This window comes from Pholcus phalangioides, unplaced genomic scaffold, assembly GCF_987345545.1.
Source record: "Pholcus phalangioides strain wild (caught in Gottingen) unplaced genomic scaffold, Ppha-v1.0 ptg000013l_1, whole genome shotgun sequence".
NCBI lineage: Eukaryota > Metazoa > Arthropoda > Arachnida > Araneae > Pholcidae > Pholcus > Pholcus phalangioides.
In genome coordinates this window covers 4,635,986-4,780,164 of record NW_028301606.1, presented here as the reverse complement: position 1 = coordinate 4,780,164, position 144,179 = coordinate 4,635,986, and the positions used below count along the sequence as shown (strand labels likewise).

The 144,179-nt window shown below is 34.1% G+C and overlaps 1 protein-coding gene across 2 annotated transcripts; it reads right to left on the bottom strand.

Moving 5' to 3' along the window:
* Positions 1 to 55,896: 55,896 nt before the first annotated feature.
* LOC149078491 (neuroligin-4, X-linked-like) lies at positions 55,897 to 134,001 on the bottom strand. 2 transcript variants are annotated; one of them, XM_089240605.1, is made up of 8 exons: positions 132,527 to 134,001; positions 85,195 to 85,350; positions 73,697 to 73,882; positions 71,554 to 72,355; positions 66,088 to 66,206; positions 62,573 to 63,066; positions 62,140 to 62,466; positions 55,897 to 56,977 (listed from the first exon to the last, which is right to left on the bottom strand). In XM_089240605.1, the coding sequence occupies exons 1-7, from the start codon at positions 132,996 to 132,998 to the stop codon at positions 62,140 to 62,142; spliced, it is 2,556 nt and encodes an 851-aa protein (XP_089096731.1). In that variant the 5' UTR covers positions 132,999 to 134,001; the 3' UTR covers positions 55,897 to 56,977. The 2 variants fall into 2 exon arrangements, with proteins under 2 accessions (XP_089096731.1, XP_089096730.1); XM_089240604.1 differs by having other exon boundaries at positions 56,824 to 56,977; positions 62,144 to 62,466; positions 132,527 to 133,097.
* Between the last annotated feature and the right edge of the window lie 10,178 nt (positions 134,002 to 144,179).

The window sequence follows — 144,179 nt, the reverse complement described above, 5'->3', positions numbered from 1 at the left end:
ACGCTTCAAATGCGGAACAGATACATTTTCATCGGTGAAAAAAAAATGAATAAATAAAACCGTAATGAATAGAAAATATCCAACAAGACGAAAAATGTTATAAAATATTTTAGAGACGGAGTAAAAAGATTCAGATTTCATGAAACTCACAAAAAAATGTTATAATATTTCTGAAAAAAAAATGAATCCCCTCCAAATATGCATTTCTTCGAGATCACGCTAACGGGGATCCGAGCATAATGATGCGTGTAAAAGCTGCATTTCGAACGGAAAAAATCTCTGATAAAAGCCCTTGACAGGAATTCTTGAAGTAACGAAAAACCGTTTTTCGTTAAAAACACGAACACTTTTTCTTATATGAATTTAAACAAGATACATATTTATGTATAAGGTATGATTGTAATTCTAAACTAAGAAAAAAAAATTCCATTTCATCGGGGGGAAACAACGGTATGCGGTTAGTATTTTTCTCAGGGGCGGTTTTGAATTTAAATGCGAACTCGGTTTCTTATACATAATTGAATTGCTAAAGCTTTAAAAAGAAAAAAATAAGGTTGAAAAAACTGTGACAAATCACGTAAAACATCTTGTTTGAGAGTGAGTGTATATAAGCAACTTCTTTTCACTTATTTTAAATAAACGTCGCCGCCTATTTAATAAAGCGGAATATTTTTCAGTCAAGAGCATGAAGTATAGCCTCTGGTCTGAGATTTAGTTTGCCCATTAATTTTGTAAATAACCGCAGGGGTTTTTGAGAACGATATTTTTGAAAATATACTCGTATATATATGTTTGGGAACGGGTGGCGTTTTTTGGAAAGTTTACGAAACTGAAATGAATTTTTTAATGAAATAGCCGATAGTTTTTAACAATATACAGGGTGGTGTGTGCCTGGAAGTGCAACAAACTCAGAGGGGTGTATTAGGCATGAAGAGGGATAAAAATTGCCATAGAAAATCTTATCGCAAACTGTGTTGAATCGGTGAAAATCCCTTATGGAGAGTATGACGTTCAGTGGGACAAAAAGGCCAATAATAAGTAGAAAATATATTTTTTGGACAGCACACATGATTACAACACAACCTGTTGTGTACAAAATAACGTAAAATAACTTAAGCAGAAAATTAAGCTAAATAAGCACAAAAACAATTTACTTTACAGCATGATTACAATTCAGCCTCTGCAGCACAATTCAATGTCAGAAAGTTGACCTAGATAAATAATAATAAGATATTTTGTACTTATTGTTCTAAATTTTTTTGAACACCTCATGCTGCCAAAAAAATGTTTTTTTTTCTACTTATTACTGGACTTTTTTCCCCATTGGACGCCACACCCTTCATAAGTATTTTTGAAACTTATTTTCACCGAACTAAAGATGGTTTGCGATACCGAGTTTTATGATGATTTTTGTTCCTCTTGATGCTGATAAGATGAATCCTAAAATTTCCCAAAGCTCTTTAGAAATCTATACAATATATGTATAAAATTCGATGTGTGTGTGTTCTCTATACATGTATACAATTTTAGTCCGATCTTCGTCAGTTTTCGCATATATACCAAACGGGACAAGAAAAAAATGTCGGGTAACAATGGTTTCTCGGCCTCGTCAACAATGACTTTTGGAATATTTACATTGGTCACCGTGGTTCACTCAATGCATTTCAGACATGTTTATCCGTTTAGAATCAATGATCTGTCACTTCTCTTATGCTTCCAGAAGTATTTACACCAGTATCGATTGGTGAGGGACAATGCAAGGTTATGGTGTCGCAGGGAATTTTTCTCTAATAGGAATGTTAATGAATGGAATATCTTACCCCCGGAGGTAGTAAATTGTAACAGAATTGACACGTTTAAAAAGAAATACGATAAACAAGTTGGGGTAAATCGAGAAGCTATCCATACTTAGAATCAGACAACCATAAGTATTTTTTATGGGCATTGTATAATATTTCATCATGTGTATATATTGTTTATAATTTGTGTTAATTGCATTTTTAATTGGGTTGCTGTTTTCTTCTTTTTTTTGAAATATATGACATCCATATTTTTATGGGCATCTTTTTATCAGCCACCGCGTTGGGCATTTTGCCTGTTGTGGCGTTGTATTTGTATTTTTATTTATTTGTATGTATGACGAAAACACGGTCACACATTTAGTATTCTAGCTAGTAAATTATCAATTAGGTTTAATTTATAGACATATATCTTTATATATAACGAAATCATATATTCTCAAAATCCTTTAGTGATAAATTCTCAGACAATTTATTTTCTATCTCTTCTTTACACAAAAAATCAACAAAATTGTAAACATTATACCAATAGTTATTGTTATCAGTATATTAGAAAATAAAATTTGCTTCGGTAAACATAGAATTATGAATTAAAATTATTTCTATGTATATATAATCATATTTGGACCATAATAAATATTATTTCAAAAAAAAAATGTCTCACCCCAATATCCAAAAGTAGAATTATACGTTTACGTAAAATTTTTACATCGAAATACCTGATGAGAATTCAAAATGAAATAACATTACTTATGTCAATGTACACTCTATTTCCAAAAGTCCGTTCCTTTTTTTGGAGTTTAGACATATTTCCTCGAATTTCTAATAAATTACTTAACCAATCGTTCTGAAATTTCGGTTATATATAGGCCTATCCCTTATATTGGTGCAGAAAATTTCCAGTGAAAATTTAGGCACGAGTGCATATAGAGGATCGACGAAAAATAAAATAAAAGTTTTTCTTTACCCGGTAACAGAAAATGCTGCAAATGACTTGCAGGCTTAAAAAATGTTGTAATAACTCTGTGCAATACTTCTGTGTATTTTCGTGAGTATAACTTGTATGTTCACGGATATATAAACGTTTTCTGTGAAAATTGCAATTTTCATCGCATGATTTTTGCTTATAACATTCCAAATTCCCAACTGATTTTTACGGCATTTGCAGAAAACATGACGCATGAGACATATTGTATAGTAATTAATTTAAATTGTGACAAGTCATTATTCAATGAGATATGAGTATTTACACAATTAGTTTCCATAAATCATCTTGTGGAAAGTCCGTTATTATTAAGTTACTTTCATCAAGTTTCAAAATCGCGTATATATCTTTCCAAATTTCACGACATGCTACTGTAATTTTCATATAAGTTTCACTGTATATCTGGGCCAGGGTCGTCATTTCAACTTTTTCCGGGGGGGGGGGCAAAACACATGTATTCAATATATGTATATATATATGTCTGTGTATACACATATATATATATACCATTTTTTGTGTATTTTCAAAAGCCGGGGGGGGGCAGCGGCTTCCCCTGACCCCCCCCCCCCCCAAATGACGGGCTTGATCTGTGCCAGATATTTTGGCAATCCAATTATTAAAAATAAAATTTATATTCCTTACGCATGTGTAATTAATCACATTTACTAAAAATATTCATATCTCATTAAATAATACTTTTTTCACATTTCAAATTTCTATAGCATATTTTTCATGTATGGCGTCATGTTCTCAGTGAATTTCGTAAAGATTATTTGAAAACTGGGCAAGCTATAAGCAAACATCATGCGATGAAAATTAGAGTTTTTATGGAAAACATATTATACATTTGCATGAAAGTCTACGAAAATGCACGGAAGTAATGCAGAAAGGTAGCACAATATTTTGCTAAAGTTAGAAATCATTTGCAGCTTTTTCTGATACAAGGTTGAGAGAGAGATCAAAACCTCTTTTTTTTTCTTATCTCTCTTATTTAAGTTTTCTCGATCCCTTAAAAATGCACTTGTATTTAAACTTTCAGTGGAAATGGTGAGTATCATTACAAGATATATGTGATATTTCAGAACGATTCACCCAGTATTTTTCTAGAAGTTCGACAAAATGTCAAAGCTCCAAAAAAGACACAGGCTTTTGGAAACATACAGTATATTTTCAATTTTTAACATCAATTCATTTTTGAGTATTAATAAAAATTCAATAATCAAATTTTTATCTGATACTTATTCAGCGTAAAATTTAACTTAAATTCCAACATGAAAATTCAATAACTCATAGAAAACACAAACAAAAATATAAATGAAAATTATTACTTTTCTCTGAATATATTTAATATAAGAACAAATTCGTTGTTGATATGAATGCATTAGTTAGAAACAAAATTAGGTTTCAAGAACGTCGAATTAGGAATTTTTTATTAAATTACTAGATGTTATCATACTATGCGTAATATAAACACTTTAAAACAAAAACAATATTTTCATATTGGAATTCATACGTATCTGTCTTCTTCAAATTTTTGCATTAAAATATGGGTACCGACAGCACAAAATTAAAAACAGATCTATATTTTTTCTACTTAATATCGATTCGTCACACACTGTGACCACATGTTCGTCTGACATTTATTCAGAACACAATTTAATTCAAAATTGAAGAGTTTTCTTATAACTGGAAATACAAACACAACCATAAAAATAAAAATTATGCATATTTTTTCTAAAATACATATAATAACATATTCGTGGTTGGTACGACATCTATCTCTGTTCCAAATAAAAAAATCAAAAAATAATGTATTCGTTTCCCCCGCTATATTTCACCAGAGCAAATATTCTTGCTTATATATATATATATTATCGATGTTAGTGCACGTGTTACGATAAAGAAATAGTTTATGAGATGCAAAGATGAGAGCGTAACAAGAAGAATAAAATGTATAGAGAAGAAGAAACACCAAAGAGATATAGAAGAAGATGAAAAGAAAGCACAAGAGAAAATAAGAAACAACTTTTCGCAACGTCTAACTTAGCGATGGTGGGATAAGGAGAAGGAACACGTCGCAAAGGGATAACAGCTGTTGAAAGACGGATCTTTTGCAAAAGCTTTTTGGCAACAGCTGTCATTGGAACTTTTCTTTTCTACTTACGGATACGAAAAAGAAGTAGATAAGTTGAGAAAAGGAAAAAGAAGTACATACATATAGGTATAACTCGAAGGCACATTTCTTCAGATCATCTTTGCTCAAACGTGCTGCACTCCACTAGACTATGAACACCATTGTGCAACATGACTGGAGCATGAGAAATAAGAATATCCCTGTTGCCGGGTAAAGGGATTACCGCCTGTAGTAGATTTCCTTAGCATTGAAGACACTCTGATGCTGGGAAAACTTCATAATGACGTACAATAAGTAAATAACCATATATGCCTTATATATTTTTTGTTTTGACAGTATATAAAAATAAATCTAAAATTATTTTATACAAATTCATTCTTTAATTTTCACTGTCATTATTATTGTTATTTTGATTTTCCAAACAGATTCTTATTTCAATGATATGGGACTTCAAAATCAAGAGATTAAGTGACGGGGTTAGAATCAAATTAAGTCAATTTCGAAAGATTCCAACTGGAATCCAGAAATTCAATTTAGAAGTGCTACAGTTTTGTGAACTGAGTCTCAGCTTCAATAGTTCTCCACTAGATTTTGAAATTATGAATATTTTTACATGGAACTCTGTGTTAACAATTCTTGTATTACAGTAACGTCCTCTCCACTTGTCAATACAAGATTCATCGAAAGACTGGTTATTTGTGGAGATGAAGATTACAAGAAAGAAAATTCATCACTGCCCCCACGGGGACTCGAACCCCGGTCTTACGCTCGCCGGACGAGTGCTCTACCATCTAAGCTATAGAAGCAGATAGAATATTTCAACCTTGGAGCGTATATATGTGTTGAAAGGCACCGTACATGGACGGCAAGCGAGAGACCGGGGTTCGAGTCCCCGTGGGGGCAGTGATGAATTTTCTTCCTTGCAATCTCCATCTCCACAAATAAACAGTCTTTCGATGAATCTTGTATAATTCTTGTAATACCTTCATTTTCTGAAATGAGAGTTATTCACTTAACACAACTCTGACTTTAACCCCTTCATATATTACACACATTAAAAATACAGAGTATTAAAAAACTACTTATTTTCTTAAGTATTATAGTTTCACAAGAGTTGTGCAACGTTTTAGTCACTTTAAAGTCCCTGATGCATTGATGAACTATGTGACAGTATAAAATCGAAATATTAATCAAATTTATTGCGAAAAGTACGAGCATTGAATTTATTACATTCATCGTAACATAATTACCTCGACACTTGAAACTTATCATTTCATTGAGTTAAAAAAAAACAGTATCATCGAAACATAGAAAGTATTAGGTGTAATCATCAACAGAGATTTAATGTGAATATGGTTCTTATGTGCCGCAGCATCTTAGACATTATTCCACGAGATGGAAAAGGCTAAAAATACTATACCTATATATATATATATTAATAAATCATTGTAAAAAAAAAATTATCACCAATGTTTTTCAGAAATAAATATACAGTAATAAAATGTGTGAATATAAATTTCACTCCTAAAAGTGAAGGGAGAATAAATTTATTCATGATTGTATGCTAGACAAATAATAAAACATATTCATAGTAAAAAACCGGGAAGGTAAAAAATAACAGAAATTTGCACATTTCTTACGACATCTATTCGGTGAAGTCTAGATATGATCTTGAATTTCTTTTTACCACAAGGTGATCAGAAGGCATTATGTATAATATAAATTCAAGTTATTCTAATAAGTGTGGTCTAAAAAATTGCATATATTGAGGAGTCAAAATTTACTTGTTTTTGAAATCAAAGTATTATGGTTAGTGAAGCGTTGTGTAATGTTTTAGTCACCTATTTATTTATTCCACAACATGCCAAAAATGTATGCTCAACATTCAATGTAGTGGACATCGTGCTGCCTCTCAGCTGTAGTCTTTTGAGGCAAAGACCTCCTCTGAAGTCTCGCAAAGTAATAAAATTATCCATGGACTGATTAAATTATAAATCATAGGGGGTAAGATTCGGACACTTCACGTTGTATTATATTGGTTTGATTTTTTTTTCAAACCGATGCAGAGAGAACGGCTCTTTTTCATATTAATCAATACTAGTTTCTTTCTTTCAAACTGAGCACAACTCAGATCTATCACCATGGGAAATTTACTACCTTGTGAGTTGTGCCGTAATTTTGTATGTATGTAAGAGTCTGAGTGCGTATCTAGTGCGGTGTCGGATTTTCGAGTGTTGCCATTTATATTTCAGAAGTGAAGTGAAATGATTGAATATCTGTAACGTTTGTAGGCTTTTTGCTCTCTGTGGCGAGACTTTTTAACGGAGAAAATCGGTTCGCATTCGTGCCTCGAAGTTGGAAACCACAGGCAACAAACTTCAGCCGACCACCACTGAGGTGCCAGTGAGGTTTGAATCCGGGAACCCGTGATGCGAGTCCGTGACTATGACCACTCGCCCACCGCAGCGGTAATACTAGCTTCTGCTGCATGGCAAAATATTTCCACCCTGATAGTTTGTCAAGATCGTGCAGGTGACGAATCACCCTGGATTGAGGGATTCTGAGCTCGCTTGATGATAAACGAGTGCTGAACTACTCAATCACTTGCCTCAGTCACTGATCTCGAAGTGTCTGACCTCAGAATCCACATTTATGACTTCCTTTGCCTTGGATGATTATCAACTTGATCAACGATGGTTTCATCAATGAACTATGTCGCACTATGTCCTCACTCAAACACCCTAGGAGCCGAAATTTTCAAATTTTGCAGTGTCGGATATCGAAATGTTAGATTTCCCAACTTCGCGAGCAGAAATTTTTTTTTCCTTTTGTTTAGAGAGGAGGCAGATTTTCAACAACGCATTTGAAACACATGAAAATTCTGGTATTTTCTATTTTCCCTTCAAAGTATGGAAAACAGATGGCAACACCAGTCTAACAAGAATCGAGCCCGATTGGCGTGGTGGTATAAAACTCGATCGTAGTAAATTACTGTATGGCGATGTAACCGTAGTTGGTGTGTGGTGAAGTAGTTGTTGTATGACAAGAACAAGCGTAACTCTGACAACATAATACAGTCCCGCTCGATATAACGACCCCAATCTTCTCGTTGAAAATGGGCGTTATAATGGGAGGATCGTTACGTCGAAAGTAAAACATATACAATAGTCGTTCTGTGAAAAAATCGGGACTTATCCAACCGGTTGCTGTAACGTAGGTTCGTTATAACGAGTGTCGACTATAATACGTTAGGTTGACGTACATGCCCACACAACGCTCCTGCATGTACCAATTTGTTAGAAATTGCCTAGTAAGATGTTCACGAGATGCATTCGCGGTTACCAAGTAGTAGCGCTGGATATTCAGCGCCGTGTCTTCCAATCGTCATATGAAAGCAAGTAATACCATCATATGATATATATTTTTATACGTGCACCCCTGCTGTATACCCCTTTTTGAATGTGCTGAAATATTACTATTACTTTAACCTTACATGCACCTCGTACTCATCCCTCCGCGGAATCTCTAAGGAATCGGTACATGCTGGAAAGTGTTGTGTATGCATATGCACTACCTTAACTTAACACATTTATATTGTTAGAGTCCGGCTTGTTTCGTGTTCTTGCTGGTGCCATCCTCTATGTTCCATATTTTGAAGTAAAGATGATAAATATTTGAAATTTTTCATGTTATGTGTGTAATTTGCACATTATGTTGAAAGTATGCCTGTATGACATTTTCCAGATGGGAAACGGCTCGCGTTCACGCTTCGAAGTAGGAAAATCACTTTCAGCCGAACACGGCTATACCGTCAATTCGACTCGATTCTGGATTCTCTCTCATGATGGGAATCCAGCCAGTATCACCGTCAAACCGAAAAATACCCAGGGCACATCGCCATATGGCAATATTGGCTCATTGTCCTCACGGACTGGATACCTCTGGCAATTTATTCATAAAAAGCATACATTACAAAATATACATTACAATCACAACAACTATAAAATCATAATCTAAGTATAAAATCAATTGCGAGATCACAATCTACGTATACAATCTGAAATCAAGCATATAATCGTATATTCCATATTAAATCTTAATCCGAATATAAAATCCTAAATCGCATATTGAAATAAATAATAAATCAGAAAAAAATCATAATCGATTTCATCCTCAATTTAAATCGTTCGATTTCCACGATCATTATACTGTTCTTGTGCTATCCGTCAGTCTTCTTTATAGTTGATTAGTTTCTTTTTTCTTTGTGAACGGCGAGGTGGCGCAGTTTGTACTGGTGCTATTGGCTGATATGGCGTCTGTGGGATCCTCAATCCATCTAATTATTTTCTTGACTTTATTTATTCTACTTTTGTTTTCAAAAATCTCTATGATCCAGAGTGTGGCATTTTTAGCAGCGGGCACAGCCATGTGCTTTGGAGGCCTTTCACACGGAGCGGATGCGGATGCGGGTCCGGAAGAAGTTTTAACAATTGGAATATACTGAGCCTTTCAGACGAGCCGAAATATCTCCGCACCTAGGAAATGTTTATGCGGGTCCGGACCTAAGTGCGGGCTCCACATCCACACATAGAAGTTTTGACAATTGGGTTATTCGGAGCTATTCACACGATGCGGATGCGGAGCGAATTCGTCCGCATCTTTGGCTACTTTTTAAAGATGATTTTGCACGGGATTTTTTTAATTATTTGCCATAAATACCCTCAAAAACACCATATGAAGGTCCCCGTTCATCAAATATGATGTACCCATATGCGTCTGTCCTTCGGTTTCCTTCTGAAATGGAGATATAGCAACTTTAACTGCCTTTTGTCCATACTTTACAATTTTATACAATAAAACCTGCCAACAACGGCCACTGACGGGACCAAAATTATAAGTCGTTTTGTTCATTACGGATATTTAATTGACTAAATACTTTAAAACTTCTAAATTTAATTTAAAAGTTTTGATTTTTTTTCTTTTTAAATTTTTAAAATTATTTAAAAAGTATAAATATTTGAAATATTATTTTAAATATTTATTATTTTTTTTAATTATTAATCTTTTAATTTTTTTAAACTTAAAAAAAAATACTTTTATTAAACAGTGTTATCCACGTACGGTGGCCGGATTAAGACGTTTGAAGACCCTAGCACTTGAATATTTTTGGTGGTTCCCCCGATACCTACAAGTATATTTTACTCGATATTCAGTCTATAAACTCAAAAAAAGTGAAATTTTATATTTCAGAAGTGACTAATCTAAGGATGGGATTCCACTCTAAAAGGTTTATGAAAGTTATTTTATAAAACTTGAAAAAAACAACTAATAAATTTATCGGTTGCATTCGCAATTTATTAGTTGCTTTTTTGAAAGAATTATTATAAAATTTTTATAGTGTAATCCGGGCTTAAGGCCGGGATTACACTATAAAGTTTTACAAAATATATTTTATAAAAGTTGAAAAATTTAACCAATAGGCGCATCGGTTGCATTCAAAAGCAAATGCAACTGGTGATCTTAATGGTTGAATTTTTCTCGTTTTATCAAAGGGCTTTTACAAAACTTTTATAGCGTAATCTCGGCCTAAGGCTGGTATTACCTTATAAAACTTTGATTAAAAATTATTTTATAAAACTTGAAAAATGTAACCAATAAACACATGTGTTACATTCGAGCGAACTTGAAAAATGCAACCATTAGGCGGATCAGTTAAGTTCGCTCGAATGTAACACATGTGTTTACTGGTTACATTTTTCAAGTTTCATAAATGAACTTTTACAAAACTTTTATAGTGTAATCCCGGCCTAACACAGAATTGTGATGTGAATATTTCTAAGCTCAGGCATTTTGAAAGTCTCCACCCCTCCCCTTTTTTTCTACTTGCAAATTCTTTGATATCTCCTAAATTTTTTTTTTCTTTGGAACATCGAATGTTTTGGATGTTTTTGGATTGGATTTTTCGAACAATGGATGTTTCTGGAATTTTTCTTTCATATTTTTCCGAAAAGATAGATTATTTTTCAAAATCTTTTGAAAATATTTCAAGACATTTTCCCCCATCGACTACTTTTGAGGATCGGAATGAAGGCATCTTTATACCCATATTCTATGGAGCTCTAGATTGAACCACCAAAGAATGCCTCTAGGCTGCCTATTGGCACTGAATCAGGGGTGATGGAGAAAAATAATTACAAAAATTGCGAAAAAATAGTTTTTATGCACGAATTTCAAACTAAAGATGCGGGCGAAACAGTGCTCGTGTGAAAGGGTATGCGGACCTGCATTCGCGTCCGCATCAGCATCCGTTCCGTGTGAAAGGAGCCGTAGATGTGCAGTTAATTTACATGTTGTCAAGTAATGGATGGTTGTGCCGATTTCACCACAAAAGCAATGATCTGTTCCTCGTTTTTTGAAGCGGTGCAGGTAATTTGGAAAAGGTCCATGATTGGTTGTAAAAAATACAAGTTCTATGCTCCAATTTTTTGCGTTGTATGAAACTTTTGGTACTATTTTGTGGACACTTCTTCCAGTTTTGGCATCATTCCATCGGGTTTGCCATAGATTGAGTATTTCTTTTCTTGCCTTTTGTTTCGCTGTTGATGAAGGTAATAATATTTTAAATGTGCGCCATTGATTGTCGCTGCTTTGGCTATTGCGTCTGCTTCTTCGTTCCCCCACTCAACCACGTGCGCTTTGATCCAAGATATGCGAATTTGTGGGTTCTTGTGGAGGACCTGCCGAATATCTCTAGCCATAGCATGGATGGGCATCGGGTTCTGTATTGCATATATACTTGAAAGGCTATCGCTATAGATTATACTTTCTTGTTGGAATTCTTGAGCTTTTATGGTTGTCATGTATAACGCTAGTAATTCAGCTTGAAAGATATTACCGTTTTCTAGCTTACTACTCCAGTACTCGATGATCTTATGATCTTTCGCTACTACATATGCTGATGTTGTTCCGGAGATAGTTTTCGAGCCATCTGTGTATATATGAGTTTTTTGGCCTCCTATTTCTTTGTTCTGGTTATTCCCGATAGATACTTGGTGTTGATGCAGGTCTTCCGATGGGTGGATAATTATTTGTTTTTCCCGTCGCTGATACTCTTCTGGAGAAAAGTTAAATGCACCAATCTTTGCTGGTCGGTGTAAACATAACAACAGACCCATCACCTAGAGATAGAAGTCATCCGCTGTCTGCTTGTGACGTCAGTAAGTAGTCCATTTTCCCTCAGAATATCAGACCCTGCTCGTGCCAGTATCAACGTTGCGAGGAAAATAAATGATCGGGCTCAGAATTGGCGATTTCTATGTCCCACATACAATTACTATGCGGTATTTGTGAGCCAATCAGGAAGATTCTAATTATAGGAACTCTAAAATAGGAAACGAAATAGGATGCTGTGTTTCAAAATGTATCAAACTTACTAGGTAGTCTGAATGACGTTTATGGCAAACAGTGCAGAAGCCTTCTATCTCTAGGAGATGCTGGTCGAGCTGGATACCCACCCGGCCACGGAAATACTGCGAAACACTGGATTTAATAATATTAAGCTGCGCCAGTATTACTGTGTGGCTTGTATCCCTCAAACTAATTAAGTTATCAACAGAAATGCATATATTTTTACTCTCAGACATGAATGACGACATAATTTGAGGAATATCGTCAAATTTAAAAGGAAATTAAAAAAAAAAAAAGTTGAAAACTCTTACGTTTATATCAAATTAAGTGCAGAAAACACAAGGGCTAAAAAAAAGAAAGAAAAAATCGACGGAAATTTTAGAGGAACACACACCGATGAGTAATTTCCTTCCTTCCCTCGAGGGCAATGGGGGAAAAATTTCACATAAAATGGAAGTTAATTTTCGCTCAACTGGGCAAAAATTCCACCTTGGAGAGTATGGAACTTCTCTCAACAAGATGCTTTGAGATCCATGAGCGAAAACGTGATTAAAATTTGCACTCGCTATGTATTAGTAATCACTTGCCTGAGGCATCTTAGTTATTTTCTTCTAGATTCTTGTTAACGTTATTTCCTTATGCCTCTTTTTTTCTACCTGATTCTTAGATATTATTATTATTTTTTAACCGAATAAAATTTCCGATTTTTCTCGCCCAAGCAAATTTTGCCTTACGGGAGAGAACAAAAGTTACGAAACATATTTTTAAATTAAATTATTTCGCAGATATAATTACAGCAATGCAGAATATTCCTCTTATATCTGCATTGGGTCTTCTTACCGACGAAAATATTACGTTAAATTGAAACGTCTTATATCAATATCTTAAAATTGAATATATTTTAAATTTTTCTTTTTTGCTCTTCAGATTTCACAACGTATCGTGACAACATCTGGCGCCACGAAAACTGTATCGTATCGAAACGAAAGGAAACGTTCTCTTTGAAAGCATCGGCGAGAAAACGAAGATGACATTTTCCTCAGAAAAATAAATAAATAAAAGACATATTGCGATATTCCAAAAGATGCGATCACGTACCGTTTCCTTTATATCCAATATTGGACATTTTATTTGTCTGTGACAATAAGATGATGCACCTTTCAGTAAGAACAAAGGCTTATGCGTAGGTCGTAGTCTTTCCTTTAAAAAAGAGAAAAAGTGATTTGAAGATTTATGCAGACAATAAAATTTTAGATGATTTTATATGTTTCATTCATTGCATGAAAAAAAAAATAGTTGAAATGACAAGGATTTCCAGATTTGCGTCCAATTTTTCAGAATGTTTCAATGTTTTATGAATGCATGAATTATTGATATGCTTTAGTGATTATGGTTAAATTTGTGGCTGGCAAACAGCTTATACGAAAGTTTTTTAACAGCTGGCTAATGCGAAGATATATTCAGCGAAGAGAAGAGGAAATTCAACTGCCCTTGCGGGGAATGGAACTCGCGGTTGCTCACTTGCAGGGTGAGCACCACTAGACCACAAAGGAAGCGAATATCTCACTCCTTCCTTCGACATCCTGTGCACCGTACATGGATTGTCGAACCTAATTCAGGTCAAAGCTCACAATTGCTGATACTGCCATCAGATGGCGACTTACCCAGTGTAACTCATCACTATCCAAACGGAGTTTTTTAACAGTTGGCTGATGCTAAGATATATTTAGGAAAGATAAATTCATCTGCCCTTGCGGGAATTCAAAACCACGTCCTCATAAGCGACCTTTCGATTTCCGTATAAAATTGAGGATAGCGGATAGTGACATCATCCTCGGAAACAGCTTATATTATGTTAAAAAAAATTTACAAGATAATTTCCGAAGTTTTTTCGTGAAGAGAAATAAAATAATAACAATCATTAATTCAGGAGATACGATTTTCTCAGAAATATTTCAAAAAAGTTTTATTTTATATGCACGATTTACGATACAGGAAATTGTTATTTTAGAGATAACTGTATATCATAGAGAGGGTATATCTTAGTTTCCATATGCACTACTTACGTCTTAACAAACATGGTTTTTGCACCAACGCCTACGCTTTCTTCAATTTTTCTTGCAAAAACACATACTCGAAGAATTTCAACATGTGATCATCATTGTATATTTAAATGTCATCTAACTAAATTTCATTTGAACTATGCGGCATCGGATCTGGGTAATTGGGAGGATTTTTTTTGAACAAGCATTTCTTTATAGACTTTATAAATTTAAATTTTATCCTAGAAAGGTATTGAGATATGATCATAAGAGACTGACGTTCGACAAAAATACACTATAAGTTTGATAACCATCGTGTCGACCGGACCCATCTTCGACGTATCACTAAACAGTAATTTCTGACTGACCACGTAACGATTACTCCGAGAAATGCGGTGTTTATTTATTTGAGTATAATTAATAATGTCGAACCCTGCAACGACGATGGCCAACATGATTCATAAAGAACCTTTGAATATAGTTACAAAAACATTTCGTCTCGCTCCATAGGATGTTCGCTTGATATATCGGATACAGTTGACCAAATTTTTTGATTTTTCGAGAAGTTCAGTATAAAGTGGCTGTGACTGTATTTTTTGTTCATTCGTTCATTCATGTGACTGTATTTATGGAGTATTTCACGAACAGTGTCCAAAAGGAATAAAATTATGATTTAAAAATCAAATTGAAAAACGAAAGAAAATAGCTACAGAAGTGTATTGAGATATAATTTATCTTTCATTAAAAAATACTTGGAAGGGGGATTTAAAAACCACGATTCATAACATTTTATACGGCCGTAATTTAAAACAATTAATTTCATATTATAAAATTTGTGACTGTTTTTATTTATACTGAAAAATGTATAATTTTTATTTATCTATGGCATTTAAATTTTGCCTAAATTTTGCCTTAAACATTTTTATTTATCTACGGATAAAAATTCATCGAGATATCGGTGATTAAAATTCTTGATTTTGCACCTCTTTCAAAATAATGAAATCTTTTTAGTCATTTTATCAGAAAATGAAGAGAGAGAATTGCTGTTACCAATACCTCGGCAAACCTTTACCCAAATGTCGCAGAGTCAATTTAGTTTAGTGCAATGACACAAATTTTGTAAATAGGAACAAATATAATTAATTGACTGTTTTTTTCAATTGGATAAATTCAAATAAATCAACTCAGTTTAAATAAATCGATAACGTATTAACATTAATTTTTTTTTTTTTTTCATTTCTTACCTAATTGGTTTTAAAGATATCGGAACTATAACAGCTTATACGATAGATGCGGAAAACTGGCTGAGTGAGGAGATAGCGATTTGTTTCAGGGAAGGAAAATTCATCTCTGCCCTCACGGGGACTCGAACCCCGGACGAGTGCTCTACCATCCTAGCTATGAAGACAAATCGAACTTCCTCTCCTTGGAGCATATGTATATGCTGAACGGCTCGTGCAATGGACGGTGGAAACATTCTGCTAATAGATTGCAGATAACATCAGGGTCACCAGATGGCGGTATATGACGAAAGACGTGAGGGAGAGTGACGTATTTCGTCGTATAACATTTGATCATTATTGCCGCACCACGGTCATTTTCTGCACGCGAGGGCTAATTAGAGCGGTACCTACAATTTACTGTCAATTCCGAACAGCAGGCTTGTTTTTATACTCATCGAGAGGTTGGTGCGCTAACCACTCGATGGACAATTCCCTGCGGTGGCAATCTTTTTTCTTTCGTCATTTCACCATTTCTGTTGTACCCCTGTGTCAGGGAAGTTTTCTGACAAGGACGAACCGGGTATAGAACTCGCGACACCTCTAAACATCCTTCGGTACGTTAGGCGAGTATTTTATCAACCTTGGCTACCGCGCTCTTCGTCATATAATAACTTAATCTCCATATTTTTTTTTTCGATATATTTTCAAACTCAGCCATCTTTTTGTGCATTTTACTTGTTGTGGCTGTGTATTTGTATTTACTTTCATTTCAGAATCAGCACAAGAACTTGTATTCTTTAGTGAAACATTCATATATTTGCAATTGTTTATGGCAAAACATTGCAACATTTCAGGCATAAGTTTAAATAAAGAAATTCAGTTATAGTATATCATAAAAGCAAAATATATCGTTGTGAAAGAAAGACACCCGGAATATATTCTTCTATCTGAAGAACTAATATTTATATCTACAAGTTTGCATATATCTGCCACTACGCGTGGTCAAAGGCTTCTCACCACTACGCAGTACATTTATAGACTTTTTGTATGGATATATACCCTTCGCAAGTGAGAATTATAACAACTCTTCAATATCTTATTCATAAGATTGCTCATACAATTTGTCGTCACTGACGGATCAGTAGCAGTTACGACTCCGGCACAAACGCTTAACATAATCACTATAAACTTGCTTAGCTATCTATTGTACTGAAAGAAAAAAAACATTCACGTCGCGAATAAAAATTGACCGAGATATCGCTGGTTGAAATCTTGATTTTTCTTCAAGTTTCGAAGTATTTAAATGTTTTGAGACACTCATTCCGTTCCCTCAAAACGCAAAAAAAAACCAAATAATTTCAATACCCATTACCGCTGCAAATTTTCACTCGAAAGTTTATTTATTTTAGAGAACATTAGAAAAAAACCCCATAATTTATTTAATTGAAATTTTTTGATAAAATAGATTCAAATAAATAAACTCGTATTAAATAATTAGATTGCGTGTAGACATTTCTTTTCTCAATTTGCTACTTTAAGAAATCTGAATTATTACAGTTGAACCTCTTCCTTTCTGATATATTTTCAAATTTTACTTTCATAACAGAATCAGCCAAAGAAATTTTATTCTTTGATTTATCTATTTGAAATGCTTTATATTGCGCGTTATGTGAAATATTTTACTCTCATTGTTAGAAGTATTAAACAATTTTTAGGCATAGTTAAAATAAATAAATTCAGCTCTATTATATAAAAACAAAAGATATCGTTGAATGAAAAACACTCCGATATATATATTCTTCTAGCCGACCGACTGATATTGGTTTCTACGAGCCTGCTGATATCGGCAACTGCGCATGGTGAAGAGCTTCTACGCAGTTCGTTTATAAAGTGTCTGTATGGATGTGCCCTCCGCAAGTGAGAATTCCAGAAACTCTCCAATATCTTAAATTCATAAGATTGCCCATACAATTCGCCGTCACTGACGAATCAGTAGCCGTAACAGTTCCAGCACAGACATATAACTTTCGAATTTCATCCGACACAACGGCTATATACGTCGAGTTTTTCGGTTCGAAAACATTTTTTCCCTCTTTCCGGTCACTTTGTGTAAGAGAAGACAATAAATTCTTGTATGAAGGTATAGGAAGAGAAAAACTAAGAAACAAAAAAAATAAATACCCAAACCTTACTCTCTTATATCAACAGTGGCAAGTCTCGGTACTATCCTGTCGTAAAGTACCTGATTTTTATTTTTATTTATATATATATATATATTTTTGTACATAGCAGTGTCGTGGGTTTTAACATCTTCTTCCTATAAAAGATCTAAAAGAAGACGAATCCTAGAAAACCCAAAATAAAAAGAAAAAAGTCGTTTAATTTACGAGGAATGCGTATGGTGCGAGTCGTAAACAAATGACTTTTCGTAAGTCGCGAGAAATCTCTTGTAAAAGGAACTCTTCTCTGTTTAGAAGTTTTCTGCTACTAAAAGTTCCCTTCGTAGGAATTTTTCCTTTTACTATTTTTTATTATTTTTTTTTTCTTTCCGTATTTTGTGCTCGTTTCTATCTTTTCCGTGTTCGCTAATGACGTTGTAGATCTTGTCTGACAGGAAGGCGGTTCTGTGGGCAAGAAGTCAATTGTTTTCCGTGTACCTGCTCCCGGAAAAGAACTAATGTCACATAGAGGAAATGGGATGCTACCTCGGGAAAAGAACTAGCCAAAATAATAGAGGCGAACGAATATCCTTCAAAAACAAACGTAATTACTCTCTAGATATTACTGAGGGATTATTTCTTTTTAATCTCTCTCTCTCTCTCTCTCTCTCTGATATTTGATGAGATTCCGGTATGAGTATATGGATGGAAGAAATAAAATAAAGTAAAAATTTAATAGGTTCTTTTTCGTCTGTCGTCGAATTTAATGATGAAACGAAAAGTTTAAAAAGTAATTTTCGAATTATCATAAAAATCAACACGTGACTCGTGATCTCTCAACACGTGCTTGTTTAGCATTTTCATGGCTATACAAATGTTATAAATATGTTCTTTATAAATTTTTCACTTTTATAACTGAAATAAATTTTATCTAATAACTAATTCATCGTAATATTATTATTATTTTAAATTACTAATATTATTTTATAGTGACGGACCCACGATTCGAGGATCCGGGTTCGAACCCTACAGTGGTGGTCGGCTGAAGTTGGTTTTCTGTGGTTCCCAACTTCAAGGTGCAAATGCGAGCCGATCTCCCCGTTAAAAAGTCTCGCCATAGAGAGCAACAGTCCTACAACATTAAATCATTCAATCATAACACTTTACTCATTGTTAGAAAAACTGATGGCAGATGGCAGCACTACACATAACAAGCATTACAGAGAAACAAAAAAAACTTCACGTCAGGTTTCACTATACGTACACGCACATTCCCGCATGTATCGATTCGTTGGGGGCTCCGCGGGGGGGGGGGTGTATGTGGTGTAGCAGTAGTAGGTAGGGCCTCCAAAAAATGGCTCGGGGATCCATGATGTTCTTAAGTCAGCCACCTCGTTGGACAATTTGCCTGTTGTGGCGTTGTATTTGTATAGTAACTAATCAATTAATTTATAATGAATTTTTTCAGTATGAGTAACTCATACCGCCCCGGTGAATATGATTCACCATACCGGGGTTCCTCGATGGGAGCGCCAATAAATATTGTATTTACATAGCCGTGTTTTCTGATCATGCATTTGCCAAGTATATTCAAATATATATCGGGAATCCATAGAGGTGTCCCGAAAAATTATTTGCAAAAAAAATTTAGTTATTTTTTTCTGTTCAGAATATTCTGCTGATATTATGTGTCGATATTTTTTAAATGAAGTTATAGTCACTGTATATATCTGATGTTCGATGATGTCATGAAGAAGTCGCACATTCCAGCCTACAAACCGGCGTGCCGTCGCCAAGAGGCTGGTTTGGTGAAAGGAAAATCTGACTATTGTCGACCGACAACCAGAAGGGAGAAACTTTCTTCTCTTTTCCTGCTTGTTGCTCGAGAACATAGACATAATGTGCTGAGAAATTGAATTTTCTGAATGTTATGCCGAAACTTATATTTGGAAAGTAAAGTGATTTGCCTCCACTGGGAATCGAACCCGGATCCGCTTGCATACCGGACAAGTGCACTGACCGATATACCACAGAGACACACTTTTCAATTCCTCATAACACGCATTAGTAGCGTGAAGCGCTGAGTGGAGTCATAGCAGCCTCCCTTAACTACTAATGCGTGTTATGAGGAATTGAAAAGTTTGTCTCTAGTGTATTGGTTAGCGCACTTCTAGCAAAGGGACACGGGTTCGATTCCCGGTAGATTCAAATCACTTTTCTTTCCAAATATAAGTTTCGACATAACATCAAGAAAATTAAATTTCTCAGTATATATTTCAGGCCGAAAAAATACCATCTCTTCACGCATAGACATAATGGCTATGGACATTATGGTGATATATCTATGCTCGAGAACAGGTTTTTCTTAACCAGCCCCTTGGCGACCGCGCGTCTGTTTTTAGACAAGAATGGCGACTTCATAAGAATGAGATTAGTATATATGATACAACTAAAATATTAAAAATTTAAAATATAATCAATTATTCGTCCGTCGTCAAATTTAATGATGGAATGAAAATTTTAAGAAGTCGGAATTTTCAAATTATCATGAAAATCAACACGTGATTCTTGGGCTCTCAACACGTGTTTGTACAGCATTTTTATAGTCTAGTGTGTATATAGTTACAAATGCATTCTCTATAAGTCTTACAATTTTAATCTTCGGGTTTTCATTCATGAAATTCATTTAACATAAAAATAAAATAGTTTTATATTTTTACAATTATATATGCATCATTAAGGAACTTTCATCAACACATATACCGTGACTATAACTTCAATCAAAATAATATCGCCACACCCCACACTATCAATAGAAGATTCTGAACCAAGAAAAATTATCAATGTTTTGAATAATTCTTTTTACCTTTTTAAGGTAACAATAATATTTGAATTGAATTACTATTTCAATATGCATGGATACATCGTTGAAAAAGCCATATATACCTATTTCTTTCTCAACTTTTTTCGTGTATGTTGAGAAGTACATGCTTTACTGCCATTTGAGTACGAAATATGGGTCTTGTAAACACAATACTTTTTTTTTATCTAGAAACAATTGATTTATTGTTGGTTTCATTTTTTGAGAGCTGCTGAAATTTTACTGGTTCAGAGATTTATAAAATTGCATAAAATTTGGAAATTGAAAATAAAATTCAAAGTAAAACCTATTCAACTTCGCTAAGCAAGATTTTATCTGTTAACAAACAATATTAAAATCAATGGAAACTGTATCTTCTAACCACAATTAACCATTTTATCTAATTAAAAATCCACTCTATTGAAAAATTGTTATGCCAATGCGTTTTTTCAGTTAAAAATGTGCTAACAGCAGCCATTTACATCAGTATTTTCTAAAAAAAACGTTTTAAATACATTTTTATGGGGGGGGGGTGTTTGAACCATAAACGGTTGACACTTTTTACAGGCAAATCTATTTTTTTATTTAAATTGCAACAAATACATTGAAACCAGGCAATTTTTTGTGTGTGTCATTGCAACAAGAAATCCATTTGCTCATTTTGCCATACATGAATCATCAATTTTTTCGTGATAATTAGACCGAAAATTATATTATACTGAAAAATATATTATGAATTAATTGATTAGTTACTTTTTGTTGGATGAATAGACAATTTCCATAAGTGATAGCGTGGTTGAAATAAATGCCATCAATACATACACTGTAATTTTTGGCCCATTATGATGATAAGTTACATCCCGATAGTTATATTCATTTCTGAAAAACTGCATAACGTAATTGAAAATATCACATTGCCATGAACCTGTCATAAATGCAATTTGTTGATGCACGAGAAAATTATCAAAAAATATTTTATAGGAAAATTATCAATTTGAAGGAAAAAATTCTGCAATGAACTGAGAAAAGATAATTATCAAGAAAAACGATGAAGAAAATTCAGAAATATTATGCTGTAAATTCAGAAAAAATAATTGAGAAGAAAAATTCTGAAGAAAAAAATTACTTTGTAAAACTATGAAGGAAAAATTGCTCTGTATATTAGAAAAAAAAATTACGAAGAAAAACACAAAAGATAGACTATGATGTAACTTTAGAAACAAATCAAAAAATACAATGAAGAAAAATTATGAGAGGTAAATTTCAGGAAAATTTCAGAAAAAATTTATCAGGAAAATTTCAAAAGAAAATTATGAAATAAATTTCAGAAAAATATAATTGTTAAGAAAAAAAAATAGTAAAATATTTTTATGGTCTAGCAATTTTGATACGGTCTTGAAAAGATCCTTCATTGACGTTTTTCTCGCAGCTGTAATACATAATTCGGAGAAACGAATGAAATATTAAGAAATGTGATAATATCTTTCGCAGAAATTGCATATTTTAAGAGACTTGGATCTCCATGACACCTGTCATGCAAATGTTTCCTTATAAGAAAGAATTTTCATTTCCAAGACGTGTTGAAATTTCAAGACTAAAGAGAAATGAGAATGGAAAAAAAAATATGTAGGGAAAAAAATCTTGAATTTCTTACAGAAGATCATTTATCTTACACCCACCATATGACGTAAGATGAAATTTCTCTTACTTTTTATTATTATAACATTCCTGTCGACACAAGGCTATTTCACATTCTGATAAATTCAGTTTTAAGAAATTTTCTTCAATTTATTCGTTTTTTTCCCCAAATCTCGCTCTTACAGCTGCCAAATTGGATTCCAAGTCTTCGGTCAGTTTGTACATGTTCCTCTACCGCGAGCCTAATTTATCAACTTGGATAGAACAGATAATAATTCATTCTTTTGTAGATAGAAGACGGAGTAATAAATGTTGGAATCCTTGCAAAACTGTCTTCCAAAAGCAATGTTACGGATTATTTATTAATCTTGAACGTCAATGGAGAGAGATCTGATGTTGAGTTTGACAGATATAAGTAAAATTTTGATGCGATGGGATATTTTGTGGATATTTATGTTACCACCAAAGCACGTGCGAGGTTACCTTACATGCATGTTTCAAACAAACCAAGATATTTTCTAGTGATGGGAGGGAATGATGTGGGTAAAAAACGAATCCACATTCAACAGCGATTCCGTATTCCTCAAATCAGTTCGAAACCATACAGTAGTATGACTTCCATCACCTGCATCCAAATGTGAATTCCATCATCACCTATCATTTTGTATTTGATGTGAGTACTATACGTATTTTGCCTTAAAAATTGAATTAAATCAAAATAAGAGTGAATAAAATAGAGAAAATACTTTTTTTAGCCGTAATGTCAGCTTTCCTCCTATTTACTTATCGGCATGTACGAACAAAACCAACCTTACCGATCGATTCTCGATGAATTTAAGTAATTTATAGATGATCTCGTAACTAACACGACTTTGGAATTACACTGATCGTCCCATAAACTCATTAAACAGTTTAAAAATTCATAAAAGCTGTCCATGTATTCCCACATCAAGAAACTAGCTTGAAACTACTTCAAAAAACAAGAAAAGTCGTGTCATTAACATCTCAGGAAGATCTCCAATTATGATGTTCGCGAGTTTCTGAGAAAAACATCTAAGCCTAAAAACATACTCCATACAAAATCTGTGTTCGAATTTTGAAAAATTCGTGCCCTTCCGTAAATATAGATATTTCTTTTTGTGAATATTCATACACATTCATTCGCACATTCATAGTCCCATCCGCCACCGTAGAGTCTGGGACCCCTCAAGGACCGATCCTCTCCCCGTTACTTTTCTTAATTTACATCAATGATTTTCCATAATCCCTCAACTGCAGGGCCGTCATTTCAACTTTTTACAGGGGGGGGGGGGGTGGCAAAGCACATGCACTGACTGTATATATTACGATTATGTATATGTACCATTTTTAGTGTATTTTCAAAAGCCAGTTCAACTGTACCACTAGATTATTTGCCTGATGACTGTGTAATTTACCGTATCATTCACCATCAATCTGATCAAGAACTTCTCCAACATAACCTGGCTTCCATTGCGGACTGGTGTTCTTTATGGCAAATGCAATCAATGTCTCACATTGATTCACAAACGGTTCACATGAAATTTACCCGTATAAATTACTTCCTCTTGAAAATACTCATACTCCGTCAATAATTTAATGTTATCTCATGTTCCTCAAATCAAATAACTCGATGTCATAATCTCAGCCGACTTACGTTGGAACAAAGATGTTGACTACGTTTACTAGAAGTGTCTTAACAAACTTTTCTTCCTCCGCCGTACCCTTAACACACACCTACGCTGCTGAAATCTGGGACCCCTACACCTCCAGTAATGTAGACAGACTCGAATCAATCCAAAATAAATCCACCCGATTTGCTTATGACTGCTGGTCATCTTTCGTTTACGTGTCCGAACTTAAAAACGAATTTCATCTCCTCCCTCTCTCTACTCTTCGTCTCATTTCTCGATTAGCATTGTTATATAAAATTCTCCATGGTCAATTCAACATAGATACTTCTGGTATATCTTAGCCAAACCATCCTACATCTCTCGAAGACTCGATCATTTTCTTAATATAAAACCTACTTTTGCTTCCACTGAGTGCTTTAAACACAGCTTCTTTCCTCATACCATTGGTGATTGGAACAAACTCCCAAGCTGTATTTTCGAATCTCCTACTATCACTAATTTCTTGTCCAATACCAAACAATATTTTTGTCATTTTCAATCGCATCCTCTTGTATATACTCCAGGGCCAACAATATTGTATAAAGAACTAAATGCATCTTCCAAGGCAATGTTTAAGACAGTTTCACGAAACGAAGACATCAAATATGTGACGTACTGATGGATAAGGCAATTTTCCTCCAATAATGTTTTTTTTTCTCTTTTTTTTTCCTTCAAGTATTATCATTTTATGCCATATTTTATGGGAATGTAATATTGTGTTACTCTAAGATGAAGGAGAATTCGGCTCTTTTGAGCTCGGCGCTTTGTATAATGTTCAACGGCCATGGTCATTAATCGATTATGCAAATTCGAATCAGCACTCAAAACTGCTACTAGTACTGAATTTATTTATATATAATAATTTTAATTAATAACATTTTTTCCTAAATTTGGCTTTCTCCGAAGAGCTGAACTCTAAATCAACTGAACTGAATATTGTGTTATGAGACGCTCACTGATACATTCTTCTTTCATTTTAGCACAAAACTGAAAAAGAAATAGTATTCGCAACGCGTGATGCACTGAACAAGCATAAAAAAAAAATCACTCCTTTTCCCTCGTAAACGAAAAGCGGTAAAACCTGGCGTGGAAACAGGTGTACACTTGTTTTGCAATATAATCTTTACTAGACTATCAAAGTGTCATCAATTAGAAACTCTGCAAACTAAAAAAAAGTGAAAAAGTCGTACAAATCAGTGGATTCGCGTATAAAAATAAGCTACCCGAGCGGCATACACACAGGCAAATCAGGGAAGTACTCCTTTTGCAGCATCGGAATCCATTTGGTATTTATACCGGCTTTATGAAATGTAAAAAAAAAATTCTACCTATTTTTTGCTACCCTTCCCACACACACTATCTAAACGCAACAACTTCGATACTTTCGCTCTTGATTCTGGACTATATCGGTAATCAAAAGAATATAAGTTTCTCAGAAAACTGAGTTTTGAAAGGAAAAAAATATTCATGATTGATAGAAAAACAATAGAGCATATTTTCGTAAGGGGGGAAAAAAAACATCAAGATAAAATACGAGAAATGTTTATTTCTCGTGGCATCTATTCGGTTAATGCTAGACATGAGCTTGAATTTATTTCTATCTCAAGGTGAACTGCAAAAAATGTGTATATAGAATGTATTTCATTTTCTTTATTTTTAGTTATTCTTGTGTATTCCGTGCTCGGCATATATCGCATGCCATTTGTCACAGCGAATCCTCCTGTAAACGACACCAGGAGCCAGAGGGCAACTTATAGTATCTCCCGTAGGGATGCTAAGGGAGGAAAAAAAAATGTTTCCCTGCTTTTAGAAACACATTATCGATGACTCGGAAATGCAGGTGTCATATATCAATATTGCGGTGGTCGCAGTAGTTTTTGAGTCTTGCCGAAAAAACTGGTGTATTTATCATGCTTTTATACGGTTTAGTATAGGATTTTTATCGTATTCAATGCCTACTTCGTTTAGATAATAAAAAAGACACTATATTAGACGTTGCAAAGCTATCTAAAATAGTTTCAAAGTAATTAAATGTGAATGAATAAATGATAAATATGCAATGAAAATTTCTGTAATAAAGACCATCTCGACCAGGAGTAAGTAGGGTCGGTAGCATAATGATAGGCCCGGGCAGATGGAATAGAAAAGTCGGTACTATCCCATTAAAGCGGCACCTCTTGGCACGATACATGCAATTTGGTGATAAATGCTATGTTCACGTGAAAACGAATGAAATAGCAATCGCAACCTTTATATACGTAGTACCAATACTATATATGAATTGTACATACTGCAGTATCACTATAGCCACTAGAATAAGGCTTCTTGATAATCCTTATCAAGTCGCCTTAGTGTATTACGAGCATGTTAATTTTTTTCCAGGTAAAGATCTGTGACGTCATGGCCCAGAAATAGGTGACGTGTTATCACGGGTTACCATATTTGGCGCTTTTGCACACGAACTAATGAAACACGTAATCATGCTTCGATTTAGCTACGGACGGTACTGACCACCAATCTAACGGCATTTCTCATTTCCCTTGATAATCATGAGCTAACATCCAATGATATAAATATTATAATGCCATAAAATTATAATATGTTTTATTATGATTTATTAACATAATAAAACATAATTCATAATTATAAATATAATAAAACATAATTCATAATTATAAATATAATAAAACATAATTCATAATTATAAACATAATTTATAGTCATTCTCGGAGAATTTAATCTCGTGATAGGAAAAATAGAACCAAAAACCAAATGCAGAGCTAACGTTAGCTCTAAATATGCATAGTGAAGATAGCAGAAATAGCAATCGCTTCCATTCAGCACAATGGAAACATAAGCAATGCACATATGCTTGTTTGCATTCTCAAACTTTTCGCAAGTTATAGGTACACACATATTTTTTCTCGTATCATATTCCCATTAAGAAAATTGGCTAAAATACATCTACTGGTAGCAAATCGCATGATTCTATTAATTTCTTTCATAAATATCCACACTTTCCACAACACAAAGATATTTATTGCTTCGAGATGTATGTTATTGCCTACAGAATGAGATGTCTTTACTTCATGAATGGTGCCCAATTAATAGTCTTAATCTCAATATTGGTAAATGTTTTGTTCTTCCATTCACTCACAAAAAGAATGCAATCTATTATACGTATAGCATTGATAATAGTGAATTGATTAGAATGCGTGAATGATTTGAGTGTTATAATAGCACCAACTTCAATTTTTCTGATCACATTAGAGATATTTGTTCTGGGTTATATACGAAACAGTGTTTGCTTGAGAGAATGTCGAGAGATTTTAGCGATATTAATACTTTAATATTCCTTCATAATTCCCTCATAAGATCTAAACTGGAATGCATTTCAATTATCTGGATCCCATTTCACAATCGCCATATTGTGAGTATTGAAATTATTCAAAACAGCTTTCCAAGGTATTGTTCAAGATGGAAACGCGCGAATCGATTCGAAGGACAACACAAATTTATTTCACAGAACAGCTAATTACACGTATTCACAAGCAGCGATTTGACGACACACATTAAACAGAGGGGCGGCTTCTCTCACATACCAGATATCTCGTATTGTAAGAACTCTTCATAGTTCGGCCCAGGCGGCGCTTACTACACAGACGAAAGAAACCTACCAGAACCATCTGCGCGATTCTAGCGAGATCTTTACACTTATCTTGGCACTCTATGACATCGCCATATCATCGCAGATGTCGCCAGATTTGCCAAGTTCGTCGTTAATTTAGCGAGATTTACACAGAAATACGTTACTGGCTATTTATAGGGAAAAAATAACATAATAAATGATAAATAAGAACTATTTATATAATTTTCGTAACAGTGTTAATATTTCAAAAAACATGGTTCTTATTACAATATTTTGTCCACCATGCATCTACGCAAGAGTTTCAATGTCATTAGTTCACAAAAGCGCAGAGATTACTTGCTCATTATTTTTTCGAGGGAACTGCTGAATAATTATATTGATTTCATATCCATTCTTAACGAAATATGTTTTAATAATAATAGTCATAATACAGGATCAAATTGTTTATTTGCTGTCAAGTTAGGTAAATACTGTGCTGTGTGTGCGCGTATACACAAATTTTATAATAACTTCCTCCAAATCTGGATATTTTTCATTCGTCTGTACCGACTTCAGAAGATTTTTGTTGTGATCGCGTTGTGTATATCTTTGTGTAGAGCTTTTTACTTTGTGTGATTCTTGTTACCTAGTTTGGATTTTGTGTAATTTTTGCTACTTTATTTGTTCGTATTCTTTGCTATTTTTTTTGTTTTTACTGCAAACTGTAATTAGGTTTCAACATGCTGCTTTGCGTTTTATATAAATGAATAAAATAAAATTCACTTAATGATGTGTAAATCACCTGACAAATCCAATATTCAGTGACGGAAATAAATGGACAAGTAGGCCTACGTTTGACAACATTAAGATATATGCAGCGTGCATAGCTTGTCCACTTGCAGCATTTTACTGGCGAACTGTTGTTCCTAGAGGCATACTTCAAATTAAAAAAAAGTTAATTTAGTCAAGTTGATTTTTTTTAATATTTTGATAACTACACAACCCCTTGCGTTATAAAGGACGTATCTGAGGTCCACATCTTGTTTTGAAATTTTTTTTTTATTGGAAATGCATTCAAAAGTCTCTCGACAAGTCACTCAGAGAGAACAGGCACACCTTATACTCACATTACAAGAAAATTCAGACATTCGACATTTTCACATCAAAATATAGAAGCCAGATGGCAGCTAAAGCATAACCCTAACAAAATATATGTGATATCACACACACACACGCACGCACGCACACACGCAAAACCGAATATTTCAAATTTCGTTGGACTACCAATTTTCAATATTTACGTAATTTTAGCGTTATATACATCCGAGCATGAAATAGAGGCCGCGGAGTACACTGCATAACAATCTATCGTGCCTATCGGTAAGCGCTGCTGGCTTTCTTACGCCGCTATTTTACTTGTTCGTGGTGGTTTTTCGAGTGTAAACGCGTTATACCAAGAATTTCGTACACGCAAGATAATCCTCTATTAACGAGAACGGAGCACAACAGACTCCAGAAAATCCTTGGTATTTTCCCCTCATAATCTAAGGCTTAAAAAGGTTTATTCCATATATAACTTTTCTTTATAGATATCCTTTTGTATTTCTTCGGAAAATAATCTTTTTTCATGTATTAAAGAAGGAAAATAGAAAAGTCGCCGAGAAAATCTTCTTAGTACATTTCTTCCATCAAATGTTAAATATGAATTTTAAAAAAATTTCGTACTTGAAAATTTTGACGTAATATATGAGGTACACATGCATACAAAATACGCTATAAATTGGTATGGTTATCGAATTCGGTTGTAACGGCATGGAAGAAATTAGGAAATTTTATGGTTGAAAGCTATATATACAGCCACAAAACTATAGTCTACAACTGAGCAGAAATATTAAACATTTACAATATTAAATATAAAAAGATAAATTTAGAAAAGAAATAAAAATGAACTGAATTTAAAAAAAAATGAAGAAAGTCTATAGTGATCTCTAGGGCTCTCACCTGTAAGTGAGAGGACGTGGGTTATATTTCTCGCAAGGACAGTTGAATCTTCTTTCTTTCCTACATTTATAATCGCATCAGCGAACTATTGAAAACCTTTGTATGGATAGCTAGAGTGACGTCATTCTTGGATAAGTATCGATACTATATTATCTTTTCGAGAAAAGCACTCATTTGTAATTTGCACATGCACAATTTTAAATCGTATCACCAGTATTGAAAATATACACCGAAAAATATAGACAACCTTTATTTTAAATCGCGCCAAATTAGCGACGAACTGGACGAGTTTGACGACAACGCCGATGTTTAGATGGCGTCATGTCGTGAGGATGACGGAAGGTTGTGATGTGCACGAGACACCCCCCAGAACCTTCGATATTCTTCTTTTTTCTATATAAGGAGCTCGCCTAACGAGTACGAAAGCGAAGTAAATACCTCCCCATTCGCATGGCTCCTGGCCAAATGTGGCCTTCAGAGTTATCTGATCCGGCCCGCGAGTATCTTAAGATTTTGTAAAAATGAACTAAGCAGCAAATTCATATCACTCAATGGACCCACAGTATATTCACTGATAACTTGAGTAACCGTGGCGCGGTTCCAGATCAGTAACAAGTACCGGCAGCACATTTACAAATCACTAAAAAGCGCACGCAATACATTCCCAGATCACTTGTATAATCCCCGTCATATTTACTGATCACTTGAGTAACCTGCCACACAGTCCTAGATCACTCAACAGGCTCATGACCAGAGCATAGCCGACCGCGGTGCAGTTCCAAATCGCTTATGCAGGGAATTTTCAGATCATTTTAGTTACACTGCTGGCCACCCAAATTGCAACACCAAGAAAGACAAGAGATATCGCAGCAATATTTATTTTGTAGATAACATGTTGACCAAGCATCAAATGATTAAATTTATAGACTTCTGTGAAGTGTGGTTCCTGCCAAAATCAGTAGCCAGAGTAGCCGCCATTGTTGGAGATCACCGCTGCCACACGCCTCGGCATTGATTCAAGAGACATTGATTCAAGACATGTGTTCTTGGGGTACAGCAGACCAAGCAGCTTCCACGCGTTGCCAAAGTTGATCTGGTGTAGCAGCTGGGGATGTAATCTGGGTCAATCGTTGAGCAACCATGGACCACATGTTTTCTATCGGCGAAAGATCCGGAGAGCGAGCTGGCCAGGGAAGCAATTCAATCTGGCGATTGACGAAGAACCTTTGGACAATGCGTGCCACGTGTGGTCGCGCATTATCCTGTTGAAATATGGCTGTGGGCAAGCCCTGAAGGTAAGGAAGGACAACTGGCTCCAACACCTCGGAGATGTAGCGCTGGCTTTTTAAAGTACCGGCAATGCGTACTAGAGGAGTGCGAGAGTGATATCCAATACCGCCCCATACCATAATACCCGGTGCAGGACCAGTGTGGCGGTGCATAACGCAGCTGTTCAGCATCCTCTCTCCACGGTGTCTCCAGACTCGAATCCAACCATCGTGGTGTTGCAGACAGAAGCGTGACTCGTCAGTAAAGGCAATTTAATTCCATTGTGCCGTCCACATCCTTCTTTCATCGCACCATTGGCGGCGGAGACGTCTGTGGTTCTGCGTCAAGGGTAGACGAAGCAATGGACGTCTTCCGGACAGACCACTCTGCTGTAAACGGCGTCGAATGGTACGCTCAGACACTGGATGATGCGGTACAGACTGAATGTGCTGTGCTATGGTTCGTGATGTGGCTGAGCGATCCGTCACTGCCATACGCACAATACGCCTGTAATCACGTGAAGTGGTGCACTGAGGTGGATGCGATCGAACACGTCGGTCCGTCGTACCCTCCTGCATCCAACGATCACATATCCGCATTACAGTTGTTTGGTTTCGTCCAACACGACTACCGATTTCCCTGAAAGATAATCCACAATCTCGGTAGGCCACTATCCTTCCTCTGTCCAACTCGGATACTTGATCAAAAGATGATCGCTGTTTTCTACGAGGCATAATTGATCGTTTTTTTGAAAAAACCACAAGTAAAACACAATTGCCGTACTTCAAATCGTCGAAATCTCCAAGCCTTAAATAGCGCTTTGAAGTGGCGCCACAGGCGCGCGTGATGTGCGTCTGCGCTGAAATTCTAATCATTTGGATATCTCACCTCCGCTAATGCATGTTGTAAATTTCATATTATTTGCATGCTTCCTTCAGGGGGTTGCATTTACGGTGGCCAGCAGTGTACATACAGCACAGTTCCAGATCACTTAGAGGAGGCATGGGTGGCAGTGCCCCCCCCCCCTCCCAGCGTCAGTGAAAGAACCGACTGCTTCAATGTATATACCGTATATACTGGTGTATAAGCTGAGTTTTTTTGTGGAAAAATTCGTTCCCCAAATGGGGGGGGGGGGTCGGCTTGTACTCGGGTCAGTTTCTGATAAGGAAATATCGACCCCCGCAATCAGTTGTCATTTTTGTAGCAATGTTCGAGAAACCGCTATTATTGGTATGGGATATGTTCAAATCCCACAGACAGGGCCGCAACTGGGGAAGAGGGCAGGTGGTTCTGGTGCCCCGGGTGCTGAACCAGAACGGGCACCGAATTCACCCTTTAACTGCTTCCTCTACATGCAAGGAGCGCCAAAATTCCGGCTTGCCCCGGGTGACAAAGTATCTAGTTGCGGCCCTGCCCACAGAACTGATAATGTCAAAGCCGATGCAAAGAAATCGGAAATGTCATCGGTTGGTGGTGGCTAACGTTGATTGTACAGCCGTTAGATGTGAGCATCAACAAGCCTCTCAAAGATTATTTGAGGAATTTGTGGATTGAATGGATGAGTTCCGATGATAAAGAAACTACAAAACGTGGTGCCTTGAAGAAACCTGACATTGGCCTAGTGTGCCAATGGGTTTACATGAGGCGTGGAATTCTGTTTCCGCCGGAATTATCATCCGATCCTTCAAAAAGTGTTGCATCAGAAATGCGATGGACGGAGCTGAAGACGATGTCTTCTTTGAAAGTGGCAATGGTGATGACAGCCCAGATGAGGATAAAAACGAAGATACCACACCCCCTATTATGATCTGATGGATTACGATGAGCTTCGAGACTCAGAAGAAATGGATTAAAAAGTTTGAATCATTTTCTATTGTAAATTTCCGTAAGAGCTATTCATTTTGCATGAAAATGTAAGAATTTTTTTTCTCTAAAATGCACGGATTTTTTGTTGGCGGCTTATACACGGGTTTTCAATTTATTGCGGTTTTGGTGGTCCTGAAGTGGGGGGGGGGGCTTTCATTATCGTGCCCCTCCCCCTAGACTTTCATGTGTTTCCACCTGCTGTGATCTATTTCGTTAATATAGATGGCAGCATCTAATATACCTTATTCTGTGCTTTGTTTATAATGTTCAAGTGAATTAAGATTGTTGTCTGTTCTGCTTCTGTGTCTCACTCTCTCTCGAGCATTCGCAATCATGTAGCCAACGCGTTAACATCTATTTCTATTCGTGCTTCATCCTTTATCATGTGTATGTGTATTAAATGCAATAAGTCAAAGAGTTCACTTCGTCTTCTATCGTCTTCCACTCGGACAAATGTTTCAGCGAGAATGAAACATAAAACCACCTTTGAGCATTTTAACAATCGCTTTGCAATTCCAAATCACTCAAGCTATCGCGGCATATTTCCAGATCATTTAAATGATCCGCGGTACACTTAGGGATCGCTTAAGTGGCCCACGACACGTTTTCGAACAAAAGAAGTGGCCCGCACTCTCTTAAAGTTTAAAGAGCCTTGGCGTAGTGTAACTGAGTTAGCGTAGTGTACGTGAGAGTAAACATTCTACGTTCTCTGTGGATTTTAGGGGATGGAATCTCTGTTGAGAATCAATGCAAATAGTAGTTCTGCAAATAAAAAATCTCAGACGTCCGGTGCTAATCCGTTTCGTGCCTTTGCTCATCTCAAGGTCTTGTGAAGACATAATCCTGAACAATACTTTCACCAGTTGGTTGCAATTGTTTGTCCACATGACTATCTCTGCAAACGTTAACATTAGCAGCGTACTTCTAATGACAATAGATTTTTTTGAATGGCAACTGGTTTCTCGAAATTTCGAAATTTTTCTGACAGGTCGCGTAGCTACATACAAAAATGGAGAAATTAATTTTTTTTTTATTTAGTGCACAAAAAAACCAAATTGATAAAATGATATAGAATTTGCTCTAAAAAGTAATTTGTTAAAAATTCCATCTTTTTAAATGCAATATTTATGTGGAGATATTAAAGAAGGAAAAATACTGTTTTGGCTACTTTTACAGCTATGTTGGTAAGTTTGTTTTGACTTGTACGTGTGCGAAAATCCACATTTTTAATTAAGAAGTGTACACAAATGAAATAACGAAATATTTTATTTTATTTTCTCTCACTGTATCGATACCTCTCATCCGTCTTGGCAAAACTATTTCGAACTATGAAAAACAAATATTCAATCTCTTGAACACCAAACAATGAAACGAACGAAATAATAATAACAATAATAACAACGACAACAATAATAATAGCAACAATAATTATGATAACAACAATAATAATAATAAACGTGTTTTTTAATGAGTCTTCTGGAAGCGTTTGTGGTTTTTCAACCTCACACCACACTGGTCACATGACAAACGCAAATTGAAAGATGGTTTCGTTAGGAAACACCTTGAATGGGAAAGCTTTGTCATTTAAATTATTAAAGCGAAAAATTATTTAACTTTTTTAGTCACAATGACAATTTAATTTTATACAGAGTTTTTACACTTTGAATTTAATACATTTTCGGGATTTGTGAACCACACGTCCTCGATCATTGGTAATGAACGCTGAAAACTTCAGACTTGAGTATACTGTATCTTAGTAAATATTACATTTTAAAATACGAAATTGTTCGCAAATAACTTTTCGAGGATCAGCTTCTACATTACATTAATTGGACTTTTTAGCACACGGGACTATGTGAAAAGTTGATTTCTTTATTTTTCTTAATGCGCATTCAGCGAACACAAACTATAGAACTATAGGTGGTATTGGTTCTATAGATTCCACCTGTAGAACTATAGGGGCCACCTATAGAACTATACAACTATATTCCTATAGGTGGTGTTGATTCGACACTCTCATGTAAATCACGATACTTTAAGAAACCACGTGCCATTTGAAAACTACGTGCAATTTGAAGTATACTTCTGAAGTCAAGGGTTGATGAGATATTCCTCTCGACAAACAATTTGAATCAGCTTTTTTTGTAAAGACCGTTATTCTTTATCTAACTATATTTTTCCATACTCAGAAGGTCTTGAAAACGATCTTGCTTATAACGTTAATATTCGTTGCCGTTATAACCTATTTTGTATGTTAGTAACTATCCATTCCTTGGAGAAAGGTCAGAAACGGATTCAAAAAGTTGTAAGAAGTTTTAAAACATCAATAAAATCCTCTAAAATAACCATTCGCAATTCTGCATAACCCCATTTTGAATCTACTCAGTAACATGTTACGAGCAGATCTTGTTGGTAACAACAATAATTAAAATATATGCATCAAATATTACCCATAGAAGCACGTATTAAATCTAAACTAGTAGTAATCTCGTCATAGACCGCGTGTTGTTTAACCAGAGAAGTCTGTTGAGTTCTCGCTCCATTTCCTCTTTTACCATAAAGCTTATAGAGCGAGACGAGGAATTAGAGAATCCGCTACCCATTAGGTGGGTACGCACACAATCTTCAGGTGTACGTTTTCTGGAAAGTTCTGAAAGCATTTAATACCCCCCTGCCCTTATACTTTCGACACGCTCTGATATTCGAATGCGTGAATGGTCAAATTACTCCAGTGTGTGTTTGCGCGCATGTTCAAACCTCACCTTCAACAACGGATATGCTCCTCGACGTTTCAACCAAAACTGTAGCTCCATCCTCCTTTTCCGTAGAAAATCGTGTTTTCTGGACGTATACCAGAAGAGTAGACGGGAGAAACTGGAAATAACGCATGAATAACTAATCCGTTCATAGATACTCTGGCTGACTAACTGACTGACCTTACATTTGGGAATTTTAAGTACACTTCATTTGCACAATAAACGGACTTGAACACTATTTTCTCAGGGAAAGCGTATCATTAGCGAAACCATATTATTCGTTCGAGTCTAAAACCTCGCTCCGTTTTCGATTGGGACTAAGTTGAGTATACTTTACGGATATATGTTCATAAACAATCCTTTCCAACATTAAGTCATGCATGCTTGAAGCAAAATTTGAAACATGATATCATATTAATGTGTTTGATACGTGAGATTCGCTAATTCTAAATGCTAATATGACTACATGGTACTGATTAGTGAATTGTAAAGTTTACGAACATTCGAAACATATTACTATCGGTAGTAGGAAAATACTGATTTTGAAGATTTGCATGCAGCCTTTCAGGTGTCGTATGTGCCTCCAGATGACATTTATGGGAGTGGTATTAATGAAACATATTGTAGTTTGCATTGATATCTACACACAACTTATAAACAACCACAGTCCTGATATATGATCTCTGAAGTACAAAGATATTTATAAAAATTACATTGAATATTGCTGTCTTTGAATGGATTTTACTGTCTTTGAATGGATATTACTGTCTTTGAATGGATATTACTGTCTTTGAATGGATATTACTGCCTTTGAATGGATTTTACTGTCATTGAATATCACTATCATCATTGAATTTACTATCAATAAAATCTGGATTTATGATTCATGGTCACTTGATGAAGTAACAATTGTCATTATAAATAAATGCATTTCTGATTTAAAAAAAATTGAATTTCTGTTAATTTTTCTTGTAGAAAATGCATGTTGAATCTTTAGTTAAATTGTTCATGGCTGGTACTGAGGTCATTATCATGTAAATAGATAGGTTGGTTTATATGTTACGGTCCATGTCCGAAATCCAAAATTTTCACGAAGTGCCCAATAAATGTTCGCTCACCACATGAAGTCACTGGTGTCTGAAGTCTGCGCCATATATGCCAAATGGTCGATCATTTCATGAACACGCTAGAAGCCGATTTTGTACAGCAACATAACATGCATGTAACTTTTAGCATATTGCACATTTAATATCATTGTGGAAGAGTGAGTAAACTTTGCCTTATAATACTCAAAAAAGTCACCAACAAAAAAGGCAATACGAGGAAAATACAAAACTCTTAATGCATTTCGACATGCTATGAGTGTCGCCTTCATAAGATGAAAAATAAATAAAAAATATCACGCTAACCGAAGATCCCATTTGGATTGATTACCAAATTTTAACTATCGCTTGCTCAGCGGAAATAAAAAATTAAAATCAAAATAAATAATTGAATTTTATAAAAATATTTTTCTTGCTGAGCAACCCGCAGTTAATCTTTGGTAATAAATGCAAGTGGGATACTCGGTCAGCGTGATATATATTTTTTTCATCTTTTGAAGATGATACCCATAGCATGTCGAAATGCATTAAGAGTTTTGTATTTTCCTCTTATAAGAGGGGTTCAAAGGTTGTAAAGAGAAATCATGCACAGAGCCGGAACCACTGGAACTATAAATATGAAATGTTATCAATTGTTCCATTTCAAGATGTAAAGACGGATCGGACCCATAATGGGATTAAATGGTTATATATAGAAATCACGCCGATCCGAAACCACTCAAGCTATAAATATCAAATTTGGTGAGTAGTTTTATTTCATCATCTAAAGACGCACTAAGGAGGAATTTTTCAAATTTCAACCTTTACCGGGGTCATAAGGTAGTTTAAAAATATATTTGGAAATCACCGCTGAGCTGAAACCGCTGAAGCTATAAATATGGAATTTGGTCAGCATTACATTTTGCACCGTAGATACCCACTAAAATGGATATCTGAAAATTCAGTCCCCAAGGGGATCCTGAGGCATTCAAATGTTATATGGAGGGCGGAGCAATTTTCAGATTACCAAATCCACACGAGCGAAGCCGCGCGTAACAGCTAGTTACATTTAGCGATATTGTCGGAGTTGGTACGTTTAAATCTGTTAGTTTACGTAAAACATGATCATGATACGGAAACTGAATTGTTGATATTGACGCTGAACAATCAAATACCAATTACTTTATCAAAAAAGTGTCAAACTGCGAAATAACATTCCTTCGCAGAATATTTTTCGGGGGTGAAAAAATTGCATTCCTAAAGAATGGAAATTTTTCGATCCAATTGGAAATACATAAATCATTCCACCCATTCAAGAAACCTCGAACCGAACACATACTTCATACATAACCGACCCTGAGAGAATAGGAAACACATAAAGGGAAAACGAACCTTCAAACCAAGATTTAAGACGTCTTTCAAATCACCCCTTTCCTGTCCAAATCCGGAATAAGAATGAAGAGAGAGAGAGAGAGAGAGAAAGAGAGAAGAAAAAATATATATATAAAGTAGAAAATTCTAGGAAAAAAAACCAGAAAAAATTATTCAGCAACATCGCACTTTCTTTTTTGCTTTTGCTTTTCTGGAAGAGCTAGATTTGCAACAAAACTACCTTAGGGAGGAGATAGAAGGCGTGAGATTTGAGTTCAGAAAGAAAAAAAAAATGTGGATTCCAGAGGGAGAAAACTATATAGAGAGGAATGTGGGCAGTAGCAAGAAAAAAATGGAGAATGCTCCAGGTTATATCAAGCATTTTTTTTTTTTCCGCCTTTGAATTGCAAAGCTATGCAATCAAGTCCCGAGTCCGCCGGAGTTTGGAAAGAGCTGAACCACGCGTAAAAGACAACTTTTGGGCAGGTATCGCAGTTACAAGGCGCCTAGAGGATATATATGTATGTGCGAGGAATCGGATATCCTATTGGAACCAAGAAGGAAAAGGGGAAATCCGGATTTTTCCACAGTTCAAAAACACATTCTATACAAAATCTAAACCGGTCTTTCTTTAATCTTTTGGAAAGCTTATTCAGGGTATTTCGATACTTGTGTGTGTCCTATATTCCCCTCTTCATTCCTCCTGAACTTGATTTCTTTTCCTCCCCGTGTGAGCAGAAAAGTTCTAAGATGATACCCTGAATAAGAAAAGTTTTCTTGTTCTGATAAAAAATGGGGGAAAAAAAAAGAGTTCTAAAATATTTATGGAATTGAAAAGATAATAAAAAAATGTCATTGTATGAATAAGTCTCTTGGGTGTGTGTGTGATCGTATGGAAAACTAGAATTTTCGGAGGGAAGTATATGTTCGAAAACATAATTTACGTATAAATTTAAAATGAAGTTAATAGAGGAAATAGATATCAAAATTAATACAGAGAATGAGAATAATTATAAATACAAAAAAATACATAATAAAACAGATACAGAAAATACAGAATGAATTAAATTCAAAAATGCAGAATGCGAAAAAAAACAATGTAGAATAAAATTGATACAGAATAACATTAACACAAAAAATACACAATAAAATTAATGCGACAGAATGAAATAAAAATACAAAGAAAAGAATAAAATTAATACAGAGCAATTATAATTGAAATTAATACTTGCTATTATAAAATTGATGCGAGTGCATCCACAAAAAAATAAGCATTCATGCTACTATTAAATCCATTTACATGTGTTATTAAAAAAATCGATTTGTATGTTATTATAAAAACGTTCTACATATTATAATACCATCAATTTCCATGTTATTATGTCATCGATTAACATGTTATAATATCATCGATTCACATGTTATTCTATCATCGATTAACATGCTATAACATCATCGATTTATATGCTATCATAAAATCGATGCATACGAAAGTGAATTTTTTACTTCTTCTCAAAACTACCCGACGCTTGACGGATTCGTTTGCATTATAAAATTGGTGAAACGTCTAATAATAAAAAAAAATCATAGCAAATTAAATTTTTAAATTCCAATCCAATGCCATATACATCGCCAAACAACTTTGTCTCAATTTAAATCCAATGGCAGTTATTTTTCAACATTTTGAATGCATGGGCCAAATATACTCGAGTGCTATGATTTGGGAGTGATGGAAGCAAGTGAAAAAGTGACACACTGTTCTGATTTCATTGCCAAGATGGATTGGAATAAACTAATGAAAGGCGAAAACAACTTTTTTGTTCTTTTAAACATAATGTTTAGAAAAGCTCTGGGTCAAAAAATTTTCAAACATCGCCAATCAAGTTCCCCGAAGATTGGACTTAAAGAAGAGTGCTATCCTACATGCTAGCCGTTTCAATTAGAAAAGGGTGAGGATCTCCGTTGCTGACACAGAAAAGTAATAATACAGCATGGTTATAATAAAAATCACGTTACTCAGATGCAGCGGCCATTCGTATATATGTATTTCTATGAAACTTGGTTTATTGGTTATATGCATTATGTCTTTTCCCCATGGTTAAAATAACGTGCATTATCAAGTTTCAATGAAATACATGCATCACAACGGGCGCTACATAGGTCGGAGTAGTGTCAGCATAATTCAACTGACACTATTCCGACCTATGTAGTTCCCGTTCTGGTGGACGTATTTCACTGTAACTTGGTATGTACGTCATTTGAGCCATCAGGAAAAGATAACTGTGATAAAAAAGTGTCACTTTTGCACCTGGTGGTCAAAAATTGAACTATATATATTTTTGAATCTTTCTTTTTCCCATATATCATATATGCCAAGTTTCATCAAAATACATATGTCTGAGTTGTGTCAGTTTAATTATCAACGTATATTCTCACCTACAAATTTTCCCAATGAAATTTGGAACATATTTGAACCCTCTTGTTCAATTTTATATTAGAGTTGCGTATTGCAAATATAATAATTCAACCAACCCTTTCTCTATTAGTTAAAATATACTCTTTTCCTCAGTGATTTGGTTCCCTCTAATTAAATATGCTAAACTCTTGTTGATTAACAACTGCAATAGTCTGGGCTTCTGCCATTCCGTGTTAAAATATCCTCCATGAATGAAAATTAAACACACATAGTACTAAAATATGTTGCAGCATCTATACGATGCGCTACACTCGCATATAAAATTCCACAATGTAATTTGAAAATAATTAACCATTCCTGCATTTGTTCCATCTGTGCATAAGTGGCAAATATTTAATTTTAAATTTAAGATATATTTATTCAATTTCAGTTTTAAAACGAAAGAAATACTCGATAAAAGTTTATTTTTGAATTTTGTATCAAATTTAATAGTTTATTGATGTGAAAAGTTCTACTATTTCTCACTCATGACCTTTCCTGTTATTAAACTTTAAAGATCAGCTTCCAGATGAATAATACTTTCAATCGTTAAAATAATGCATTTTTTCGAAAATTCTATTAAAGGAATTAAAAACATTTCAAAAATAGAACACATCCAACTCGACCATAACTTCTTCTACTTGTATATTAATACTCCATATTATTTTTTTACTAATCCATCAGAGATTAATTAACTCCTCTCTCAGTAACTGAAATCTAAAAATGAGAATATTCCATAAAAATTTAATATTTACTATCGATTTTTCTAGTCTTTCCTCAAAGAAAGCACAAAAAAGAAGCCACCTCATCATATTACAGACGTATTCATGAAATTTATGTTGATAACAACATGGAGTTTCTCAGCATCTAAACTCCATAAAAGCTCATTTCTTTTCTCTTAAAATTTCTTCGAGAGAGAAGAGGAAAAACTGTTGCAGCCAATTTTTAATGAAATATTGTGCAGTGTCCGTAAAAATTGAATAATTGAGATAAGCTCTTAATAAATGACTTTTTTCGCCTTCACCACACCTTCTACGTCCTGATGTAAATTAGGTGATTCATCATGTCTGCTAATGAAAAGGAAGAAAAAAAAAGTACATTAGTGCACTGAAGTACCGGAGTGACTAAAACATTTCTTTTTTTATTCATATTTCGCGATATATGTATAATAATCATAATCATTTATTCTGACCCACTGTGACAATCATTTGAACAAGGAACCCAGCTGAGAACCACATGAGATTATGACATGGTGAATAAAAATGATACTGGATTAAAAGAATGGGGTAGAGCATCAAGAAGTGAATAACATTAATTCTTTTCGTTGTATTTTTATATGCTGACACGTAATTATGGTAGCGTATGCCATTTATTAATCCATATACATAAAAATATAAAATATTTCGTGTTTCTGCCGAGTGTAAGAAAGCATGTTATCATCAGAAGCTCATTAATAGTAAAAAGGAGGAAAAACTAAATTCTGACAGTTTTACTCCTGGAAATGGTAACTGACGAAATATATGAAAATAATTATAATTTCATAATTTCTAGTTTTTTACTTCTGTATTTTGAACGGAAAACATTTTTTTTATGTTTCATTGGGACTGAAAACGTAGGTTGAGCCCAAAATTTGAATTTTAAAAAACTAAAACTAATTCAAATAAAAAAAATACAACAAATTTGATAGAATAATAATCATTCAAATCTAAACATAAACAAAACTAATCATTCAAATAAACTAATGATCATTTGAAAGAAATAATAATGAAAAAGAATTATCATTAAAAAATTAATCATTTAATTAAAAATTAATAAGCATTTAAAAGAAACTAGATGTTGTAATAGGTAATATATTATTGTACTCGACATCCATAGTTTTATGGGCATCTTTTTTATCCACTTTGTAGGGCATTTTAGCAGTTGTGGCCTTTGCGGTTGTATTTACATTGGTATTATATTTCATACAGTTTCGAATTGAAACAAAAACCATCTATCAGTAAAATTTGAGCCTCTCTTTATTCTACTGAAATAAATTTACTAAATAAACTGTGAACGAGAATGCAATTTGGATTAGTATACACTTTTCACTCTTTTCACTTCAAGAGAGTTTGTACATAAACAATTTCCAACAATCGAGAATTTAAATCCCCGGTATCTTGACAAATGTTCATTCAGATGCCTGCGGTATCATGTGGTATCAAATTTCACCAATTCCCGGTGAATAAATAAATTTTGATTATTTTATTCCTCCAATTATTGTTTTACGGAGACTTTCCTCCTTTTTCTGTTGATACTATATTTTTAGAGGTATATTAATTTTTTATTATAACATAATTATAATCTTGTTGATTGATATTTTACAACAAATTTTGCATCAACCATAATTTATTTTTTATTCCATTTGGATACTTTTCGAGAAGTACTCAGAGTATAGACTATAATACACTGCATGTATGTATGTATATTTCCCTTTGTATTCAGACAGAAAAGCGAAAAGTTTATCTTTATGTTCGTCGTATGTTCATTCAATTGTCTAAATGAAATATTTTTGATCATAGACAGTATATCTCGGGTAATCAGCATGGTTTCAGAAAGGCGAAGTCATAAGTAACAAACTTCCTTTGATTCCACGATCACTTGACTAAGGTTTTGGGTAAGGGCAAAAATGTAGATGTTATTTATCTTGATTTCCAGAAGTCATTCTATCGGGTTCAATATGGTAAACTCTTGAAACGTTCACACGAGATTGAGATTGGGGGCAATTTGCTTAATTGGGCAGAATCGCAGTTAAGAGATAGGTCACAACGGGTTATGATGAACGGGGAAATTCTCTCATTCGACAGGTGTCGCAAGTGGAATTCCTCAGGAAAGTGTCCTTCACCCCATACTTTTCCTTCAATTCTCATCGTTAAGCTGGATCAGGGCATCGATGGTATTGTAAGCAAATTCGCAGATGACCTGAAGCAAATGGGGAGGGGTAGTAGGGAATAAAAGCGATAGGGAGTAGCTCCAGACTAACCTAAACCGAATTGCAGCATGGACAAATGAATGTAGCACGTCTTTTAACATTCACAAGTGCATGTTCGCTTATTTTAGTTCGAACAACCTGCGTGTCATTTACGAGTTGAATGGTGTTATTCCGAATGCAACTAGGGTCACCGATCTGTGTATTCTTATTGATAAGTGTCTTAGGTTTTGTGAACATCATGCAGCGGTGATCAAAAATCGAATAGAACACTCGGATTTCATTCCCAGAAAAAGTCTCTTCGAGTTCTCCTAAAGTGGTCTTTCCACTTTTCCGAGGCTTAATTCGTTCTGGATCGGAATATGCCGTCAGGTTTTAGAGACCGTATTTTCATAGGGACATTGAGTTGCCGAGGGGATGCACAGAAGAGCAACGCGTGATCTTGTTGGCACTCGGGGCTTAAGCTATGAAGAGACTTGATCTTTGAATATGCGTTCATTGGAGGGGGGGGGGAGTATCGGGGAGGATATGATTGAAGTGGTTCAATTATCAACCGGATGGATAAAATCGGCTACGAGTTGCTTCAACTAGGGGACACCAATATCGATTGGTAAGGGACAATTCTACGTTTTGGTGCCGCAGGGAGTTTTTTCTCTAATAGGGTTGTGAATAAACGTAAATGACAGGGTGTCCGTATAAAAGGTTGTTGCTTTTTATTTCAGTAACTGTACAACCCCTTCAAACATGAATGACGTGTCTGAGTCATATTATTATTAAGTGACTTGGATATTTTTGTCTGATTGGAAGTATGCCTTGAAGATCAACGGTTTGCCATTGAAATAGGGCAAGGGGAATTAAGCAATCCCCCTGTATATATTGAATTATTAAAAAAATGTTCAAATAACTGTTTAAGATATGTCATTTGTCTTACCGTTTAGGGGACGTGTATCTGCTCAGATACAAAATTTAATTTTCTATACGGTCCTCCTACCTTCTGAATTTCAATTAAATTTAAGTTGATTTTATTCAACTAATCAATTAGTATAAATAGTTGTCCTATCATCTCGTCTGAGCCCAAAAAAATCAATGTCTCTAAGTGCAACATTCACTTAGATATTTGAATTAAAAAATCACTGAAAATGAGGAAAACGAACCCCAAAAACTAACGGACAAGCTCATTCAAATGCTCTTCTTTCTTCATCGATTTTTTTAAATGCAAATATATCATCGAATATTGCATTTAGAAACATGATTTTTTTTCTCTTGGGCTAAGGAGAGACAGGCCAACAATTTTCTAATTGGAAATTAGGCGATTGAAGGGATGGATATATGAAAAAATAAGGTTCGCATTTCAATATATATATATATACGGCTCCTAGTAAAACAAATGAAATATCTAAAACAGTTATACTATTTGAACAATTTTTCTAATGCAATGTTTCTATGACGAAAGTTCCCGTTTTTTTAATAACTTAAGTTTTCACTCTGCATATTTGTATAAATTAAGTATTCGATTTGTCAAACTATCTGTTACTATTACTACTCCAATATTTTTCCTCATTCTGAATATTTGTTTTTGCGGATAAAATTACAACATTCATCCGTTGAAATATACTCCAGGAGCATCTTTAGATTTATTATACATCATTTCGGTTGAGATATTTCTCGATTTACAGTAGAAATTAGTGTTGAATTGAGATCCCTTGAAAAAGGAAATGATTAGAGCTAGGGTTTTTATGACCTAAAATACCGTCAGAATATGCTCCATAAAAAATGCATTAATGCTCTAAGAAAACGTAATATTCTATAAAAAACGTAAAAATATGCCTTTATGAACTTGTTGACCATATTTCTTGCGAGAGCATTGCGAGAAATCGCCAATCATTGTCGAAAATGATGTCAAAGGCATACAAATGAAATTGGCAATACTGCTTTAACGCCGAAAAATCTTTAATTATTAACAAAAAGATGTCAAAAGCAAATAAAATTGTGAATTATTGATAATATGGTGGAAAAATTGTCAGTTGGAAATTTAGTTAGTAAAGTACGAGTTTAGGCGATAGAATCCCTCTTCATTGCTCTGCTAAAATATGCAAAATAATGTTCAAAAATATGAACGTATGCCTTAAATTCTGAAAATCATGAAAAATACCTAAAAATTATTAAAAAATCCTCGTGTAAAAATATTAAAACATGCAAAATCATCAAAAAAATATGCAGTTATAGAAATCCGAGCCGTAAGAACAGGCATTCAAGAAAACGATTTCCACGCATAGTAATTGGAAAAAAATATGTAAAAAAATAGGATATTTTTCTTCAAGCAAAATGAAAGTACTATATCGATATGTCTATATTGGAAAGCATTGTTGCATTTTGTAATGGAGACATTGTACCCTATCCGAGTGCACTTAAGATGTTGCGGAAAGAGGCAAGGACGAATATCCGCGTTCTCTCAAATATCCCGTAAAAACTCTCATATATCATCGTGTCTTCATTTTCCAAAGAGTGGAACATGTTATATAAGGCATGCGCAAGAAAAAGATCTCACGGAGGCTCACAAGTAGCTCATCTCTCGTTCTTTCTCTCAGAAGCTCCTGTATTTATTTTTTGTTTCCTTTCGCTCGCATAGATTTATTCTCAGTCCTAAACGGTGTATCTGAGAAATTTTCAAACCCATAAATCTTCATTTTAGCGTCAAAGTGAAAATCTATTTCCCTGTTGTTTGTCAGCAAAAGAACTCGATGCATTATTTATAAGATGTTTCGGTTTTCGCGTTTGTTTTTACTGACACATTGGCGTGAGCTTGTACGAGATTTCCGTTTCTCCTCCTTTTTTTTTTCGTGGGTTTCGCCCCGTTAAGCTCTGAAACGTTATCCTTTGGCGGAGATTACTAGTAATATCTGTCAATGTCTTCAAATGAATTCACACGTTGCGTTTCTGTTTCATTTTCTATGAAAATAATGAAGTGGCGGAAATTCAAGAACGAAATATATCAAAATTTTGCATATGTTGATACTGAAATATGTGAAGTTCATTTCGCTTTCCCATAATTTTTAAAGTAATCCAATGATAATGACATAATGAAATTATGTCATTATCATTGGATGTCTACCACGCTATTCAAGGCACAAAAATCGTACACAAGTCAAAACTTGAGGCCGTGACTCGAAACAGTTATACAACCTCTAACAATAAAGTTCGGTGAATGAAGTCAGAACGGCCGATCTGGCAACACTGGCGAAGCAAAACGCTGCACATGCGTAGCGGCAGATGGTCAACACCCGCCGCCACCGTTGCTCAGTTGAGCATCGTTTGTGTTCCGTGAAAGACTTGTTTTACAAAGTGCTTGTTTAGTGCGTTGGTTCTGAACTGAGAACAGGAAAATGAACGAACAAAAGAAGAATTTAAAGTTTTGTTTTAGGCTTGGCAAGATACCGAAAGAAACTCACGCGATGCTGGTACGTGTTTATGAAGATCAAGCACTGTCCATGAAGTGTGTGTACGAGTGTTTCGCCCGCTTTAGAAGGCCGAGAAAGTGTTTCTGACAACCCCCGTAGCGGATCCCCCGTAGCATTATCCACAAGGAATTTCTACCTGAGGGAACGACGATGAATGCTGCAAGGTACATTGAAATTTTGACCCGTTTCATGAAACGTCTACGCAGGGTACGACCTGAGTACGCACAACAAGGTTCATGGTTTCTTGTTCACGACAATGCTCGCCCTCACACATCCAATATCGTCAAACAGTTCCTGGCAAAAAAAGGGGGTAGTGCAAATTGAACATCCACCATACTCGCCAGATCTCAATCCTCCAGACTTCTTCCTACTTACACGCTTATTACTTATTACACACGAATACTTATTACACATAAATAATGAGTATTTCTATTATTTTAAAACCATACATACGATATCATTCTATTTATCACTGATAAGCATTTCTCTTTAAATTCTCTCGCTTGTAATGTTTCTTTAAGGGAGTTTTCGGGAAAAACAAATCGTATAATTTTGTGTAATGTACACTTACGTGTAATTCTTTTTCACAGAGAAGTATTCGATAAGGATTTGCTTTTTTTCAGCATTGAATTAGTTTTGTGATGAAAATAAATTAATTATTTTTTGGTCAACCCCGTTATTTCATATGCTATAATTTTGTTAGAATTATGGATTTCTTCGATCAACTTAAGAAATTGTGTTCTATCCAGTGCAAATGTCTGTGTTTTGGTGGAGGAGGAGGAGATACTTTGATTTTCTGCCTTCTATTCTCTTGAAATATAATTAGGAATAGCGTGAAATATTACGTAGGCTATTCTAAAGTATTCTGTTATACGATTAATATTAATAGCCTACTGATAACAAATGTAATAATCCAAAATTTGATTATACCGTTAAATCGAGATGATTTTCAGACATTCGCGTTGATTTAAAAAAGTTTAAAGTTTTGTAAATGATTTTCCTTACAGTAATTTTCATCCCATAATATTCCTTTATACATTTTTTACGAACCACGACACATCTAAATAGTATGAAAATTGAGAAAGAATCAGAATATATTCACAGTTTTATTTCACTAACTATTTTAAGGGCAATCAAGAAATTTTCGAATATCACACAGTGGGAGCGGGGTAGGTGTTAGTTAATAAATTTTTATCGTCTAATTTAAGATTGAAAATGTTTTATTCCACAAATTTTGATTCACTCATGTACCTGTAAAAGGAAATTAGAATTCCTGCATCGTTTATCGACTAATTTGACTTTCACGTTCATTTTATGCACCAAAACACCATTGTGTGGCAGTTAATTGTTGAATTATATGCATGTTTATACGGAAACCAATATTATTCCATCCTAAAATATAGTATCACTCTTTGGTATTTTATCCGATTATTATTATTATGGAAAAACAAAACTGAAATTTTCAATATGTCAAATGTATATCACTTTCAATAATTCCTAATGAATAGAATATCAAAAATTTGCTATTCAAAATATTCAGCAAGAATATTTGCGATTCGTCATAAGGCTTTAACATTAAAAACTGTATTTTACTACATTAATATAAAACTTTTGTTATTATAAAGTGGAATTTTTAATTTTTTTTTAAATTTTAGAGCTGACTTTTCTTTTGGTAAATAAATTCAGACCACAATATTATTTGCCTCGAAAGAATTTTATCAGCGCTTCTTTTGAATAAAAATTTAAATTTCCTACCAAACATGGCAATACTAACGTGGATGCATCCACTTGCGAATTTTCTCACGTGAACAAATTAATATATGTTTTTGTATGACACGGGGTTCTTTGGAACTGGCTTTTGCAAAAATAATGATAATATTCCATTTTAGTTTCCAAGTGCCACCGATTTTCAATGGCACTAGTGATTTCAACGGAAACGGCGGATAACATACACAAATTTTTTAAAGATATTTCATACTTCAATTAAAACCTCAGTTTCTGCCTCTTTTTTTGTCCATTTCGAATTCTCATTAAATTCTTTCGCTTGAAAACTTTCTTTAAGGAAATTTTCAAAGGTTTTATAATACACACACACATATATATTTAACATTTTGTTATTTTGAAATTATTTTGAGTTAGTGCGATTTTGATTTATTTTCTCTATTCAATCGAATTAACTTTTTCGATAAATTTTATTTTATTTTACACACACACCACACAGATATGTATGTATATATATATAAATAAATAAATATATAATAAAAAAAAAAGAATATATATATATATATATATATATATGCGTGTGTGTGTGTGTAAATTTGTTATTTTGGTTAAACTTATTACTAATACAATACAAATCCAATAATGAATTCAATAAATTGATATTACATGACTTGATCAAATATAAACTGAAAATTGATCATTTTGATTAACTGGTTGATACTCCTGTTAAAGAAGATACTGATTGCTGTGTGGTTTCATTCCTCGATAAAAATTTTGAAAAACTGAAATTGCCTTCCATTCTTCAAAAACATAAATATATTTTTCCTCTGAACCATTTGATTGAACTCTGAACCATGATTTTTCCATGCACACCAAAAATAGCATATAAATTCACAAAACCTATCAAAATACTCTGTTTGCAATTATAACTTCTTCAGTAAAAATCTCAATGACAAAGAAAAAAACATTGTTTTTGTAACGAAGAAATATATAGATCATACCTTGACAAAACATAAACATGTTATTACAGGAGATTTGACTATCATTGAATCTGAATGTCTACGTAATATCATGAGTCTTGGCACAAAATTCTGATTAAGTAAGAAAATTTTGAAAATTCGAATTTTCAATATCATCTTCAATGAAATTAATCAATTCATCTCAAAAGTATTTTGAAAATATATATGGCGTATGGAAGACCTAATGGAATGGAAATTTCACATACTCAAAGGTATTAAGACATTTTTTTTAATAATTACAAAATTTCATATAATAATAATTTCGTCGATGGTAAGGAACTTTGACAAGAAATCAAGCAACTCAAAGAAAAATTTATAATTTCGGTTGTGGATAAAGCTGCAAATAATTTTGCTGTTATTTGCAAAGTGTTTTATAAGGAGTTACTTATCAACGGGTATTCTCTCAACAATACCTAAACTTCAATTGACAGACCTATCAAAAAAATCAATAAAGAAAACGTGGAAAATTTCAAGAAAATTAAAAATTTCAAGTGATAATCCTGAATTTCCATATCTATTTGCTACTGTAAATAACTGTAAATTTCACAAAAATTCAATTAAATTCAGATTTGTGGCAAGCAACACAAATAGCTACAATCATAAAATTCGTTTTAAATTCTTCAAATTGCTTCATAACGTTCTTTAAGAAATTAAAAATTCCAAATCCGGCATTATCATCAACAATAATGTCAAAGTATTGGAACTTCTCAAAACAGATAAAATTGAATCCATTGAGACATTTGATTTTGAAAATGTTTCCATTTGCATCGCACACAATGAGATTATCAACATCTGTGAATTTATCTACAATTATGAACAGTGCATAAAAATGGAAAAAGACGAATGGTTGAATATTGCAAAATTTTGTATTTTTGGGAACTATATTTTTAACGGTATTTGTTTGTATAAACAAACCACAGGGATTCTTATGGGGGCAAATATTTTCTTGCATTACACTTTGAAAACAAAAATTTAATTTCTCTTAATATTACTGGTTTCAGATACATTGATGATTTAATGTATATTTAATAATCTTCAACTACAACAACTTTCACGAAATCAGCCAACTAGTTTATCCTAGCACATTAAATTTAAAAAAAAAACCAATCACAACAATAACCAAGCTGATTTCATTGACTTAACTGGTATCCACGACAAAAGAAAAGACTTTAATTTCAAAGTCAATTTTCTAACCAATCACAATTCAAATATAAGCGAAAAGGTTTTCAAAGATATTGTATTTTTTCAAATTTCTCGTACCAAACATATCTGTAATAATGACAAAGATTTTCAAAATGCATTAAATAACCTCAAAAAAATCTCAATATGCAACGGGTTTCCTCCTTACACCTTGGGCATACTTCCTCCTGACACCAATAACTATAACTGCTCACTTTGAATTTTACCCCAATAACTAGAACTAGCACATGGTATGTACTTGACCTTTCTGCATCTATTTTATGTATTTTTATATTGACTGCAACTTTGCTCTTTTCTTCAACTTGACAAAAAACTTATGTTTGGATTTAGATTCTGATTTTGAATTCGATGGTACTACAGCAGAACGTCGGGGGAATAGAGCATCTGTTTAGGCTATGAAGGCCAGAAAAGCTCTCAGAAACGTTCTGTGTTAAGCTAATGTCAGGGTGTTTCTCCCGATGAGAGCCCTAGACATTGGCTATAGCTTTTTCCATTTTTGAATTATTTTTTTGAATTTTTCATTTTTGAGTTCTTCGATTAAATACTTTTTGAAATTTTCATTGTCCATATATTTTGCTTTCCCTTTCCAGTTCATATAATTAATTTGTTTTCTGTTTTCATATAAAAAATGATATTTTAACAATGTTTATTCACTACACTGCATATTACAGCTGTCTATGGCACTAGTATTGGTGAGTTTCGACAAAAAATTAATTTTCATAATGTAAATGTTTCTATATATATATATATTAAAAATGCATATTTTAGTCTGGATGATGGTTTCCCTATGTTTTCTTGAATAAACATAGAGAAAAAGCAGAAAATTGAAAAGTATTTTATTACGATATATACTAATAATCTATGCATTACAATAGTAACTGGAAATCGAAGTTTGCGATTATTTCAAATTACAAGTTCACACACAAACTTTCAAACCTTTTCTGAGTACTCTTTTATAATGTTTAAACAAAAAATCTATGCAATGTGCCTAGGAAAGTTTTTAGACTTAGTTACAGTTCTATCATGCTCGAATCTGAATTCCATCTCAGATATGCACGGCTGGAAAAAAAGCAATCCAATCACTATTTCCAGGTGGTAAAACATTTTACCACCTTTAAACACTAATTATTGTTTCTTTAGAATTTACGATCAATTAACCACTCCCCCACTACGCTGTTAATTAGTTAAATGGGACAAAACCTCAGCTCTAACAGTTGGAATTCCAATTTCACCATCGAAGCAGATACTTGCTGATGTTAGTGGTTTTTCGTGCTCTCAGCAAAAGTTTGAAATAATATCAAATAAATATAAAATAATTCATTCAACTCCTAAAAAAAAGAACAAATAATGATATACGGTGATAACATGGTGCTGGGAAAAAAATCGTATCTCCATGCTCATAATTTTTATTGAATATATGTTTATAGCCGAATTTTTTAAAAAACGTTGAGTTTTAATTTACATATACAGTATACATACTTAATTTAATAGTAGGAAGTTTGAAGTGAAAAATTGTGATTATTTGAAATTGTTATTGTCCCTTAATTAATTTCTTAATACAAAAAATGCGTTAACCGGTTGAGTGGAGGAAGGTTTTTCGATTCCTATTTGAAAAGTGGTGCCAGGTTCTACGAAAAAATACTTGTAGAGTGGGGAAGCTTCTTTATCTCAAGTAGTGCTATCGTCCCATCTAATATGCAGGGCAACAGAGGAGGCGTCGTTGGAGGAGTCCATCCGAGTGACAGGTTGGATACACCCATTAATTAAGTGATTATATATTCTTTACTAATACACACTTAACTTCGGTACTTGTTCGTTTGGTAGTATTGTCCTGTTCTTTTTGTCACAGTATTGGCTTTTTTTTTTCTCCGTGTAATACACACACACTCCTCATACTACACATTTAGAAGTTCGTTTTTCTTATTACAGTGAAACTTCGCAACAACGGCACTCGATACAACAATAAATTCCTCTACAACGGTATTTTTTGAAGTCTTGTTTGGAAATGTCTATACTATGTCGAACTGATTTTTCTCGATATAATGACAATCGCTCTACAGCGATATTTTTTGGTGTGCAGAGTACCGTTGTATCGACGTTTCACTGTATATATACTGTACTTTTTTCGCTCATTTATTTTTAAAAAGAAGCGTTTATTGCCTCCACAATGAACGAATGGTAACACTGCAACGGGGCAAGATTTTGATTATCTGATTTGAAGATTTTTCTAAATAACATTCAGTGTACGGAGTTTCACGGCGTTATACAACTTGATAATCACACTTCACACCATACAGTTGCTACTCTATAGTTTCCATTACACGGTTTGGAGATGGCTTGTTTCAGTTGAAAGAACGATGAGTATATATTAACAAACTAATTCTAAATTCAGTCAAACAATGATGGGTATTTCTTCCTCCATTGAGCTTCATTTATTATGGAGCTCCATTTCGGGTTATTTACAATAAATTATTAATTAGAAAGTTATTTTGTCAGACAAACGAAACAGCATCGACCGCTTAGCGTCAGTAATCATTATTCCTAGCAATCTTTTAATAACTAGCGGCTATTTAACTGGACTCACCAGACATCGGGAATGTCTCACTCTCTTTAGCAACCAGAAATAAAGCTCATTAATCATCTGATAATGTTTCCGAAAAGTACTGGAATGTCGATTTTTCTAGAATTTCGCTTTTTACGTACATATACTTAAAGGTTCGGAGATACATCGTCTCAAGAGGAAAAATCGGGCATCCAGCAGGTAATTTATGGACTATTCTCTCACTCTCTCTCTCTCAGTTCCTAATTTCTTGAGACCAATATTATTTTCTATTTCTTCATTCTTACCGAGAATAATGCATCATCATCATCGTTTTTCCCCCTCATCTACCAACCAAACTAATCAATTCACCTCAAGATTAATTCCCGCATAATGACAGACTGAAGTACTGCCATACAGCGATACTAGGAAAAATGATTTAGTAGAAGAAAATAGACTTCATTACATGGAAAAATAAGTATTTTGGCGCATGGAGACCTATCTTTTTTTTGTGTTTCTGAAACCTCAAACGTGTATGGGGCATTCTGACATATTAAGTAAACAAAAACCAACATGTTATGCGCAAATAATACATTTAAAATCCACTCCATTACATGTTTTGGCAATCGTGTCTTTTTCGAGATTAAAGCAAAGTGGTTCTGAACACAACAAAAAACGTTGTCAGACTGAGTTAACGTCTGTGGGGGTCAGAGAAAATCTGGTTGAAACTCTTAACGGCAGAGTAAGTAACCCTTAAGAGCAGTGATTTTGACGGTTTTTCATTTTGAAAACACTATTATCTCGGCAGTATACACTCGATTTTGTTGACTTCTCATTATTTCTATGCGTCTCTCAGTGTAAAAAAATGAGAAATTGTACAAATAATTAGAAGATATTGAACGTTTTTTGTTCGGAAGATATCGATATTTATAAATAGAATAGCCAACATCAGTTAGCTCCGTAAATAGTATTATGTTTGGCTTGTTGGCTTTTTTTTCAAGTTTTGTACAAAATATTTTATACTACTTTTACAAAACTGGAAAAATTCAACCAATTAGCGTATTGGTTACATTCATGCCGATGAATGCTGCTTTTTTTAGACAGATTTCAGATAAATCTTCATGTCATCATGTGCTTCGAAACATTTCTCGGAAACAGGTTCATTCACAGTGTGTAGAAATCGCTCTTCCGGGGTGAGAATAGGCCGGGATTACACTATAAGAGTTCGATAAAAGGTCTTTTACATAACTTAAAAAAAGCAAAAAAACAATGAGCCTATTTGTTACTTATGCTCGAATGTAGCAGATACGCTCTTATTGCGTTTTTCGAGTTTTTAAAAGAATTTTTATCAAACTTTTATGTTGTAATCCCGATTTTAGAGGGCAGACCATCGTTTGAACAATAATGACATTTTATCAGTACTAAATGATATTTCGGACAATTGATCTGAGGCTGAGGAAACTTACGATGCAAACACTGACAATGAAGTTTATGATGCTTTGCCACATCCTACCCGAAGGAGAAATTAGTGATTCCGAAAGTGACTGATCTGAATCAGCTAGCATTAAGGAAAAGGAAGGACAAATATGTATTTTTTTAATTTGCATACTCTTTATAAACGAATTTGCAGAATAAAATTTTAATAGTGCGCAAGTTTTTCCTCAATGTGCTAATTTATGGTAACATAGTATTACGCATTATTCATAGCGTTAACGAATACCTAAATAGTCTGAATAGTAAAGACTGTGATATAGGTATAAAATATACACATCATTAAAATGGGGCAATGTATACTTTTTGTTTTCGTGATAAATCCTGCCAAAAATTTCCCCTCTATATTTTCATATTTAAAGTTGGACAGTCATTTCAGGGACACCCTGTATACTTAAGAAAAATACATTTTTTCAAACTTTACGAATTAACCATGTTTGCTACTTTTTATTGCAAACATTTTGTAAGATTAAGCATATTGTATCAAAAAGAATCAGCAGTCAGTTTCTGTGTCTAACGCCTAGTCCGGCCCTTCTACAGTTAAGAAGCAATGGTCCAAGTTGTTTATTTCATAGTACATTATTCTAACTTTTGACGCCAGAGTTGCTGTCACCCGTGGTTAGCGACCGTCATACGATTATCTTAGCTCTATTGAATATGGTTCAGTTGATTTTCAATATGAAATTGTGGCTGTTATGCAGAAGAGGGAAGGACGTTTATGTGGTGAAATTTACTAATTATTCTTGAAAATCCTTAACCCTTACAGTGTCACCATCAGAAATCAGAGGGTTCTGTGGGTCGGAACTTGAATTTCTCATCAAGTTGAATTTTTCATGTAAAATCGAATATAACCCGATGAGGGTGCAGGAAAAAAAATTCCCATGAAATACTTTGTGTAGTATGTATATAGTACTAAAAAAATGTATTTTTATAGTAATTTATCATATTTGCATAATTATACTCTGTAACTATGCATCAAAAACAATATGTATATTAGTGGTGGGAGGGCAAAAATTCACGTTTACCCAAGACCTAAACTTACCAGGAATAGAACCTGAATATACATAGGTTTCTCGTCCTTATATCTATGCTAAGTAAATAGACATTCACAAGTTAAAAGCAGAACCGGCAGTAAGTGGTTTTAAATTTCATCTTTATTTTTGTAGAATTCACGATAAATCAGTGAGAAAACATCAATAACAATTTAACATTTCTATACAGATTTTTTAATAAAAATTTCCATTCTGTGACGATATTTACAATATGAACATTTGCTTTTCAATGAAAAGTATTGACACCAAAAAAAGAAAAATAACCGATAACGATGCAATAAGATCTACGAGTTGGTGAACTCAATGTCTTTTCAGTTGAGTGAAAGTTTATTAACAAAGTTGGTGTCTATATCTATTTCAAATGTACATAAAACCACACATTCACATGAGTTTTCAAGCGCATTTTTTTTATACCCCATGTCATACGGAATGAGATTCCACTTGAAGTTAAGTCACACATATTTACATGAATCATATCCTAAAATACCATACATTGTTCATCCGCGAATCGATTGAGCGAATAGTGGATTGAAACGAAACACCTCAAGCAACTGCAGTAGCAGCGTCTGTCGCGTCCATTTGCATGTCGTTGAGGGTCGAGGCTCACCAAAGTCATTTAAATGCCAAAAAAAAAGCGTAAAATATATTGAGCAACGAGAGAAAACATGTCGAAAATCTATTTATAGAGTCTATTCCAACAGAATTGGGAAATAAAAGAGTTTGTGCTTGGAAAATGAACATCTTTCAAAAAGCGTATCGTGCTCCATTGACGTGTTTCCAAGATTTATCATGCGAGTTAATTAATTTGGCAGAATCCGTCGAAGACAAATCTTCTGTAATTGGTTTCGTAAGAAAATATTAGAAAAAAATTCTCAGACGAAGAAACAACAGATGCTTGTACGTGCATGTGGAATAATATATTTTTTTTCTGGAAGCCTGAATTAGTTATATATTATAATATATATATCCTATTATACAATAGATCAGACTAGCACGGATCAATTTGTGCTATTCCATCGGGCATTACTCCCTGTTATGGATGTCAACGTGCTTTCTTAGGACGATCGCAAAGTCTTCCATCACAGCCTAGTTTTCAGCTCAATCGCCGATTCATGTGTAAAACTCCGTTCAAACGGTCGTTTCTTCACGTTTTTCTCTCAGGACCCTGAAAAAGAAATGAATCTCAGTTTAGCTCCGGTTGAAGCCAACACCAATTTCTAAAAAAAAAATTATAATTTTCAAACATTAATCGTTTCGTTGGATCAGCAATTAGTCATCGCTATCGAAAGACAAATCTCAAGCTTGAAGGAACCTTAGATATTTCGAAAGTTTATGGTATCCGAATAAGTTCAAAACGTCATTTGTTAGAAGAAAATGTTGATTTTTTTTTTTTTTACTTTAATTATTTAGGGAAGTTACACTTTTTATGTGATTCAAAAACAGGCCATGATTTGGAACAGACATTGAATCGAAGTTCCTCGATATACAATCCACGACACTTAACCACTTTACGATCAAAGACGTTATATTGCGTCCAAACACCAGTGGAATAAATTCAAACAAGTTTCTCTGTTTTCTTTCCTCTCTCCTCATCACAACGAAACTTTGTTGCAACCCTATGGAAAAAAAGTAGTTATTTTCATCTCCGTGATGAGGAGGTAAAAACGTTTCTATTCTAAGGTAAAATAGGTTCTACTATATACATGTGCATAAGAGAGGAAAGAGAACAGGTAGGTGACGGGTGAAAAGAGAGAGAGAGAGAGAGAGAGAAATATACTTCACACCTATTCTCTCTCTCCTCTGTAAGTATAACAGATAATAGAGCTAGTATAATAATATACTGTTTCCCTTTTATTATTTTTATTACTTTTTTACTTGTTTTTTTACTTTTCTAACATGTCATTACTTGTAATGGACGGAAATCTTTTCGAGCTGGACTCCATAGGGCATCCGAAAGGACCTCCCCCCAAACATGTTCAACTCCCCTTAAATCCATCATACATTTGAACTCTTCACCCGCTAACGCTTACCAGGCCTAGGTATGCGTTCGTTTCTTAACGCAACTGAGACCTCACTTACAACATTTTGCTGCTATCAAATATACTTGTAATGAACGTGCCAAAATACAAATTTTGTTTTTGGAAATACTATTTTCTCACGTCTCACTTCTTGGATATTTTAATTTTGTGTTTGAAGTGTGTGTAATTTTCTTTTCAGTGTCCTAACCTAAACGATCACGAGCCCCCATAAACTGAAAGGCTTAAACATACACAACATGATCAAATCGGGACAAGGGCTTTCTGATAGCAATAACCGAATGATATCTATATCCAAAAAACCCCGTTTGCAAGTACGATGACTACACATACTGTTTGGTATAATGGAACGAATGATGAACTAATATATTGGTGAAATGTAACCTCTGTATTTCGTTCCTGCATTATTGATGGCAAAATGTTTAGTCGCACGGTTTTTTTCCTAAAAAAAGGAGTTTTCCCCCTTTTAGCTAAAAAAATCCTGTACCTTTTTCAACTCAGCCATTGTGATGCGTTAGAATGAAACTGTCTAATGTACTGTATATTATCAATTACATTTTTTAATGCACAACACGTTTCATAGATTCCATGAGAAAGTCTCTCGGAAAAAATGAATTTTAGTCTAGTCAATCGAAATAGACTGATCAAGAGCTGAAGAAAATGAGAGATGATGAGAGAACCTTCTATTCTCCAACATAGCCTTGCAGCCTGATAACAATAACTTACAGGTAAAATAAATAATTTGGATAACCCTTATCTCGAGAATACGCAAAAAAAAAAAAAAAAAAAAAAAAAAAATCGACGAGAAAAAAATTATAAAATTTTCCGATGTCACGACAACCATGACCGAATTATTTTTCCATGTTATAATATTCCGTTTGGAAAAGTGATAACAATAGCTAAATGAGTATCCATGATTTTAATAAGCGGTGTCGACTATATTACGCATTAAATCGAAGTTACGGCCAATTTATTGTTGCGTTTTTACGTCAAGTAAATCTGTCAATGAAAAGTTTAAACGCGTTTTTCGAAGAATGTGGTTTTCGACATTCTAAGTTTGAAACATAATTTCTAGAAATTTATTGATGGTATATATCATTGCAAAATTTTAATAAACTTCTCGGTGCGAATGAGAGGTGGTATTCGGTTTGAAAATGTACCAACGCGGGGAGTAGGCTGACCTCTCCAACAAGGTAGGTACTTAGGGGTCATTCAAGTATTGTCAGCATCGATGGGGGAGGGGTGTTTCCGATTTGTTGACTTTTGAGGGGAACGGGGGGGGGGAGTTCGATGATGCTTACGTCATCAACCACCCTTTATGAAAACATGAAATATTCTTAATGACATCTTATTCAGTGCACCAAAAACGGAAAAAAAAAACTTTTTCGACAGTTATTGGGCACCTGAACTAACATTCTCCCTATTGATAAGTCCCCTACAGAGCCACTTTAATGATCTCTAAATGTTTCATGGATCCTTCAAGTGCTCTGGAAATATTTCCGGGCCACTTAAGTGCTCTGTAACTGTGTCACGCATTGCTCAAGTGATCCGTAATTATGCCACGGATCACTTAAGTAATCTGTAAAATGTTCCGCGGGTAACTTGAGTGATGTAGAACCACACCGGGGACCGCTTAAATGCTCTAAAACTGTGCCACATGTCACTTAACTCTAAATGTGCCACGGATCGTTCAAGTGTTCTGTAACTGCGTCGCGCGGGTTACTGAAGGGATCTTTCGATGTGAATGATCTTTGAGGCCTAATTCAGTGATCTGAAAATGTGACACGGGTCATTTAAGCGATTTGTAAATGTTCCACTTAGTGAATTTTTACAAAATTAGGTTTCAGGGGGGGGGGGAGGGGGCAAGACACATCAGATAATAACCTTCAGTACCACATTTGGTCTGCGGGTCAAGTGTTTACCATATATTGCTTAAAGTGTGGGTCGCAATTACTTTTTTAAAGAGAAATTTGAGTTCTTATCCTTCAAATAGCATTCAAATATTAACATAAATCGATTTTTTATTTTTTAAATATTTTTTGCAGTAAAAAAGAAAATTTTTCTGGGGGGGAAGGTGCACGAGCGCCCTATGCCCCCACCCCCGCGTACGTTTCTGATCCCACCAATATGCGTTAGGAGGTAGGGGGCAGTGATTACGAAATTTTGCTGACGGGGGGGGGGAGGGGTTAGAGCTTTGCTGACAAGGAGGGGGGGGGGGTCACAAATGCGTAAAAATTTGCTTACGTAATACTTGAACGGCCCCTTACAGAACATGAATATTCGGGCATTTACCATCTTAATTTCAGTATATGAAAGGCAGATGACAGCACCAGCAAGAACAAGAAACAAACATAACTACGACTACATATACAGTCAGACCTCGTTAGTGCGTCACCCGGTTAACACGTCACCCGGTTAACACATCACTCTGCTTACCGCGTCACCTTTTGGAAGTTCCAATTGTCCTCAGGCAGGAATTGGCATAGCTATGGATTACTCCGTTTAACGAGTCACTCCGCTTGTTAAGTCATATTTTTGCTCTTCCAAGAATGACTCATTAACGAGGTTTGACTGTATATGTTAAAACTACATGTAAAATCAGAGCACACACACATTCGGGCATGTGCTAATTCGATAAAAATACCCAGTGGAATGTTTACGAAGTGCATATGCAATGAAATAGAAGCACAGCGATACCTCCGCTTAAGAATTTTTCGGCTAACGAAGATGTTTTTCGGGATTTTTGTTTCCTCGGTCAACGAATACGGTTTCGGTGAACGAAAATTTTCGTTGATACGGATGCACGTTCGAACATAGAACAGCCGTCTCGTGAGCTGAATTTTAGTGTCAAACACCATCATCCTCATCAGAATCACTGTCCCTCGAACCCGATTAACTCATGCTTACCTCGGAATCTTTTTTAGATGTACTACCAATTCTTTTTCCTGAAAGTTTTTTTAACCATTTCATGTAAAGTGAAATTCAGCTAATAGGAAAATGCATTGAAAAAGAGAAACCTATGTTTCCAGAGCACGTGTTCTCTTAGTTCAAGACTCTTAGCATCTAGGAAGTCTGGGCATTCTAGGAGGTCAAATTCTCCATCTCCATGTATCAGACAAAGAAATGAGCTGGACAAATCAAAAATGGACGTGCGTGGAACATACGAACTCGATTGGGTTGTATTAACCGCATCTTCAGTCTACTAAAGCGGGTTTGTACAGTGTGAGGTAAAAAGAGATATTCAGTATCTCATCATCCTATAAAAATTCTGATTTATTCACTTGTGAAGTTAAGTCTTTCATTTTAGCCTTCGGTCAGCTTCAGTTTTTTTATAGCACTCCTTAACGTTTCAAAAAACGTATCGTTAAATTTTGGAAAGTACTGGGAATGAAGTAAACGATTTTCCATAGGAATCTACGGGCTATCGCATTTCGGCTGACGAACGTGATTCCAGAAGAAATTATCTTCGTTATCCGAGGTATCACTGCACTTGATTTGATAATACCCGAAATGCTGCTAGTAAACACTTGTACCATTGTATTACCATTTGGATATCTCCAAAACCACTAAGGGTACTCACATCAAAATATTTCAACGAAAAATAAACTTGAAGAGTTACTCTCTTCAATGCAACGTACATTAATAAGTAATCACGCGTGGTTCCTTCACGATAAGACATTACTTGTGGCCAGACACCTTGAGTTTATGTATATCTCTTACAAGTATTATTTATGAGGAGAATTGTGATCGGTGTTTCTCATGAGCTATAAAAGATTGCAGTAGAACCTCGTTTATCCGAATATCCATTTTCGGAACTCGGTTAACTGAACACCCTTTCAATCTAACTCATGTTCAATTTTCTATAGTCAATGATACTCAACAGTTGGTATTTTGTTGGAACTTGAATTCTATTATCTCCCAACTCTCGGTAGTTTCGTTCTGTTGTACAATAATCCACTTCCAGACAATTGTACACACCGTACCTGTGAGCTATAGATGTAAGTAGGGTTGGATCAGTTTATGTAGTTATAAACGAATGAGAAGCAAACAAACGCGTGAATAGGTTCTTATTGCCGGGGGGGGGGGGGGGAAGGTCGAATCCTTTGTCGCTGAATTTCAATTTTTTCCTCGGTGGAGTTACCGAATTAGTTTCAAACTGATTTTCCGAACTATTGCCGTATTCCGAACACCCTTCGGTTCCCATGAGTTCGGATAATCGAGGTTCTACTGTACTTATTTTTCGGAAAGACGAAATTGTGTATATAACGGAAAGAAAAATTCAGACACGTACTCACACTCGCAAATCCTGCGTTGGGTTTGGTGGCCCGTGGTTCGGTGTTGGCCAATGAGCCAGATGATGGTGGAGATGCGGTGGCGTTGACCTGAGAGACGATGATGTCGTCGACAGCAACGGTTGAGCTTCCGGATGGGCGGAGTCTTGAGATGATGTCGAACTAGGTGGCGGTGCGACTTTTGAAGGCAGCGTACCAGCTTCTGTCATCTGAGGGATGCCCATGAATGATGGCGGCAAGTGATCCAGAGGTGAAGGTACACTGCTTATTATGTGGGCGTGCTTAGACTGGGGAGTTGAATTACAGCTGAGTTGGCCATGACTCAACTGGGAATTAAAAAGGAATGAATCAAGCAGACGGCATGGTATATTATTATGTAATCCTTAATGTATAATAATGGTAGAGTTATTGACGAAAAAATAAAGAATTCACCTGATAATCCCTCTTTTGAATTGCTTCAGCCTTCCTTTTGTCTCTCTGGTAATATACTCCGGCGAAGATGAGGATGTTCAGAATCAGTAGGGAGCATCCGATGGCTATGGTGACGCTGAGTGCAGTCGAGAATGCCCCCTGTGACATAATCATAGCTAGTGAATCTGTGATATTTGCAGGCGATGGAGCTGCCGTAGCCTCGAAAACTCCGTCTAAGCTCCTAGAACTGGTGTACCAACTGGAATTCCGAGGCCCTACCATCGCGCCGAACGTCGTCGAAGCACCGGTTGTTGTCGTTGGATACTGCTGGTATGGATTGCCGGTTATCCGTAACCTGTAGATACCGTCGTACGTTGCTGGATTATCGTGGTCCTCGAGCAAGTGGTGCCGAGCGTTAACCTCCGCTGCTGCGGATCGGTGTAGAGTCGGTATGAGGTTCAGCCAGAACGAAAGCCGATGCGCATGGTAGTGGTCTCGAACTTTGGGCTTCATACCTTTTTTTTGCGAAAGAAATATAAATAAACTGGTGAATTCACAAGAAAATAACAATAGTACGTATTTTCACGTGCAAAATAGACGTTAATTTTTACATACATTTCCTTGATAACATAATACAATAAGCAAAATAATTTAATAAGCAAAAATTGAGAAACAGTTCCGATGATCATGAGTTGTTCCTGCAAATCAGGTTCTGATCATGGTCAAGAAATCCTGCAGTGATGCTGATTCCAGACCAGCGGAATAATGTAGCAACTAAGATCAGTTATCATAATTATAAATTATGAAACTGATGATAAAGTTTTAATAATTGATAATCATTATCATATGTGAATGTTGGTGATTACATTGCAATTTGTAGTGATTTTAATGAACCAGGATAGATTAATTGGATAATTCTAAGTTTTTTCCCTGTGACTTTGGACTTCGAACAAATGTAGTGTTTTATTCTGAACTAAAAAATTCCCTTTTGCATTCTATTTATAAAATAGGGGATTCCAATGATACAAACAACTATAGACCTATCTCAATTCTCCCGATTTTTTCAAAACAATTACAAAAATGTATGAAATACCAACTGATCAATTTCCTAAATCATCAAAAATTCGTTGTAACCAATTAATATGGCTTCCAAAAAAAAAAAAAAAATACGGAAATAGCAATTTTAAAATTAACGGTCTTAATAAATGAAGGAAAAAATAAAAATAAATATTGATTAATAGTATTTTTGGACCTAAAACGAGAATTTGTCTATGTGTATCTAAATATCCTGACAGAGAGACTTTATTCAGCCGGTATAAGGGGAAATATTTTAGAGTGGTTTAAATCTTACTTCGACAACAAAACTGTCACAATGGAGAAAGAAATTAGCGAATTTCAGGAAGTAAAATAGGTGTCCCACGGGGGTCGGTTTTTGGGCCAATACTGTTTTTAATTTACATAAATTAATTAAGTAAATTAAATCTTAATGGTAACATTATATCGTTTGCAAATGACACGGTTTTATATGTTGAGGATCCAGAAGCAGACAGTATAATTAAGGAAACAGAAAAGGATCAATCAAAAATAAATCACTAGATAGTTAAACATAAATTAAAATTAAATACACAAAAAACTAAATTTATGTGCACGAAAACAAGAAATATAAATAATAGCACAGCAATCCACGTAAAATTGCATACCCACTGGAAATCTCAAACTATATTAGAATGTGATTGTGAAGAAATAGGTAGAGTTTTTGATTATAAATACTTATAGGAATAGTTATACAAGATAATCTAAAATGGAACATACATAGTGAAAAAATGATAGAAAAACCCAGAATGGATTCAGGAGTCCTTTCCAAACTTAAATATATAGTTAACAATAATTTCTTAAAAAATACCTTCTATGCATAGGTTTACTAAAATATAAATTATGAAATATGTGTTTGGGGAGGAGTGTATTATGAGAACATGCGCAATTTAGACAATCTTCATAATGAATTAAGGGAATTAATAAATGTTCCAATAGATAAAAAAATTAAATGCCGCATATTGACACAGACAGAAATGCATGTACAAAATTTTTAAATTTATCATCAAAAATGGAGAATGGTTAGTAAAAAATGAAAACAAAACTTCGAATAGATATAGAAATATTTATCAAGTGCGCCTAAAAGTAATAAAACATCATTTCAAAAAGTTTGTTCATCAGTCCAAAAAGAATGAACTTCATCCACTCTAACAACCACACAAATATATTTATTTATAGAAACGCAGAATAAAGTATCTTTGATATTATCAAAAACACAGATATTAATGCAGTTATTTGAAGTTAATTATCGGCCAATGCATGTTAATAATTTAATATATAGCAAAATACATCTAATATATAAAAGTGCTATTTGCTGAAGGAAAAGAAAAGCAATAATAGAAATCATATAGGTCTGCTAGAAAGACTTTACCGTCCCTTGGGGCTACATATTGCAAGTAATATATGTGTATTTTGTGCCGTTGTATTTGTGTAATTTATGTTTGTATTTGTATATTACTTTTTTTTGTATTATCAAAAAAACATTGTAGTACCAAAGCCTTTCTAGGAGATAGCGAGCATCGTGCGCATTTCTAGAGGGTGAGCAAGATTCTACGCATATGCAACGCTAGTCTCTTATTCATTTGTTGGGGTACTCAAACCACCTTTTTCCCAGTGGGGCAAAAAACGGGAACTACTGCTAAAAAAAGAAAAAAAAAATCGGAAGAAATCTGTACAGCAAAAAAATAATTTATCGTTTCCAAATTATCAGATGATATGCAATGGTTCCATATCGTTCAATCTACTTTTCAAAGCAAGAAGACAAGGTATTTTATTGAAGCTGCCTCGATGTGAAAGCTGCACAGCTGAAATAACGTCATTCTCTTCATTAAATTTTCCGCAACGGAGTTTCTCTTTTAACGTCGGCTACAGCCAGAAATCGTGTGGTGTGATATTGTCAGGGTGTTGTGGCATGTTTTTAATATTGCATTTACTAAGGTATTGCTGAACAGAAATAGTGACATACGGGCAGGCGTTTTCATGATTTATCGTTCAATTTTCTGCCAGTTCACGGTGCTTTCTTGATATGTGTTGTCGCAAACTTTTCAAAACATAATATTAAAATGCAATATTAAAATCCTGTCACAACCTCCTTACAGTCCGGTTCTCACACCATGTTTCAGACGTTGATGGAGAAGTTTCTTTGAAGAAAATGTAATTTAATGATGCATGCTGGTCCAAAGTTCACCGAGACAGCTCCGAGAATAAACCTTCACTTGCTTACTTTGAAAAGTGGGTTGGACGTTCGTACCATTGCACATTATCTGAGGGAAAATATTTTTAAAAATAATGTGTATTTTTTTGTGTTTGTTTTATTTTGATATACTTATATTTTACGATTTTTTATGATTTCACTCTACGTGTAATACTAAATAGTATTACAACTCAAAGTATTACGAACTGCTGACCTGAGCGTAACTGAAAAAAATTGACTGGATACTCACCAATAGATAAGTATTTTTGATGAATGTGGTCGTAAGTCGGCCAACTCACTTTTTCGAATTTCCCCTTCCTATCACTTGTAAGCGTTTTTACATCGTCATCTGTTCCTGAATTCGGATTCCTTGAAAAAAAAACAGTAATGGTAATGGTAAGGATTTATCCGATGTACAATTTAAGTTGATACCACTGCTCATCAAGAAATTTTAACGGTTTTGGAATATATTGGGGTTGCTGATTTTAGTGCTGATGCTGGTTTCGGGCCAAATTGGATCTAGTTTTAGAAATAATGCATATGCATACTTTCAACATTTCAATATAGTCTGCAGCCACTAATTTCGGCGTCGAATTTTTACTTCCAATTTTTTTAATTTAATTTTCTATTCTGTTCAATATATCATTTCTGTTCAATAAATTAGTGGCCTTTATTTATTGATGTTAAGCGGTCTCATGCCCATTAACATGGGAAAAACCGTGTTCTAATTGAAATAACATTTGAAATACTGTTTAATCATTGATTTACTAGAAGTTGTTTTTACATATTTCGTATTAAATATGTTATCCTATATATGCCAGTATAAAACTTTAAATACCTTTAATACTTAATTTTTTGCAAATTAAAAAAATAAGATAAAACATTTATGCTTGCGTGCATGATAAAATGGAATGACATCAATGCAACTACACAGTATTGAAACTAAAATGGTGAAAATATTTCATTGCATAAATTGAACTCAAAGATTGAAATTTCGTTGATTCATATTCTTATTTAAAATTCAAATTTTCAAAAAAATGAATTAATTTTTTTTATAAATCAAATATTTTTGAATGGATCTGAAAGCTTTTCGTTCATTTAAATCTTTGTATCGATGCAAATAAAACTGTGATTTTTTTTTAAATCGGTTAGTCGTTTTTTTGAGTTATGTGCGCGTGGTTGAAAATTGTAGTTCTTAGAAATCGCATAACATGCAGAAACCTTTATCATACAATAAATTCTGGTCTGCATATTAATTTTTAAACCAACTCGCGTTCCAGGTTGAATTATTTGCATGCGGTTTTCAGTAGTTCGATCAATTCAATTTTTCGATCCCTTAAGACAGATTCCCAAAGTGTGGGTCGTGGCTCACGGCGGGTGGCGCGTCAATGAATTAGGGAGGGGTAGTCGTGAGAGTGAGAGATTCTCCAAAAGAAAAACGTCCAAATTAAAAATTCATTTTTATTTTAAAAATATGTCCAAACTAAAAAATGTCTTTACTCAGCTCAGCTAATTACCCTGTTTATCATAGAATATAATTTTATCAAATTCTACTTGTACAATAATCAATAGATCAAGTTAATACATACTTTTACAGAGTGACTCAGAGAGAACCGTGTGATTTGGAAATTTTATATATTTCTTAAAAACTTAAAAGCACAGAATATGATGAGTGGTGCCTGAAAGTTCAGGAAAAATGTTATAAATTTCTTTTTTTACCTATTTTCAAATCTTTTGCTAAAATGTTTTTTTTTGTAATATTTCCTGTCGTAAATTCCTATTTCGATGTTGTTATTTGTTTATTCGCGAATTTTCGAGGCCATATTCTGTAGAACTTCAATGTTTTTATCATTTAGAACTCAGAAGTTTTTTTTTTCTTTTCTTGATTCTCATTCCTTAGTATCAAGGTGCTCGATCGATTGCCCTCCAGATGAAAGGGTTTCAGTTTTAAACATCTTACCGTAACACGTAGATTGACCCCCAGTCTGATTTTCTTCATTGTAGGTGATGGAATGGGGTAGGGGGCAGATTTCTCGAAACTTCTCAAACGTGTTATTTATGTAACCAGTAACCATATACCATACAAAAAAAATTATGTGCAATTTGGTTACGAAATTAAAATAGCTATCAAGAAATACGTTGATTCGCCTTCCACCTAAAAAAATGGTTTTTACGAGCTTCCTCTGCTGTCGACTTAATTAATGAATATTATAAGAATATATTTCTCAAATCTCTTTTATTCAAATAACATTATATTCCAAGTTATTTTTTGGATAAAAGCCTACGTTTCATAAACGTTATTTGTTAATGGCAGATTTTAAGTGTAGAGTCATTTCCAAATCGGATGATTCGTTTTTAATCACCCTGTATACGAAAATTAAGGACCTCGCTACACTTCCATTTTGCATGAGAAACTACATCAAAAAATAAAATAAATATTTATATAGTTCTTTTCTGAAAAATTAAAAAGCGTTGAAAGTCAACAGATATATATCAGCTAATTGAAACCGGAACAAGCGTTCCGAAAAGTGCTTTTGGAACAGCACATTTACTGGCAAAAATGAATGTCCGAAAAACCAGAATATATGGTCAGCCTATGTAAAGGATCGACGATAACATTTTTGGTCAAACGGGGTGGGGAATCACGTGTTTCAAGGAGTCACTGCTTCAAGTTGTATGTGAGCCCCTTTTTCATTGATTTACATTTCGCACACTACGAATGGGATTTGTATTGATATTTAATTTCACTTTATCTGAGAAAGTTAGCCAATCTGACGAAACCAATGCTAAATTCGGAACCAACATCTCAAAACTCAACCAAAATCCCTGAAAAATAATTGGGAACAAAATCATTAGCGCACAGTGTAAATATAATTGATAATACAGTTTTTTTTAGAGTATCTTCTGTAAATTGATGAGCGTTAGATGGTGTTTCAGATGAAATCTCTCTCTCTCTGGATCCTTTCTATACATCAAGTTAATGTTTTGTCGATCGTACTCAGCGATGAACCAGCTTAAGAATTTTAATATAATAATTAGACATTGTAGAAGGAATTTTAAAGACATTTTATTTTTCAAAAAATTGCTATTTTTATCGTGAATTTGTGAAATGAAATGCGTATAGGAAGAAAATGTTTTCCTTCTCATGGCACATCGCCAGAATACGACAGCCATATTTTATATTAAAAGAAGAAGAAGAAGAACGTAGTAAATTTTAGAGAATAGAAATTCAAACATAACGGATTCTTGAAAAATGTATTCTTAAAATCGTAGTATTAAATCACATCACTTCGGAAATTTAAAAGCCTTTCAAGAGTTCGAGTTTAACTCAAGAACTCTGAAGAGAAATGGCCAAAAAAAAAGGGTGAGCAATGAATAGAATTCGAGAATATTTCGAATATAAATAACCTAGAACCAGTAATAATCCTAACTCATAGGGGTTTCCCCCCCCCCCCTAATGAAGGCATTTTCTAGAGTTCATCAATTATTTTCCCTAATCACTAGGACAACAACGTGACTGCCGATGAAATATTTTGTTTTGACGTTCATTCTCTGGTTCGTGTCCTTCATTTCCAAAAGCGGGCGTGAATTTATAGCCGCGAGAAGTTTGAACAACAAGAATTAGTGGAAGAGAAAGGGGGAGGGGAGTGATGCTAATTAATTGGCGGAGAGAAAGTAGCAGATTAATTACTTTGAAAAAATAATGACGCAATGCTAATCGTAGAAGTCTGAAGCAAAAAAATATATACACACAGAATTAAATGTATTTCGGACTTCTGCACTACAAGTATCACTCGAATGAAATAAATTTAAAAAAAAAGCATTAAACAGATCAATATTGAATTCAGTATTTCTTTCGCGATTCATTTGAAAACTGGCGGATAAAGCGGAATTCCATTAACCCTTTTTCCAGCTTTGAGCTATAATCATTTATTTGTTTATTTAGAATTCAGAGCTTATGCACGTGTATGAACTTGAAATGGCGTGGTTACATATTGATTAATGAACTAATGATCAATTTGATTGATATACAGGGTGGTCATAAATAAACTGACTACTCAGACGTTAGAAATTAAAAGTTGCATAATAATTATTTCAATTTGTTTTCCATTTTGATGGACGGATTGATAATGAAATAAAGTTCAATAAAAGAATTCATGATCAATTTTATACAGCCTAAATATTTCTACCATTTTCAATGTTTTACAATGAGTGAATACCTAATTAATGCCGTAATAATAAATTAATGTTGTTAACACCTAGTTAATCAATAATTGATTTCGTAGGTGTGTTTGAATTTTACATATGGCAGATTTTTAACAGTAATTTCGGCTATTGTGACAAGCGTAACCACTTGTATGTACTGGTATCTTAACAGAAAGGGGGGGGGGCGATGCAAGGGTCCTGTACCGCACAGAAACTATAAAATATTAAGAATTTTATTTTTACACACACATGCACCATTTTAAATAAATAAATTCAAGGGTATCTTCCAACAAGAGAAAAAAAAGCTAGGCCCCGTTTCCCAGGCTCAATTTTGGAATCAACACTAAATATATTCTCTAAAATTGAAATTTCTCAGGTCACACTGAAATAAAGTTGATGAATTCACTATAATACAGCATTATTCTTTCGTTACTCATACATATTGAAAGAAATAAGCCAGTGAAGGTAATTTAGCACACTGTAATTCCCTTAAGGGTAAGTTTTCACTTGCGAAAACAGTTTCGTGTAGAGCAACTAGCCCCAGCTCCACATGGCCAAAAACTTAGTCCTCAACATAACTTTTCTTGTTAGCAGGGAAAGTTTGCAACTATCCAGAAAATAATAGCTTATACATTACTTTATAATACATAGACATACTCGATGAAATCGGTTAATAAAGGCATGTCATTGAAATAAAACAAAAAAATAGACAATAAAAATTACTAATCCAATTAAAATTCAGATTTTTTTTTCTGAAATCTATGTAATTGTCCGAAGTAGATGAATACTAGAAATAAGAATCCCCCCTAACTAGATGAACAAACTGTACTATTATTAACAGAGGGGCACCTCTGAGAAATAATGCGTGTGACAACTACTTACAAGTGTGTCCTGGAGCCTTGGTTTCCCTTACATAGTTTCAATAGTCCCGTTCACATGTGCAAGATTTGGGGTCGCTTTGGTGATAATTACCGGCATAGAAACTTTTTCCTCCTCGTAGGGGAAAAAAAGGTGGGAGAGAAGCTCATCACAAAAAAAACCCATCTTTCTTGGGGTTGATTGGTGGTAGACACCGACCTTCTGTCCCGTAATCCTTTGCGCCGCGAAAACTACTGTAAGCTTCTTCATCAGCCATCTTGAATCAATCACTTCCGTTCAACCAACGTAACCAGTGCCGACTTCCGGAAAGAAAAGGGGTGTTACCGGCATAAACTAAACGTCATGTGAATGGTTTGTAGTGAAAATCCCCGTTACCGGGATCTCCCCGAGTTGTTTTATTGCACATGTGAACGGAGCTAATATGTACAGTAAAACCTCCCTTTTGCGGTCACCGGCGCGATAAAAAAAATTCGTCCGTAACAGATAGGGTGACTGTTGATTAGGGATTTGAAGCATAAGTTTATTTTCCATGGAAATTTAGCACTTAGCCGTAAAAGAGGGGTGACAGAATCCCAGCTCACTTAAAAAGGGGGTTTTATTGCATACTTGAGAATTTAGAATCTCACATTACCCATATTTCACGAAGTTCGTCCAGTAGCTGATCACAGCTTCAGACAGCAAGCCCTCAGCCCTGGTGAAATTCTTCGAAAAATAAGTCAGCGAGTTGACGAGAGGCGCACCGAAGACGTAAGGGAGATCTTGGCCATGCATGCATCCCATACGCTGCGAGAAGTAGCTTTCCTCTGTCTGGTACGTAAAAACATACAGGTACGTCTTGAGTGTGTTGAAGCTCTTGATTTTCGAATGAAAATTGCCAGTCCTGATGACAGGAGCCACAATCAACGCGTCACCCATCGCGTCAGTCGTCGATTCGAGCACGTTTATAGGATGCTGGTCGGGCTTGCTCCAGTCCGTGTACTCGTTGACGACCGTCAGGAATATCTCCTGCAGGTGGTACGTGAACAAGTTCCTCACCAGCGTCCGAAGTAGCCTGTCCCTTCTCGAGGCTTCTATACCATTTCTGTCTTCGTGACTAGAGAAATGGAAATAAGATTCGGCCCTCGTGACTCCCAGCATCAGTTCGAACTGAGAAAACAGTTCAGTTTGGTGCTCCATCAGGAACGCTGGCTCTCCCGGTATTACTACGCCGTCTATGGTAGGTCCGAAAGCCGTTAGATGATCTGGCACTCGGAGGGGTGCAGACAGTATGTCTTGGACTTTTCTCTGTCTCAGACATTCCACTAGTGCCGTGTTGTCCTCTGTCGGGCATTGTAGATGTCTTGCTGTTTGCCTCGTGTATGAAAGAGCATCACGGGCGATCGCCCAAGGACTCAATGCGGACCCACTATGCAAAATGGCTCGTTGAAATAGACCTATAACAAAGAGGGGGATAATTATATGTATATATATACATATGTTTTAACATTTTAACATTTATTTATTTTATTTATACAGTATTGTTCGGCCAAGACCTATACAAGAGATTGGGTAGTGGAATTTCACACAGCAGACGATTGATGCTACATAAAAAATCAGAAATTGAACTGCATTCTACAGCATTTGATGGAAGGTTGTTTCGCAATCTATAATTCTGTGGTGTTCGGTCATAACATGATATCTCCAAAAATGTTTTTTTCTTCTAAAAGTAAGTCTTGCTAATTATAGCTAATTACAAGTGAGATAAATACGCATATATATGCGTACGGCTAAACAACATGCTGATGTATGATATTTACATTTGTATTTGTGTGTATGCTTTATTTTTGATTTTTAAGTGACAATGAAAATACTTATACCTCAAAACTGTGATTTTTTTCTGACCAAACACCACAGAATTGTTTGAGGGAGAAAACTAAATTTTTGAAGTAATCTATATGGGTGCAAGGAAAGGTTTCAATTTTTGGGAGTTACTCTATCGGAAAAAGATTAATATTTGATTAGAACATGGGAATGGTCAAAGTTAAAATAACCGTAGATATAAATAATATCTACGGGAATTAAATACGATGATCCACTTAGGTATTGTAACTGATACCAAATATTTAATTTCATAGCTATCAAAGACATATTTATTTGCATATTCATATCTACTACCATCATTTTATCGATACGTCACTGCCAAAGTCCGAAGTATCGGTAAAGTAAAGTAAGATATTTAAAGTTCACTTCATGAATTGGAACAGAGTTTTGGACAAAATCCGATTTTCAGAAATGACAGTGATTTTTCGGACAGTTCGCGAAGTGGCTGGAGATCCGTCCAAAGTTCGACGTGTTCATGTAATACGATCAGGTGTAGGAGTCAACTCCATTTTTTTCATCGCTAACGTGTGATACATGACTGTGTAGTAGCGATATTGAATTAGCTCCATGTGACAAGAGAGAGAAAAAAAACTCTTTGTAAAATAAAGAAAAACAAAAAAAAAATATTACCCCATCGTGTGACTGCGACATGATGGGTTGCCATAGCTAGCGTGGACATAATTATCACGCAAAGATACGCCAACTTGGCGATGATCCCGGATTATGTCTTTTCTTTCCGGCCTTTGTTTACTTCGCGAAATGACTGCCAATGTCCTTAACTCGGATATTGGCCGGGTCAATTTACAACGCAACTGGCCAATTCGCGAACTAGTCGATTTTAGGTTTTGGCAGTAACACATATAATTTTTGATTTTAATAGATTCAAACTCGTATTTCGCATCAAGTGATTTCACCTTTAGCTAATGGAGACAACATCAGCAAGTTTACGCAAGCTGCTCCATGCCCGTGCCCAAAGACAGTCACGTTTTTCGAATCGCCTCCGAATTCAGGAATATTTTCTTGAATCCAGTGCAGAGCAGCCACTTGATCCATCAATCCATAGTTTCCTCTAGATGACCCGTCTAAAGCTGGTAGAAAACCTAAAAATAAATATGTTTAACGCTTTCAAAATCCATATGAATATTACATCCTTCAGGGATTATAATCATGCTGAATATTAAGGATGTAGCCCCGAGGGCAGGGATTCGGAAGCTCTAGCTTCCGAAAATGAATCGGTAATGCCCACAGATCACTGGAGCTTTATTGTGATACCTGAAAACTTTGAGACGCTTTCCAATTTCACCGGTAACGCTTTGCACTTCATAAATTACCATGACCATCCCTATTTCTGAAATGCGTAAGTCTTAGGCATTGAAAGAAAAATAGTCTTGTGTCCCCCGATTTCACATGTCGTGAGAGTGTTTTTTTTCCCATAAGTATTTTTAATTCCTAATGAATCATAGACTGAAGCAGATGTTTTTTTAGCGCAATATAAACTTTTAATTAATTACTCAAACATCCTAGCATTAGCGTAACTCAAAATAATTAATTGAATAGACAATTTAAATCAAAATAATGAGAGAATAATTTTCATACAAAACGAAAAGCAATTGTGTGCCACTCAAAACATTACGAGTTACCCACCTTCTGTCAGATCCTTTGTGGTGGAACATATAAGTTTATATTTTACATTTTAAGTTGATTTTGAAAACAAAGAAAATTAAAGATTAATGGGCGATGCCCTACTGATTCTTATACTTGTAAGCAGGGCCGCAACTAGATACCGCACCAGACCCAAATGCCCCTCTACCATAGATGTGGTCCTGCTTGAAAGACACGAAACACGAGTGACGTTATCAAGAACCACATCTAAAGATATTTTCTATTCGGGAGTGCCTATTGGCTAAAAGTGATCACATGGTGGTTTTCTTTTGGAATTCGTCCAGGCGTCAAGAGAAACAATTTGCTGTGACTGTAGACAAAACAGTCTGATATATAGCATATCAAAGGGCTTTCGCTAAAAAAAAAGAAGTTGAGACAGGCCTGAACGGTAAGAGAGAGCAAAGAAGAAAAAAAATGTTCTGGTCTATGTGATTCATTGAAGGAATTAAAAATACTTATGGATAGGAAAACGCTCTCACCACGACATGCATTTGTTTCAGAACTCCAGTCCAGCTTCTAGCATAATCTGAAAGTAATTCAACTACGAAGCTGGGCTGGACAAAAATCTCGGCAACGGGATAAGTCTGGATGAGGAGTTCCAGTGGTTCATTGATATATTTGGGAAGGAAAAATCAGCATCGAAATTTCTAACATTTGTATAGACAGAAATGCTGAAAAACACCTCAGTGAAAAAGAAATAGTAAATAATAATATAAATAATTTTTAGCAATTAATTTCCGAAAATATTTCCGACTCAATTTCCCAAATAATTTCAAAATTCATTAGAATTCATACTTAATCAGGAAAAATGCATTTCGGAATGAATAAAGGTGCCTAATAAGTTTGGGGGAGGTCTTCTTTTACTCACTTGGGAGTCCATTGGGATTGTAATTTCAAGAGGTCACTCTCCATTACATTATTATATGAATTTTCTACTACTGTACTAAACCATATACATACCACGTTCATATTCCTCTGCGGAAATTCTAACGACCATCTTGTAAAGTGCGTTTACAATTTTACAATTTTCTTGTAAAGTTTACATCTTGTAATACTAACGTAAAGCTTGTTTCTTTGTAATACATGTTATAGTGCTGCCTTCGGCCATATATTTTCGAACAATAAGAGGAGTGCTACGATTGTGAGCCCGTTGTGCCGTTGTAGGCCTGTTACTCTCTGACGCGAGACTATTCAGCCGTGAGGAGGATTATGAATACACTCTCCATTGGTTGTGGATATATGAGTAACATCTTATAATTCTTAATACTACAATATAACTCTGTATCGTTGCAATTGTAGTATATGTTCTAGCCGAAGCGTAGTGCGACTGCAGTATAACTGACATCAATATCAATGACGACTTGCGGACTTCATGGGGAAGCTTTATTTGGTCTCCTATGTCCAAAAGGTTGAAAATCCTCTGGTTTAATATCACAAGTTTTAACCTTTAGTGTTCCACACATCCTTTATTCCAAGAAGACGAGGGATGGAGAACCTCTTGCAACAAGATGAAAGCTACAGAACTTTTACTGAGATTACTATTCAGCACATATTAATATAAAAACGATAAGTTGTTTCCTCATCCAAGCTCACGGATCCCTCGAAACCTCTCCAACAGTGAACGACGTCTACAGTGGAATCTCGTTACAACAATACTCGATATAACGGTAAATCCCACCACAATGATGGGGTTTTTTTTTAAATCTTGTTTTGATTCTCCTGAATGAATGAACGCCAGGGTCTCTGCCACCTGACTTATCCCGTTGTCGAGATCTCTTCCAGCCCAGCTTCGTGGCAGAGTCTGGAACAAAGTGTGTATGAGTGCACCCAACAGTCTGAGTATGTAGCTAGTGTTGTGTATGATATTTCAATGCTGCCATCTATATTTCAAATTGTGAGTGAAGTGTAATGATTGAATATTTGTAACGTTGTAGGCCTGTTGCTCTCTGTGGCGAGACTTTTTAACGGGGAGATCGACTCGCATTCACGCCTTGAAGTTGGGAACCACAGAAAACCAACTTCAGCCGGCCACGTTTTGATTCTCCTATAATCTACTGTTAAACTCCTCTGGATACAACGGTGCTCTTTACTGCGGTAAACCTCTATAAAACGATATATTTTTTTAAATTTTGAAACCACTTCAGAGGTATTTTTTGACATTCTCCTCGAAGTGTCTTACCATATATCTTAATTTTTAAATATCCCCCGAAATTTATACTCGCTGCATAATTTCAGTTATTCCTATACGTCTGTAATAACATCGATATTTGGCACCATCGGATTACCGAAAGTGTTGATGAAGTTTTCGGTATCGGTACATTTTGTGTAATACACGAAGAATATTGTACACGCACTCACACAAGGGATGCACAATTTTTCAGGCCACGAGCCACATATAGACTATTCATAAAGAGTGACCATATGACGCGTATTTTACGAGATATTTCCGTAATTTTGGCCTTCCCAACTTTTCATAAAAAATGTCCCGTTTTTTTCCCTCTATTTTCCACCAGGCTTAGATGAATTTTCGAAATCAATAATTAAGATTATTTTCATGATTTACAGATTATATTACGAAAATATTATGGCTTTATCATAATTATCTACACTTAAATGAATATATTGATCTCATATATTTGTTGAACGTACGCGCTTTTTTTACTGAATTAATATTTCGATTGACCATTTTCCACGATTGGCGATTTTTCAGCAATTTTAGTGATGCGTCGCAACTTCACTTGTCTTTGCCATATTTTTTGTCTGAAATTTACAGCTTCAGTTGCTTTTGACAATTTCGGTGATAATTCGCAACTTCACTACAATTTCATAACTTTTTTGGATATAATTCATTCGCAGCTTTACTTGCATTAGAAATTTGATTTTGGTTGTGACTGGCAATTTCACGTGTGTTAGGCAACTTCTGCTACATTGGCAATTGGCAAATTTGAGATTTGAAAATTTTGTGCTGTAAGCAAGACGTTGCGACACCTGCAATATATATATATACATCAAAGTCAATCTTGTTTATCAACTACACATTTAATTTTTTTTACCTAATATGTACCCAAAAGTTGTTTTTTTTTTTTTTTTGGTGATACTAACAACGCTGATTTAGAGGACGCCAATAGAAGCATAAATTTTATAGGACGTGAGGTTAATATTGCCCCCTCGATATAACGATAATCTCTATCTCTGCACAACAACATTTTTTCTTGGCCTGCAGAAAATCATTATAACGAAGTTCCACTGTATATATATGAATTTATACTGATTTATATATGAATACGACGACTTTTACTTCCAAAATGGCTATGACTGACTCATATATGAGTCTCACATTGACTACTTCCATTTCGGCTCTACTCATGAATGAATTCGCCAATAACCAGTTCCTTCCCCCTTTCTCATTGTAGGGTTAGTGACAGGCACATAGTGCTGTCAAACCTCCCCTTCCTGCAACAATGTAATCCTTTCCTCCCAAAACAATGCTCAGAACGAAGAAGAACTTATTGAAAAGATGATCTACTCGGTTTAAGAAACTAGAACCCACGCAGAAATAAGATGTTTGCTAATTTGTTTGGAAATTTTTTTTATTATTCGTGTCTGTCAATAAATAAATATATATTCCAACATATATATATGTATTAGAACCTATGAAATTTAACTATTGCTCAAAGGTTTATTTGCGAATCCAGTAATTCATTCATCATCAAGCAACAGAGAAAAATTGCAGTTTGTGCTAATAACTAGTTGTTAGTTCTTGGCCTGGAGAGTTATTACTAATCATTTGTGCTTACTCGTTGGTAGCTTGGTCATGGGATTTTTGTGAATATTTTTTACGAATGATCTATAGAACGTTAGTTATATATACTATAATTCCGCTGTGTATTTAATATTCTACAAAAACTCTCACTAAATTACTTATTTAATTTCTCGGAACGTAAGTGAAAAATTAGACAAATAAAACCTCAACTTAGCTGAACAGCTACTTACTTAAGGTATCCGACTACGTTGGAAACGTCATTTTGGAAGAAAATATGGATTTTAATTTTTTTATTTTTTAAAAAAGCCCTATTTGCTGTGATTCCCAAACGGGCCTTGTTTTGTTTATATGATGCTTGGAATAAAAGTTACGTTCACTTTAGTGTTGTGTTTTTACATACAAGTAATAAGCGAATAAAGATTTTAAACGTGTTTTACGAAGAATGTTATTTTTGACATTTTACTTGACTTTGTGACATGATTTGTAAAAATTGATGCATTGCATCCTTACGAAATTTTAATGTGATATTTTTCCATATATTGTTGAGGTTATGAACCAAAATCTGTGGTCTATCACATATATTTTTTGAATTACAGTGTTTTATACACAAAATGTACGATGAAATTTCAAAAAAATTCACACATACTTAAACATATTTTGGTGTAACTTATGAACATATCATGCAATCCTTTAAATTTTGGTCCATAACCTGCAGCATTACTAGCTAAATGCACTGTGAAAATCACAAAGCATTTCATTAATAAATTTTTTGCAATCTTGTTTCGAATATCACATGAATTTTGCCTAAAATTTGACATTAAAACTTTTTCATAGAAAATATAATAGATAGACCAAAATTTGTCACCGTTTTCACCATTTCGAGACACTTTCTATCAAAAAATTTATTTAAAGTTCACTCCAGAACCATTTTAAAGAAAAGTGACAAGAAAGGTAGTCGGATACCTTAATTTACGTGTATCATGAAATTTAATTTAATCAAATTCTACACGTACAATAATCGGTAGATCAAGTTAATATTTATACAAGAGGGAAGTTCAGAAAGATTCATCCGATTTCGGAATATTTTTGTAAGTTTTCAAAAATTGAAGACACAGAGCTCTGTGAGTACTATGTGACTGTATAAAGGAAATGTCTACATTTTAGATTATCAACAATTAGTAGCTAGAGTATCGTTTATGTAAAGTCATTTGAAAGTATTGGAATAACTTAAAAATATAGGAGGAGGACGGGGGAAGCTAAAACAATATTGTGGGGGGTACCCAGTTGACTTTCAGTTTTTCCTACAACATTTAAACTATTTTACACACTTTAAATCTCATTCCTTCAGCTACTAGGACCTAAAATAAACGGACCTGATATTTCTCTCATGACCCTGCATGCGGCAATTAACCCCTGGCTGAACGGAGTGTGGAAGTTTTGAGTTAGAAATATGTTGAATAGGAACCTTGGAGGTTTTCATCAGAGGACAACCATTAAATTTGAATTACCAGGGGGGGGGGGGGATTTAAGATGATGTCCAGGGGAAAGTGAGATTTATTACATAAAATTTAGAAACGAAATTCTGGAAAAAATTGTGAAGAATATATACCCTGCATCATATTGGCTACAAAACTGAACGAATTGAATAAATTTTCCTATTTTACCGTTTAAAAATTCTAAAAAATGAATGATCGGGTCTGAAAGGGTTAAGCCCGAAAAATGCAATCTAGAAGTGCTAAACTGCTGAAAGAAAAAATTAACTAAGTCTCATCTTCAATAATTCGCCACTAGATTGTGCAATCACAATTTTTTTTTAACATGAGACTCCATGATTTAATATATAAAGTGTGATTTTATGTCTAAAAATTTTTAGCAATAAAATTCTAGAAAAAAAATGATTGTGAAGATGAACATACCCTGCAAATCATTTTTGAACGAAGTGAATTATTTATTCCTTCAAAAAAATGTCTAGAAAAAATAAAGATTTGATGACATTTATGTTTTTAATGAATTTTTCTAAATATCAAAAATGGATATACATCTTGGAAAATTTCAAAGAAAAATGAATGCTTAGTGCCTGCAATCGGTCTTTTATCGATTGTTCAGCTAACTATTATGGTGAATATTTAAATTCGAATACAGAATTTTTAACTCTCTACATAAAAGTGTAAGTAATGTATGCATCCCCTCAGAAGATATCGCATTCATTCCTAGTTACCAGAGAGAGAATTCCTCCGACTTCAATATGTACATTTTTATAGGCTACGTCACGTATAAATCATTGTATTTCACATCGGGATATCTTAACGTTCCATGTATCCTCAGTGGTCGTTTGTAGCTTAACCATCGCCGGAAAGAGTTCACAGCTTGTGTTATTCAAAGGTTTTTACTATTTTATATGTAAAGAAAAAAAAACCTTGAACAACTGCGTATCGTTTGAAGATACTTTAGAACTTACTCCGTGCATTTTCATTCATGAAGAAATGCAAGGGGGAAAAAAACTAAATATAGGAAAAATTTCCAAGGCACTATGTCGGGACATAAATTCAAGGTACGTAAATCATCACTTATTCAAAGTGTATCCGCGTAAAGCATTTTAAACAGCTTACTCTTGCTCAATTTAAATATTTCATGCATAGGCAAAATAAGTGGAGTGCAGTAAAAGGAATGAACTGTATTTTCGAAGCATCTTGGAGTGCACGAGTTGCCTTCACCATTTCTCCCTTTTTTTTTTTTTTTAAATGGTCCATAAATTTTCTTTTAGCTTTAAGTAAAATGACGGAAAAGCACATCCCCGGAAAATAAGGAAACTGCCTAATATTTTTCAATATAATTCTAGTTATTTTTGCTTTCGATGAAGAGCATTAAATATTGATTATAACGGTGGGAAAGGAATTTACTTCATTCTTTTTTTTTTTCGGTTTATTTTGCCTATGGTAAATATTATAAATGTACCCGCGGTTGCTTTTGATGGTGAAAAATGATGCGAGTTAAAGTACGAAACCAATTTTGAAGTAAAAGAAATTTCGAAATTTGATGGAAAGGGGGAAACTTTTTTTTCGCTCAATGAGAAAAGCTTTTATTGATTGGGGCTATTGTGTTGCTTTAGAAACTGTATTTACATATAAGACTAGACTACGTAGTTTGTTTATTAGTGTTTTCTCGTCTTTTTTTTTTTTCATGAAGTAGCTTGTACTTTGGGTAGCTGAATTTTAAATGTATTAATTATACATTATATAATATGTATATAATATACAGCTATATCTTTATGCATTTTATGAACATGTTTTTTCAGCTACCTCGTCGGACAGTTTGCCTATTGTGGTCTTTATTTTGCTTATTAAAAAATGCTTTATAATAGGATAACATAGGAAACGATGTATAATTGTACTTCTTTCTGTTCTGTACATCTTGAAAGTGATTGAGTATAAATTTATGACTTGAATGTTGTATAGGTTTGGATACGCGTTCTATTATACCAATAAAATGTTCCATTACAGCCACAGGAACTGAATCACTAAAAGAACTAATGCAACATACAATTACACAAATCGTTAGAATTAAGAATAAATTATGAATGATTGATTGTTATTGAAGAAAAGATAGCATGGAATAAAAATTTGGAATGTTTCTCACTATTTTTTAAAATTTTAAATCAGTATAAAGAATATTGTTTGTATTCATTTTTCAAAAATTCTCCCCTCCTTAGCTGGCATGCCGGGAAACAACGAGGGAAATCAGCATGCTGAGAGATTCCAGTCATTGATCTTGGGTAAACTTTAAGTATCTGAACATTAAGAACCAATTAAATTGCCTTATTTGTATTTGTCTACTGTCAGTATAGCTTCTGTTTAATGAGCTAGTAAGTTCAAGTATGTAGTTCTAGCATTGTGTTTGCTTTTGCTACCACGCATCCTTGATTTATTAAAAATGTCAGATACTGAGCATATTTTTCTCACGTAGATCAGTTGAATTGGATGGACACGTAAAAACAATATGGTATGCAATGCTAAGTATACATTCGTTGATCATGAGGAATCATTATTATGTCATTCTTTGATTTGTAAAATTAGGATAAGTACAGTGAAAAATAAACAAAAATTTAAAATTTAAAAAAAAAAACGTCAATGTGAAACATTAAAAAAAGAATTGCTCTGCAAAACATGATGTTAGCAATAGCATGCTTCTTTAATCTATACGTCACAAGTGGAGTTCCTCAGGGAAGTGTCCTTGGCCTCATACTTTTTTCACTTTTTAGCGATAAACTCGATCAGGGTATCGATGGGATTACTAGCAAATTCGCAGATGATGTGAAGCTAATGGGGATAATCGGGAATGAAAGCGATAGAGAGTTGCTCCAGACCAACTTAAACAGGATTGCAGCATAGGCAAATGAATGGAGCATGACGTTTAGCGTTGATAAGTGCATGGTCGCTCATTTTGGTTCAAAAAACCCACGGTTCTCTTACGAGTTGAATGGTGTCACTATCCCGGATAAAACTAGGGTCACCGATTTGGGAATTCTCATTGACGAGCGGCTTAGGTTTTCTGAACATTGTTCAGCAGTGGTCAGAAAAACAAATAGAATGCTTGGTCTCATTTTCAAAAAAGTATCTTCGCGTTCTCCTAAAGTCATTCTTTCGCTTTTTCGATGCTTAGTTCGTCCTGGACTGGAGTATGCTGTAAGGTTTTGGAGACCATACCTACAGAGGGACATAGACTTGGTTGAAGGGGTGCAGAGAAGAGCTACGCGTGTCCTTATTGGCACATGGGGCTTGAGTTATGAAGAGAGACTTCATTTTTTGAATATGTTTACATTGGATGAACGCAGGTGTCGAGAAGATATGATCGAAGTGTTCAAAATTTTCAATGGGATGGATAGGATGGACCATGAACTTTCAGTAAACCGCCAATCGACTGCTTTTACAAGGGGACACCGGTATCGATTGGTGAGGGACAATGCGAGGTTATGGTGTCACAGGGGGAATTTTTCTCTAATAGAGTTGTTAATAAATGGAATAGCTTACCCCCGGAGGTAGTAAATTGTAACACAATTGACACGTTTAAAAAGAAATACGATAAACATGTTGGGGTAAATCGAGAAGCTATCCATACTTAGAATAAGACAACCATGAGTATTCTTTATGGGCATTTTATAATATTTTATCATGTGTATATATTTTTTATAATTTGTGTTAATTGCATTTTTAATTGGGTTGCTGTATTTTGGAAATATATGACATCCATATTTTTATGGGCATCTGTTTATCAGCCACCTCGTTGGGCATTTTGCCTGTTGTGGTGTTGTATTTGTATTTGTATAAACGTGCAAGAAAAACGTGCAGAATGCAGTGTCTGTATTTCGTATTAGGTATATAATAAATTAGAGTAATTAGTAAATGCTCGGTTTTCATTATTGTTATCGAATTCCTGAGCAAAACTTTTGCTGCAGTGAAAAATTATTATTTCACTCTGATAAATAGAACCGCTCACAGCCCCGGACTGATGCGAGATTTGCTTATTTATTCATCATTTATATATAGCACAAATTGATATCGGTTTCCGAATATATTCCGTGATGCATATTCTGTGTTCCTAGTAAGACTTCGCTTTTTCTAGTATGCTGGGAATGAACCAGATTTCAACTTTGAAAAAGCTGGTGTTCACCGATTTTTTAGGCATACTGGCTAATTCTGGGGAATACGAATATATTTACAGTTTGATCTATTTGGGCGGATCCCGTTTGGCGTAAAGAATAATATACACCTGAATGTTTTAACTACTTATTCTGTTTTTGCGAAACACAGTCAAATGTTACCAGTACATGACACTCTTTTGGCAATATCAAGATTTTTTTTTTTTCAATTACTCTGGTGAATGTATGAAAAAACGATTATTTAAACACGATGTTAAGACCTGGAAGAAGGAAAACATTTTGTACAAGAATGACTGACTGTAATCAAATACGCAATAAATGTACGTAAATATATGAAATTAAAAAAATACACGTAATACATACAGTAAAAATTAAAAGTTACTAAATTTTGTTTTAAAAGTTAGGTTGCGTTCAAAACATATTAAAAATATTACGGTAATACATTTAAAAAATAGCAATAGCATCAAAATATAGATAATATACTGAAAATTATTCGAAATACAATGAAATCACTTTATCGAATGTTTTATAGCGAAGTCTATTGCACAAGTATGCAAAAAGAGCTTTTGACTTGTAGATTTCTTGAAAAAATAGAGCGAGTAAAGAGCTGTGTAGAGTTTTTCCAACAACCTCGTTCGGCGTTTTACCTACTACTAAACATGTACCTCGTCCATATTCCTCTGCTGAACATCTAACGAACTGGTACATGTTGGGATATGCGTGTCCGTGTTGTGAACCTAACGTCAAGCTTGTTTCTTTGTAATACTTGATATAGTGCTGCCATCTACCACGCATTTTTCGAACTATGAGATAAATGCAATGTTTGGAGATGCAGGCCTGTTACTCTCTGCGGCGATACTTTGTAATGGGGAACAGTGTTTTACCTGTTGTGGCGTTTGTGTTTGTGTAGAAAAAATTAACGTCAAATAAGGCAGTGGTCATGACGTGCTTGAGGTTTTGAGTTGGGAGGTTCATTCAGTTAAACGGTCTCCTATATTATTATTATTATTATTTTTTTTTTTTTTTTTTTTTTTTGTGTGTTAATGTATAGAAACTAAGGGATGAAAATTGAAATTATTTATAATATTCGTTACGATAACTAATAAAAAAATTGAAAATATGAAATTTAAAAAAATACACTTATACAATAAAAATTAAAAGTTACTAAATTTTGTTTTAAAAGTTAGGATTTAAAATCACTATGGAAATAGGCATTTTAATTTATATTTGTACTCATATCAGCTCTGAAGTTCAGACAAATATAATTTCGACTACAAATAAAATTAAATCGTAAAATCAAAAGAGATGTTTATTGGCAGTAGGAAACTTACCGAGAAGACCAAGCCGAAAGTTTATGGTAACGATCACAACGTTTCCTGCTGACGCAAGTACACTTCCGTCGTAAGGGTTGCCGGAATTCCATTCGTACGATTCACCGTGAATGAACACCATGACTGGGAACTTCAGTTTGTTATCGGGTCTAGCCACTGGAAAACATACAAAAAAGAACATTCAAGGAATAAATAGTTTTGCCCATACGTTTTCTTGGCAGTAAATTTGTTTTATGTAGTCATTAATTACAACGAATCTTCTAAGGGAAGAACGTATAAACAGGGATAGTATGCGTTATTTGTACGACTGGAATGTTATTAACGACGATGGGCTCGTTTGCTTTCGTTGTTTAGAAAAAAGACACCGATGGTTCGGTGCTGGCGTAATCTTTGAAATACGCTTCGATTCAATGAAAAATTACCATTTTCCATGAGGAATGAATGTTTTTTTATCTTTTTCTTTTTATCAGAATTAAATTTACGTAAACTAATAACAATGATGTGATGATTTGTCCCGGTAATAATTGTTGTATTGTGATTTGCAGCTCAAGTTTGAATTTCTGTATTTGTTTGTAATTGTTTAGCATGCTCAACATCGAAGACATGCTATTGGTCCTGACAACGAAATGAATAATGCAGTCAACGCCCCACTTATTGGAATCATATCAATACATGGATAATGTTATCATTCGGGTTTGCTACAACATTCACAAAATAGGAAACATACTAATGCATTCCCGTTTACATGAGAAATAGAAAAAGACGGTTTAAAACCCATTTCAAGGATATCAACCAAAACCCGTTTACATGGATAGCACTTTAACCACACTTTACAGATGTCATCAGAGGATTATAGGAAAGGAGGTTACACCTCCCCTTCACGTATCCCCCGTAAAATAAGGGAGTAATACCTACTCCCTGTTCCTTTCCCTACGAGGTGAAAAAAGTCGTCAAGCGAGTGCCACCACTCCCAACATGCTACCGCAATATTCGTGCATGTAAATATTATCTTGACATGAGAGAAAAATTAGTTAACAGTTTTCAGGACTTTTCAGGGCTATATTTGCATTTTTTTCGTCGAACGTTTTTTCTTTTGCGTCTTGCGTATTTTGAAACTAAGGTTAAACCAGATATATTTCGTTTTTCTAAGTTATCGTTATCAACTTGTTATTGTTATCAATTTATGTAGGAGGCCAGAAGTCCCTCATACAGACAAAAAATTTCCGTCTCGGTTGACAATGCCTTGACTGAGCGAAATATTTACTATGGTCATATGTACGTTCTCAATTACTTTCTCATAGTGAAGGCATGTGTAAGGTAACAAAAGATCGTTTCTCCAATCTTTGGTCTTCCTTCGAACTGGAAGTGTTCAATATGGTCAACAGTGAATATGGGTAGCATTCACAGTTTTTCGCGTGGAAAATTTTCACTTGGGATCTATGGAACGTACCGTATCATGAAAATATCGTATTTCGTGATACACGTTGGTCTGTTCCGTTATAAAGCCTCTCACAATTTCTGAATAAAAATCTAAAAGATTTTAGCTAAAGCGAAAAAAAATCCTGTGTAGAAGATCAATAGGGAAAAAAGAAAATGCCACGATTTGAACATAAAAACGGAGCGGTCCCGTTTTCATACGTTCTGTTCGACTAAAAAGGACTTATGGTCACCGTACTTACTACTGTATTTTTTTTATTTTTTTTTACGTTTCCTATTTGTGAGCCACATTCACATAGGGATGCATAATTTTGCATTCTTCAGGATGCATAATTTGTTCTTCGAGGGTGAAATATGAATGGAAAGCACTGATAAAATCATTTCGTTCATACCAGCTTATTGGTACAGGTAGGCCTACTTTCTACGCAATCATCCTTAACATCTCGCATCTGCATCCATTTTTTATATGATACTGTATTTTAAAGTAATGGAGAGATTGAGAAGAGAGAGATGGTTTATTGTTTCTCAGGTCCAGAAACAATTTTCGAAAGGGCCAGATTCAACCGTGGGCAGGAGTTTGCATTCATGCTTTAAGCTCCCTTGTTTTCTTTATTATTTGTTCCCTAATTTATTTTAGGGGCTTCATTTACTCATTACTGAGTTAATCTGTGGTTATGGATTATTTCACAGTAACTTAATTAGTAAATAGTTTGTATAGTACTTTAAGAATACGATGAAGTACTTTATGAATATGGTAAGAACCCAAGTACTGTAGTACTTGTAACGATAAGTATATCCTTGTAATTTAAATCCATTGGAATATGTTGAAAATGTCTTCTGTCTCCTGAAACCTACATCGTACCATAAAACCGTGGTTACAATTTTTATTAATTTAAAAAAAAGAAGAAAAAAAATATACATTGAAATCTTCGGAAACATTTCAAATCACTAACAATAATGCTGAAACATTACTAACAACAATAATGCTGAAACATTACTAACAACAATAATGCTGAAACATTACTAACAACAATAATGCTGAAACATTACTAACAACAATAATGCTGAAACATTACTAACAACAATAATACTGAAACATTACTAACAACAATAATACTGAAACATTACTAACAACAATATCTGTTCTTGTAATAAATGAATATCCAATATAAATGTTTAAAATACTGTTCCAGAAAATGTTTAAAATGCTACGAATGCCTCGTGCATTTTTCAAGTAGTTAACTTTTTATATGAAAATACATTTTTCTTTTGTTTAAATATTTGAATCCATTATTCAATGTAGAATTTTTGTAGGTTGTGTAGTTGACTACATTGTTTACATTGTAAATGCAGTATCTGTATATTTTTAAAATAAAAAGCAATTAGAGCGTCGCCATTGATTTTCGTGTTGGCAAAATTGCTCGCCTTCCTATAGCCATTGGATTCAGAAAAATCATTAGTTTCCGAGACTTTAATGTAAAACTGCTGACGATTAAACCGATTCAAAAACGATGCTTTTCCTCAAAGTATTTTTGAGGGCAAGGAGGGCAAGGTGGAACAACTGCTATGTCGTTGGGAAATGCTTCAGGGGGAAATGCGTATATCCCGAAGTTTCTCCGAGGAAAGCACTCGAGAATCTTAATAGCACTCGTAAAAGATGTACTCGACGCGAATGGAATCTGTCTCTTTACTACGGATATTGCCTTCGCATATGCCGCACCGACATAACATTTTCTGTCTTACAGAAGTGAAAAAAAAAAAAAAAATAGAGTGAATTCCGAAAATTTCTTTTTCCCAAGACGATATTACATTTCCTCTCTTCCTCATCCCTCTGGAATTATAATCGATGCTTCCTCAGCAAAATGATTTTCTGCTACATATATTTCATTCCGTATCTTTCAAGAGAGCATCGTGGTGTACATGTACTGATGATTTCTTTCTCTTTTTTCTCCGGTTGTCTCATGTTTTATAATTTTTTTTTCCTAATATTTCACGAGAAAGTTTCGAGATTGTAGAGAGGAAAAATGTTTTTTTTTTTTAGTTTTTTTTTTTTATTAATATTATTTCTTGGCAAAATATCAAAATGTTTCTGACGTGTCACCGGAAACACTCGTGTGATGTATTCTATTCCACTTTTGATTCTCTTCTTTTAGTTATTTCTTCTTGGAAATGTTTAGAGAGCTAGAGAATGTCATTTGTAAAGCTGATTTTCGTCTGTAAATTTTTTAGAATTTTTGGTTGATAATATCATAGATTTCTGTTGCTCAAATGGAAATTTTTACGAGAGATGATTTTCCATACATCGATTAAAACTGCTCATTATCAGTGCTTAATTCGATTATCTCTTGAAGTGCCAAACTGATGGATATTGAATTCCAAAAGCTATAAAAAATCGTATTAATAAAGAATGTTCGTATTATTCAAATGTCTTTTGAATTACTTTTATCCGGTGATATGTATTTTTGCACATCATCGGTAGAAATACGTGAATTTCGCAAATAGTAAATTCAAATTAAAAAAAAAATGTACACATTTATACTCAAAAACAAAATAAAAAATGAAAATTCTCAATTTAAGATTTTTGCATTAATTCGCAAAAAGTAAAAATAAAAACAATTCAAATCAAAAACAATTTTTGATAATTCATATTTATTAAGAAATCCTCCGCAAAAAATATTTTTCAAACCGAAAATTTTTTCATTCATCCACAGAAATATTTTTCAAATAAAAAATTTGCATTCATTCACAAAAATAAGTTTGAATGAAACATTCTGCATTCATTCCGATCAAAAATTCGTCGTATGTTTTGATTTATTTATTTTTTAATTGATCCGGTGATTTTACGTAGGCCCTCATTTGATTTATTTTGTTTCGACTTGTGCTTGCTTTTATTTCTTTTGTATTTTGTATTTATATTGCATTTTATCCAGTTTGATTTTATTGTATTTACATTTCTATGTCTTAACTTGCTGGAATTGAATTGTTTTCTGTAGCTTGGTATATATATTTAAACAAATAAATGAAACCAAAATAAGTTAACAAAACAGATTTTTTATAATTTAATTGCGAGCCCAAATATTAAAGTAATAAAAATGGAACTGGTCAACATAATTCTTACTTATTTTCGCTTCAAAGTGTAAATTGGATACATCACAGTTTTCGATTTCACAAAAAAACTGGTGAAAAACGAATTTTCGTGTTTATTCATCGAAGTTGGCGAATTTCGCATTTATCGCATCTATTTCGCAAATACGGATATTACGACATAATCTAGAGAGTGTATTCTCAAGAATCAAAATTTTTCAAAAATTTAAAAAATCATAAAAAAATTCAAAATCGGATATTACGTATCCCTAAATATCGGTTGCCATTCGAAAATATATTGTACAGGGTAAGAAGAAAGTTACTAAAAACATTAAAAATTCATTAAAGAAAATTTAATGAATTGTCGTAACTGGTTGCGATTAGTGATTTTGTATTGTCTGCATAGGTTTTCTTTCTTCTTAAAAAGGGAAAATGTTATAAAAATGATCTAAATGTGATTAAGTAGGAAAGGCGTACGCGCACGCGCGTGATAAATACACAGCCAACAGTTAAAATGCCATTGACTGTGTTCATTGCGGTAAATGTTACGTTATCAAGTTTTCGTGCCCAACAAGCTCTCCCTGATAAAATTAATGATTTCTGTGACTTTTTTCCGCCGTCAATTAAAACGAAATTACCATACTGACATTACTTTATATGCCAATCTCATAACGATATTATTTCCTTTTTTCATGAATTTTTAAAGATTTTAGGGACTTTTTGCGCACTCTTTTATGTATTTGAATCTTATTCTGCATGATTTTTTGAATTTTTGAAAAATTTTGATTCTTGAGAATACATTCTCTGAATTATATGTACAAATTATATTTTGAATGATTGCAATAGGACGGTGTATTTTTTCGGGCCTTAGACCTGCACTTACACACCAGAAACTCCTCCACTTCCCTCTCTCTTTCTAGCCAATATTACGATCCCTTTTAAAGCTGGCCTATGCATTTTTAAACCTATTTATATTGTAAGTATATTTTCTTTCTCTCTACTCTAAAATTTTATGGACTTTGCAAATATTTCATTTTGTTCGAATATAAGAGCAGATTTAGAAGCCCCTCCTTTTATTCATCATAAATACACACTTGCATATACATTTTGAATGTTTATTCTGTAAAGTTTATATAAATATGTTTAAATACTGAACACTATATTTGGCGTGGGATGATTCGCATTTTTAAACATGCAGATACTAATTGTTTTGTTTCTTTTCTTATGAATTTTCTTCCGAATTTACGTACCGTATTTGAAACTATTATTCAAATCAATATTTACCTAAGAATTTAATATTAGTGTTTCGAAAAAGAAATGAAAATCATCCGTGTGATTTAAATTTCGATATATTTGTATATAAACTGTATTTTAAATTATCTAAATTGGGGGTTTTCGATATTTCTTGAGATATTTTCAGCACAAATAAAACTCGAGAATAGAAAACATACATAAACATAGCCGTCTCTGTACAAAACTATTGATGTGGAGGAAGAAAAAAAAAATACAAATACAACTAGGATGCAACTACGAAGAAAAGATGATTAACTGGCTTAAGAAAAAGGAAATGCGTTATTAGTTTGTCTCAGAACGACTTCAGAACTAAAACGCATCAATAAACAATTTATATAAATGATCCCCATTAGTCGTCCGAACATAAATGTAGTTCGTTTTTAAAAGCTAGAAAGAGATGTTCTCCTGAATATTTCTCTCAAGAAATAAATTCGTTTCTAAAAAATGGATGAGTCAGCTTTGTAAGATAGAAATAATCATATGCAAATACGAAAGTATTCGAAACTAATATTTTCATTATTGGAGTGTGTGACGCACACCTATCTTAGAATAACAGAGATATGAATACTTCAAGCTAAACGATTTTCCGAATCAAAATTAGATGCGCTAATGAGGGCAGTTATTTTTAAAAAATGAATTTTAAAATGATATAGTTATTTTACTTGAAGAAAAATTTCAATAAAATTTAATTCTCTTTCAGCTTCTATTTCTTTTTACCCTTCCTTAGTGAAATGAATCACAAATGAAATCAACAAAGACAAGTAAAATAATCAGATAATTTTTGCATATGGCAAAAAGGAATCCGTTCGTCTATTTATTTGTATACTCTTGTATCTTCGATTCATAGGCAAAGGCTGGAAAACGACATACATTCACCACGCAGACCATATTTTATGCCAAAAATATTGTTGACATGGAAGCTTAGCGGTAAGAAATTTATAAAATGAAAATATTGATTTACTATAAATAGTTCAAAACACATTTTCAGCAAACTTCATCAACATGGCCAGTCTCTCTAAGTTAACTGCTTCAAGTGAATATTTCATTAAAATTCTTATAGCGTTTAAGAATTTTACGAATTTATCCAGAATTTATAGTAAATACCCGAATATTAAGAGAGTGCATTATAAGCATACTATAGCTTTCACGTGTTTGGCATTAACATTAATTAAAATTCCATCGCTGATCTCACGATTTCACGGACAGGAATGCTATCAACACTCTATGAGAGGAACTCTACAAGTGTTTAAAGATTTTGAAGTATTCCAATTTCTACACTATAGAAACAGGAAACTAATATCGGACATATTTAAAGAAAGCGATTCATCAACTTGAATATCAGAGTCAGTTGCATACGTTGTTGTTATATTGATGATCATCGGGAGCTCGTGAGAACGGAGACTCGGATCGATTGGAGCTTTTCATATAAGGTCTCCGATCTCTCGTTCCAAGAGAAGTTTGTTTACAGCACAAACAAACTACGATTGAGGAACGTCAAGCATTCAAATATCCTTCAGAATAACGACTACTATATTATTTAGTACCAGCCATACCGTTTAATACATTGCTTCGATATTCATGAATTTTTGAATGCAGTCTAGTGAGCTGAAAACGTGAAAAATATACTTCCCAGATCGATTTTATACGCGTAAATTTTTATAAATACCATCAAAAAGATATTGTTTTTTCATGTTTATCTCCAAATTGTATCAATGGGAGTAATCCGTGTTTTCTGGTTAACGATGAGTCTAATATTTAATAAATCATCAAGTGAAAGTAATGTTTATTAAATTTTAGGATTCATTTGAAACCACCATGTGTTTTAATTGCCATCTAAATATTTCAAGAAGAAAGTAAAATATATTAATTGCAGTAATTGTCTAATAAATGTCAAATTGCCAATACATTGTCAAAAATTGTCAATGAACGTCGAATATTTGCTATAGGCCTACCCCTCAATTTCAAAATCCGAAAGCAACTTTATATTTTTCTTTTGGGATGAATGTTTCGTAATAAATTTGGTTAATACATAGTTTAGGTCCTATCGAAGAAGTCACCGGGATTGAATTTAATTGAAATTCAGAAAATTGGGTGCGATAGTCACGGTATACAGAATGCATAGGTGACGGGGCATATGACATTTTATTGGCGAACCGTTGATCCTAGAGTCATATTTGCGATTAGAAAAAGTATCTAAATAATGGGTGGTATTCGGATATATATGCCACATTTATGTTGCGAGAGAGTTATTAAAAAAATTGACTTTTTATAAGAACACCCTGTGCATGGAAAAACAATTAGAAAGACCTCTCCCGATGCCAGCAAAAAAAATTCACTTTTCTACGTGCAATATTCGCTGAGATATTCGAATTCGAATGCATCGGTGCTTAGTTAAGATTGCATAGTAAGATTTTATCTGTTTACAGATAACATTTGAATAAAAGCAAACTGCATATTATCCCCTTATAAAAGTAACTATTTTAGCAATGAAGGAAATTCACTGTAATTAATTTAATTGCTGCGTTTATGTGTTTTTTTAATTATAAATATGCTAACAGCACCATTTTATATCCCCGTTTTTGTTTAAAAAAATGTTTTTCTTCACTACATTCGTATGAAAGTGAACACCATAGAGGTTTAAACTATATAATTACTTTTTTTGAAATTTCAAGCAATTCATTTTCACTTAAACTTCTATCAAATAATTGAAAGATATTTTTCCAGATTTCATATTTAATTTCAATCTCAATGCAGGCATTTTTTTCGTATATCGATATTTTCATGTCCAAAAATGAATAAAACTTATCATGAATATCCGTAAAGATAACAGAAATTTCTATCTTTCTCAAAAAGTTACATCAGCGTTTTCTCTTATACAGGGTGCATAGCTAACGTCTCGCACCCCAAGTAACCAGTGAGCCGTTGATGCTAGAGGCATACTTCCAATTAGTAAAAATATCCAGATAACGACTGTATCCAGTAGGACTCAGATAAGTCATTCGTGTTACGCGGGGTCATTTAGTTATTAAAATAAAAATGTTGCATTTTTATACCGACACCCTGTGCTCAAGATCTCAGTTACAAAGTTTTTACCCTGTCTCTCCCGATGTCGCAAAACATTTTACTTTTCTAAGTGCAATATTCCCTGAGATATTTAATTTATTTGAGCATAAATGAGGATAAAATACGTTTCTTTCATCCCCATTTTTTATGTTGTTTTTCCCTCAACTTTTCTTTACTTTGGAATTCAAATATCTCAATAAAGTTTGAACTCAGAAACATGAAATTTATTTTTTTAGCCTCAGGAATGACAGGGCACCAAATTTCTAATTGGAATTTGAGAATAAAGTGTCCATATAAAAATTAATGCCTATTTTATATTGATAACTATAAAACCTTTTGCAATATGAATATCGTATCTGAGGTCTACGCGTTATTTGGCCATTATTTTAATTGTACGAAACGATGAACCTCTCTGCTAATTACACGAAGTACAGATGACGGGATACCAAGCGAAGACAATTGGAAAGAAAATTCACATTCCTCTGTGGAGGGAATGGTAGACACGCACCCGGAATGTGCGAGGTTGGTGGTCAAATTCCCCACAGAGGAATGAGACCTTTTTTTTGCAGATGTCTTTGCTTGATATCCAGTCATCTGTACTTCATACTATTTTAATTGAAAGCACGCCTCTCTTGGACCAACGGACCACCAGTAAAATGTGATTTGAGATGTTCGCTAAGCACCCTGTACAATGCATACTATCTTCTTATTTATAAGATAATAAAACACATATTTTGAACGGTAAAATGCCTCGTACACCACAAGGCCATTAAAAGCAAAAAAAAAATGTATTTGAATTAATTTTATTCAAAAGAAATATAACCAAGTTGGTTTAGTAAATTCATTACGAAACTTGACGCTAGAATTTCCAACATCCTCACGACTAAGTTCATTATGGGTGGAAGAATATATATTCAGGGGAGATCCAAGTGGGAAATGGTATAGGATTATGCAATTAGGCAGATGGAGATGGCATGCTCCTCAAGCAATATGCATATGATTTTACGCCACGAACAAAAAAAAAGCGTAAGTATACTCCGTTCAGCGTAGTCTTTATTCGTGACACGTAGCCTTTCTTCTTAGTAGGCGATGCAGTTCGAGATTAAATTTCTTTTTTGAAGTATCTTGGCGAGACACCTCTCTCTCTCTCCAGAGAAGAATATTCCCCTCTCAGACATTCTTCCAAGATCTACTTCTTATATACATCTTGGAATTTTATGACTTTTTTGTCCTCCCCCCCATCTAATGAAAGTGGGAAACTTCTATTCTTTATACCTGCTTCTTTGGCCACCGCTCTAAATTTAGATATGGCGGCACACGAGAAAAGAACGGTTTTAGTGGTTCTCCAACCGAAAGCTATACGGAAATATTCTCGTGTATGAAACATTTACAGACGTATAAAATAAAAATCATGCCCAGTTGGAATTTAGTACCGGACGGTCTTTCGTAACGTGTTCGTTTTATGTATTTACATTATGACGTTACGGATTATTTTATTGCTTTTTGTGACATTGTTTTTGAAACTTTGGGAAAGAAAAATCGCCAAGATAAATATTTTGCGTATGTACTTTTACTTTAAAATTATATGCGTGAGGTTGTTATATTAATGGTGAACAAAACTGGCTCTGACATTTCCAGTGACGTCTAACATTTGAATGTTTCATAAAATCAAAGATAAACAGTTATGAATTAGACTTTCACTTTCACAACTCATTAATTAGTATATAATTAGTATTGTGGTATAATATACAGGGTGATTATAAAAAAAACTATCCCGACATATGGACCCCTAACTATCATACCATTCACAGAAACTGAATGAAATTTTGGCATAAGGTATTTTGATGTATGCGCTCAAGAATGATATGGAAAACAACAGTGTCACTCTAACAGTTACGGTTACAGTGAGAAAATTTCGAAAATATCAAATGGCAACACCAAGTTTTTTGTATTGGAATGTGATCTCCATTGTGAAAAACCCTAAATACCGTTCGAACGGCAACTGTAGCATGAAAATCACCGGCGGTAGATAGGCTAAAAGTGAGGACAACCAATAAGGACAGAGAAGCAGCATAAAATAAAGCATTTTATTGTGTTTCACAAATTTTCCACATGACCTTGTGGAGGACTAATCAGGCTGGGAAACGGTGTGACGAATGCAACGAACACTAATGCTCTGGTGCACGGCAAAGTCCTTTTTCCTTGCCTAGCTCCGGGGATTTTCGTGCTACAGGTGCCATTCCAACGCTATTTAGTGTTTTTCAGTATGGAGATCGCATTCCAATACAAAAAACGTTGTCATTTGATATTTTCGAAATTTTCTCACTGTAACCGTAACTGTTAGAGTGACACTGTTGTTTTCCATATCATTCTTGAGCGCATACCTCAAAATACCTTATGCCAAAATTTCATTCAGTTTCTGTGAATGGTATGATAGTTAGGGGCCCATATGCCGGGATAGTTTTTTTTTATAATCACCCCGTACTTAAAATCATCAGAATTAAAAGAACTGCATTGAATTAAAAAGTTAATATTTTATGGAAATTCGGTATTATGAAATTTTCTTATAGTTTTACTGATAATATGTTCGGCATATTTATCTAAAATAATCTACAGAAATTCATACAACTTCACTGGAACGCCGGATTTTAATAAGGGCTGAAAGACATTCGTACAAGTGTTTTATAAATTGAAGAAATTTTCGTAAAGGCATTTGTGAAATTTATGTACCCAAACGGAATCCAATCCAAAATTACTTCGAGGGGAAAATATAGGAAGAGGATAGTTTCATCCCGTTATTACAACAGCTGGTGGTGATTGTGTTCTCATTAACTATCGTTACTAATGTTTCATACATAAAACTTTTGATACTCGAGGCTTTCTTGTCATGTGATTACATGGCCTCGCTGTAACCTTCGGAACCCAAACAACGGAAACATAATCGTATAAATCAGATTTCTTCAAACCAAGCCCCGAGTGGATGAATACACATTGAAAGAATACACACGCCCTTTGAAAGGTTTGTAAACACCTGTTAAAATTTGAGAGCCATTGCTCAAAACGTACGTTCTGAAGAAAGAAAACACAAAATATTTGTATTCAACAGTTTCTTATTTTTCTAAATAATGTCCAGCAATTCTTCGATTATGTAAAAGTAATTATTATTTCGCTGAACATTACATTACGAAACAGTTGTTAAAACGTGTTAAAAATTTTGAAGTTTTAAGTTTTTTCTTTTGAAATATACATTTAAAAAAATATACGATTGGCTAGTTCTTATATGAAAAAAAAAATTGCTTTCATTATTTCCCCTAGAAATCTATTGTAACAGATAGACAAATAGTACCATTTCACCCCTTCCCGTATAGATATCAAAAGCACTAAGTTCGAGTAACGAGATCATTGGCAAAAGATTCACGAACTAAACCATCCAAAAATTTGTCCTCTATGATTACATTCCTCCAGCATTTTAGGTCGTTCACGTAATACTGAAGATTGGCCCGGTAGGCTTCATTGGGTAATTTACTACTGTTTTACCTCAAAAAATAGGTGACTATATCAGAATCGTAAATTTTTGTGCAACACATAACACTGTGCACGTATTGCCGCTGTGGTGGTCGAGTGGTTATAGTGCCGGACTCGTGATGCGAGGATCCGGGTTCGAACCCCACAGTGGTGGTCGGCTGAAGTTGGTTTTCTGTGGTTCCCAACTTCAAGGCGCAAATGCGAGCCGATCTCCCCGTTAAAAAGTCTCGCCACAGAGAGCAACAGTCCTACAACGGTAAATCATTCAACCATAACACTTCACTCATAGTCAGAAAAACTGGGGGCAGATGACAGCACTACACATAACAAGCATTACACATAAACAAACTTTACGTCAGGTTGCACTACACGCACACGCACATTCCCGCATGTACCGATTCGTTGGGGGGTTCCACGGGGGGGGGGGGTGTGATGTAGCGGTAGTGGGTAGGGGCTCGGGGATCCATGATGTTCTTAAGTCAGCCACCTCGTTGGGCAATTTGCCTGTTGTGGCGTTGTATTTGTATTTGTTGTATTTGTATTTGTATATTCTATTTAAGTATCGTCTACGCTAGAGCCCAAGTGCTGTCATCTACCTCTGCGACCAAAAGCGGGAAACTGGCAATGAATGATTAGTTTTAATGATCAGGATAATTTACATATTGTGAGCCTGGTTCCTTTCCATGGAGAGACTTCAGGGTAAATAGACCGGTTGGCATTTGCTTAACCAACGCCATCTACAGCAGATGGCCTCCGTGCGAAACTCGTGACGCCACTGATGAAAGTCGCTTTCCCCTATAGCCATTGAGTATAGAAGGCCGACCGCATCCATCTTCTTTACACTTTTACGTAGTGTATCCAATGGGCCAACTTATAAGTGAGGTGACCTTCCTCACTGACGTCACGAGCTTCGCGATTTGCATTCCCTTATCCAATAAAATATACCATAATAGTGAAAAATCGCACACAACCGTTAATAAGCATCCTTGATTGATCGAATAAACATTCGGAAATTCTGACCAATGAATTCCTCCTTGAGAAATTTATAATCTAATAAGATTTACTACCAAGGTTGTGAAAAGTCAATACCTACGACAAAATATTCGTTTGGTACCAAACATTGAGAACGCCTCGAAGTATAAATACTTGTCAATAGATGGTGTGAAATATTATACGAAGGAAAATATCCATAACGCGCGTATAAATATGAATACTAATTATATTCCAAGCATAGTAAGAGACGCTGAGAAAGAACTTGCAGGGAAATGAATGGATGGATAAGTTGACCGGGGGGATTTGGATGGTGCTGATATCAGTGGTATTCATCCAGCGATGATACTCGCAGCAGCCAACTCCCATGAAATTCCTATCGCAGTGGACACAGCCCCTGGAACTCTATCAATTCAACTGATGTGTCCGCTATAATCTCCTGCAACCTAAATCTCCACATACTTTAGTTTCAACTTTAATCTCTCTGTCTCGCTTCCCGCTTTCTCCGTCTCACCTCGCTCAGACTTGGAACGGAGGCCAAAATTTCGAATGACATTAAAGCTCCCTTCGCAACTCCATTCTATTGGCAAACTGCTGCCACACATATATTCGCTGCATTCCAATCTTTAATTATGTGAGATTAGTAATTTTGGCAGAGTTACGGCATCAAAATACCTATGGCCCTTTGCGGATATACAGTGGAATTAAATTTATTGATAGAATTACCGTGTGTTGTGTCGATCGTAATATGGAAATCGCGTGTGATTTCCATGAAATGTATGCAATTACTATTTTAATTTTTTTTTTCGTTTCAAGGGTTCTTTTTCTTCATTGAGCAGAAATAATTAGTATGAAAAGATCGTCAATATTCAAAGCCTCTTCCGAGTAATTGTATTGCATTTTTTCCCATGGATGTTTAACGGAAAGATGAGTATCACCATTGTGTTTGTGTGGTAGTGCTTACCATTACATCATATTTTATACAGGGTGGCCATACATAACTTTGCGGATATATCCGAAATACAAGCCTCTAGTTCCACAAATTCAGCTTACGCGGACGAAATTTGAGATATGGTTGTTTCTAAGTGCGTGCGCGATAATCAGAAGAAGCTCAAAACTCTAGCTCCCTCGGTTACGTTTACAGCAACAAAGTTTCGAAAAATTCAGATAGCAACGCTCACTTTCATGCATTGCAAAATGATCGGCGCAGTAAAAAACAATGAATGGATTCTCTTTTAAGTGAGATAATCATCAGTAGCGAATGGATTCTCTACTAATGATTGTAATGAATTGGAACGGTACCTGCGGTACCATAAACGAGGCACAGGATGCAGACAAAAAAGAAGGTCCCATTAAAAGGTTAGCACACCAAATATTTAATGATGTTATACGTGGTTTTTGTATTATAAATATAGTGAAACAAATCAATGCATACATATATATATATATATATAACGGACACATATGGGACCGAGAATTATGTCCACTAACTTTAGCTCAGAACCAACTTTTCACGCTTCAAGCACTTTTTATAAATGCACGCTTTTTATAAATATGCGTAACAGACGTTTTTCCAGTACCTTTCAAAATGCATGGAAGAATGGGATTTATATGGAAAAGTAGTACTTTTACTCAAAGCATATTTCTAGAAATTCATAAAGTGGTTCGTACTTCCAGAAATGTGCATAGAATGGCGCATACTTCTAAAAGTACATAAAAGGATACGTACTTCTGGAGATGCATAAAATGGTGCGTACTTCTGGAGATGCATAAAATGGTGCGTACTTCTAGAAATACATGAAATAGTATAGTTCTAGAAATACGCGTGTGCTTCCAGAAATGCTTTTGTATTCATAGAAATGCTTAAAAAGCGTGTGAATCATAAAAATGAGTAGAAGGAATGTCTCTGCGCACTCCATCCCTTGGAAATGCGGGAGGGATGCCTATACATACGTAGAAGAATAGAATAGATAGAAGTATAGAATGTTTGAACATTCCTTAGAAACTCGACAAATAAATGAATACGTTTTCGAACTTGTAGGACTATTTCGATGTTCAGAAATGTGCAGATGGTGTGTGTAACTGTATGAAATGTGTGCGTGGAAATTTCTGTGGTTTTCCAACTTGGAGGCACATGAACACGAGCCTGACTGCTATTTGAAAATATTCCATCGAATTTTCAATCGTCCAGAGCACCCAGACCTACAACACGATATTTACATAACATGAAAATTCTAGCATTTATCATCTTCACTTGAATATGTGAAAGCCATACAGCACCAGCAGGAACACCCAACTCGCACAATTCTGTCAACATAAATGCGTTTGCACACACACCCACAGAACGTATCAATTCATTAGAAATTACGCAGAGGAATGTGCACGGGACGCATGCACGGGTTAAGGAATAGATACACTATATGCTTTATCCTGCTATATTCCTCTAAGGTAGACTCATTATTCGGATGGGATCATTTAACAACATGTAATCCAATAACTATTGCTTGGGGAACTTGTGAAGTGGTATAATCGATCGGGATATACTGATATGCATGTAGTAATGCATTCAACATATAACGTGATAACGTGCATTGTTATGAATTATATAGGAGGGGGGGGGGGTAATCCATGTGGGGGGGCTGTTGTCTAGAAGACTGGGAACTGGAGAAACCGCGAGACACCCAGACTCTGTCGCAAGAAGCAACGTAAGAACTTCGGTCCTCCCCGGGGGGGGGGGGGGCACACGGGCATCTCTGGCAAAATCAGAATTTATTGATAGGTCAAATATTACATATAATGTAGCGTGATTAAAAATTACGTGAATCGAAGAATCGAATGAATCAAGTGAAAGCCAAAGTGTGTGTGTGTGTGTGCAACTGGCACCAATAATAAACAATTATATATTATTTGTATGAAATCATATCGCCAAAGGCGCAATCAGAAGTTTTGATCGATCAAGGATTGAATGACAGAAGGGCTACTCAATTCATTCCGATCGGACAGTTCAATCCATCCAGTCTAATTCAGTCTTGAGCACTGTTGAAAAGACTGAAAAGTTCTTTAGAATACGTTGACGATTTGAAAAGAAAGAAATAAAATTTAAAAAAGAAGAAAAACAAGAGTAAACCAAATACAATCTGAAGGTTGTGTTTTTTTTAATTGTTTGTGCGAGATTCTTTTAAGTTACTAGTTATAGGGAATTAGTTTATTCGAGTCAAGAAAAATCCATTTTAACACATAATGTTGACCCTTGAGGATTATCGTTGTGCAACGGCTATTTCTTGAACCGTGGGTTTTAGACACAACTTTCGATTAGAAAAAAAAAATGGTTCGAATGATGTCGCTCATCAATTTAAATGTACAAATGAAAAATGAAATACGAAAGTTACGAATTTAAATTTTTATACGGTCCTCCTGTCCTCTAACTTACAATTAGAAAGTTGTCTTGTCTCTCCTGAATCCAACAAAAATGTTTTTTTTAACTGCAATATTCGCTGAGATATTTCTATTCAGAAATTACAGAAAAAAACGACATAAATGAAAGGGGCATTGTCCGAATTTTTCTCTTCTTGCCCCTTTTTTCTCCTCTGCGAATATTCCACTTAGAACCATGGAAATTTCTTTTTGCCATCATTAGAGATAGGGCAACAATTTTTTGATTGGAGGTTAGAGGACAGTAGGGGCCATATAAAAATTTTAATTTTGTAACTGTTATATTAACAGTTTTCTTTATTTAACGCCATTTAAGTTGATGTGTAGCATCATTTAAAATATTTTTTAATTGAAAGTAGTCTTTAACACCAATGGTTAAGGAAAAAGCCATTGGGCGATGATAAGAGTGTACACCCTGTGTAACAAGTTAAAATATAAAAAGTAGAAAGTTTGGCATTTCGAATAAGACAGAAACTATGGTGTAAGTTCATATAAATACCAAAATAGATTTTATTAAAGGGCAGGGTGCACGCAAATTTACCAAATTTGCGTAGAAAGACTGCGTCCAACTGCGCAAGCGTTTTTGGAGTGATATATTTTCAAAGATTTTAATACTAACCACTGGCAGTCATTATATATGTGCAAATGTTTCCATGAAAATTCTCAAACTATGTTTTTGGTCAGATAGCGAACATTTTTTCAAACACTACTTGTTACAATTTCTCGAGACTTGGTTTTTCTCTCAGCACGGAGGTGTTACATGCATTAACGAGAAAAGATTTGTCAATAAATATTTAAAAACGATTCATTGTAAAAAACATGTGGATAAATTTTAACGATTTTTGACAATTTTACATGATGTTGAATTTAAAAAAAAAAAAAAAAAAAACAATTATATAATCCTAAAAGTTCGTGTCAAATTTCCTAAAAATATTCAAAATAATAAAAAAAAAAATTAATGGCCTAAATTGGATAGGAAAATTTTAAATGTTCCCGTAAAGGTAGGGAATTTTTCCCATGGAAATCCTGGAAAGCTAAGATTGTGGACCAACCCCCCTTAAGAAGTTTATTTTTGAGTATTAGCTACTTTTACTTTACTAATAGTAGATGCTTTCAGTATTATTAATAGTAGCTTTTTTTTTTTAGGTGTTAGTAGTAGTTTGAGTACGACATAAAATATATAAATGTAATACTTCATTTGAAAACCAAAATAGAATTTCATTTTACAAAATACAATTAGAAAAGTACATTTTCATATCATACAACGCTTTCATTTCAAACGTTAAGTATTTTTTGTTTCGATCATTTTTCTGTAAACACTTTGAAGAATGTACACAAATGACTTTCATATTTTTTACTTCAGTTTCAGTTATTATCATCCCAAAATAAGTTTAATTTTGTTTTTGTTTTTTCCATTATTATGCATTACTTTTGAATAAATGCTGATGGTTTAATATTGGAATTCACGTAATTTTTTAGACTAATATCCTGTTATCAGGTGCCGTCATCTTTACCTTTTGCAATAATTCACGATTTTGGATAGCAGAAATAATTTAGGTTAATAATATAAATTATCTAAATTGCTCTCTCTCTCTCTCTCAGTTAGCAAGAATACACTCCTGTGAATTACGTAAAGGTGATTCTGTGTGTATTAATGCAACATTTGTGTATTAATGCTTATTCGCCAGTAAGGGAATATCGAGTGTATGGATTGCTCCTTTCGGCCGATCACTCCGCTTACGGAGTCCAATTTTTGCTCTCTCAAGAATAACCCTTTAACGAGGTTCAACTGTATAAGAATGCAAAACATAAGAAATTTAAACGTATTTAAGATAAATAGTTTGAAGAAAACTTTCTGTAAAAAAATATAAATTTGCATGCCCTCAGTTCTCTATAGCTCATTAGTGCCCTCATAAATACTCATGGCATGATTCTAAGGTTTTTTTAAACAAATTTCCTCTACAGACGCGATTGAGCTCACAAATACAAGCCACCCTTATCTCTGTCGTTTTTCTGATATCACTTCTTGTCTCGAGATAAGAGAAAAACAAGGTAATTACAGTTGTATGCATAAAAGAAACAACAGAACGAAATTTAGACTGCAATTTTGTTACTAGACTTTTTCTTCTCTCTTCATCCCCAGAAGGCAATTCGCTAGTGTTTTCCAATTTTGTAGATCCCTGACAAGGAGAACTAAAGAAAAATATCGACATCTCTTCTTTCTCACACGGATTCTAATCACAAATTTCTAGTGACGTTAAACATGGTAGAAACAAGTTTTTTTTTATACTTACTTTCACGTTACCCTGTCACATGCACTCTTCTACCGTGTCCAGTTTACACAGGCTCGCGTGTGCATTCCTAGCGAGATAAAACACAACTAGAGGAGCAAAAAAAAAATAAATAGTGTTGGCGGGAGATACAGAAGTACTGAAACTTTTCATCGAATAGAAAAGTTTTTGTATTTGAAAAAAAGGAAAATACGCAAAAAAATGCTGGTTTCTCCAGAGTCCAGTGTTTTTCATTTTGCTATTCGTTCCCCAACTTATAAGGATACAACACACAAGAGATTTTAAACGCATTTAAAATAAATAGTTCAATAAAAAAGTTTTCGTAAGAAATCATAAATTTGCATGCAATCAGTTCTCTATAGCTCTTTAGTGTCCTCATAAATACTCATGTCATGATCCAAAAAGTTTTTAACAAACTTCGCTCTCAAGACGCGATTGAGCTCGCAAATACAAATCTCCTTTATCTCTCTCCCCCTTTTCTTACATCACTTCTTGTCCCGTGATAAGAAAAGTGGTAATTACAGTTGTATGCATAAAAAAAAACAACACAATGAAAAACTAGACTGTAATTTTGTTACTAGACTTTTTATTCTCTCACTTCATCCCTGGAAGGCAATTCGCTAGTGTTTTCCAATTTTGTAGATCCCTGAACAACCGAGAACTAAAGGAAAAAATAATCGACATTTTCTCTTCTTTCTCACGGATTCCAATCACAAATTTCTAGTGACGTTAAACATGGTAGAAACAACTTTTTTTTTATATATATATTTTCTTTCACGTTACTCTCTCTCTCTCTCTCTCTCTCTCTCACACACATACTCCTCCACCATGTCCAATTTACACAGTCTAACGTGTGTATTCCTAGCGAGATAAAATAGAAGAACTAGAGGAGCAAAAAAAAAATAGTGTTAACGGAAGGAGTAGAAAAGTTTCTGTATTTGAAAAAGGAAAATTACACAAAAAAAGAAAACAAAGTTGGTTTTTCGTAGAGTCCGGTGCCTTTCATTTTCCCGATCGTTCCGCAAACACTGGAGAAGTCGAACTGAAGTTAGTGAGTTTCGCTGTAAACGGTATAGAGAGAGAAAAAGGTATAGAAATAGAGAGAGAAGCTCCAAAGGAAAGAGTGTTAAAAAAAAAAAAAATTGGTAGAGCGTTCGTTCCTTGGGTTGCTAACGAGGCTAGGCCTTTAGAGAACGACCTAACATCATTAGTCTCCAGACACCCTGCCGTCGAAAGCTGCAGACTTTTAATGACGAGCCGGATGAAGTTAGTTTCCTTTTTTCCGCGAAAAAAAGACGTGGCTGGAAAAAAATGCATGGAATGTAAGAAAGCATTTTATATCCACACAAGGATATTTTATTTTATTTTTTCAACTTGTGAAATACGTTCTTTAGAAATTTAGACGACTCTAATATTTGTGTTTTTTTTGTGAATTTAAATGTCGATTTATTATCTCTTATTCTATACGAATTTATGATATACTGATACGAGTTTATATATACGAGAGAGATGCCAAAAAATTATATTTTGTACGCGATTATGGTGTTTTGAGCTAGCGCTTTCTTGGAAAGTACATGATCACCCCCCTCCGTAACTAATACCTAAATAAAAAGTGAGTCCTAGCTTAATTTTTCAGGTTGCTCGTAGTGCAAGCCCTACCAAATCATAAACCTGAGTTGGAAATTGTTAACCAACGAATTAATTTTGTATCTCTCTTTTGCTATACACGACGCGACGGGTGCATTTTGTTATAGGCTATATATGTATATATATATATATATTTATTTATTTATTTATTTATTTTTATTTATTTTATTTTAACAGTTATTATTTTTTTTACAGTGAAACCACGCAACGACAATCGGTATCACGATAAATACCTCTACAACGACATTTTTTCATGTCTTATTAAACGCCTATACTCTTATGTTAAACTTTTACCTCTCGAAATAACGATAATAACGATATAACGTTTCGTATTTTTTCTTGGTCAGCAGAGTATCGTTATAACGAGATTTTTCTGCGTTTACACTTAAAATAAATAGCAATGAATCATTCCGTTTTTGTAAATATCGAAAATGATGTCTTCGGACATAAATGTAACAAGATTAAACACTTTGAAAGGAATTTTCCCAGAATGCAGTTTTTGAGCTCAGGTAAAATTAAAAGATAACTACTGCAACAAAAATTCTCAAATTTTGCAGAAATGTTTATTCGACATGTATTAGTAAAACGAACCTCCAATTTAACAATTGATCTATGAGAAATGTTTAAAAAAAATGTTCCACATAAATGAATCCGCGAGAATGTGACTACAATTGACTTACTACTATTTAACCCGGGAGGACGATTCTGTCAACGCAAAATTCTTACCTTATCAGTACCTGAGTTTATTGTGGTTCTTTTTATGATATTAGCGGATTAAACAACCTAGTTTCCAGTATACTGGGTTTTAAATACCAATAAATACAAACACGACTATCCCAACAGGCAATGCATAAACAGGCAAATATCCCAATGAGATGGCTGAGAGGATTGTGCACAAAAATATATGGATGTTAAATATAACCAAAATACAACCAGATTAATCGTACATATATCTCGTTCACATTCCTGTACGGAATTTCTAACGAATTGGTGCATGTTGGAATGTGTGCAAGTCTCACGTATTTATAATGTTAGTGTTGTGCCTTTTTCATGTTTTTTGCTATTGCTGCCACCTCTCTTCCATATTTTAAAGAGAAGATGTAAATGTCTTTCTGGTACTGCCATCTGTCTTCCTATTTCGAAGTAAAGGTAACAAGTTCTTGAATTTTTCATGTTATGTAAGTATAGTGTCCGATTGCTGTCCGTGGACCGACTGGCGTTCACGACTCCAAGTTGGGAAATCACAGAAATGACAAAATGACTGCTATCTCCAAACTTTTGATATTGTAAAATAATTCAGGCCCATTCCGAGTGAATGAACGAATACGTTGAAAATATAATAGAGAAAAATCAGTTTTGAAAATTTCATGAACCCTACTACATGAACCAGAAATGTTCATACTAGGAGAATTGGGAGATCAGAAGCCAGTGATCTTAAAGGAAATAGTCTCAAAATATTCAAACATGGATTCTTCAGATATTTGAAAAAAAAGTATAGTCTATATCACCTGAAAATAAGAAATATTTAAAAGTCCGAAAATAAAGACCCGGTCTTATTTCCGGAGAAACACTGTAATAAATTTCAAAGAATGTACGAGAGAAACACATTTTCTACATTTTTCATATATTCAAAAATAATGCCATAGAGCGAAGACGAGAAATATTAAAGAAGGTTTTCATTTATCGATCAGCTGAAGCAAGCAGTAGCCGTATTGATAGTACAAAATGAAGAAAAGTTCAATATTGGAGAGGAAAATGCCATGGAAACATATTTGCAGAAAAAAGTTTTTACATTTCTTCTCGAGTCGTGATCTTTGTCTTATGAACATCGTTCGTTAAGCCGCCTATCCATAAATATGCGCATGTTGCAAAAATATTTTGTTTCTTTGAAGAAGCAAAATTTTTCTGATGTCATCGTGAAGAAACTGTCTGTTCTTTTAATATAGGTGTTATTTGAGATAGAGTTGTTAATGAAAGGACGAGTAAGTAGGAGGAATCGAAACTTACATATGCATTTTTTAGAATTTTAAGATTTTTGTTTTTTCAAATTTAAAAAAGAAAAGTCATAAAACTTGCATTCCTTCATCACTACTGTGTGATATCTTGTGTTTTCTTATTTTTTCTAGCGTTGATGAACGGTTTAATTTGAAATTTCTGTATAATAAATCTCTTATTTTTAGACACGACTTAAAAAAAATGACTTCATTTAAAAAGAAATACGTTTTCCATAGTTACCTCCAATCTTTTCGATAGCAAAACAAAGAAATACTGCATATTTTAATGAAAGATTATTTCATGATGAAAAAAAAAATCTCATATTCCCTGAAATTTTGAGATAAAAAAAAATTGAATCTTCAATATTAATTTCTTATTAACTGTGACAATAATAATTTGTCTGAATAGGGGAAAACGGAGCTAAAATTGCAATGCTTTGAGTAAAAATATCTCTCATTGAGTCATGCATCTTTATACAGGGTGCATGGGGTTTTGCTGGTGAACTCTTGATTCTAGAGACGTACTTAGAATACCAATTAGAAAAAAATATATGAATAGCATGTAGCACTCACACACACAGGTATGCCACTCATGTTACACGAGCTCGTATAGTATAAGTAAAAGGGTTAATTTATATTATACGGATACCCTATGCTCAAGAACCCGATTACAATGTTGTTGCCCTGTCTCTCTTGAGGCCAACAAAAACAGTTAAATGTGCAATATATTCACTGAGATATTCGAATTTTAAAAATCGGAGGAAAGTTTAGCAGAAACCAACATTAAATGCGGGTGAAACGAGTTACGGTTTAGTGGCATATAAACCGAACTTTTAATTCACAAATAATCAAAATTTTAAGGGGTGTCACTGACCCTGAAATAGTTTTTCAAAAAGACGACTTAAAAAATATATTTCATTGAACTGTAAAACATTTTGTGTCAATCGGTTAATTTATTTCAGTGTCACGGCTGTTTATTGCGGGACAATTCAGCACTACGGAATTGTTATTTACAAAGCATAATCACTACGCTGAATCGTCGGTGCTGAATTACCGTTGCACTAAATTGTCTCGCGCTGAATTGTTGCCACGCTGAATTGACTCGTACTGAACTGTCGTAGAGTCCATTGTTCCAAAATAAAGGTAATTATTAATGAATTATAGTGTAAAAATGTATACAAGAGTAAAAATGTTTTGAACGCGATTTTCTCAAATATTGGACTTTTGAGATAATCTTTAAGAGATTGGGGAAAAACAATGCACCAAAAATTCTGTAAATTTTGCTGAAATGTTTATTCGACGTGTGTTTGTAAAATCAACCGCGAGCTCATATATTCAGACTATTGCTAGAATTTTATGAATTTTTAAAAATTTTGAAAAAAAATTAATTTAAAACATTTGAGAATACAGAACATTTTTTTAAACATTTCTCATAGATCAATTGTTAAATTGGAGGTTCATTTTACTAATACATGTCGAATAAACATTTCTGCAAAATTTGAGAATTTTTGGTGCAGTAGTTATCTTTTAATTTTACCTGAGCTCAAAAACTGCATTCTGGGAAAATTCCGTTCAAAGTGTTTTATCTTGTTTACATTGAAATTCATTATTTCTTCCTTTCAAATTTTGAAATAACCAATTAACCAATTGACACGAAATTTTTTGAATTTAACTTGCAATTCAATGAAGCATTTTTTTAAAGTCATCTTGGAAACATCAATTCCATGGGTTGAAACACCCCTTAAAGACATTGATCATTTGATCATTTTTGTCGCACTACGGACATTTTCTTCACACGAGGGCTAATTAGACAGGGACCTACAATTTATTGCCGATTCCGAACCGCAGGCTTGTTTTTTATACTCATCGAGAGGTTGATGCCCCTTAAAGACAATGTGCAGTAACAGCAGTTCACAAGAAAAGTAACATGCTCAGGAATCAGTCCACAAATAATTAATTTAAAAACCATCAATATAATCATAACGATTGAGACCGAAATTACCAAATTATTCATAAATCAATCACGTACTTAACATATCGCTTCATTAACATTTAAAAAATTTAAAATCCTTCGAACAATAAACAAAATGTAATTTCCCCCATCCAAACAACATACTTTTCACGAAAATAAACGTCCACGTACAATTCCCGATTATTTTAAACATTCACTCGAGATCCAATCCAATCTTTCGAAATGCCAATTCAACTTCGTAAACCTGTCTTTATATGTAGCGTCCACAAATTCACTGTATAAAATGAGATTTAGGATAAAAAAAAAACCAAGGAAAACCTCTCCCGCATGACAATAAGAGGACTTCAGTTCCACTTATGTTACAGACGTAAAAGATTGCGCATCTATATATATATACACACACACGAAGACATAACCTATTTTAGAAATTATTTTGGGAAAACTCTTATTCTTATAAAGAGAGTCATTTTGTCATCCGCACATCGCAAAATAAATATTTACACTGGACAGTAGAATGATTGTTTGAAATCGAATTTTTTGTCTTATTTCCTATTCCCTGGAGAAGTATGGTGTGGGGGAAGAATGGGATGATATAAAAGTATGGCTGAAATAAATAAATAAATACGTTATATATATAAACTATTTCCTTTCCTACTTCATTTATTTGTTTTATCTCTTTTATTGTCCTTTCCCACTAACCTTAAAATAAAATAAGACAAAAATATATCCGGATACGACCTTTTGTATGGAAACAACAGACCGAAAATAAAAGAAGTTTTAAACTTTTCTAGGATTAAGTTTCTAGAACTTTCTTTTTCTTTTACGTATTTTTATTTTGTGGGGTGTGTGGTAGATAATAAAAACAGCAAAACCTTGTTTATCTCTTTCTCTATAGTAATGGAATTTTAGGTTTCCATTTTCATCTCATTCCGTTTCTTCTTTTTGGCCTTTTTCTCCCCTTAGGGAATTTGTTGTGTATTTTTTTCACTGTTTATAACGATAGTTGTTTAATGATATTTTTTTTCTTGTTTTTTTAGGGGTATGAAATCGAAGAAATATAATTATGATATATTGGAATAAATAATATAGGAGTATGTTAGATGAAAAATGTTTGGATAAAGGACGTATGTGGATTATCGGTAGGAAAAAACTATCTTATTAATTATTATGTTACTAGATAAGTGCAAATATTTCAGATATTTTTTTATGCAATTAACTATCTAGGTTCGCCATCGATAAAAAATATTTTTTTTTGCGAAAGTGGATCAAAATTGGTGCTAAATAATTATATAATAACAATTAGTTGGTTAACATAAATTTAATAAGTAATTGATCTTTAAATTTTTAAATTAATTTTAAAATTAAATTTTATTAAAATAATAATAAATTGGTGATGATTAATTTATTAATCAAGATGGATTGTTTGACAGCAAAAATTGTTAATTAAGGATATATAAATGTATAGTTTACTTTCATTTCAATAGTATCTGTAAACAAATAAAATTTTGTTTTCTAAAGCTGAACAGTTGTTACATCGAATTTTGTTTCCAATTCCCTCAATTTGATGTGATTTTATGAAATTCTGAACGCGTAAAATTCTAGCAGTGTTCAAAAAATGACACAGACACGAAATCTTCTGTTTATATGAAAAAATTATTGTACTTACAAGTCTTAATTTGCATTTAAATGGCACTAAAATATGTACTTTCTATACTGCCAAAAACATTGACGAAAAGAAATTTGTATAATGGGCTTTTTCTCACTTTGTGTTTACCATGTGTATTGGAATATAATATATATCATAGAGGGTTCATTATTTATTGATGGTAACTGGAGATTCTTGAGAGTATGATTTATCTATGGTAATTACTTAAAGTATAGATAGTATGTATCTTATTTTAATATCTGAAAACGAATTTGTGACTTCTGGTGATTTTAAGAAAGTTGTAAATCACGGATTTCTGTTGATTTTATTTTTGTTGAAATTGATTCTATTTGTTGAATTTCTTTAGTAACTAGATGAAATCAATCTAGTAAATGTAAATACGCCTAAACTAAAAATTTTTCCTTACATAGTATTTTCACAAAAGTTATCATAATGTAGTGTAAATGACGCATCTTCATCTCTTCAATACTTTCAAATTATGCATGCTTATACTTTTAGTTAGCAGAAATCGCGATACGTTTAGTACTTTCTTGTAGCGAGTATGTATTATACACGGCGCATAAGAGTAACAGGGGGTATGCCGTTTTAATGGAGAACCGTTGCTCATAGAGGCGATACTTCCAATTAGGAAAAACATAAAAATACGTGTAATACTCAGATATATCATTAATGTTGCAAGGGGTTGTGTAAGTATTAAAATAAAAAAAAAGTCCCGTGTGCTCAGATACATACATTGTTACAACTTTGTTGTTTGAAAAAAAAATGGATAAACACAGAGTTAAATGAGCATAAACCGTCTTATCCGCAGTTAATACTGCTTTTTCCCAACTTTCTTTTGTTTTTCGAATTCTAACATTTCAGTAAATATTGAACTTAGAAGTTATGATTTTTTTTCATTTTGTTGGCATCAGGAGAAACAGGACAACAAATTTCTGATTGGATTTTTGAACACAGGGTGTCCGTATAATAAGTAAACAATTTTTTTTACTTTGAATGACGTATCTGAGTACTAGCACGTTATTTGGTTACTTTTTGTAATTGAAAGTATGCCTCTTGGACCAACGGTTCCCCAGTAAAATGTCATACGCCCTGTTACCTATCATCCAGTATATGTCTCATATAAAGTGAATAAATATTTATTATATTTCAATAAATATTTATTATAATTATATTATTGTATTATAATATTGTATTTATAATTCTATTGCACTTTAATTTGTATTGAGTAAATATTTAGCTATTTATAACATTTATATTACAAAAATGCAAACGGCAGAAGGAATAGTTTCACAAATTAAATTTTTTTTCAGTTCTCTAGTTTCTGTTAAATGATTCAAAATAATGAAGTAAGTATTTACTGTTGCAATTGTATGTTAACAGACAATTGCAACAATAGAATACGAGAATTGTTTTTATTACTTTTTATCGAAGAAAACTACAAATACAGATTTGAGAAATATATTTTTCAATATATATGTGGTCAGAAAAATTTCATGTTTTTTTCCTACATACTAAACAATTCAATAATAGTGATAATAAAATGATGAGAAGTACTAATCAATATTTATTTTTATTTATCAGACAAAACATAGCAAAAACATAGAAGACAGAAAGACAAAAAGAAAACTACAAAACAAACACTATTTTACCCGAAGGGATATAATCCTTCTATGGGTCATAAGCAGTAATTCAAATACAAATACAACACCACAACAGGCAAAATGCCCAACGAGGTGGCTGAGAAAAAGATGCCCATAACAAATATGGATGCTATATATTTCGAAAATACAGCAACCCAATTAAAAATGCAATCAAAAACTAAAGACTATATATGATAAAATATAATAGAAATGTCCATAAAAATATTTCTGGTTGATAATAATACTTATCAACCATAAATATCAATAATTTATTAACAATAATACTCAATCTTCGATAAGGATTTGCGTTTTTCATTTTTATCATTTCTTTATAGAATAGACAAGTTTTTTTGTACAGTAGATACATTTTTTTCCCTCACATTACATTACAATATATTCTTATCAATGATGTTGAAAATCTTACAGAATTAATCAGCTTTAATGAGAAGAAATACTTTTGTGAAACTGTTATTTTGAAATCATTGGAAACAAACAAAATACTTTAATTGATAAATTCATAGAATAAAATGTGGTTTCTATGTCTCTCCTTGGAAAAAAAAATTAACAAAATTCAGTTCCCTATTCTAATAATTAGTCATTTTTTATTGCTCTTACTTAATCCATAATATAATGAACCAATTATGAAGTGTAATAATGAATTGCGCTAATTTTTTTGACGACAAATATGAGAACCATATTTATTTAATTAACCAATTAACTATTTTTTCCAATTTTACATGATTTAAAAATAACGATATAAATTCTTTCTTCAATGACAGATGTAAGTAACTCTTTTAGCTTTCCACTAGCGTGAGCATGTGTTGCAATAGAATGTGGATACCATCTAATCTCAATATCTAAATAAAAACATAACAAATGAAAATCGTGATGGTTTATTATAATCTCTATCACTATTAGTATCACAAATCTTATCTTGAATATTTGCTAAGGTACATTATAGCGAAAACAATGAAAGTTCATGCCACAAAAGTTTAGCCAGAATTTTCAAATACTCTTAGGGTCTTACGATCTTGATTTTGGTTTATATATGTAAAGCTTAGCACGTGTTGGCACTCTACATTTCTTGTTCAAATCGATTTAATTCAATAGAAATTTGACAAACAGATTTATCTTGTAACCTCAGTACACATATATTCAATTGTCATTGAAAAAACCATAACATATTTCTGACCTCATATACTCATTGAAAAATTTACATTAATATACAGTGGAAGCTCCCTTAATGGACACTCCCCGTTAGCGCACACTTTTCTGATCACCGGTCCCGTGGTATAGGGCTTTAATGCATTAGCTGACAGAAAAATCAGGCAAACTTAATTTTTTTCCCAAAGTCTAATTTGTGAATTTTTTTTCATAAATCGGGACTTTATGATATTAAACGGTGATCACGTATAATCCTTAGCTGGGGTATTGGGGAATACGATAATTCGTCAATTAATTACTTGACGAACTAAACATAACTACTGCCCAGGATGCTGATTCCAAATGGTAATGCTGGTTTTGTTTGCACATGCTGATAGCTGTGAAGAAAACCAACATTACAAGAATGATGATGTTGTTATGAATGTTTTTATCTCTTTTTCACAATTATTTTAATTTAATTTTATTTTATTGCAAACTATGTGTAGTGCAAGTATCATGTACGCGAAAAAATAATTAACTGCTTTAATGAAGAGAAGAAAGGTTATAATTTTTCTATTTTTATCAGACTTTCAAACTTTATTTGGAATTATGCATAATCACCGGTAAAAGTGATAAATGTAGTAGAACTTTCCTTATCGAGACGATTGATGATTATGCATGTGTACCGCTGTATCATTTTTATACAGAGTAACATAGGAACCAATCACTACCAAAGCCAAACGTCGTATAAATGTGAAAGTCGTATTAACGAGGTTCTACTGTATACCGTACCTACCAAACAGCGGGCACTCCCCGTTAGCGGACAAAAGTTTTGGTCTCATGGGTGTCCGTTATAGCGAGGTTCAACTGTAGTTAGTTAGTTATATTTTGATAGAGATGAAGGTTCATTATATTATTGATTTTATCCAAAACGAATCATGATAGACATAATGTTCATACTCCAAAAAGGTTAATACAACGAGCAATCATCAAACAGAAAAGGTACATTAATCATAAATTTCAAGCAAATGCAAGAACATTTTTATTACGTAGCAAAGATGGAGATTTTCAATTCCAATATGATTCCACATACCTCCACAATTGAAAAGAAAAACTCATGAACTGTTCATTAAAATCGGATGAATTTTATATTGACGGCATAACAACATGAAAGATATTTCATCCGGAACATGTTATTTACCCATTTCTCGTTCTAATGATAATCGATATCGATCCACATAAAAGTGTCCATTATTTTATCTACTGTATATGAAGGAGGGAAAAATTTCAGCACTTTGCCGATAACTTCTACGTCCTGGTTATATATATATATAATAATAAAGATAGGGGGGAAAAAAGGTTAATAATGAGTGACGAAAGTAGTGATGGATGATTGCCATGTTGCCAACGAACGTTAAGAATATCTGGATTTTTTTTTCTGGTTTTCTTGTTTTGTCAGAGGACCTAAGAGTCAGAAAATAGCTTCTGAGTTAGAGCCGGGAACTCACTTAGTGGGGCAATTGGAGAAATTGATAAAAAAAGAGGAGAAAAAATATAGACAAGAAATATTATCAGAGAATCGGAGCCAACAGCAAATACAATATTTCTATACGATGATGATGGACCAATAATCAAACAAATGGAAGGATAGTCTAACGACAAGTTGCAGTGGAATTTCCGAGTTTAGTTCATGACTTTAGAGGGAAAACTTAACAATGTTTTGCATTGTCACTATTCCTATACATACAAAATGACATATCCCGACTAATACAAGATATGTGGGAAAAAACTGGCTGTTTAGGTAGACTGATTATATACGCTTCACAAGAAAAAAAAAAAATCTTTTTCTACAGCTTAGTTGGCAGTGCATCGTCAGCATACGACAGACCTGCGTTCGAGTCCCGGTAGACGCAGAGATGAAACATTTTCCAAAAATCATTACCTCCACATAAACAGCCAGTTTTCACACGTAACTTGTGACAACCAAGTGGAGAGTAGGTGCAACGGAAGCTGATGCACAGAAGCTCAGCAAATGGACACAGGCCGACCAAATAGCCAGAGCGGACATAATTGCATCAATAAGCCATAGTGAATAATGTCACGTGAAACACTGTGTCACATCTAGGGAAGTTTGGATGAAGCTCAGGGAAATATATAAGTCAAGGCACCTGCAAGAAAAAGGCAACTCTGTTGAAAGTGCGGTTTCGGAAGAGGTATGCCTGATCATTTGAATATTTTTTTCGACATGGTAGATAACCTGCATGAAATGGTCATTGCAATAGTTGACGACCACGTGCCATTGCCAGTTTTTCTATGGTGTAGTATTCCCGTAAGTCAGTGGTTCTAAAACGTTTTGCCAGCCGTGTGGCTCCCTTTCCTAATTCATTGTTCATTGCGCTGGTCCTCACATTAGCAGATATTTTTCTACCCTAAAAGAACCACTTCGAAGCATAAATAGGTGCACAAAGTAATATCTTGATTTCACTGCGGCACCACTAGGACCCACAACACGCGCTTGGAGGAAACACTGCTGTAAATTTCAAGAACTTCGGGGGCGTTATTGAGTCCGGTGACGAAACACCTTATCTCGACGCTTTGAAAATAATGCTGGTTGAAGAGTGGGACGCGAGAAAAGAAAACCATACCGATATTTCCCAGCAAACCTCTATTCCATCAACAAGGGACAGCGAAGCCGAAAAGAAAGCGACGAGGGGGTCAAAGCACAACAGGATGGCTGAAGAGTTTGCACTTGCAAGAATCCCGATAGGAAATACACCTTCAACTTTACTATCAGAAGGAAGTTTATTCACAAACCCGTCGATGAATTTCACGTCACGACTTGCTACCACTTTTATTGATTGCTAATCACTCAAACCGCACACTTTCGATTATGGAGATTTTCCGAAGAAAACATGCTTTCGCGACTCGGGATCGAATTCGCCTTACATTCGCTTGTTCAACATTCATAAAAGGCAGTGAAATTAATGGAGTAAATTTCCTCTCATGAATTTATTCCATATTCAATATTTTTAATTGGTACAATTTGAAACAATTTTCCCAAATACTTGTAGTAATATAAAAATGACTTTATACTTATAATTGTTATTATTATTATTTTTTAATTTCAAATAAATTCTACAGCCACGCGTAGTTTCGCGAATATTCCACACAGAAAAATTTACTAATGATAACAAAAAATATTTCATAATCAAATTCTCGTTCTAAAATAATGGCAATATCCAATTATTTACTCGCACACAGACATATACTCACCAGTTTTATATCACCCTAATACATTGAAATCCATTTAACTTAGTCAATAACATGGCGACAATACACGTAAAGAAACAGAAACGAACTCTGATTTAAATGGAACCGAGAACAAAGACTCGGGAAGTAGAGGAACAATAGAAAAAAAGACAACATTTTTCTTTGAATATTTAATTACTACGCCCCATGATTGAATAACTTATCTAATTACATTTATATATCTGGTTATTATTATTATTATTATATTTTTTCCATTTTTCTACATCCCTCATCTAAAAACAAAAGGGAAAAATCTTTGTGTGTTTGATAAATGAACTAGATGGAAATAATCTGTTATAGGATACGATACCACAGTAAATGAGATTAACTCTGTTAAGTTACTGAATTAATTTCGGCAGGGAAGAAAGAAGAAGGTGGCACGAGAGGAGGGCAGAGAGCTGTTTATTTGTTTTCTCGTGCAGAATATCAATATTTTCATCAGAAGAAATTAAAACGATTATATTTTTTTTTTGTTTCACCCTATTTACTAAGCCTGGATGAAAATAATAATAAGAAAAGCAGCTGGTGCCTCGGAGAAATTCGCTTGCGAGCCAAAAAACGAATGATATTTTGGAAATTCCTTAATATACCAAGCTCCCCCCCCCCCCCTATTTCCACTGACACAAAAATTTGGAGTGTGGGAGGGATATAATATTCGACTTGCGATACAGTTTGATGCAGAGTTGGAAAGTATTTTGGAGGTATTCCAAGAAATAGGAGGCTATAAGGGGAAATACCGGAATTGGGAGAAAAATAACTTTTTTAAGCCGGCGTAATATATACCAGTGACGTTATACTGTATAACAGGAGGTAAGTTTAATTTCAAAGGTTTTTTTTCTGAATGTCAACCATTGAGAATGCATTGCAGTTATTGGAGAATGTTACGTAGAGAAATAAAAACGTTCATTTTATGCAGAGAGATTTGAAGTAAATAAAGGAAAAACCGTATGAGAATATAGAATAGCAAGAAGAAAAATTCATGTTATTCGATATAGGATGCGTATGTACGTTCATTTTTGTGTATCGGTATAGTTGAGGAAACTATATTCTATTACATAAATTTATATTCTTCGTTAGTTTTTAAATTTATTTTCTGAAATATGATAAATGTGCTCCCGAAACACTTATATGTATTTGTATTCCCTTCATTTTTGGAAATGTAAGTTTTTTTGTTTTTGTTTTACATCACTCTATTCAAAATATCTCAACTTACAAACTCATTTTGATGCTTTCAATATTGCGTTTATACGGGAAACTAGCTGCGTGGGGACGTGTTGATGTTTAGGAAAGGGAAATTTCGCTTTGTTCAGCCACCTCGTTGGGCAATTTGCCTGTTGTGGCGTTGTATTTGTATTTGAGGGATGGGAAAACTTGCATTAAGATAGTGAAATTCATCCCTACCCTCACGGGGACACGAACCCCGGTCTCTCGTATGTCGGACGATCTACCTCTCTAAAAGTTATGAAAGCAGTTAAAATATTCCCTCCTTGGAGCGAATATATTCTGAATAATTCCGTGCGAGATGGACGCCAGCAACATTCCGCGAATACATCGCAAATGACATCAAGGACAGAAAATATCGAAGTATATGCAGAGAAAGACGTCCTCGCCTTTGTTAATACAATACATACGCGAAACTGGCTGTGCGAAGAGATACCGATAATTAGGAAAAGAAAACTTACCCCTTCACTCTCCGGGGTGGGGGGGGGGGTAATTCTATCTTCTTTCGTAGCTTAGAGGTAGAGCACTACCTCTAATAGCTTAGAGGTCGGGCATACAAGATACCGGGGGTGGGGTCCCCGTAAGGGCAAAGATGATTTTTTTCCCATCTTAAATACAGATCTTGTAATAAATAAACTAAAAAGAAACAGAAAGAAGCGAAATTTATTAAAGCAATTAAAACGATGAAAAATATCTAAAAGATGTCACGAAAATGCGCATGCGCATTATATCATTGCACGAAAGTCCGAAGTCTCTCGCGTGATGTCACGTTATGGTGTCGCTTCCCGAGGTTCATGGCCTGTTTGTTTTATATAGTTGATTTCGTTCCAAACAACAATTCCAATGTTTTGAAAATACCTGTAAGACAATATGCGATAATCTAAATGTATGTTATACTTCTATATGCCTATGTTTTAATGATGAGGCTTCAATGACGTGATAAACCAGACAAACCGCAGAACGCATCACCGTTATAGCCACAATATTTTTGTCGCTGACTCGTACAAGACTACAGGAAGCAGCGACACATTTGCCAATTGATAGAAAATTATTTTATTTGTATTCTCTTTGTGTTCTTTTCTGCCATTTATCGACTACTGGATGACCCACTTCACGACGACGATTAAGGTGATTAACTGTATCTTTTGGCATCAAATCCATACCCTCGATAATAGAAACATGGTACAGTTCCAAATTTTTATAATGACAAGACGGTATTAGTATTTTTTGCAGGCGTATATATAACGATATTTCCTTGTTATCTTATCTTACTATCCCGAAAATTAATTTGAAACCTACCCAAGTAATTTGATTAATAATTTAGCATTAAAAACCCCAATCCGAACGTTACTTAACATGATTTCTCGTTGAGTAAATAAATTAATAACAATTTTTTTTTTTCATCATTCATTTTACTTTCACGATTACATGGTCATTATTCATATTTCTGCAATCGTCGGCTTTTATTGGAAAACTTAAACTTAATAGCTTATAACAGAGGTCTTCATCGCATGGTCCGCGGTCCCCGTGTGACTTTGAATTCTTTGCTCATAGCTCCCAATCCATTTGAGAAAATAGCGACTGACCATTGAAAAACCATTGAATGAAATAAAATCGATGGGAGGGGGGATATTAATGAAGGCCTTGCAGTGATCCATGATATGCTTTCCAGACTCATCGATAATGTGCTGTGCATTTCATACAGTACTAGAGCCATCATAATGAATTCGGGGGCCGGGGCAAAGCCTAAACCCCTTGGAACCAATGATTTTATATTTTCGTGTTATGAAAATATCGGCATAGTACATAATTACAAAATGTACAGAGATCATCAAAAAACTTCTAATTGAAAAAAATAATTTCCAAATTAAAAACAAAATAAATAATTTCCAAACTAATAAGATAAATAATTTCAGAATTAACAAAATGATTAATCACATTCTTCAAAATGAATAATCTCATAATTAATAAAATAGATAATTTCAGAATAAAATAAAAGAAATTTTAAAATAAAATAAGTAATTTCATAATTAAATAAACGAATAGGCGATATTTCAGAATTAACAAAAGTTCATATTCAATGAAAGAAATGATTCCAGAATCAATGGAAATTAATATTTAATGAAAAAAAATGATTACAGAGTTTATGCAAATTCATACTCAATGATAGGAAGTGATTTTAGAATCGTTGATTCATATGGAATGAGAAAAATGATTTCATGATTCTTAAAGATCATATTTAATGAGGAGTGATTTCAGAATCAATGAAAATTCGTATTTAATGAGAGAAATTATTTCATTTTTAAAAATAATTTCACAAAATCAGTCTTCAATAGTTTGGTGACCCTGACAAACTAAGGAACCTTTGGGCCATCCACCTACCCATCAAGACTCCACTGCACTGAAGACTTCACGGAATCTGCATACCACCTAACAATTTTGAATACAGTAGTAAAGTATAACACGGTGGCCCAGCAAGCTTCATGGAATAGTTTTATTTATCCCGCAGTGAATGAAAGGTTGGCCTTCTCCGTCTTTAGAGAAGAACGATTCTTTTTTCCTCATTCCACCAAATACGGACTACAGGGTGGTCAAAAAGTCCTTAGAAATTTTAAAAATGAATAAAAAACGAAAAAATAACCGAAATGAAGAGCGGTTTGCAGGATTAGCATCGCTAGGTCACACAAATTTTTAACACTAGAAAAAATAACTCAAAAAACAGCCGATAGGTGGCACTGGTACGAGCGACTTCAGTGGAAATATGCACATGACACTGTTATAAGAACTTGCGCACCTAAGCCACATGCAGTTCACCGTTATAAACCGTGCATGCGGACCTGCTACACTCTGCCGTTGCTGGATTTGTGACTCGCATGCAATGTGTTACCCCTGCGGTGGTGGTCATGTAGAACAAATACTGCTGTAAAGACGATTTGGAGGCAATCTGTTCGTTATTTGCGTATGTTTTCTTTGACGTGTGTACGTCAGCGCCACCCTGTAAAATTATATTGTTGTAATTAGGGATATATATATATGTATATTTTTCTTTTCCTTTTCCAGATCAATGAAGTGACCCTCGGGGCAGTTCCAGATTACTTGAGTGACCAGTCACACATTTCCGAATCAGTGAAGTGGCTGTCGCTCTCTTAAGTTTGAACATGATTTGTATAGAGTTAAGCACAGCAAAGAGAAGTGGGTGGAACAAAACATTATTGCATCTTGCATGAAAGTTATTCTCAATAAGCTATGATCATTGTTGCCCTTTTGCAGCGAAATCATGAATCCGTTGTACTAATAGGAAATAAAGCTTCTTGGAACGAGCGAAAAAACAAGAAGGGTTTGTGTGTAAAAGCACAATATTGCGGCTTTTGTTTTCCATCACCCTAAACTATGTTAATTATTAGCATCTGTCATTTGTCTTATTTCTGTGTATGTCCATGTCCTGCGCTTTCTCTTTTGCACCAACCCCCCCCCCCCTTTATTCTTTTTGTCTTACCATATATCCTTCTGATTCCTATATTACCGGTATGAGTGACCCGCAACACATTTTCAGAAAATAACAGTTACAGACAACTTAAACTCATTCATTACATATTTACGGGTCATTCAAATGCCCATCTGCACATTTATAGATCACTTGACTGAACCGCGGATCAGTCCCAGAGCGTATCCTGCGAAATTAAACATCTCACGGTGTATTTACAGATCAATCGAGGGACTCTCGGGGCAGTTTTACAACACTCAAGTGTCCCGTGGCACATTTATAGATTACTCAAGTATCCCGCGACACCGTTCCAGATCACTTAATCAAGTGACCCACGACACATTTTCAGATTAATGAAGTGATCAATAAGACTAGATTTGTACATCCCGTCTTACATCGTTTACAGATTTTAATGTGTTCCCAAAGGGTGGATGCATGTAGTGTTTATCCATGTGACCACTCAATGAAGTGACCACTTGAGTGTCCAGTAACACATTAACAAATCACTCGATCACCCGCGGCACGGTTCCAAAGAATTCAAATGGCACGTGGCGTTGTTCCAGATCACTTAATCAAGTGGTCCTGGACACATTTCCAAATCAGCGACGTAGCCCGCACTCTCCTAAATGTTGAACACTCTTTGTGGAGAGTTAAATACAACAAAGAGATAGGGAGGGCGGAATATGTATAAAACATTCTTGTGTATTTTATATGGAAGCTATTGGTCATCGTTGCTGCTTTTATAGTGAAATCATGAATTCGTTCTACTAATAGGGAAAAAGCTCAAGGGACGGAGAGGAAAAAACAAGAAGGGTGTGTGTAAGAGCACGATATTGCGGCTTTTGTTTTCCCATCACCCTCACGCTATCCTATTGTTGGGATCTCTCTTTTGTCTTATTTCTGTGTGTGTCCTGCGCTTTCTTTTGCACCAACCTCCTTATCCTCTGTGTCTCCTCACATTTCCTCCGGATTCCTATTTTTTCCTCCTTTTTTTTCAACTTTGCCGGCATTCAACAGAAGACAGATTGGTTATTCGTAAATGCGCTTCGCTGATTCTGAAGTCCGTGAGTTTATTCCATCCTTTTGAAACTTCTGGACGGAAAGTAATGCATTTATATCGGAGGAATTTCCCATCCTTTTTACTCTTACTTTTTCCCCCTTTCCTTCTTTTGTGGGAATAAAGAGCCAAAAGTGACTAAAAAAAGGCAAGAAGGACTAGGATTGAAGCATTGATCCTACTTTTTTTAGGGTTTTTTTTTTTTCACCTTTAGCCAGTTTACAATGACAATCGGGCAAGAAAGAAACTTACGGCTGGAAGATTGACATGCGTGTCTTCTTTTTTCCTGTTCAGAGTCGTGAGATAGTGATTTGTTCAGAATGTGTTTCTCGAATGGAGATATTTTTATTGTTCAATTAAACTTGCTTTTATAGTTGTATTTCCTTGAACACCAAAAGGGATTTGTATATCAGTTGTGCCAAATTTTCTGTATTTGTGTACTTGCAGTATAGCTTATGTGATTTTTTTGTGTTTATTTATACTGTGAGTCCTAATAGTGAACGGACATTAACCCATTTGCATCATTCGAAATAGTGGAAAATTGGCCCACATATCACCAAAATGTTTTTATTGTATAAAGTTAGAAATATTTAAAAATGGAGTGCACAAAGAATTTATAATATTGCTTAGTTCAATGAAGATATACATTGAAAATATATAATTTGAGATGTTAAATTTAATAGTTTTATAGAGTATGATAGTACTTTAGTGTTCTTATGCATAAAAAACTAACGCTATATCCATTATGCTATGTTATGCATATATGGTTTCTTATTATATTACTATATTATGCATATATTATCCATATTATGCGCTTATGATGCAAATAGGTTAATAACATCTCCGATTTTACACAAAACATTTCTGATTTTACAGTACGTATTACTGATGATTTTACTATAAAGTGTATGAGAACCCAATATACAACATTTATCTTTAAATTATCTCAGAGTTATGCTTTCTAGACAAATTATAAACGTATGGATAAAAATTGAATTCATAAAGAATTTTCATTTCTCGATTAAAACTGAAGAAAAAATGTTCGAATTGAAGATTTGTTTAAAATATTCCATAGCTGCTTATGCTTCACGCCTCCTAATTCTAGTTCTGATCATTATTTAATGTTTTTAAAACTGAATACCCTGTACAACATCGATTTTCTGAAAGAGAACGTGACAACGAGACTCCGATGTGCATTTTCAAATCATAGTAAAAATATTGTTATCTCGCTCACTAGAGTGTGTAGCGACAGACACACGTGACCAATGACCGTCCAGAGAGACTATCTTGGTATGGTTTGCGCTATTTTTCAAAGGGATGGATGGTCTCGATGGACAAAGCTACACAGTAGGTAATTACTACAAAAATATAAAATGTAATCTCCATCCATTCCATCATTATTTGGCCTAAGTATTAATCTCAGTTATAGAACGTTTTTGACGAACAATTTAATTTAAAATTTTCTGTATTGAATACCGATTTACGAAGATTACTATAATTATAACTATTACTTATTATACTTAACTACTATAAATTGTATTGTTGATATAATAACTATATTATTTGACTACATAACTCATTATATTTACTATTATAATATAGACAAAATAGCCTGCCGAGTTGTTTGCTCCCGAATTCTTAGGGCCGATGGAAGCACTCCTTGCACACATAACAGTCGATAAACAAATGCCAACTTCACATTAGGCAAAGATGCACGACACATTCCAACCTGTCCCATTTCATCAGAAGTATAGAATAAGTTAGAAGAAGTGTAAGGAATATAGAGGAATATTCACTAGGTATATGTGCGGTTTAGTATGTAGTATAAGAAGTTCACTGTACTAGAAATGAGCTTGATAGGATCTAATGTGAAAGTACTGATTATTTCTCACAAAAAACAAAAGCTTGAAAAATAATAATAACTACAATTTTTGAAGGAGAAACCCACAAAATTATGACCTAAATTTGTTATTATGTCTTTGATTAACAGTTATATTTACATAATATTCACGTCAATTTTAATAACTATCTTTGAACCTGTATAATTAACTAATGCCAGTTTAACCCCTTCCAAAGAAAACGAAATCCTTTCTACGATAAGGCTGTCTAAACTTTCGAAAGCCGAAAGTGCCGGCTGTCGAAAAGTGTAATAAGCTTGTCGTTTGCATTCTCTCGAATTCTCGAATGTAGCCAATCTGCAATTTGGTTGAATTTGTCAAAATTTATACATAAACTTTTATAAAACTTCCATAGTGTAATACTGGCCTAAGATACATTTATTTTTTAAGAAACAGTCTTCCAAAGGGAAAAATTGATTAGGAAGCAATTAATTGCAATTGATTAGGACTGCCGCCAGGCAGTCCAGTGGTTAGCTAGTGGAGCTAGTGGACAGATCGTGAAGATATCTTGGGAATGCGTAGTGATTACATTAAAAAAAAAAAAAAAAGAACAATTTTAGGAAGCAATCTTTTCAGCAAAGTGCATGTAAAGAAAGGGGGGACAGCTGCCATAACGTAAAAGTATTAGTACATCCTTGCTTTGATGTCTGAAGAACGTGTTACTTCAAGGACTGGAAGTTCTCTGTTTTTAACTACAAAAAACTACGTAAATAAAAGTGTAATTCTAGTTTCCATATTCTAATTTCTTTGCGCTAAAAAATCATCAACGTCTTCGATATTACTGCAAACGACTCATTCATGGTTAATATCCATAAGTAATATCCTAATAGTAATAATTTTTTTAATTAATGTACACAACTAACATTATATAAAACGATGGGAAAAATGTGCATTTGTCGTTTATATAGATCCAGAATTTTCGATCCAGTGCCGACATTCAAGTGAAAGAGACTAATTTTCTCTTTTCGCGATACTTTGACACAAACTTCACTGATACTTTTGACAAGTGTTATATATTTTGAAGGGAAAAGTAATTTATCATTTCCCAAAGGAAGCCCGTAAGATGTTCAAAGCTGTCACGACTAAAAATTAACTATCTCGAATTGAACATGTCATACTCGGGTTTCATTTGTTAGAGAATTATCGGTCATATGGGTTATCGATACTGAGGCCTCCCCCATTCCAGTTATGGTGCACCCATTTAACGTACTCGCAAGAATGAAAAGAAATAGACCTTCTTTTAGAAATTTTTATGAGAAATTGATTCTCTTCGGCAAAGTATCCTCGTAATTTCGTGAAAATCGTATACGCTTTCTACTAGATGGAAGTAAGTTGTAAGGAGTTGAAAAACTATCACGTCTTTCTCGAGAGAAATAATACGAGATGGAGAAAAACAATTTTTTTAAAGTGATGATATTTATATTGAGCTTACGATACTATGCTACAGTTAAATCCCATTATAACGAACACCAAGATATCGGAGAAATCTCTTCGTTATAAAGGAATTCCAGTTTATTGTATTCTTCTTATGTAAACATATTTGGGAGATTGGAAAAGTGTTCGTTAAAACGAGATTTTTTCACTATAAAGGCATTCATTAAAACGGGATTTGACTGTATATATAATGACGGAAAATAATAAAAATAACTTAGTATGGAAAATCCCTTCTCATCCAGCTACTTCAAGCAAGTAATATATTAAATTACAACCCCCTTTTTATCATTGGCATGTTTCTAAAATGCTCTTTTCATCGAATATTGAATTGTTCCATTTTAGATTTCGCTCTAGTGTTTCATAATCGAAAAAACTGATGGCAGATTAAAACAAAAGAATTAACTTTTTATATGGATACCTAGTGCCCAAAATTCCAAACAGAAAATTTTGTATTAAATGCGGGATATGCGGTTCTACCCACATTTAATGCTGTTTTTTTTCCCAACTTTCCTCCATTTTCCGAATTCAAATATCTCAGTGAGTGTTGCACTTGAAAACGTGTTTTTTTAGCATCAAAAGAGACAAAGCAACAAGACAAAAGTTTTAGTCAGTTCTCAATGGCGTTCTGTATGTGAAGTATCATTTTTGACTTCCTAAAAGTAGTCAAGTAAGTTTAAACTCAGCTTATGAGTAAACGAAACTTTATCGAGTTGATGATCATCGAAAAGAAAAACGAAGACGAATGGAAAATGGCTGTTTTGGCTACGTTGATTTGATAACAACGTAAATCTGAAAGTGAATGAACATTTTCAACAATCGAAAAACAAAACAATGCCGTTCAACCGATTTTCTCAATGAGCATTAATTCCATACAAGTGAAAGAAAATTAAATGGCTATTACTCTCAAACAAATATATTTAATTAATTCCTTCAAATTTCTTCATTCCAAATATTGTGGTGGAGTTGAAAGATATATTTTGTATGCAATTATTTACTAATACCTATTCAACAGGTTAATGCTTGAAAGTATAGTTAAGTTTTTTTCATATTATGACGTCATTAGAAAGTTTTAACTCCAGTAGAAGATTATTTCACTAGCTAAAGCCTTCTAATCAGGCTGTAAAATAATTATTTTTAGCTCAATATACTGGACACCTTTCTAACTTGGACAAATTTTAATGGAACCGTAGGTGTCCAACTCAGACAGGTTTTACTGTACTAGACAGGAGAAATCATTATTATATATAAAAAACCCTATAAAAATCGTTTACTGGAAATAACAGATGTTTAGTGTTTCGTTTCATCTTGATAGTTAATAATCTTGTAAATTTATAAAAATTATCTATGTTTGTATATATTTGATATAGTAAGAGATATTGTCTTACACATTAGACGTACGCAGAATTTTCTCAATGGGGGGGGGTACATTTTTTGCTGCATAATAACACTATAACCCGGCTTGGGGGGATTAGAACCCGAAGCCCCCCCCCCCTCCTTGCGTACGCCAATCATCTTGTATGAAACATGAAAGTAATTTGATTTGGTGTAGCTCGCTTTTTTTTTGCAAATATACATTATTTATACACGGTGCCTTGTAAGTGCTGATACAGCCGTTATCTCATCAACCGTCCTTGATAGAGCTATGATTTCAATTCAAAAAATGCTCCAAGGCGTTCCAAAAGAAGCCTGAACTAGTTCTGAGAGTGAAAATAAAGCGTGTCAGGAAATAAAAAAATCTAAATTTTCATACGATCCCCTTAACCTCTAACGTCAAATTAGAAAATTGTTGCCCTCAATCACCTCTTGAGACCAACAGAGAAAAAAATCCATGTTTCTAAGTGCAATTTGAATTCAAAAATCGAGAAAAGTTGCGGAAGGACCTCAGGAGAGACAGGGCAATGATATCTACAGTATTTGGAAGCTAGAGGACAGGGGACCGTATAAATATTTAGATTTTTTTATTTTTTTGGACCTTGTATTTTCACTCTCAAAACTGTTACAGGGTAATTTTTGAACGCCTCTTGAGCATTTTTTAAAATTGAAACTATACCTCTACGACGGACGGTTGATGAGATAAACGCCGAATTGGCACTTACGGGACACCCTGTATATCACTAATGTTGCCGGGAATTTGAGTAAAATAATCAATCAGTATATATGAGCCATGGAAAGATTTTATCTCTTTGTTTGGAAAAGTGTTTTTTATGTTTTGTATTAGTTACTGTGTTGCTGTTTGTTCAATAATAAAAAAATGAATAAACTTCAAAGTGAAAACTGACACACATGGCTACACCGTATGCCATATAATGTTCCTTCATGGTGCAACTGTTAGTAGTTACTTCCATTTGCATTCATACAAATTTAGTCGTGAATATTTGAACTATATACATAGTGACTGACGGCAGTTATTTAACTCCGATACCCTGTAACGCTGGCTGAATATCAGATTGACATGTCTTTCATGGCTTGAGAAATAAATGCAGCTGTCATAACTAGTTACTTTCGATCTGGACGCATTTGTGAGGACATTTATTATATGACGACGTTACTGACGATGGCGGAAAGCCAGAGGCGAGTCGGTGATTATCGATCAAAGCACTGGGGCCAAGGAAAAAATAATAATAAAAGTAATGGCTATTTTTTCCACCGAATTAATCAGCCGTTTTTGATGAAATAAATGCGCATTGGAACTCCTTACTTTCAGTGTAATCATTTAAGTACAAGAAACAAAATTATCAATTAATAAATTTTTTTTTCAAAATCTATAAGTGTCTTAGTAGATACATATATAGGTATAATTTTTTTTCAATTATGAAAACATAAATGTTCTCTTGAAATGGAATTATTTCATTTGCATAAGTAAACGTATGAAATCAATTTCAAAGCTCCATTATAAAAATTAATTGTGTTGCTAAATATAATAGTTATCACACGATGCATAATTGTTGTCATATGATAACACTACTCAAGAAAACTTTAAAAATTCGTATTCTCAATATAGTTTTAATTGTTTTAGGATATTTTACGGCTGCTAATTCCAAAATTGGTGTTGCTTTTGTTGGATTTGCTCTAGTTTTTGAAATAATGCATATTCTTCACTATTTGAACGTGATCTGTGTGTATCACTACACAAATTAATTTTTTTTACTTTATCTCAAAAAATAGAGCCAATCCGACAAAATCAATGCTAGACTCGAAATCAACACCCCAAAATTACCCTAAAATCACTGAAATGTCTTTGCAAATGATTTATTGTACTCATTTAAGAAGACCAGTTTCAATGGGATTTATATGCTGCTTATGGTATTACCACTCGATTTCAATTTTCACTTTGTCTTGAAAACTAAGAAAAGCTGACAAATACAATGTCACATGCAGCGTCTCAAAATAACACTAAAATCAATGAAATATCTTTAAGAACAAAATCGGTGTTGAGCAGTGTAATATATCATATTATAACATACTTCAAAAATACATAGCTCACTCACTGTAAAATGCTGATAATGTATAATGCTTTATGTTCCAAACTATATTATGTAATATTTTAGAATATATACGTTCAGATCGACGATAAGTTAGACCATCTGTAGCATATATACTGTTATACCTTCGAAAAACTCACAAAAATAAATATCATTACTGTTAAAAAATCATGAAAATGATTAAATCGGTAAAATCTTATCGATCATCGAAATGAAATTTCCATATTATTTTTGTCCCATCAAAGTAATAATTTTGATTAAGAGGCAATTTTAATTTCAATAATACAATATGTGACAATATTATTTATTAAAAATCTGTTTATCGAATTGAAGTAATGTCATACATTCTGCATTAGTAAAGCGAAGATTTAATTCTAACATTGGGAAAAGTTTCTAGCATTCAAACGTATATGTTCCTGAATTTTACGAAAAACATTGTTTCCATTAGTACATACTTAACTGAATTCGGCATAAGGTATATTCAAGAAGTGTAGAAAATTGCTCGGATGGCTATATTATATATATATAGATCATCACAAATGTATTTTTAACACTTCTCATGTGGGTGATTTTCAGCTGTTATGGTGGAGGTGTTTTGTTGTTTCTTTTAGTGCAACACTGGCACGATATTGCGCCCTTGCTTTTTTTCCCCTCTTTCTAATCAGAACACAAAGGGAACGGAGGGGAAAAAGAAACAATTAAAAAAAAAAGAGAGCAACATTTATTTTCCTCCGTTATCAAAACGTTTTTTTCAGGAACAGGATAATTTCTTCAGCAGAAAGAACGAGTTTGAAATTCCAGTCAGACGAGGTTATACTGAAATCTCAGTCCTACCGCTTGCGATGTGTTAATGAAGATTATATCGAGAATGTGTTCTTTTAAGTATGAGTGAAATGGTAACAATAATAATGATGATGACATGTATCAAACTGATTCGATGGCTATTTCCGTATCGGCCAATGATACTGCTGTTTGATTAAGTGGATTTTATTTTTCAACGAAATAAATTGTAAAAGAAAAATTCTGTTCTGTACGAGAGAGAGAGAGAGAGACTGATTCTGTTTTATATTCTATTTTTTAAACTTATTCCAAACTCACATTATATGTCTCATGTAAATCTATATTTTATCTCTAGTGGTCATTTTTGTATCCGTATGAATGTTCAAAAACTTATATGTGTTCCATATTGAATTCGTCAACACAAATATAATTTCTCACGAGTTTGAATTTAAGCTCTAGGTTTTTCGCAACAAAAGCTAAATTTTATATTGTGTGTTATATCAGTGTTTTTGAACCTGTCGCGAGCCCCCGAGTGTCCGTGAGTAATTTGTGAGGGGTCCACTGGATTATTTTCATTTACTACGATTGCGTGACACAATTCTTTCTGAGGAATTGTAATTTATTTATATTTTATGTTATACAATTTATAAACGGATAACATAAATAAATCGCCCCTAACACTCCATAACATTTTGGATATTATAGTGGATAGCGTTGATATTGACCTTCCGACGTTACAGGGGGTACGCAGCGGATTGACCTTCCTTATGGTCGTCCTTACATCAAAAAAGTTAGTACACACCAGATTAGATCATAAAAATATTAATAACATCAATATTAATAACTTATAAACATCGTAATTTTAAACACAAAAAATTAGTAAACCTTTTAACGGCCAATTTTACCAATGGGGAACACATCGGTTTTTATGATTAGAAAAATAAAATTCTTAAAAGTTAAAAATTCGTGAAAGCACTTGCTTTTTTTCCCTGAAGGTGTGAGTTTCAAAACTTGATTCACGAAACAACAATTTCATTCATTCCAGTCTTCGTGACGTAAGTTTTCTTACGTTTTTCTTTTAATGTTGTTTATAAATTTTGAAAGTCATGGGCAAATTAAAGAACATACTAAGTTTTTTTTTCCATGAACTTTTTTAGCTGATATCTCTGGACCAAAGGATTAAAAGAGGAAATACAAATGGGAAAAAATTAAGAAAATCAATCGAAATCTTAATTCGGTCGGTAAAAAAATTCATTTCAAAATTAAAATCGAGAGAATTACAATTTTGAATCTGAAAATCTAATAGTCTAGTATTGGATATTGTATGGTTGGTTCAAAATGTCACAAATGTCACAGACCTGCAAAATTTTGAACATATTATATATGATTGAGGTAAATAAAATATTCGAATAACATCTCCACGTAAAATAAGACATTATTTTTATAATAACATTTGACAATATGGAAAAGAAAAAAAAAGTGTCACTTACCGGTTGCTGGTGCGTATATGTTGAGGTAAAGGCAATCTTCACTCTGGTTGACCAGGAAAGGTATCAGCCTCCTCAAGTAGTCTATCCTACCTAGAGGCATTCTTTTCAAAGCCTCCGTTTCGTTGCTGATATCTGGTAACTTCTGTGGACAACTAGGACCAACTTTATCGGCCGATCTAACTCCTGGCCAGTGAGGAGGTGTTACTGGGGGTAGGAAACGTAGAGATCCCATAGGAACACCAGCGTAGGGTACACCCAAGAACTGTTCAACAGGTTGCAGGTGCCTGTTCGAGAGCGTCACGATTGATCCTCTGATCGATCCATACTTCGTTGTCACGACCCTGTTACTTGGACGTCTGGTTTCACAAAGCACCGATACGATTAGGCACGACAAACTGAGCAGGATTTTCACAACCACCACGACACGCGGATCACGTGGTTCTAAGCACATGAAATATTTGGCTAACTTCATATTGTTTCCGTTGAGAAAAACTGTTTTCTTCAATCATGCATAATGATGCAATAAAATTAATAGCTGGGAATCGTACTATAAGTACTGTCCTTCCTCAGTGCATCTTGTACAGCATCGTCACAACATCCATATACAACTGGTATCTCCAAAATAATTTTTTTTGAGGATCAACAATCATCATTATAGACATTCGCAGCACATCTTGAAAATGCACTCATTATACAAAAGTAATATTGACACATATCGCAGGATTCAACACGTTTCTCTCAAATACGCCAACATACACGTATGTCTATATTTCAATACCATTCCTTAATTAATTAACCTCGAAGATTCAAATTCGGACAAAATACATGTAGTACAGAAATTCCCACACAAAGAATTTATTTTTAGTAAGTAAAATTAGAAACAAATAGATATTTGTTATGAAATATAAGTAGTGTTCCTCCCATTGAAATTTCAAAAATAAAAGCAAATATATTGCCCACAATCATTCATATTGTTTAAGAATCATAAATTTTCAATGTCCTCTTTTCTTTAGAGATTTCATAAATATGATTATGTTTTTTTATAAATAATATCCATCGAAACTTGAAGTGTTGGTATACTTATCATGTTAAATAATCCGCATTTCATCTCCAGCATCACGTCAATTGGAAATCCAAGTAATAAAAGTGTGAAAATTCCGAAAGAAGTTTCATCGATACACATGAAACATTTTTTTTTCACATTTTTCTTTAATTTCTTCTTTCCGATAATTATTTCCTTGGAAATTAATTTCTGTATAGTTGCTATGAAAGTCCCGTTGAATAACCCTTCAAATACATCATTTTTATCACCGGAGTAGAAGAAAAACGTGATAAAAAAGTAATAAAATAACCGGGAATTTTATTGTTTTTTTTTGTTATTTTACTTTTTTTTTTTTTGAACGGCTGTGATGAATATTTGAGCTGTGATGCTGGCAACTCGCAAACTTTCCAATGTCTGTCTCAAAACTGAATGTGCTCTTAACCGGCAAATCCTTCTGAAAATGAACTGCGCATGATCGAACTCCAGCAGGGAGCCTTTAACTTTGATGCTGGAGGGGTGTCCTTGGTGGCGCCACTTTATGGATGCTCCTTGAGCAGGAAAAACAAAAGAAATCTGGAAAAATCCCGAGAAAAAGGAAGGATTTGGCGTAACAAACAAGTGGCAAGCTTTCTTATAATAGCCCGAGATCAGAAATAACACCAATAATAGTTCTATATGCGAGCCTGAAAAGTTTTCCCAGGTAGGTTTTGAAAAATGGAGAGCAGATTTTCCAAAAAAATTCAAATAAATGCATTGTTACATCCCGTATGAAAGAAATAAATCTATTCAATGCATGAAGTTTTATTTTTGCGCATTATGCTTTACCCCCTTAAAAAGTATTCATTTTTCAAAAATGATTATAAATTGGTATTAATATAGTTTTAATTGAAAAAAATTAATCACCACAAAAAATTAATTAATTAGAATGGATACATTAATTAACTAAAAATGTTAATTACGGGTAAAATGTACAGTTTTCCATGATTTTAGTTTTATTTATAGACAGATGAAATTTCGTTTAACAAATTTAAATAATTTTTACCTTGCATTTTATTTCCGATTCCCTCAATTTGGTGCAATTTTACATCTTCAAACACTTAAAATTTCAGCAGCACTCAACAACTGACACTGACAAGGAATCAATTCCTTCTAGATAAAAACGTAATCGACCAATAAATATGATCTAAGAAGAAATATTCAGTAGAATCTCCATGTAACAAAATTCAATGTAATGAATATATTTTTCATACAAATGTCTATGGAAATATAAATTCTATAGTCATAACGGATCAATTAATCACATAGGTGCCCATGCGGACAACGAAGATAAAAAATTAATAGTAATTAACAAGTATAAATACTATTATTTGGTGGGCGTACATGTTTCCCGGAATGCTCACATTTTCATTGAAAATTATTTCTCCAATTACCAATTTTGTATGTAACGAATTTTTTCACTGAGCTAATCTATTTCGTTATACGGAAACTCGAATGTACACAATGTAGTTTTTAACAGCAGTAGGCCATCACTACTAAACCGGACATGCACGACGTAAACATTCCTCCGGGAAATTTCAAATCAATTTGTGCATGTCGAAAAGTGTTGTTCGTTTATATGAGTTGCCATAACATATTTATAATGAAAGAGGTATTCTTGTGACATTTTCAAGAAGTAGTGATATCTGCCTTCCATATTAGAAGTTAAAATTAGGCCCAAATGCATTTTTAGACTCTGTATGTGCGTAAAAATGGCGGAGTACAATTTCAATATACCATTACACTTTTTATGCATAAAGATGGATAGAGGGCATTAAAAAAGATTTCAATTTTTTCCGTAATAATTGAAATAAAGTAAAAGAAAAACCTTTTCCCACACTAGAATAATTTCTTCTAGAAAATTTCCAAAATAAATTCTATTAAGAATGAGTATGGCAATACAGTAACTGAATTGAACACGTAAAATTATCCAAAAATAGCTGATAGGGTCAAAAATAGCTGTTTCAAGGCTTTAGATACTTTATACTGTAGATCATGACTCTGAATCAATTTATTATTATCCTTTACTATAGGCCTAGTACGACTTTAAGAAAAATTTACGTTCCGCTCAAACACAACCTATACAACATTAATACCTTCGAACGTAGGTTTCTGTATGGTAATCCGCAGAATATTAGTGTTCTGCTAGAGTTTTCATGCAATCCGCGATAAAGTTGTAAATTTTGTATTACCATTATACAGGGTGATCAGCGAATAAGCCTTTATTTCAAAATTAAATATCTCTATAAATGATCAATATAATTATGCGATAAACGGTACGTTTATTAGCAAAACTGTGAGAATGTTGTACAAAAATTTCGAAAATTTAGTTTTTTTTTAAATTTTTTAAAATTTAAAAAGAAAAACAAAACTGGTGATTTTGGGGTTTTGAAAATCCTCATTTGTGTGAAGAGAAACCACTGCATTCGCTTAAAGTTACTGCATGGGCCGCGGTATGCGCCATGTGTGCTGACAAATTGTTCCAAAATTGTAACGTAACGTTCAGTAGTAATCGTTTCTCGCACGAAGAAGGGGCCGATAATGCCTCTGGCGCATACCGCAGCCCATGCAGTAACTTTAGGCGAATGCAGTGGTTTCTCTTCACACAAATAAGGATTTTCGAAACCCCAAAATCTCCAATTTTTTTTTTTTTTTAATTTTAAAAAATTAAAAAAAAAACTAAATTTTCGAAATTTCTGTACAACATTCTTACAGTTTTGCTAATAAACGTACCGTTTACCGCATAATTCTATTGATCTTTGTTGTAGGGATATTTAATTTTGAAATAAGGGCTTATTCGTTGATCCCCCTGTATTAGCACTGTAGGTACTGCACTGAAAAAAAAATATCTGCGCTTGAAAAAACAACAGAGCTCGAAATTCCGGTAACAGGAGGAACTGAATTTTACTTTACAGTTCATGTTTGCAAGCTTATACAGAAATCTTGCGCTCGTTTCAATTACTGCTTAAATGGTTCTATCCAAATGGGGAGAATCAGTTGCTGCAGGTTTTACGTAATGGGTAATTTTGTTATTTTTTTCCATATATATATAATTCTCTCAATACGGTTTTATACAACTCTAAACACGTAAAATTTCAACAGTTCTCAAAAAATTACACCAGCAAGGAATCAACTCTTTCTGCAAAATATATATATATATATATATATATATATATATATATATATATTACACTTATATGGACGTATTTTGCACTGAAACCGCACTAAATGATTATGCCAAGGGAAAAAAAATTGATTGGGGTGATGGATTTCCTGACTATGAATCTGCCATGTATATTGGAATGTATACTGCACTATCGAGGATTAAAAGGTAAATATAGTGATATAGAATATGCATACACACACTTACGCCAGTATAGGAAAGAAAATTTTTCAGCATTGAACATTTCAGCAACTCCCTAATACACGGCAGATGGAGTAAAGAGTTTCCTTGCAGTTATATATACAGTATATTCTATTTCGGTTCTCAGAGTATTTTTCATTCCACCGATTTTTATACTGCTTATATTTATTTCGAAAGAAGTCCATCTCTCTCTTTCTAGACTTCTCTAAGTTACATTCAGGACGCAGGCAAAAAAAGAGAGAAGCTTTTCCGCTAGCGCTAATCCTTTGAAGACTTTCAGTACCTCATAAAAATGCAAAGTAAGCTTCATTCTGAGCGTTGTATCAAATCCTAAGGAGATCTTACTCTCTAATGGGAAACGGTGACACATCATCACCACTCCAGTTCCCTTTTTTTTCCAGGAAGACGACATGGAAGTGCTGCACATCCTGAAAACATGTATAAAAGAAATGAAAATTCGTTGGAATTTTCGAGAACTTTCTCTAAGCAATCTTTTATCAAACTGGTATCTACGAGTTATTTCTAATGCAAAGCTTTATTCTGTTTGCTTAAAGTAAAAAAAGGGTATTTTTCCTATTCCAGCATAAGGTGCAGTTGTATTCAAACGCTAGCCTCGTTCCACCGATTGCATATATTATTGCGAATATTAATCTGTGCTTCTAAAATTCATCTTACTTACATCTGCTCGTATGTATTGTTAAAAAAATCTACATTTTTTGAATAATCTTTACACAGCTTCACGCACGTCACAAACAGGACACGAATCAAACATGTTGAGTGACTTTTTTTTCTTATTAATTTTGAATAATGTCCAAGTTTCCGATGAAGTTCACTTTCATCCCCAGTCTTTACCGAGACCGAGGATGGGGATAATTTGCTTAACTTATAAATTTTACATTATAATTATTGTTTCTACAAATAAAAATTATTTATAAATAATGTGTGATTTATAAATAATTTTATTTATGCAGTGATTGTTTATAAAATGAAAAGAATGTATTATTTTTGAAATCAAAACTTGATTATTGAAAAATGTTTAAAAGATTTACTTCATTCATAAATTTATTCAATTATTAATTATGCAATTTAGTGTCTAGAAGTGCGCATATTACGACAATATCCGGAAATCAGGTATTAATAAGACCGAATAATAATAGATAATACCAAAATACAGAGATTGTGACACTGTATCACTAACATAAAACTACTTATACGGAATTATCAAATGTTCACAAGTTACTAAAATATTTTTCAAGGCCCGAAAAATCAGTTGTGAACTTTTGCGAAAAATCCCTGCTTCCTTCATGAAATTTAAATCTATGACCCTCTTGCCAAGGAATAACAAATGACACATGAACAAACATGCAATATGACGTGTCCAGTCGTTATATAAGCTATTACTTGAAACATATCCGAAATTCTAACCCTGCAGACCTGCTGAAAGGATCTTCAAGTGCTTTGAGATAACAAAGTGCATGTTTTTTTTACGTTATATATATAAATTCGCTGCAGACGATGTGCTGTAGCACTTTACTGAATATATATGCAGAATAATAGACAATTTCGCCGACCATTGTTAACATTTTTGGCGAGAATTAGCAATAACCCGTATTTTTATCGCTTAAATTGGCACCCTAATCTGCCATCGACCATACCATGCTGAAAAAACCGGTTCTTGTTCGATCACCGAAGTCCACCTTAATTTCAATAACCTAATCGTTTAATGTATAGTATTTGACAGCATACAATTAAATTTTTAATACTTAAAAACGTCAATCTCAGCAGAACATATAAAGACTTTATTAGCCGCTGTGGTGGTCGAGTGGTTATAGTGCCGGACTCGTAATGCGAGGATCCGGGTTCGAACCCCACAGTGGTGGTCGGCTGAAGTTGGTTTTCTGTGGTTCCCAACTTCAAGGCGCAAATGCGAGCCGATCTCCCCGTTAAAAAGTCTCGCCACAGAGAGCAACAGTCCTACAACGGTAAATCATTCAACCATAATACTTCACTCATAGTTAGTAAAACTGGGGGCAGAGGACAGCACTACACATAACAAGCATTACACAGAAAACAAACTTTACGCCAGGTTGCACTACACGTACACGCACATTCCCGCATGTACCGATTCGTTGGGGGGGGGGGGTTCCGCGGGGGGGGGGTGCATGTGTGGTGTAGCAGTAGTAGGTAGGGCCTCCAAAAAATGGCTGGGGGATCCATGATGTTCTTAATTCAGCCACCTCGTTGGGCAATTTGCCTGTTGTGGCGTTGTATTTGTATGTATTTGTATTGTATTATTGTCATCGAAAAACACATCCATTACAACGACGAAATATCGTGGAATGCTCGAAATCTACATAACCGAATTCCACTTTATGTTATTCGGAAATAATAGTAAAAGTAACGTCTACACGATAAATTAATAACAAAAACATATAAGTATATCTTTCTTTTATTAATTTAGTGCATTTTGAAGGAAATAGCCTGAAAATGGAATTAAAAGATGTAACGTTTCAGACCAAACAAGCAAAAATATTGCGTAACTCGACATCATGTAACCAATCTATAATCTAAATCCAATTATCATCCTCGTCCTTGAGGAATTATTATGCCAGAAATCTATAGGAGGTCGACGTCTTATAAATAATATACGGAAAATAAGCCAATTACAGTATTTTATTCTCCCCAGATCCATTCTTTGGTAGATTCCTTGGGTAGCGGATATAAACATCACAAATTCATACCGTCGATTCCGCAGATTCCCGAATCTTAAGAACGGCTTCATTAGCCGTAAATCATCTGAAACGAATCGTGAGGAGAAGAAAGAACGAGAGGAAAAAAAAATCCCCTTCTCTTATTCTTTCTCGATGCAATTTCAGCAGCCACACGGTCGTATTATTGCAATTCTCATCCGAGCACAAGTAATAGACAGAATCATTGCAGCAATCGCAACATTTTCCGCCGGCCACTGGGTTCGTCGTAGTATAAAGAGTGAGTTACGAAGTAAGCGAGCGTCTTTCACGAGGTTGAGTGGAAACATTCCAAAGCTGGTAACCCACTGCAATCTATATATACACATCACGCTCTTCTCAAAGCCACTCTTATAAAAGATTATGTTTCCGCTCTACTGAAAGGAAAACAATCTGTCAAAAGATCAAATGTCTGGAGCAATCGTACTGTACAGCGGCGGCAGCAGCAGCAAAGAAAATGCTCCAGCAATATTTCTAGGGGAAAAATCTTTGAAAAAAAAATGGGTTTTTTATATATATTATATTTGGGAAATATCTCAGACTTCAGCTTGATCATATCTTCTCATGCTTTTTTATTTATTTTTTATTTTTACCTATTTTTCAAGTACGATTCCTGAACTCTAGTGGGATTCGGAATGGGATGGCTCTGTTAAATCCAGGAATGATCGGATGGCAAAGACGGTTTATTTTCTTATATGCATAGATAAATATTGCAGGTAGAGATATTGGATGAGAAGTTCGCATAGGCTTTATGGAAAACGTCTATATACGTGGGTTGGGTTCGTTTTATTTTGTAGTGATTTTGGTGAGATAGTGTCTGGGAGAACCGCAATCACTTCGTTTGAATATAATATATTTCACTGTTTGAGTTATTGTGACTTCAGTATATGAAAAGACGTCTTTCAATGAGTTGATGATATTCCATTGCTCTTACGAGGGATTAAAGATGTTTCAGGACCACATCTAATATGTGTGAGTTACGTGGATATATTTGGGTAATACGCAATACTACATTTATTGTTTTCGATTATTCTAATTTGAAACATGGTAGACAAGCCTGAAACCTTTATTTCTACGTGGTTTATTTTTCTATTATTATATATTTATGGTTTATATTCTTTTCATCGGACAAGCATATCGTATTTAGAAATAAATACTAAAAGAAAGACATTTCGAAAAATGCGTTTACGTAGGGTAATATGGAATGGGCGGGGGGGGGGGCTCAAATTGAAGAAAACCAACTCAAATTGATCAAACATAAGACAACATAACGTGTCTATTTCAATGAAGAAAAATTTTAATTTTCGTTTAATATTGTATTTGATGATGCTGTGCGTCATGTCATATTATATTTACAAGAGTCACAAATGCAATCGTCTTTGCTGTAAAACTGTCCAAGTTGGTACACAGAACAGGACAAGCATTATTTCTATATAGACACACCTTTTTTTCCTCTTACATCTTACTAAACTTTCCATCTTGAAGAAAGACTCTTGCCCGTTTCCCACCACGAAGAGCACACTCCACCGGTGGAGGGCAATAAGCTTTTTATATGTCCGGGCAATTTGATTCCGGGAAATTCGTACTTAATAAAAAATGAATTTCAGAATTAATGAAAAATGAATTTCAGAATTAAGGAAAAATGAATTTCAGAATTAAGAAAAATGAATTTCATAATTAAGGAAAAATTAATTTGAAATTTGAAATTTAATTAACACATCAAGGCAAATACAGAACACAAATACACAAACACATATTACATTCCAATATTAACCCAAGGGATCGTACGATCCGTCCAGGGTTCTTTAACTGATAATACTTGGCAACAGACCAACCAGGTAAAAAACAGCACTCGTATCTGGACTTGAGTAGATAAAAATTAGTATTCGCTGTGCTTGCCCTTTGAGAAATTGATATCATTAATTTGCAACCATAAATTTATCATGCTCACTGAAATTTAAAATTGATCAGATTACAAAAAAAACAACAACAAAAAAAAACATAAATACAGTCAAATATAAGGTATCCAAAAAATAAGAGTGAGAGAGGCAGATTGCATTCTACTTGTTACTCAAGAGATTTGATTGATATCATTAATTAGTAATCGTTTAAATTTTCTAATACATTTTTCAGATTTTATATCATGATTTAGATTAGTATATTCTTTAGGTGCGATGTATAAAAACTGTTTCTGTATTATGGTTTTATTTGGTTTTATCACTTCATATTGGGTTCCAGTTCTCCTTGTTTGTCTTACTGTTTGCTTTAATTTGAACCATGCAGGGTTTATCTGGATAAATAAAATGGTTTTATAAAGATAAAGTTTCTGAGTAATAAATCTATAATCATTATTGCAGTCCTGGATCATGAAAATTTTTTGAGATACATTGTTGATTACTTTTTGCAAAGAGCTTCTAACACATTAGTCTCATAGTCACCACCCCAAACTGTGATAGCATATTGTATAACTGGCAGTACCCAAGCGAAATAGATTGATCGAGAAAATACTGGGGAGACAATATTTTTTAATGCATGGATTCTAATGTTGATAAACTTTAATTTATTACTTATAGAAACAGCATGGGATTTCCATTTAAGGTTTTTATTGAAGATAATACCCAGATAATTAAATTCATCTGTTTCTGAAATTTGTTCGCAAGTACAATGCTCCCGTGGGCAGTCATTTGTATGACACCGGATTATGATAGGTTCTCTGTTTTTAGTTGAGTATAATTGAAAATAAATGAATTCGGTTTTCTTTAGATTAAGAGTTAATTTATTGCAAAATTTTCAGAAATATAATTATATATTTCCTTAATTTCAGAATTAAGGAAAAATGAATTTCATAATTAATGAAAAATTATTTTCAGAATTAATGAAAAATGCATATTCGGGGAGAAATATTTCAGAATTAAGGAAAATGCATATTCGGGGAGAAATATTTCAGAATTAAGGAAAATTCATATTTGATTGGAAAATAATTAAAAAAACCCATTAAAAATCATATTTAATGAAAAAATACTTTCAGAAACAATGAAAGTTCGTATTTAATTAAAAAAACTGATCTCGCAATAAAGAAAATTTTCCAATGATGTTGGGATCTCGATTTGACTGTAGCCCTACTACCCGTAATTGGATATATCCGTTTAGACGCCATGTATGGATAGAGATACCACATTTTGTTGGCCAGTGTTCTTCATCGAAATTTCATTTGTCTCCCGCGCACTTTTTCAAAGGTTGAATATCCTTGCTTTAGACCAGATTAATAGTCTTCTGGGCTTCTTCTACTTGTGTGAATAGAAGATCCCTTTTCAAATAATAAAGACTACGGTTAATTCCTCGCTTAATGGATAGTATATTTTACCGGACACCTCTTGATAAGGGAGATATTTTTTAATGAAGTCGACGGGCCTCGATGTATTTTTATATCCACTCTGGTCTTAATTAGCGGACAAAACTTTCGGTACCTAGATATCCGTTATCGAAAGGACTATGCATGTCACTGTGCTGTATATGTCACAGAAAGGGGGACAAAAGGGCGTAAGTAGTACATTCATTTTTTTGGCAGCGAAGAACACACTGGCTAATTTGAGGTTTCAGGGGGTTGCACAGAGAATCTCTCCAAGAAATATTTGAGTTTTTAACTTTCAACGAAACGTTTCAACTTTTCAACGTTTCAACAGAAATTGATTAAAAAAAATATTTATAGAATTTTCATTCAATATTTTGAGTATTTTACAAATTTTTCTTCAATTTGCTATAGACTTGTATACTCCCCGCGTGTTTTTAAATGACAGACGTCCGGGTTTTTACTAGATGCTTAGGTGTGGGGGCATGACAAAAAAAAAAAATTAGTGAACCCCCGTTCCAGCCCAACCCAGAAAATGTCTCATTGTTTTGATTTTGCCTTTCTATATTACTGGTTGTCATCTTTCCTATTCAAAATCCTTTTTTTTTTGTTTCCAAGTCGCCATTCCAATCTCTTACTTAAATTTGCGTCCTCCGAACCCAACTCAACGAATGAGAAGCCGCGACATCATACCAAAATCGATTAGTCACAACGAAGAAGCAGATTTTACTGCGTCTCCAGCCGAAGTACCAGTTAATAACAGTCTTTGGAGGCGGTCGATTCGAATTCTTGCTATCCATCACCTGCACCGCGATGATGTCCTCCACAGTATTAGACGAAACATCTGCTTAAATATGTCACTGCATAACAGCTCAATATGTTTGAATATTCCCACTAACAAAATTCACAGGAATCCCGCTTTCAGATCGGGAAGGTGTCACCTCGGGCTTCGCAGATTCATTAAATATAAATCAAAAACTTTCTTAATCAAACAATCTTACGTCACGTACCAACTTTATAAGCAACAGCTACTCTTTCTAGATGTCGTAATCGGATTTCACCTTGCTGTGATGCAGTCGGGTTCGTATTTACAGGAGTTCAGGTGGCAAATTCGA

Bases quoted from the DNA above. Each gene is read 5' to 3' on its own strand.
- LOC149078491 (XM_089240604.1), bottom strand. From the start codon at position 132,998: ATGAAGTTAGCCAAATATTTCATGTGCTTAGAACCACGTGATCCGCGT. The intron at 85,351-132,526 runs GTAAGTGACACT...TATGTTTTCCAG, and splicing joins CATATACGCACCAGCAACCG to TGGCTAGACCCGATAACAAA. The intron at 63,067-66,087 runs GTGAGTATCCAG...CGCAAAAAAAAG, and splicing joins TCAAAAATACTTATCTATTG to GTATGAAGCCCAAAGTTCGA.